The sequence below is a fragment of the Sturnira hondurensis genome, unplaced genomic scaffold, assembly GCF_014824575.4.
Source record: "Sturnira hondurensis isolate 20B ecotype Veracruz unplaced genomic scaffold, ASM1482457v3 Scaffold0021354, whole genome shotgun sequence".
In the NCBI taxonomy this organism is placed as follows: domain Eukaryota; kingdom Metazoa; phylum Chordata; class Mammalia; order Chiroptera; family Phyllostomidae; genus Sturnira; species Sturnira hondurensis.
The window spans coordinates 4,860,477-5,004,655 of record NW_028093985.1 but is presented as its reverse complement, the minus strand read 5'-3'; the positions used below and the strand labels follow the sequence as shown (position 1 = coordinate 5,004,655).

Sequence of the window (144,179 nt, the reverse complement as noted above, 5' to 3'; positions counted from 1 at the left end):
ACTTCCGTATAATTCAATTTTCTGTTCTTTGGCTGTGTCTTTGTTCTCCAAACCTTTGTTGTATTCAAACTTGGTTGTGGGAGAAGGCACAGTGTTTCCCCCTATGCCTCCATCTTGGTGGAAGTCCTCTGATTTGTTCTTATGATTGAGCCATTTTTGGTCAGGTCACACCTGTTATGTATGAGGGGCAGAGCCTTAGGTGTTCACCAGGGCGGGGCAACCCCAGTTGCTGGGTTGTGATGCTGTATGTGGGGGTGGGATCAGAGAAGGAACAATGGCACTTGTTCCCCCCTCTCAGATTTCAGTCCCTTCTGCTGCCTCCCACAAGCAAATTGGGCCCTTCTAGTGCTGGTTCCTGGGTGGGTGGACTTGTGTATGTCCTGGGACCCTGTGGGTCTCTCCACCGAACTCTCTTGTGAGTCTGGAAGCATCTCCTGGCACCTCGACCCCTGAAAGTTTTCCCAATCAGTGCTTTTAGGCTTGATTTCCTTTCACTGGTGCCCTGGGTGCGTGGTCTGTCACTGCCCATTTTTTGCCTGGTTTATCTGTGCATGAATGTATGTCCATGGTCAGCCAACTGCCTTGTGCGTCTCACTGGGTTTGCTTTATTGCTTCCCGCACCCGGTTCTGCTAACCATTGCCTCTTCCTGCCAGTACCCCCCTCCCCCGGCCGCCTACTCTGCCCCTCTTACCAGTTTGATTGAATGGTTCATTGTTGTCAGACTTCAGTACAGTTCAATTTTCTGTCTGTTCTTGTTGTGTCTTGTTTCTAAATCTTTGTTGTCCTTAAATTTGGTTATGTGAGGCGATAGTGTTTCCACTTACGCCTCCATCTTGGCTGGTTGCTTACATCTGTCAGTTTGTTCTTAATTTCAATGTCTCTGATTATATTTTTCTTGCTTGTTTGTTTTGTTGACTAGGTTTTACTTATTGGTAAGATCATATGGTATTTGTTTTTCACTGCCTGGCTTATTTCACTTAGCGTAATGCTGTGCAGTTCCATCCATGCTGTTGTGAAGGGTAGGAGTTCTTTCTTTCTGCTGCAGAGTATTCCGTTATGTAAATGTACCATAGTTTTTTTATCCATTTATTTACTGGTGGGCATGTAGATTGCTTTCAATACTTGGCTATTGTAAATTGTGCTGCTATGAACATTGGGGTGCATAAGTTCTCTTGAATTGGTGTTTCAGGACTCTTAAGGTATAATCCCAGCAGTGGTATTGCTGGGTCAAAAGGTAGTTCTATTTTTAGTTTTATGAGGAAATTCCAAACTGTTTTCTACAGTGGGTGTATGATGTGGACCCTGGCCTTCTGGGTCCATGTGTTGTGGATGCAAGGAACAAATTCACATGGACTGCAGAAGTCATGTGGATAAAAAGGGACAGCATGGCCACTCAGTGAAAGAGAGGGCCTTGTTCCCTGCCTGGATAGGCTTTTATCACTTTTCTGAGCACATTACAACAAGGATGGTCCTCATTTACTATGCACAGTTCCTTATTTACTATGCATAGGTTCACTTTAAGTGGTTACCTTTTACAGAAGACAAAAGAGAGGATGTTGCTAATTACATCAAAGAAGAAGGATATTTGCAACTGCAAAGGGAAAAGTGGTTGAACTGGTTACACTCATTCTTGGGAGGTTTAGCATAGATTTTAGGAAGTTACTTTAAAGATATTCAGTAAGACATTTTGTGCCTCAATTCAGGGTGAGGGAGTTTTAGCAAAAGCAAGTCTAGCAGCCTAGGTACAGTGCAGGCCTGATTCTCCACAGGAAAATTTATTCATGAGCGTGGGTCTTGTGTGCCAACCTAGCTCCCTCTCAGTTTTCCAAAATTGGGCTGGGCTATGTTTCCCATGCCATGTGGAATGGTCCTGTATAGCTGTACCAGTCTGCATTCCCACTAACAGTGCACTAGGGTTCCCTTTTCTCTACAACCTCTCTGGCGCTTATTGTTTGCTGATTTGTTTATGATGGCCATTCTCACTGATGTGAAGTATCTCAGTGTGGTTTTAATTTGCATCTCTCTGATGGCCCATTTTAATTGGATTTTTTGGTGTTAAGTTGCATGAGTTTCTTCTATATTTTGGGTATTAATCCCTTATTGGATGTATCATTGGTGAATATCTTCTCTCATTCAGTAGGTTGTCTTACGTTTTGTTGATGGTTTTCTTCACCATGCAAATGTTTTAGTTTCAGTCAAACCATGTGACAATTTGCAGTATTAATAAAAGCTTTAAAATCCTTTTAAAAACCTCTTAGTTTGATGTGGTCTGATTTGCTTATTTATTTTTGTTTCCCTTGCTTGAGGAGATATATCCAAAAATATTACTAAGAGCGTTGCAAGAGTTTAGTGCCTATGTTTTCTTTAGTGTCTTGTGGTTTCAGGTCTTACATTTAAGTATTTTATCCATTTTGAGTTTATTCTTGTATATGGTTTTAGAAAGTGTGATCCAGTTTTATTCTTTTTCATGCATCTGTCCAATTTTTTCAACACCATTTATCAAAGAGACTGTCTTTACCCGGTTGTATATTCTTGCCTCCTATGTCATATTTCTGGGCTCTTTACTCTGTTCCATTGATCTGTGTCTGTTTTTATACCAATACAATGCAGTTGTGATTACTATAGCCTTGTAGTATGATACTTCCCACTTTGTTTTTGTTTTTCAGGATCGCTTTAGCTGTTTGGGGTCTTTTATGGTCATGTACATTTTAGGGTCATTTGTTCTAGTTTCTAGAAAATGCCATTGCTGTTTTGAATGGGATTGCATTCAATTTGTAGATTGCTTTAGACAGTGTGAACATCTTAACTTTATTAATTGTTTTTATCCATGAGCATGAAATATGCTCCAGTTTATTTGTATCTTCAGTTTCTTTTTTCAGTATCTTATAATTTTTGGGTACAGGTCTTTTACCCTCTTGGTTAAATTTATTCCTGGATATTTTCTGATGCAATTGTAAGGAGGATTGTTTTCTTAATTTCTCTTTCTGTTTGTTACTGATGTATAAAAATAAAACCAATTTCTGAATATTAATGTTCTATTATACTTTAATGCATTTATTTATTAGTTCTAATAGTTTAAAAAACGTATTTTATTGCCCTGATGAGCATGGCTCAGATTGCTGGGTGTCATACCACAAACTGAAGAAAGGTTTCCAGTTTGATTTCCTGGTCAGGGCACATGCCTGGGGTGTGGGCCAGGTCCGAGTTAGGCACCTGTGAAAGGCAATAGATGTTTCTCTCACACATCGATGTTTCTCTTCCTATCTTTGTCACCCCCCTTCCTCACTCTCTATAAATAAATAAATGAAATCTATCTATCTATCTATATGTATATATCTATATCTATATCTTTATCTATCTATCTATATTATGCTCTTACAGTTGTCCCAAATTTACCCCTTTTGCCCCTATCCATCTGGTATCCCCTTTCCCTCCGGTTACCTCTCCCCCTTAGTTCATGTCCATGGGTCATGCATATAAGTACTTTGGCTACTTCATTTTCTATACTGTTCTTAACATCTCCCTTCCTATTTTGTACCTACCAATTTGTGCTTCTTACTCCCTGTACCTTTTTTTCCATTCTCCCTCTTTCCCCTCCCAACTGATAACACTGCAAATGATATCCATATCTATGCTTCTGTTTCCATTCTTATTGTTTGCTTAGTTTGTTTTTCAGATTCAATTTGATTATTGTAACTTTATTGCCATTTAATGTTCATCATTTTAAAAAGATTTTGTTGATTTATTTTTAGAGGGAAGGGAGAAAGAGAGAGAGAAACATTTATGCGCGAGATATACATCTATTGGTTGCCTCTTGCATGCCCCCACCTGGGGACCTGGCTGGCAAACCCAGGCATGTGTCCTGACCAGGTATTGAACTGGTGACTTTTTGGTTCGCAGGCCAGCACTCAGTCCAGTGAGCCACACTAGCCAGGGCCCTTTGTTTTTATTTTATTCTTTTACCTATGTAATTTCCTTTAGCATTTATATAATAATGGTTTGGTGATGATGAATTCCTTTAGTTTTACCTTGTCTGGGATTTGCCCTTCCATTCTAAATGATAGCTTTGCTGGATAGAGTAGTCTAGGTTGTAGGTCCTTGGTTTTCATCACTCTGAATACTTGGTGCCAGTCCTTTTTTGCCTGCAAAGTTTCTTTTAAGAAATCAGCCAACAGTTTTATGGGAACTCCTTCATAGGTAATTATCTGCTTTTTTCTTGCTGCTTTTAAGATTCTCTCTTTATCTTTAATCTTTGGCATTTTAATTATGGTGTGTCTTGGTGTGGTCCTCTTTAGGTCTGTCTTGTTGGGACTCTGTGCTTCCTAGGCTTTTATGTCTATTTCCTTCACCAATTAGGGAAGTTTTCTTTTTTTTTTCCAAATAAGTTTTCAATTTCTTGCTCTTTCTCTTCTCCTTCTGACACCACTATGATTTGTATAATTTAGTTGTTGGTATGTTTAGAGATGTCCCAGAGGCTCCTATTTTTATAGGGAGGAGAATGGAGGGAGGAAGAGAGGGAGAGAAACATCAATGTGTGATTGCCTCTTCCATGCCCCCAAATGGGGACCCGGTCAGCAACCCAGGTATGTACCCTGACTGGAAGTTGAACAGGCAACCCTTTGGTTCTCAGACCAGCACTCAATCCATTGAGCCACATCAGCCAGGACTCTTCTTGCTGTTCTGATTGAATGCTTTTTAATTCCTTGTATTCCAAATCATTGATTTGTTCTTGGCTACCTCCCCTTCACTGTTGGTTCCCCATAGGTATTTCTTTATTTCACTTAATGTAACCTTCATTTCTGCCTGGATCTTTTTTTTATGCTGCCGAAGTACACAGTGAGACCCTGGATCATCCTGATAACTAGTGTTTTGAACTCTGCATCTGATAGGTTGCTTATCTCCATTTCATTTAGTTCCTTTCTGGGGATTTGTGCTGTTCTTTCATTTGGGTTATATTTATTTATATTCTCAATATGGCAGCATCCCTGTGCTTTTGTTTCTGTGTATTAGGTAGAGCTGCTTTGAATCCCTGTTTTAGTAGTGTGGCCTATTGTAGAAAAGTGCTCCTGTAAGTTTTTGGGGGTAGAGCCATAGGGAATCAATAGGGTGAAGCAACCTGTGTCACTCTTCTGTTGCTCTATGTTGGGGAGGGTTTGGAGAGGAAACATAGCCACTTCCTGCTCTCTGGAGTTTTCCAGGAGGAAGCCATCTCCTGGCACTCATCCTGTTGCCAGTCACTTCACCTTCTCCCTGTATGCCACTGGTGCCCTTACAGCTTTTTGTCTGGTGCTGAGTCCCAGAGGGGGCCAGTTTTTTTGTGATTCCTAAGACCATTTGAGGTCCCTTTAAGAGGAGTATCTTGAGAATCCCACAGTTTCTTCCACTGCCCCAATCCCTACTGGTTTTTACAGCCAGAAGTTATGGGGATTTATCTTCTGGTGCTGGAAGTCTGGACTGAGTTGTCTGGTCTAGGGCTGGGATCTCTCACTCTGGAGATAATCCTCCTGATCTGTATCCATCACACATGGATTTGGGATGGCTCATTCTGCATCACCATGCCTCTCTGAGCTCTCTGTGCTACCCCACATCCCTGTGCTTTCCCACCTCTGTGTGCAACTCTCTTTCCCTCTTACCCCTCTTACCCATTTGGATGAATGTGGCGACTCTAAATCCTTGGTTGTCAGACTTCCATACAACTCAATTTTCTGACAATTCTGGGTGATACTTGTTTTGTAGTTGAGTTGTAATTTTTGCTATAGCTGTACAAGGAAGTGAGGTGTGTTTACCTGTTCCTCTGTCTTGACCAGAATTAGTTCTAATAGTTTTTTGGTGGACTCTTTAAGAGTTCTCCCTATATACAATATCATGTCATGTACAAATAATGAGTTTTCCTTTTTGCTTTCCAATTTGGATGTCTTTTATTTCTTCTTGTTGTCTGATTGCTGTGGGTAGGACTTCTTATATTGTGTTAAATAAAAGTCATGAAAGTGGACACTCTTGTCTTATTCCTGATATTAAAGAAAAAGCTGTCAGCTTTTCATTGTTGAGTACAGTGTTAGCTGTTGGATTGTCATATATGGCCTTTATTATGTTGAGGTATGTTGCCCATACTCCCACTTTGCTGAGAGTTTCCATCATAACTGGATGTTGGATTTTGTCAAGTGATTTTTCTGTAGCTATTAATATGATCATAAGATTTTTATCCTTCATTTTGTCTCTGTGGTATATCATCTTGATTTGTTGATAGTTCCTACCTTGCATCCCAGGAATACATCCCACTTTATCATGGTATATGATCTTTTTAATGTATTGCTGAATTTGGTTTGCTAATATTTTGTTGAAGATTTTTGCACTTATGTTCATCAGGAATATTGACCTCTAATTTCTTTTTTTATACTGTCTTTGTCAGGTTTTGAAATAAAAATAATAACTTATAAAATGAGTTTTAGAACCTTTTCTCTTCAGTGTTTTTGAATAGTTTGTGAAGGATAGGAATTAGGTTGGCCCAAAGTCCATATGGTTTTTTTCCATAAAATAAAATACACATTTTTCATTTTCACTCATAACTTTATTGATTTGGATATTTTGAGTATGTTGACTACCTTCGGCTATTGGCTTCTAGTGGGTAGAGGCCAGGGGTGCTACTAAACGTCTTCCAATGTATAAGGCGACCTCACAGCAAAGAATTATTTGGCCAAAATGTCAGTTGCACCAAAAAACTTTGCAAACCACTTTTGACATGTTTGATCAGTCATAGCACCTTTTCCATACACTGTGCAAATCTTTGTGTATGTGTGTGTTTCAGTTGTGTTTTTACCTTTCTTGAAATAATAAAGCGTAATACGCCAAAAATGTTGCATATATTCTTCCATTTTCAATATTAAAATGGCTGCACAAAATTCACCAATTTAGATAACTTTTTTCTCAAGCTGATATTACAGCTGTCACAATATAATCTAACAAAAAATTTTTGAATGGAGTGGGGACAACTAAGCACTGGTAGAGCCACGGTAAAGAAGAAAAACAAATGAACTTCTTGTTTATTTGAACTCCTACCAATGTCGTTATAGCTTCTTCTGTATGTCCTTAGTTATAGGACTTCTGTTCAGCTAGTCTTCAGGTAGTTCTAAATAATGATTGCTCTATAAATTATATTTTTGATGTGGTAATGGGGGGAGGTGAACACAATACAAAGTATTTAACTTTGCCATCTTGATGAGAAACCCTCTTTCCCTTGTTTTTGTGCTAAAATTTTTGAACATATTGTATCTGCACATGTTATAAACACAATAATACATTTTTTTTTGGTTAATACTCACTCAAGGATATGTTTGTTGATTTTTTTTTTTTTTAGAGAGAGAGGAATGGGTGGGGAGATAGAGGGAAAGAAACATCAATGTGAGAGAGAAACATTGGTCTGTTGCCTTCTGTGCACACCCTGACTGGGAATTGAACTTGCAACCCAGGTATGTGTCCTGACTGGGGATTGAACCCCCAGCCTTTTAGTGTATGGGATGATGCTCCAACCAATTTAGCAACTGATCAAGTTCATTTTGATCTACAACTGGCTGACTGCATGTTTGTGTAACCTGAGTAACTAGGTAAGCACATACTGGAGCTTTGTTACTTCATAGTCCTGAGGATCAAGGATTTTGTAGATTTGATGCATCTTTTACCCTCTTCTTTCTCACCTATATTAAAATATGGTTGTTGATACACAAAATAAGTCTTGCTAACCTTATACTTTTTCTGTATTTTTGTACACACATTGCATGAGGAAAGTCTCTCAGTTCTTCAGCGGGGTTACCCTATGAATCAAAGTTCTCTTGTAGTGCCCCCCAATATTTTTCTACTCCATGACATATACAAAGAAATTATAGTATTTATTCTATACACTGAGATAACCAGACTTCTCACAACAGGGCTCCTGCCTTACTGCCCTAAGGGCTTCAATATCTTGAGTGCACCGTAACACACCTGTAAGTGATTTGGTGTGCCATGACATTACAGTTGAGGTCTCTGCTCTAAGATGCATTCTTTCACATTTTAAGTTTTTAAAAAGATTTTATTTATTTATTTTTTAGAGGAAAAGGGGAGGGAGAAATAGAGGGAGAGAAACATCGGTCAGCTGCCTCCTGCATGCCTCCAACCAGGATCTGGCCTGCAACCCAGGCGTGTGCCCTGACCAGGAACCAAACTGGTGACATTTAGGTTTTCAGGCCAGTGCTTAATCCACTGAGGCATACCAGCTAGGGCTAATACTTTTTTTTTCAGTCTCTGCTATATGGTAAAGGACTTTTTCCTCCTATCATTAAAATCTTTACCAAAACTATTCAACATGTGAAATGGCAGGATGCTTAAATACTAAAAGTGGACGGTTTGCTCTTCTCTTAAACATCTCCTTCATAAATGTGTATGTTACCTTACAGAACCATCTATATTCAAATTTATTTTGTATGTCTCTAAATTACCTCATTGTGAAGTTTTTGATTTTCAGTATAGCAAATCTGGTATAGGTGTCATAGCATATTCTTTGACTTTTTCAGAAACTGCAGATATTTCTGTCACAAGTTAGAGTGGTATAATGCTGGAAGAAAATATGTTTGTTACACCAGATATTCTGTTGCAGTATATACTTAATATATTGATAAGTAAGGTTCAGTATGTAAAAAAAAATCTTTCATATAACCTGGTAGGAAATAAGTTATATTCATTTTTTTATTTTTTTACATTCATTTTAGGCCATTTTCCCATAGAGGCTTTTGTGAAATGTGATTTCTGTGATTTTTAAACAAAAGTCTTCATTTCCAGTTGTGCATAATTTTATATTCGATCTCTGGAGGTTAAGAAGTATCAGTAACTGTTTATGCCCTTTATATTTAGAGAAGTTATAGGAAGAACTTGGCCTTTCTCATTTAAATTGTAACAAGAAGAAAAATATAGGAATGTATTATGCAATAAGTGTTGAGTTGAATGGGAAATTGTGTTTTAAGACCTACCGTAGATCTATGCTGGTGTCTGTGAAAGAGAGGATAATTAGTGCCTGCACTCTCAGTCATATCAGACTAAAGGTAATGGGGTGTAAGAAATGGTTCATTAGGTTTTCTCAAGTACTTTTACTGTGTCCATACTATTTATACCAGCAGAAAAAATTCAGTCTGTAAAATCAAGCTGAAGCATTAGTCTTAGATCTTCAGTACAAGAAATAACATTGAATAATGATCCCTTAAAGTTAGGTAAAAAATGTACATAAAAACCTTACACAGTGTTTATTGGCTTATATGTCACACACTGAATATTTACAATGTCTGATCTCCCTTCTTGACTGTGGGCTTCACATCTGATATGCCTCCAAATATTTTGGGGTAGAGGAAGAGGTGAAACCAGAAACCATAGAAACCATTTTGCTAAATACAATCACTGTCCACATGCATTTTAATTGGAAAAGAACTTTGTTGCAAAATGTCTTTTTACCTGGGTGGAATAGGGAGTAGATGGAGGAAGCAAACAATAATGAGGCCTTCTCGCTCCTAGAATAATTACCTGTGGTGATAGGAAAATTGGGTCAATTAACAGAGGTCATAGTGTCTTCCCACAAATTTGCTCAAATATTGCTCAGAGAGGTGTTGAGGCAGAGGTATTGGAAAAGAGAGGGGTAGTGTGTTTGATGCTGCTGGACCACATCTAGTTCTGATAAAAATTTCTGAAGTCAGTCTCTTAGTCCTTTCCTCCCGCTGGTCCCTCCTGATTTCTATACGCTGCTCCAATGCAATTCTGAACTTTGGAGTCAATGCTGGGGAGGCGTTAGGAGCTATAGTTGGAAAGTCTGTGCCTGCATGCACAGTACTACCAATTTCTCAGCCAATAGAAAGAACAAGGAGGCATTACGAAGAATTGGTAGGGGAAAATCTACCACAGCAAGCAACTTGGGACAAGTTGCATATTTGATTTTTTTCGTGAGTTCCTTATGCAAGTTTAAAGAACAGGGTAAAAATGGAATAACCTGTAATTTCTATATTGAATGTGGTCTGTGAGTGTTCTGGTTATGTTCTGAAAAACTCATCAGATTTGGAGAATCTTGTAGTACTGATGTACTAAAGTCCTAGACAAGGATAGGTCTAGTACTTTATTTGTTTCTCATTTATTGAGATACCATTAGTTTGTTTATCTCCTTTCTAAGACTTTAAGCTACCTGGGCAACAGTAGTGGAAACCACTCTATCCCGCATAGGAAGGGAACTTTAACAGTAAGTCCTCTGAGGGCAGTGCAAGTGAATAGTGGCTCTGTCACACCATGTGCAAATGTGAGCAAGTGATTTTCTGATTTGGTTGGTATGAAAAGAGAAAAAAAACATAGGAAATGCTCATTCCTTTCTACACAAAAAAAGACCCTATTTTTACATCACTTTTGAGGCTTGACTGATTTAATGAAGGAGATACAAAATGCAAATCGAATACTTATGGTTACTAAAATACTCAACTTTGAGTAGATATTTTGGTCAAATAAATGCCAGGTAACTATCTTGAGGAACTTGTAAGTGAAAAATTGGTTACATTGAGAAACATTGCCTTATGTCAAATATTTCTGAGATGGTAAAATTTGAGAATAGTGGGAAAGATGTTTTTTAAACATTAATTTTTTGTTTTTCAATTACAGTTGATAAACAGTATTATATTAGTTTCAGGTATACATCCAGTGAGTAGACATTTATATAACTAATGCAGTGATCACCCCACTAAATCTGGTGCCCATCTGACACCATACATAGTACAATACTATTGACTATATTCCCCATGCAGTGTTTTACATCCCCATGACTATTCTGTAACTACCAATTTGTACTTTTTAAAAAATTTTTAAAAAATTGTTCTTGTTTATTCTACCAATTTGTACTTCTTAATCCCCTCACCCTTTCCATCCAGTTTCCCAGGCCCCTTACCCCCACCCAAATATGGCAACTGTCAAAATGTTCTCTGTTTATCTATGAGTCTGTTTCTGTTCTGCTTGTTCTTTTTGTTTTTTAGATTCCACACACAAATGAAATCATATGACATCTGTATGACTTATATCAGTCAGCATGGGCCTACTAGGTCCATCTGTGTTGTTGCTGATGGCAAGATTTCATTCTTTTTTAAGGATGAGTCACATTCCATAGTATGTATCCGTTAGTTCTTTATCTATTCATCTATTGATGGACACTTAGGTTGTTTCCATATCTTAACTATTGTAAATAATTCCACAGTGAACATTTGGATGTATATGTATTTTCCATTTAGTGTTTTGGGGTTTTTGGATAAATAACCAGAAGTGGCGTTGCTGGGCTCTTCATTGTCTCTTGTTATAGCCTTTGTTTTAAAGTCTGTTTTGTTTGGTGTAACTATTGCCACCTCAGCTTTTTTTCTTTTGTTTCAATTTTCCTGAAATATCTATTCCACTCCTTTGCTTTTAGTCACTGTGTGTCTTTCAATTTGAAGTGAGTCCTTTGTAGACAGCATATGTAAAGGTCTTGTTCTGTTACCCATTCAGCTACCACAGGTCTTTGCTTGGAGCAGTTGGTCTACTTGCATTTAAACTAATTGTTGATAGCTATGCATTTATTGTCATTTTATTATTCATATTTTTAATTATTTTTTTCTTTTTCAAGAAGACCCTTTAACATGTCTTATGGTACTGGGTTAGTGGTGATGAACTTTTTTAGCTTTTTCTTGTCTGGGAAGCTCTTTATCTGTCATTTGATTTTAAGTGAGTTTTGCTGGGTAGAGTAATCTTGGTTGTAGGTCCTTATCTTCATTACTTTGAATATTTCATGCCAGTTCCTACAGGCATGCAAAATTTCTGTTGAGAAATCAACTGACAATGTTTTTTAAAGATTTTATTTTTTTTTAGAAAAAGAAAAGGAGGGAGAAAAAGAGGAAGAGAAACATCAGTGTGCAAGAGAAACATCTGTCAGTTGCATGCCCTCAACTGGAGACCTGGCCCACAATGCAGGCATGTGCCCTGACTGGGAATTGAACTGGTGACCTTTCAGTTAGCAGGCCAGCACTCAACTCACTGAGCCACACCACCCAGGGCTCAGCTGACAATCTTATGGTAGCTCCATTGTGGGTAACTAACTGCATTTCTCTTGGTGATTATAAGATTTTCTCTTTGTCTTTAACCTTTTGCATTTTATATCATGCGTCTTTGTGTGGGCCTCTTTGGGTTCATCTTGTTTCAGGCTCTCTCTGCTTACTGGACTTGTATATCTACTTCCTTCACCAGGTTTTGGAAGTTTTCAGCAGCCCTTCATGTCCCTCAGCCACAATCCCTAGTGATTTTCACAGCCAGAAGTTATGGGTACTTTTCTTCCTGGCACTGGAACCCTGGGCTGGGGGGACAGGTGTGGGGCTGGGACGCCTCCCTCCTCAGGGGGAACCTCCACAGCTGTGCCATCCTTCCCGATTTTTAACTGCCACACATGGCTGTGGGACCAATCCATTCTGCATCTCTGCACCTCCGCACCTCCTAACATTCTCAGTGTAGCTTCTATTGTATTTCCTTAGTTATAGGACTTCGGTGCAGGGAGATTTCAGGCAGTTCTGTAGTTTAGTTATAATTTTGAAGTGGTCATGGGAGGAGGTAAGGATACTGTTTATCTATTCTGCATCTTAAGCAGAAAGCTGCGTTTCTTAATCAATTGTGTATAAAAGCTCTCTTTCTAATTTTGTTGCAATGCTTCTAAGCTGCAAGAATGGGCACAATTAATGCAATAGATAAACATATGGATATATTACATAAAAATTAATTTGAGAACATGAATACATTTTGGTTGTTTTGTAGTTTGGTTGTAATTTTGATGTGTGGTTGTGGTGGAATGTGAGTACTGCGTTTGCCTACTCTGTCATCTTGCTTGGCAAAAATGTCAGTGTGTATGTGCCTGTGTATATGTGTACATATATATGTATTTAATAGCCATTTATTACTTCACTTAAGGCTGACCTTGTCTTCATTTATTCTCAAACTATGTCAGGAAATTAGGACATAAATGGTTAGGTAAAAACATCATTGGGGAATGTCTGTAATTACTCAGTGCCTTTTATTAGTTATTAGGAGCTCCAAATTGTACTAAAAGTCCACAACATAAAACAGAAAAATAAACCCCCTTGAACTAAGATTTTTAATTGTAAAAGCTCAAGTATTACTACTCTTTTTTAAAAATATGTATTTTATTGATTATGCTATTACAGTTGTCCCATTTTTTCACCTCTGTTCCCCTTCTCCCTGCACACCCTCTCTCACCCCCATTCCCCGCCTTTAGTTCATGTCCATGGGTCATACATATAAGTTCTTTGGCTTCTACCTTTCCTATACTATTCTTAACCTCCCTCTATCTATTTTCTACCTACATTTATGCTACTTATTCTCTGTACCTTTTCCCCCTTTCTCCCCCTCCCACTCACCCACTGATAACCCTCCATGTGATCTCCATTTCTGTGATTCTGTTCCTGTTCTAGTTGTTTACTTAGTTTGTTTTTGTTTTTGTTTTAGGTTTGGTGGTTAATAGCTCTGAGTTTGTTGTCATTTTAGTGTTCATATTTTTGATCTTCTTTTTCTTAGATAAGTCCCTTTAACATTTCATATAATGAGGGTTTGGTGATGATGAACTCCTTTAACTTGACCTTATCTGAGAAGCACTTTATCTGCCCTTCCATTCTAAATGAAAGCTTTGCTGGATAGAACAATCTTGGATGTAGGTCCTTGCCTTTCATGACTTGGAATACTTCTTTTCAGCCCCTTCTTGCCTATAAGGTTTCTTTTGAGAAATCAGCTGACAGTCTGATGGGAACCCCTTTATAGGTAACTGTCTCCTTTTCTCGCTGCTTTTAAGATTCTCACCTTACCTTTAATCTTGGCTAATGTAATTATGATGTGCTTTGGTGTGTTCCTTCTTGGGTCTAACTTCTTGGGACTCTCTGAGCTTCCTGGACATCCTGAAAGTCTATTTTCTTTGCCGGATTGGGGAAGTTCTCCTTCATTATTTGTTCAAATAAGTTTTCAATTTCTTGGTCTTCCTCTTCCCCTTCTGGCACCCTTATGATTCGAATGTTGGAACATTTAACGTTGTCCTGCAGGTTCCTAAGCCTCTAGGATTTTTATGAACTCTTGTTTCTTCATTCTGTTCTGGTTGAATGTTTCTTTCTTCCTTCTGCTCCAAATCATTGGTTTAGTCCTGGTTTTCTTTTGTTTCTTCCCTGTGGGTGTTTCTTTATTTCACATAATGCAACCTTCATTGCTGCCTAGGCCTTTTTTTATGCTGTTGAAATACCCAGTGAGTTTCTGGAGCAACCTGATAACCAGTGTTTTGAACTGTGCATCTGATAGGTTGGCTATCTCTTCGTTGCTTAGTTGTATTTTTTCTGGAGCTTTGATCTGTTCTTTAATTTGGGCCATTTTTTTTGTCTTGGCACTCATGTTATGTAGTAGGGGAGGAGCCTTAGGTGTTCATCAGGGCAGGCAACCCACATTGCTGCATTGTGACGGCGTATGTGGCACAGGGGTCTGAAAGGGAACAATGGCATTTGCTCTGCTCTCTGTTGGTTTTCAGTCACTTCCCTTGCTACCCATAATCAAATTGGGCCCTTCTGGTGCTGATTCCTGGGTGGGTGGGTTTTGCATATGTTCTAGGACCCTGTGGGTCTCTCCAATGAACTCTCCTGTGAGGCTGGGAGTTTCTCCTGCTGTCTCCTCAACCCCCACAGGTGTGTTTTCAGTCAGAGGCTTTGAGGCTTTATTTCTCTGCTCTGAAACTCTGGGTTGTGCAGTCTCTCTCCCTCCCTAGTTGTTCTTTCCGGTTTATCTGCATGGGAATGTGTGGCTGCCCAGTCTGCAAGCCACCGCCTCCAGCTGCTGCCTTGCTGCGAGTCCTGTCCACCTGTCTGCCCATCTCTGCCCCTCTTACTGGTCTGGATGAATGTTTCTTCTTTAACTCTTTGGTTGTTGGACTTCCATACATTTCGATTTTCTGTCAGTTCTGGTAGTTTTTTGTTTTTAAATTTGTTGTTGTCCTTGTTTTGGTTGTGCGAGGAGGCATAGTATGTCTGCCTATGCCTCCATCTTGGCCAGAAGTCCAGCTTAAACACTGTCTTTTATATAATTTTCCCCAGTTTTATTGAGATATAATTGACATAAAAGTGTGTAAGTTTAAGGTGTACACTATGTTGATTTGATTGACATAGATGTTGAGAAATGATTACTGCAATAAGGTTAGGTAATACATTTATCTCCTCACATAATTAGCATTTTTGTTCTGTGCTAAGAAATTTTAAGATTTACTTTGTAAGCAGTTTTGAAGTATATAATGTGGTACTATTAACTGTAGTAACTATGTTGCACATTACATCCTCAGAACTTATGCATCTTATAACTGGAAGTTTGTATGTACCTTTTGCCCACCTTTATCCATTTTGCTCATTCACCTGACCCTTGCAACTATCAATCTACTCTCTGTATGAGTTTTACTCTTTCAAATTCCACAAACAATATAAGCAAGATCATAAAGTATTTGTCTTTCTCTGTCTGGCTTATTTTATTTTGCATAATGTCTTAAAGTAACATCTGTCATAGCAAATGGCAGGATTTCCTTTTTTATGGCTGAATAATATTCCATTGTATGTATATACCACATTTTCTTTATTCAGTCATTGGTTGACCAGTGACAACTGCTTAGGTTGTTTCCATAGCCTGGCTATTATGAATAATGCTGCAACGAACATAGAGGTGTAGATATCTTTTCAAGATAGTGACTTAATTTTCTTCGGATATATACCTAGAAGTGGAATTGCTGAAACATATGGTAATTTTATTTTTAATTTTCTGAAGGAATTTTCATACTGTTTTCCATAGTGGCTGAATCAGTTTATATTCCCAGCAACACTGTTCCCTTTTGTCCACATCCTTCTTAGCATTTATCTCATCTTTTTGATAACTGCCATTCTAACATGCATGAGGAGGTATCTTCTGTGGATTTGATTGCATTTCCCTGATGGCTAGTGATGTTGAGCATCTTTTCATTTGCCTGGTGATCATTTAACTGCTAAATACTCTTAAGAGCTTTTAAAATTACAATTAATTCATGGAGCTAGAATAGATATAAGAAAAAAAATTTAACACAAGGTTTGCAGTCAGAAGACTTGGAAATAATATGCCTCACAATGGAAGTTCAAATAGAAATAGAAATAGTGGTTGCTATTATTGTTATTATTATTAAGATAGTTTTTTAAAATAAATGTTCTCATCTTCTTTTCAGCCTGTCTCCCTTCACTGTTGTTTCTCATATTTTTGAAGTTTCAAGATTCATTACATCCCAAATATATTAACCCAATAAGCCTACAGAAACTTGGTAGTTCATCCTTCCACAGTTGCTTGCAGAATTGTGTGGCCCAGAAGCCTTGCATTTTTCTTGCTTATTCAAGCACTAAGAATGCAAATATTAACCTAGTTTTTTTCCATTGGAAAACACTTTCCCCCCTTTCACTGAGAATTGGGACTTAAACACATTAACAGCAATTAGTACTTGAGCCAAGAATTCAGGTTTTGATAAAAACTATGGTTGACATTTGCTCCTGGAAGAGAGAGTGAAAAATGGTCCATAAAGTTTCTATTAACTTCAAAAGCAGCAACATCTGCTCCAATCCACAAAGCTTCAGGGCCTACCATGGAGGAAATGAGTGCTCTCAGCAAGCTAAGAGTCCAGCCAACAGCTGAGTCCACAGTCTTTCTAGCTTGGCATTAAAATATTGAAGGAGGAGAGTATCATTTCCAGCAGAAACTTGGAGAAGTCTTTTAAAGCAAGATGTGAAACCAGTGTTAAGCTGAGGAAACTGGAAGTGCAGCCACCCGAAAACAGGTGCTGCCAAATGCATTTAGTTCACAGATATTGTTCCAATTTCACCTCTTCCTCCTCCTCTTTTGGGAATCTCTCATCAAGGATATTTGCATAATTCAATGTAGAAGTTTATATCCTATACCTTTTATAGGGCTATTTGCTGATAGAGTGAGTCACTGACTTAAAAAAAATAAACCTCCTTTTCAAACAGTGCCTCTCAGTTACATAAGTTTCCCCCACAAAAATTCAGGGGAATTCCAGACCATTTTGCAATTAGTTAAGGATTATATTTCCTTATTTTTATTAATTTTATGTGAAGTGGGGTTTATCAGTGAAGCATTCATTGACACTGACTTCAATTTATTCTGATGAAACTGACTGACATCTGTGTGTGCTGTTCATCAGTCATAATTTAAACCATTCTTAATTGCATTAAATGTAAATTAAGACATTCAATTTCAGCCATTATTTTTCATAAAACACTGTGAACTGAGTTTTAGTGGGTCATGAGATCTTACATTCAAGATAAATAGGGTAAATTCAAAACTTACCATTGATGTTCATATTTCACCCTTTGTCAGCTGTTTCTTTTGTTGCTTACTAGATTGGAACACTAAATTCGCTCTTTGAAGAGATGATGGCTAAGGAAGATCTAACTGAAGTTTTTAACAAAAGATTTTATCATTTTTGAGCTTGTTTATGGTTTTTCACATAAAAATATGTGATTTTTTTAAAATTCTTAATTTTCAAAGCCAAGTGATAGTTTGAATTGAAAGTGCCAAACTAAGTTCTCTGATCTGGGACTCATACCTTTTAATCCTTGGATTTTAAGAATTTAGCATTATATTTCCTTTTTAAAACTACTTTGTTATGCTTATATGAAATTTTAGCATTATAGATTAGACAAACTAATATAAAATTAGCAACATCTGTGATATATTACATTTTATACGGCATAAAACAGTAAAGTATAATTGCCCTCCTTCCCCATCCTAAGTGTTGCTTTTTTCAAATAATTTCTTCTGGTTTCATTTGTAAGCAGCTGTTCCCTATGCGTACAATTCTCCCCACTGAATGAGAACTAACATCTTTTAGTCATATAATGAAGAGATTGACAAAAATAATCATTAATAGTAAATCGTAATAGGCACTTGAATATCTTTCATGAGAAAATATGTAAATCTCTTGTTAAGATTCATTCCCAAAGAAACATTCAAATAGTACAGCCATGATGGAAAACCTGAGAGAAATCAGGCCCAAGTGAAAATTATGGAGTTAGCAAGTATTAATTTTCAACAGAATATAGTTATCAAATAGCCATGGCTCAGAGAGTAAGTTTGGCTAGTTTCTTTTTGTTTATTTTAATCTAGGGAGATATGGGAACACAGTTATGGGTAGAGTTTTTTTTGTTTTTGTCTCTACTTACATGACTATACACTGATTATTCTGAGACAGAAAACAAGTTTCCAAGATTTTCTGGATCTGCCCGTATGCTGAGTCTGTATTGCACTGTGCAGTGCCTCCCAGGTTAAGAGAACACTTCTAAGACGCTTACCCCAGTCAATGTGAAGGATTTCCTATGATAAAAAAACTAGCTAGAACTTTGCCATGTCATTAAACCCCTTTGCTTTCCAAATAAAAGTTGGTCAACGAGAAGGAAACTGTCACAGTTGCCTTAGTCATGTAGTAAAATTTTATATGACTATTATATACGACATTTATATTCCCATGTCAGTTCAACTGATGGAGGATGAAGTGTTGCAATAAGTTTTGAGATGGGTAGTGGTGCAATCATCCTACCATTTTTTTGCTATTAATATATGTCTCTTACTCATTTTTAGAGATAGCATAAATGAGAGTACTGAATATAAATGGCTTTTGCAAGTCATTCAGATCAGTGAAGCATGTCATTGTTTGCAACTCGAGTTTCATGAGAGCCCTGGCTGGTTGATAGGCATACCATATATTTTTCTCGTAAATGAAAAACACAAACAATATTCACAATGTTTAATGAATATTGTAAAATAATACAATATAAATTTCCATAGAAAAAATGAGTTTCATGTACTTAATAGTGACCTTAATATATCATTTTTAGACTGTATAAAACTCATATAGAAAGGCATTATATAATTTATTTCTCCAGATGTAACATTAACAAACATATTATTATGATTTATTTTGGGGGTCCTTGAAAGATGAAGTAAGTTCTTTAGTATTAGCATTGCTAATGATTTTAATGAGGCATTAAAATGTTGCAGTATTGTAGGAACATTTTTCTTTTTTTAACATTATTTCATTAACATTTCACAGGAATTTTAATGTTAAATTGATGAAGTAACCTGAGCGCATCATCCACAATGTGTCAAAGTGCTCAAACAGTGGGAAAGAACCTGAGAAGGGCAGGGCACAGTGAAGTGGGGAGGTCAGTCGATAAGCCCCTGTATGGAAACACTCTGACATTACTGTCTGTTATTGCTGAAATGAAGGCAAAACAATTTTATTTTCTTGTTGAGGCTTTTCCTGCCACAGTCCACAGAAATCTAGCACACTTAACGCATACTGTTTGTATTCCCAGATTAGGCCTTGGGAAGCCAAACCACATGTAGTTTTCTAGAGGAGGGCATCTTCTGTGTATTACAGAAGCCATTCTCATTGGATATGTACAGTTCAGATCCTTTCTGCTACACACTGTTTAATAATTTCTAGTGTTTTCATGGAGAATAAAGAATGCTTTCATGGGCATTATATTGTTTAATTCTCACAAAGACCCTTGTGAACTATGGGAACTTTAGAGGAAATTATTTTCTCTCCCAAATCACAGTACCTGTGCAAGGAATTGCTATTTGGATAACTTATAGTTGCTGGAGTGACCGCTTTTCAAAGTATAGGGACTAGAGGAAATAGGGACAAGAGGTTTCATCCCCAGCTAGCAGAGTTCTCCTATGAGTTCATAATTCCAGGAAGAATGACCAGCTTTATTTTAGATATTTGAGAAAGTTTAAATAACAAGTGAGCCAAGGACTAAGTAACCTTTGCAGTTGTACAGAGGAAGTCCTGGCACAAAGGGGAACTGTTGTGGAATAAATTCTCCAATGTCACAGGCAAAATAGCCTTTGTCATGGTTTGGTCTCAGCAGCTGCTTGTTCTGCTTGGGTTGGAGCATGGTAGAATCATTCTGGCTGGGACAGTATCACTACCTTGTCCATTTCATTATCTGTAAGCCTGATCCTGTCCATAAGCAGCCCAGTAAGTGGACACTTTCATCACCTCTTGCTTTAGAGGAAATTTGTATTGCATCTTAAACATGGTCTCTAAGTCAGCAAAGCTGATATAGCATCAGCTTACTGGAGGGTTGCGGGACCAGAAAAACAGAGAAAGATCTCTTGCTTATGGAATCAACTACAGGGATATCCAACTTCTTTTTCATGCTCTAGAAAGTGATTTTCAAAGTGTGGAGCATGGGTTCTTCATACCTGAATTACTGGGATGGGGTAGGGAGTAAATAAAGGGGGGAGGATTATTAAAATGCAGATTTTAGGTCCCAAACCTATTGACTGTCCAGAGGGAAATTTTGAGAATCTTTATTTTGAACAGGATTCTTAGATGATTCAGAATAGCAGTAGTTTCTACTCTTAATTTTTTATACGATTTAGGGTTTTTGTATCACATTTACTTTAACATAGTCTGTAAAGATGCCTCTTACAATACAAGTGATTAAAGATACTTCATTCATCAAATATCTGTACTGCTTTGAGTGAGGAGTTTGCACTGACTCTGTAATCTTGCCATGTATATGGGTCAAGTAGCTCTGCCGGAACAAGAAGTGGTGGTCCTGCTTTAACCACAGCATCAGTCAGCCATCTTGCAAATGCATAGATGGTAGTTGGTCATAGTGAACAAGTCCTCTAACCAACTGAGTTACTTGGTTAGGACCTGCAAACCTCTTTTTTTCCCCCTCATTGCTTAATAACACTTATTCCAGAATACTAGAGGATGTACAGAAAAAATCTGAAAGCTTAAATGTAAGCTAGTCAGTTATGCTGTATTTTTTTTAGCTAATATAAAAGCTTCATTGAGGAGGAGAGGGTTTAATACCTTGACTAAAATTAGATTTTGGCATTATCTGTGGATTTAAATTATTTATGCTATTTCAAAGCCCTAAAGCATGAAAAATATTGAGCTGCTTATTACCTGTTCTAGTAGAACTACTGATAAGTATGTGGAGTCCAATATGGGTGTAAATAGAGCAGTAGACTCTGTTTTTCTACCTCATTTGCTTTTAACATTTTAATAGGGATTAAATTTTCTAAGGGTCCAGCCCAAGATATGAAATCTAGTTCATGTACTACCATATTGAACTGTCCTTTGAATGTTGGAACTTATTTTTTCCTGTTGACATGAGCTAACAGAAGTGTCTTATTCCATCACATGGAGTGCCATTTAACTCTGTGACTTCTGGTGCCCTTAGATCATGCTGACTGTCAGGAAAACCGGACCCCCAGGCATAACTTTGTGCATGGACTTTGACTGCAGTCAATTTACTCACCCTGAGGTATAGTAAATCTGTGTGTCAGAAGTGTACAACATACAAATAGGGTAGAAAACAAGCTACTTTTACCCTGACATAAACAAATTTTGATGTCTACTCTACTTTCAGAAGCATATTCTTTTAGCCCCTATGTCTTCTCTTCCCACTGCCAACTAAACACATACATATGGCAACTCATTGTATTAACACATTTCTTTCTTTAAAAAATGGAAGCAAACACCCAGAAATGCTGAAAAGGAAACCCTCTAATGAAATATACATCCTGATCTGATTTAATGCCTTTCAAAATGGACAGTTTGGTTCAGGAGGTAATTTTAACTTACATCTTTTTTTGTCAGAGTACTTCTATTTAAGTACTTATGATCACTGTAACTTATATGCAGACATTTAGAGTTATTTAAAGAGTTATGTAGTATCAATATAAAGAGAACCAAAGAGACCTAAAAGACATATAGGAAAGTGAATAGAGAACAGTTGTCTTAAATAAACAAACTCATAATGATTAATAAATAGGAATGTGGATTCTTAGTACTAAGCAGATGAGCTAGATGGCCCCTAAAACTTGTTCTGGTGCTAACATTGTATGATTCTGTGGTACATTGGGTAAGAACGTAAGGTTTAGAAAGACAGCCATGGTTTGAATTTCAGCCTTGCACTTGTGAACTGTGTAAACCTGGTAAGTTATTTAACCCCTCTGTGTTTATTTCCTCATCTTAAATTGAGTTTTATTTCAAAACCTTTATAGCATTTTTGTGAGGATTAAATGAGTTAATACATATATGTTATATAGTAAACATTCAATTAACTGTTAATTATAGTAATCTGTTCAGCATCCATAATGTGCCTTGAGGTATTATGAAGAGAAACACAAAGAAAAGTCTGACATAGTTCTTTTATTCATGTCATTTACAATCTGTTTGTAGAAAGATTTCTAAGAGTATAATTTAAGAAAAATTATAAATACCATGGTACTGGCATAAATTATAATAAGAGAGAAGGGAGAAAGGGTAGAGCAATAGTATGACCAGAGGACACTTGATGAGAAGGTTGGATGGAGCTCATCTTGGAAGGATGTTAGCGTTCAGATTCATGGGAGGATGGAAAAGGAATGATTTGAAGCAATGAACCAAGGAACTGAGATGGGCTTAAGATTGAGGATACTGCAGTTGTCAGAGTTAAGTCTTCTTAAGAAGAATTCAGTCAAAAAGTAGGGTGGGCTAGATAATGGAACCTTGGAAATTGTCAGAGGCATTTCAGCTTAATGTGCCTGGAAGTAGAAAACCATTAGAAAGTTCTTAAACACTGATATGCCATGGTGATATTGTTGTTTAAACACACCTAGTCTGTTGAAATTGGAGAGACTGGAGATGTGGAACCAATTGTAACATTGGTTCCAAATCTAGTTGTTCCAAGAGAACCAACTGGAGAGCTTTAGCCTAGCCGCCAGGGTCTTTGATTCAGTAAGCTTAACGGGGCTTGAAAATCTGTATTCACAAAGTTCTTCCAAAGTATTTTAATCTGCATCCAGGATCTGCGAAGCACTGAGCTAGGAGGTTATTGAACCTCTCTAGGCATGAGGCCCTGGACTAGAGTCATGTCACTAGAAATGGAAAGCACTATTTAGATATGAATGATGTCTTAGAGAAATTGGTAATAGAGGGACTCTAGGGGATTAAAAAGGGAAAAAAGACTAAGATTATTTCTAAGTTTCTACTCTAGTAGAGAAAAGGTAATTGAAGGGAGGCGTGCTGAGAGAAGTGGTGAATGAGTTGAGTTAGTATAGATAATTGAACAGAGCAGTTAATTTAACAGGGTATATTCTACAGGCAAGTAGAACCTGAAGACTGGAGCACAAATTAAGGTCAGGACTAGAGACAAAGATTTTGGGGTTATTGGGGTATACTTGGGTATACTGGGGTATACTTGAAGCCATTAAGTGCATATACTCACCAATGCTAGTGAGTCTAGAGAAAGAGTTGAGTGCTAAGAGCAGAACCTTGGCATGATAGCTGTTCACTGGGAAAAGAGGCGGTAAAAAGATTTCATCCAGCAAAGACAAAGAAGTTAGGTCATTTAGAATGTGAGGTGATTGAACAAGAGACTTTGGAAAGTTTTAAGAGTAGTGAGAAAACTGTGTAGATATACAAATGGTATACATGAAGTCTTTTAAAAAAATATGTTTTATTGATTATGCTATTACAATTGTCCCATTTTTTTCCCTCCCATTTATTCTCTTCTGCCCTGCACCATCCCTCCCACCAGCATTGCCCCACCTTAGTTCATGTCCATGGGTCATACATATAAGTTCTTTGGCTTCTCCATTTCCTGTACTATTCTTAACCTACCCTGTCTGTTTTGTACCTACCATTTATGCTTCTTGTTGCCTGTACCTTTTCCACCATTCTCCCCCCTCCCCCTTTCTGCTGATAACCCTCCATGTGATCTCCAGTTCTGTGACTCTGTTCCTGTTTTAGTTGTTTGCTTAGTTTTTTTTTTAGGTTCAGTTGTTGATAGTTGTGAGTTTGTTGTCATTTTATTGTTCATAGTTTTTGATCTTCTATTGCTTAGATAAGTCCCTTTAACATTTCATATAATAAAGACTTAGTGATAATGAACTCTTTTAACTTGACCTTATTGGGAAGCACTTTATCTGCCCTTCAATTCTAAATGATAGCTTTGCTGGATAGAGTAATCTTGGGTGTAGGTCCTTGCCTTTCATGACCAAAAAAGTCCAGAATTATCATTGGGAGGGCAGGCCCCTTGTAGCCCAGGTATCTCCTCTAGGAGAGTGTTCCAGGAAACCATCTGTATCAGTATACCAGTGGGCATTTTGAGAGGCTGTGTTTGGCTTCAGTGAATTTTCTTTTGAAGACTTTCGGCAAGTTTGCCCATTTCGTAATGGATGATTTATGAGCACACCTGCCCGTACTGCACTTGAGTTTTCAGCACTTTTTGACCCAAAACAGCATAATCCCCATAACCCTACCCTCCTTATTCACCCAATCTCACCCTTGATGATTTTTTGTTTCCCTGGATTAAAAAAAAAAAAAGCCTCAAAGGGAAACGTTTTGCTGATACAGAAGAAGTGAAACAAAAAACAGCAAAAGCACTGAAAGGCATTAAAATTGACAAGTTCAAAAACTATTTTGAACAGTGGAAAAAAGTCTCGATAGATGTATTGCATCAAATGGAGGCTACTTTGAAGGTTACTGAAGTTTAAATATGTAAGAGTAAATACACATTTTTTTATAAATAAATTTCGTTGGGGGGGGTACCTCCTCAATTTATCACTCATTCAGCAAACATGTATTGAGCACTTATAAAGTGTCAGGCACAGGGCTGGATAAGATGGTGGTTACAAAGTTAAAAATAGATGTGATTCTTACTCTTAAGGAGGTTATAATCTATTGCAGAAAGTGAGAGAATATCTGCAAGGTAAAAAATAGTAACAGTAGGAAAATCATAAACCACATATCAGTAAGAAGCTTAAGGAAGGAGAGATTACTTCTTTTAGAGAATCAAATTACTCTTGAAGGTGATAACATTTGAACTGAGTCTTGAAGGATGAATATGATTTTGTTACTTTTAAATGTACTACTACTATGTTTTCTTGCTTCTTGGCATAAATTACTCTCACCTAAGCCAGAAGGGAAAGTCACTTTTTTAAAGAAAACTGAATGTCTGGGACATTCTTCAGTGGTCAAGATGCCTAGGCAAAATGATACATAGGCCAAGATTTTATATTTTGTCTCTAAATTTATCTCTTTCTATAACAATTATCATACCATTTTGTGTTTTCTTAGAAGGAAAAAAATTTGGACATATGCAATTTTCTGTTGAAGACATCATTACAGAATTTATTAAAAAGTATAGTTGAACCAAGGACACATCAACTGATTGTTAGTTTCCTGCCACCAAATGAAGATCTGATTGTTAGTTTCCTGCCACCAAATGAAGATATATTATCAGTATTTGTGTTAAATATTCCATTTTAACAGTGCAGATACATACTCATTAGCAGGCAGAATAACCTTAGAGTTTGCACTTTGCAAATGCTTGTTGTTTTCATGAAGTCTGACCAGGTTTTAAAAGTTTGCATTGCCTCCTGCATGTAATCTCAGAGTCTGTCATTCACATGTGGAAAACTCAGCTCTTTATTTAGCTCATGGTTGGTGAGAGATAGACATTTACAGGGCCCTCTGCCCTTGAGCTGTTCCATTAGTGCATGGAAAGCACCTTGCAGCCTGTGACAAGCGCAGCAGATCGGCCCTAAATCAAAAATCAGTGCCAGCCAGGGATCTAAGCCACCATGAAGGTCACAGCCATCAACTGCATGCCATCTCAATCCAAACAAAACACATTGGATACAGGGGGATTTTCACAACTCACAATAGGTGACAAACGCTTCATGTTAGAGTAATCCATAGCAGTGACGCTGGGAACTGACCTTTTAAGTACTTTTGATTATTTAATCAAACTTTAAAAAAGCTGGAGGCAATTTTTGTCAATATCTTACATGTAAAAGCAAAACAAAAGCTCCATAGCATGGTGTTACTGTAATCAGGATTTTGATGAAAAATATTTTTTCTGTTTTTGCTATTCATGTGTGCTTTTATGGAACAAAATCATCAGAAACTATATAAAAATATATCCTTTGCTTTCTTGAAATATGTAACATTGATCCATTTTGAAGTGAACAATTTGTTCTTAAATTGTCTAGTTTTGCTTATTCTGAGAGTTTATAATTAGCATTTGTATTAAATAGTTGACTTTAGTACAGCTTTACCTTCAACAACCCAATTCAACCCTAATTTGGTGAATTTGAGTCTAGAGAATAGGATTTCTGTAGTGTCTGTCCAATAAAGATTTTGAATAATACAAACCTTATTTAGATGTTATGGATCCAGTTCTGTTTTCACCTTTAACTAAAAAAAAAAGAAGAAGAAGAAAACAGGAGGAAAAACATGTCAAAATTAAGTTATAAATCCTCTACCTACTTGATGGGTTTTCTTCTATGGCATTCTGAGAATTAATTACCTAGGTTCATAAGAATTCGATAGCCATGCAAACTAGCCAGATTTTGCTAAATTAACTTGTAAAATGCCTATCCTTTACAAATGAATAGCTTATATGCAGAATTTTTTTCATAATGGAACTAGCATATTAACGTGATCTGACTGAATTATATCATACTGTTATGGAGGTCAGATGAGGGGAAAGCTTAGTTATCTGCCTTTGATGAAATAAGTGACAGTGTTAACATAGAGATATATACATTATTCTTACAAATTAGCTTTTGTAAATGATATTCAACAAAGCTATGGATACAAAGAGCAGAGAAGAAAATAAAATGATCTTTACAAACTAATCAGATTCAAAGTTACCAAGACCATTTTGAGAATGTACCATTCAGAAACAAATATGTGGACCCAACTATCTCTACCATTCAGTGAATTCTTGGTTAATACACACCCATAGGTGAAGTTTCATGAAACTGTAAAATCAAAGCAGTCTAACGGGAGTGTATGTAATGGAAGAATGCCATCTGCTGGTGAACCTTATCAAATTGATACCTAATTGGGAAAACAAGAGGACACATGCTCTGCAGACCAGGAAGATTCAGTTTGTGGAAGCATTTTTTCTTCTGAGAAATCTGCTTTCATTAAGTTGATGCATACCTTTGATATACATTTTTCATTTTAAATTAACCTGATTACTAATTTCATGGAGTCACTAGTCAGGAAAACCTTGAAAGGAAATGTGCACGGTGCAAAGACCTTCTTTTTTTCTTTTTGCCAATTTACAAAGTTTTTGTACTCATCATTCATCAGTAGTCAGCCAGTGAATCTGTTCTATTTAAAAGCTCTGGCTTTTCACTTAATGCATCCCATCTGTTTCTGAAATAAATTGCAATAATCCGTGTTTAATTTTAATCAATGTATTACTAAATATGCAAATTATATTAAAAGCCATGGTTTGAAAAAGCTTTCATTTGTAAATATGGTAGCTTAAAACAGGAAGCATATCTAAAAGCCATTTAGCTACAGTAGCCTAACTCTAACACTGTAGCTGATTTATAAAGCAGATCACAAGTTGATCTTTTTCCCACAAGGGGATATGTAAAACTGTTGCATATCAGATTTTGTTAACATCTGATGGGCTAGTGCTAACAGTGTAAGAGACTCATACTTCAGCAACCATGTCTTTTACATTTAAATTAAGGTAATCTTATTCCATTCTACATCTTTCTAATTTTTTTTACACAACCTAACATATGAATTTGCGTGATTGGTTTATGAATCACAGTTAAAGCAATTTGAGCAAGCCTTTCAATCAATCTTAAATTTTTAGTGTCTAATTTACTTGTGATTTGCATAATTAATTGTGGAAGGGATCCTTTGGGAGTCTCTCTCTTTCCCCCTTTCCCTTTCCTACCTTGTGTCTCATTCACTGACTAGACAGAATGGGAATGATACTAGAGTTCTTTCAGGCTTGATAGATGACTTTGTTAGGATTCCAGGAATTATGTGTTACATTGCTGTGTCTTATCTAGCTAGACTAACGGGTAAATTTTGAAAATTAAGTCCATTATTTGCAAAACAGCCCATTAACATGGCTGTCACTGAATTATGTATGTATTACCAAGCAATTATAAGACAGTTTTGGAATTCTTTCCTGTATATAGGTCATGAGTGTATGGGGATATATATATAATCATGTTCATGTACTGAATTCTGTCATTTACTAATTGTACTGTTTTGGAGACATTACCTAGGGTGTAATCTAATCAATAGCTAGTATATAACAAAGTTTCAGGAATTTTGCCAGCCTGTTGTTAAACAAGTCATTATTTAAAAAATTATATAAATTACATTAAAGTAAATTATTCTAAAAACAAAGGTAATAAATGCTCAAATATCACATCCTAATTATTATGCTATATTTTACTATTGTCTATGCTCTTAAGGTTATTTATTTCTATCCATTGTATCTGTGTGGTGAAAATACTGGATAATGATGTAATATTGTACATTTCTTCCCAACTCCACATTTAGTAACATCACACTGTTAAATTGAAATTAGCCACAATGGGCATATTTATACTGTAGAAATTGGCGAATGCTACAAATCAAGGCATACCACTCACTGTCTTTAATTATAGTACAAAACAAATATAGCAGCTCAATATGTGTTCTCTGTTATTTATTCCTGGGTTCTTTTAAGAGAGTAACAGCAGTTCTCACAGATCCTTTTACGAAAAGCAGTGTGTACATTTGACTCCTTAGGGAAACTTGACACCAATTTTCTGTGCCCCACCCCAAGCTTTCTGTACTTTAAAAATTAAGGGTTTTTAGAAAAAATACATAAACTATTTTTTAGTGACTCCATTATTTTGAAAGGAGGAACGCCATCACATATTCATAATTTACTAAGGAATTTGTGTCTTGCATTTTAGTACACCAAGCAATTTATTGACTGAGTTTAAGGGTCTGCCAAGCAATCCTGAAACCAAAACGTGTTCGAGAACTAGTTTGTTGAATAAACTGTGACAGTATAAATAGTAGAATCATGTCAAGGACCATCTTTGCTAAAAATAAGCTTACTTCTCTATGCAACAGATTTATTAATGATACCTCAGGATTCCTAATAATCATTGTAAAAAAATGTAAAGCCTCAGTTTGTGATCCAAGGTCATTTTAAAATTGGAAGCCAACTTCAGCCCATCCTAAGAATGCTAATGATGTAAAAATAAGTAAGGCCTAGTCTTCTGGGGAACATAGTGGAGGTCAGAGAGGCTCTTCTGGTGAGTGCGGCAATCTGTTCTGCTTTCATAGGCCCTCTGTGTAGCCAAGCTCCCTGGGAAAGGTGGGCTGTCTGCTGTTGCCTAGCAGTTGTGTAAGATTTTTTTTCTATTTTCAAGTTTCTTCTTCTTTTATTTATTTTTTATTTTACACTCACTGGTAAGTAACTCATAGTCCACTAAAAATGTAACCATGGTAAAATTTCCTCTCCTAAACTCTGATTTTTTGTGTATAAAAAGTTTTTTAAGGTTAAATATTAATTAAAGATATGTTGAGGTCTGAAGAATAAATTTTGATGATTACCTGTATACCTACTCCTGCGTTTTTTTTTTAAATAAAAGGACAATTGAAGTACCCTGTGTACCTATCCCTTTCCTCTTTACTTAGAGGTAACCATTATAATGAGTTTTCATTTGCTTGCTTTTACTCACCATTTTAACATACTTTTTTCTAAACAATATTTTAGTTATGTATGTTTTTGGTTTTTCTATAAAGAAAATTATAATGTGTATATTCTTTTGTGACTTTATTGCTTCTACTATGTCATTACTTTTCACTGTCATAAGTACTCCATTATATGAATGTGCCACAATTTGTTCATTTTACTGTTAGTAAACATTGGGCTATTTGCTCTTTTCCCCTATTAGGAATAGTACCACTATACTATGAATGTTCTTATACATGCATTTTGGAGCACGTGTGGAAGAGTTTCTTTAGCTTTATCCTTAGGACTGGAATTGCACATGCCTTCAACTCTATTTGGTAATGTCAAGTTGTTTTCCAGGTTGATTATACTAATTTATACCACTATAAGCAGTGTACCCTAGTGCCTGCTATTAACACTAAATATTGTCAGATGTAAAGTTTTTGCAGACTTGGCAGATGTGAAATGTTATTGTGAGCATCATTCATCTTTTTATGCTTTTGGCTACTTGTACTGCTTCTTCATGAAATGCTTGTTCAAGTTTTCTATTTTCTATTGGTTCATATGTCTTTTTCTTATTGATTTATAGTAGTTCTTTATTCTGGGTACAACATTTTCTTGGCCACTTAGAGGGTGTTACAAATGACTTCCCCCAGTGTGTGGTTTATCTACTTAACTCTTTTTATGGTATCATTGGATAAACAGTTCTTAACTTTTTCTTGTTGTGTGCAATGCAGCTTCTATAAAAAATCAAGTCTGTTTCTGGGCTAAATTATTATGCTGGTTATTTTGTCTATTTGTTTGCCAACACCACTGTCTTAATTATTCTAGCTTTATACTTTACCATCTGGTCTCTGAGAAAATAAATCTCATTATTGATTTTTCTTTCTTAAAAATGTCTAGGCTGTTCTTGGCCCTTTTGATATAAATTTCAGCATCAGCCTATTTTTACGAAGAAATCATGTTATGGTTTCAATTAGCATTGAATCTTTACATTTTTATGAATTTAAGTCTTCCAATTCATGCATGTAGATATAAATAAGTATGTATCAACATACCTATTTATGTAGTTCTTTAGTCTCAACAAAATTTTATAATTTCTTTGTAAGGATCTTAAACATTGTTATAGTTTTTTCTTAGGCACTATGTGTTTTTTATGGTATTGTAGTTAATGTCTTTTTTAAAAAAGATAATTGTACATTCACATGCAGTTTTAAGAAATAATAGAGGTCCCTTGAACACTTTCCCCTAATGGTAACCCTTTTGCAAAACTACAGTATACTATTACTATTAAAAAATCAATGTAAGCTGCTGTTCTTTTCATTTGCACCCAGCTTTAATTGTACCTGTGTATGTGTGTTAAGTTCTCCACATTTTTATCACTTATGTAAGTTCATGTATCCATTGCCATTTTTCAAGATCCTGAACATTTCCAACACCACACAAATCCCTCCTGTTGTCTTTTATAACTATATCACCTTCCTCCCTTTTCTCACTATATTTTCCCATCCAACCATTAGTCGTCTGTCCTCCATTTCTAAAATTTTGTCATTTAAAACATTTTATATAAATGTAACCCTATGATACGAATTTGGGTTCGGGGGACTGTTTTGTTTTTCCTCATCATAATTCCCTGGAGACTCATCCAAGCTGTGTGTATCAGTAGTCTATCCATTTTGATTGCCTAGTAGTATTCCATTTTGGTGACATATACATACTGAATTTCTTTAATCAGTCACCTGCTGGTTCCAGTTTTTTAGCAATTACACATAAAGTTACTATAAACATTCATGTTAGTCTTTTTGTGTGAAAATAGTGTTCATTTTCCTGGCATAAATGCCCAAGAAGGCAGTTAGTGGGTTATATGATATTTGCATGCTTAGCTTTTTAAAAAACTGTCAAACTGTTTTCTAGAGTGGTTTTACCATTTCACATTCCCACTAGTAATGCATAAGTGAGTCAGTTTCTCTGCATCCTTGCCAACATTTAATGTTATTTTTACTTCAGTCATTTTGATATGTTTGTAGTAACACCTCATTTTGCTTTTAGTTTAAATTTCCCTAATAGTTAATGATATTGAACATCTTCCCATGGGCTTATTTTTCATGTGTATATCCTTTTCAGTAAAATGTTTTTCTTTTGCTTATTTTCTAATTGAATTGTTTGTTTTTATAATTGAGATTTGAGAGTGCTTTATATATTCTGCATACTAGTCCTTTAAGAAGTGTGTTTTGCAAATATTTTTCATGGTCTGTAGTTTGTCTTATCATTCTTTTCCTGTGGACTTTCACAGAACAAAAATTTTAAATTTAAATGATGTCCAATTTATCAATTTTTTCTCTTATCATATATTTTATGTTTTAGTCTATAATTCATTTTGACCTAATTTTTGTATAAGATGTTAAGCTTAGGTTGAAGTTATTTCCTCTTTTCTTTTGCCTAGGGATGTGCAGTTGTTCTGGTATAATTTATTGAAAGGGCTATTCTTTCTTCATTGAATTGGCTTTGCACCTTTGTCAAAAATCAGGGTAGCACATTAGTGTGGATCTATTTCTGGGTCTTCTATTCTGTTTCATTGATTTATCTGTCTGCACCTCTGCCTGTACCACACTGTCTTGATTACTGTAGCTATATAGTAAGCTTTAACAGAGAAAGAGTAATTTCTCTCACTAATTCTTTCTCTTTCTCTCACTAATCACTTATCATGATTGATTTATCTACTCTAGGCCTTTTTATATAGAATTTAGACTAATCTTGTTTAAGAAAAATACCTTGCTCTGGCCAAGATGGAGGTGTAGGTAGAAATACTGTACCTCCTTGTACAACCAATTTTACGGACAACAAAGATTTAGAAACAAACACAAAACCAAACAGACAGAATATTGGACTGTACTGAAGTCCGACAACAACAAACGATTCATCTGGACCGGTAAGAGGGGTGGAGTTGGCAGCGGGCAGAGAGGGATTGGCAGGAAAAAAGCGGTGGCTGCTGGTCTGACCCAGGAGCGCAGGCCCTGGTTGGCAGATCCTAGGTGTGGGGTGGCAACGGGCAGACCCAGTGAAGATGCAAGTCAGCTGACCACGGACACATATTCATGCGCAGATAAAGCAGGCAGAGGAGCGAGCAGTGAGACAGACCGCAGAAACCAAGGCCCCAGCAATGGGAAATAAAGCCTAAAAGCACAAATTGGAAAAACTTTCCGGGGTTGAGGTGCTGGGAGAGGCTCTCAGCCTCACAGGAGAGTTCTCTGGAGAGACCCACAGGACCCTAGGACATACACAAGCCCACACACCTGGGAACCAGCACCAGAAAGACCCAACATGCTGTGGGAAGCGGCAGAGGTGACTGAAATCTGAGAGAGTAGAACAAACACCATTGCTCCCTCTCTGATCCAGCCCCCAGTCACAACCCAGTGACTGGGTTGACCCGCCCTGGTGAACACCTCACACATAACAGGCGCGAACAGACCAAAATATTATGGCTCAAGCAGAAAAACAGCTCCACAGCCAATACTTCTAAGTGACCAAGAGATAGCCAACCTATCAGAGGCACAGTTCAAAACACTGGTGATCAGGATGCTCACAGAACTGGTTGATTTTGGTCACAAATTAGATGAAAAAGTAAAGGTTACACTAAGTGAAATGAAGGGAAATGCACAGGGAACCAGTAGTGGTGGGAAGGAAACAAGGACTGAAATCAATGGAGTGGACCAGAAGGAAGAAAGAAACAACCAAACAGAAAAGAATGAAGAAACAAGAATTCAAAAAAATGAGGAGAGGCTTAGGAACCTCCAGGACATCTTTAAACATTCCAACATCTGAATTATAGGGGTACCAGAAGGGGAAGAGGAAGAGCAACAAGTGGAAAACTTATTTGAACAAATAATAAAGGAGAACTCCCCCAATCTGGCAAAGGAAATAGACTTCCAGGAAATCCAGGAAACTCAGAGAGTCTCAAAGAAGTTGGACCCAAGAAGGAACACACCAAGGCACATTATAATTACATTAGCCAAGATTAAAATGAAGGAGAGAATTCTAGAAGCAGCAAGAAATAAGGGGACAGTCACCTACAAAGGAGTACCCATCAGACTGTCAGCAGATTTCTCAAAAGAGACCTTATAGGCAAGAAGGGGCTGGAAAGAAGTATTCCAAGTCATGAAAGGCAAAGACCTACATCCAAGATTGCTCTATCTAGCAAAGCTCTCATTTAGAATGGAAGGACAGATAAAGTGCTTCTCAGATAAGGTCAAGTTCAAGGAGTTCATCATCACCAAGCCCTTATTAAATGAAATGTTAAAGGGACTTATCTAAGAAAAAGAAGATAAAAATATGGACAGTGAAAGGACAGCAAAGTTACAGTTATTAACAATCACACCTAAAACAAAAGCAAACTAAGCAGACAGCTAGATCAGGAGTGGAACCATAGAAATGGAGATCACATGGAGGGTTATCAGTGGGGGAGTGGGAGGGAGAGAAAGGGGGAAAAGGTACAGAGAATAATTAGCATAGAAGGTAGGTAGAAAATAGATTAGGGGGGACAAGAATAGTATGGGAAATGTAGAAGCTAAAGAACTTGTGACACATGGACATGAACTAAAGGGGGGGAAGGTGGGTGGGAGGGGGTATGCAGGGTGGAGGGGAATGAAGGGGGGAAATGGGACAACCATAATGGCATAATCAATAAAATATATTTTAAAAAAAGAAAAATACCTTGCTAGTGTTTTGATAAAATTACATTGAACTGTAGACCATTTGGGGAGAATTGACATTTTTACTATAATGAAACTTCTAATTCATGAACACTGTATAGCTCTTCATTTATTTAAGCTTCCTTGAGTTTTTAAAATTAGCATTTTTATAATTTTTAGCATGTAGATCCTATACACATTAAGTGTATACATAAATATTTCATTTTCCTTTGAGTGATTATAAGTTATATTGTATTTTAATTTTAGTTTTGCCATATTCATTGTAAATAGAATTGATTCTGATGTGTCCTTTTATATTTAGTTAAATTACTAATGTATTTAGATTTATTTTTACAGTTCTGTATAGTGATATCTATTTGTTTTACTTTTTTGATGTTTGTTTCTTTTTCTCCTCTGAATCAGTTGCATATATTTTTCTCATTTAGTTTCTCCTCCTGTAGGAAATTTTATCTTTTATTACTGTCATTTTGGTGATCACTCTAGAATTAGCTTTCGAATTCTAACTTATCAAAATCTAATGTTCATTAATATCTTATCTCCTCCTTATATAAAAAATAAAGTATTTAAAATATAAAAAATGATCTAGGGTCTTCATATGACTGAATACTGAATACTCTTCATATGACTTCATGTGAAGTCCCTAGATAATTTTATTTTAAATACTTTATTTTTTATATGTGCAATTTTTTTTTTAGATATTTTTCTTTTTTTTATTGTTCAGTTACAGTTGTCCCACCTTTTCACCCATTGCTCTCCTCTACCCCACACCCCCACAGTCAATTCCACCCCATTGTCTGTGCCCATCACTTCTCTATTCATGTTCCTTGACTTGCCCATTCCCCTTCTTCCTCCATTATCCCTCTTCCCCCTCCTCTCTGATCACTGTCAATTTGTTCTTTATTTCCATGCCTTTGCTTCTATTATGCTCATTTGTTTGTTTTGTTGATTAGGTTCCTGTTAAAGGTAAAATCATATGGTATTTGTCTTTCACCGCCTGGCTTATTTCAGTTAGCATAATACTCTCCAGTTCCATCCATGCTGTCATGAAGGGTAGGAGTTCCTTCTTTCTTTCTGCGGTGTAATATTCCATTGTGTAAATGAATTACAGTTTTTGATCCACTCATTTACTGATGGGCACTTAAGATGTTTCCAGTGCTTGGCTATTGTAAATTGTGCTGCTGTGAACATTGAGGTACATAGGTCCTTTGGAATTCGTGTGTTACAGCTCTTAGGGTATAAGCCCAGGTCTGGGATCACTGGATCAAAAGGCAGTTCCATCTTTAGTTTTTTGAGGAACTTCCTAATGTTTTCCACAGTGACTGCACCAGTCTGCATTTCCAAGATCTGGAAATGGTACTAGGGTCCCCAACAAAAGGGAACCCTAGTACCATTTCCAGTGTACTAGGGTTCCCTTTTCTTCACAGTCTTGCTAGCACTTGTTGTTTGTCAATTTCCTAATGATGGCCATTCCGTCCAGTTTGAAGTAGTATCTCACTGTGGTTTTAATTTGCATCTCTCTGATGGCTAGTGGTGCTGAGCATCCTTTCATATGTCTCTGGGCCCTCTGTAGTCCTCCTTGAAGTAGTGTTTTTTCAGGTCTTTTGCCCATTTTTTAATTGGTTTTAATCCTAATCCTAATTTATTGATTGCAAATATGTACCAGCCTTGCGTCCCAGGAATACATCCCATGTGATCATAATGTGTGGTCTTTTTAATGTATTGCTGGATCTGGTTTGCTAATATTTTGTTGAGGATTTTAAAGTCTATGTTCATTGGAGATATTGCCTATAATTGTCTTTCTTTGTAGTATCTTTATCCTAATTTGCAATTAGGATAATGCTGGCCTAGTAAAAAGAGCTTGGAAGTCTTCCTTCCTCTTGATTTTTTTGGAATACTTTGAGAAGGAGAGGAGTTACTTCCTCTTTGAGTGTTGGTAAAATTTGTCTAGGAAACCATCTGGTCCAAGATTTTTGTTTGTTGGGAGTTTTTTTTATTACTGCTTCAGCTTCATTTTTTGTTATCAGTCTGTTCAGGTTTTCTAATTCTTCATGATTCAGTTTTGGAAGATTGTATGTTTCTAGGAATTTATCCTTTTCACCCAGGTTATCCAATTTGTTGACACATACTTGTTCATAATATTTTCTTATAATCTTTTGTATTTCTTTGGTGTGAGTTGCTATATCTTCCATTTCTGATTTTATTTATTTGGGTCTTCTCTCTTCTTTTCCTTGATGAGTCTGGTTAATGACTTGTCAATCTTGCTTATCTTTTCACAGAATCAGCTTTTGGTTTCATTGATCTTCATTGTGTGTGTGTATGTGTGTGTTTTGTCTCTATCCCATTTATGTCCACTCTGATCTTTATTATTTCCTTTCTTCTACTTATTCTGGGCTTTGTTTGTTGTTATTTTTCTATTTCTTTAAGGTATAGGGTTAGATTATTTATTTGGATATTTCTTGTTTCTTGAGGTGGGCCTGTAACAATGTGATCTTCTTTCCCAGGACTTCTTTTGCCATACCCATAGATTTTGGATTGTTGTGTGTTCATTTTCATTTGTTTTCAGATAACTTGATTTCTTCCTTGGTGTCATTGTTAACCCATTCATTGGGCTAACCCTCCATGTATTTTAATGTTTTTGAGGGTTTTTTCTTAATTATAATTGGTTTTTAGTTTCAATGGTTAGAGAAGATGCTTGATAGGATTTCAATTTTCTTGAATTTGTTAAGGCTTGTTTTCTGTCCTAGCATGTGGTCTATCTTTGAGAATATTCCATGTGCATTTGAGAAGAATGTATATTTTGCTGCTTTGGGATGAAATGTTTTGTAAATATCAATTAAATTAAGCTGATCCAATGCGTCATTTAAGGTCACTGTTGTCCTGTTGATTTTCTATCTGTAAGATCAATTCACTGATGACAGTGGAGTGTTGACATCCCCTACTCTGACTCTTTTGCTATTGATCTCTCCGTTAATGTTCACTAAAGTTTTCTGTATATTTAGGTGCTCCTGTATTGGGCACATATTTGTTTAACAGAGGTTTTATTCTCTCACTGGACCAATCCTTTTAGTATTATATAGTGACCTTGTTTGTCTCTTGTTATGGCTTTTGTTTTGAAGTCTATTTTGTCAGATGCAACCTCAGCATTTCTTTCCATTGCTATTTGCATGGAATATTTTTTACATCCCTTCACTTGCAGTTTGTACCTTTCTTTTCTGAGGTTGGTCTCTTACAGAGAGCATATATATGGATTATATTTTCTTATTCAGCTACCTGTGTCTTTTGATTGGAGCATTTAATCTGTTTATATTTAAAGTTATTATTGATACATACTTATTTGTTGCCATTTTATTCTTTATACCTATGTTTTGCTCTAGATTTCTTTTTTTCTTTTTAAAGCAGGCCATTTAACACATCTTGCAATACTCAGTTGGTGGTAATGAACTCCTTTAGCTTCTCTTTCTTTCTCTCTTTTTTTTTTGGTCTGGAAGCTCTTTATGTCACCTTTAATTTTAAGTGATAGCCTTGCTGGACAGAGTAGTCTCAGCTCTAGATCCTTGCTTTTCATTACTTTGAATATTCCATGGCAATCCCTTACGCTCTGCAATGTTTGTTGAGAAATCAGTGGACAGCCTTATGGAAGCTCCCTTGTAGGTAACTTTCTCTTTAAGATTTAACTAACTGTCTTTCTCTTTCGCTTTTAAGACTCTTTCTTTATCTTTAGCCTTTTCCATTTTAATTATGAGGTGTCTTGGTGTGGGTTCTTTGGATTCATCTTGATTGGGACTGTTTATGCTTCTTGAACTGTGTGACTTTTTCTTTCACTAGGTTAGGGAAGTTTTCAGCCTTTATTTATTCAAACAGGTTCTCTATCCCTTGCTCCTGTTACTGCTATGATGTGGATATTGTTACACTTAATGTTGTCTTAGAGGTTCCTTAGACTTTCCTCATTTTTTAAAATTATTTTTTCTTTTTGATATTCTGCTTGTGTACTTAATGTTATGTTGTCCTCTGAATCAGCAATCCCCAACTTTTTTGGCACCAGGGACTGGTTTCATGGAAGACAATTTTTCCAAAGACCTGGGTCTGGTTGGTAGGGAGACAGAAGGCGGAGGTCAGGTGGTAATGCAAGCAGCATCCATGGACTGGGAGGACGGAGATTGGGGACACCTGCTCTAAATCACTAACTTGATCCTCTGTTTCATCTAGTCTGCTCTTTATTCCTTCTGGTATATTCTTTATTTATGACTGATTTTTTTGTTTCTTTTTAAAAAAATATATTTTATTGATTATGCTATTACAGTTGTCCCACTTTTCTTCTCCATTTATTCCCTTCCACCCTGTACCTCCCTCCCACCCTGTACCTCCCTCCCACCATCATTCCCCTACCTTAGTTTATGTCCATGGGTCATACATGTAAGTTCTTTGGCTTCTTCATTTCCCATGCTATACTTAACCTCCCCCTGTCTATTTTGTTTCTACCGTTCATGCTTCTTATTCCCTGTAACTTTTCCCCCATTTTCCTCCTCCCCCTCCCCATTAATAACCCTCCATGTGATCTCTATTTCTGTGAATCTGTTCCTGTTCTAGTTGTTTGCTTAGTTGGTTTTTGTTGTTGTTGTTTTAGGTTCAGTTGTTGATAGTTGTGAGTTTGTGTCATTTTACCATTCGTATTTTTTAATCTTTTTCTTAGATAAGTCCCTTTAACATTTCCTATAATAAGGGCTTGGTGATAATGAATTTTTTTAACTTGACCTTATCTGGGAAGCACTTTGTCTGTCCTTCCATTCTTAATAATAGCTTTGCTAGATAGAGTAATTTTGGTTGTAGGTCCTTGCCTTTCATAACTTGGGATACTTCTTTCCAGCCACTTCTTGCCTGCAAGGTTTCTTTTGAGAAGTCAGCTGATAGTTTTTTGAGAACTCCTTTGTAGGTAACTCTCTCCTTTCTTCTCTTTGCTTTTAAGATTCTCTCCTTATCATTCATGTTGGGTAATGTAATTATGATGTCCCTTGGTGTGTGCTTCCTTGCAGACCTTGTGTATTTTTAATCCTAATCCCATTACATACTTCCATCTGTTCTATACTCTAGTCACATTTAAACAGCCCTTCATTCATTTAGTCATTCATCTTTATAACAAAATATTTGTTGAGCCTCTACACTTACTAGGCATTGCAGAAGCAGTGTGTATTGAAATATATTTTCTTATTTTCTGTATTCTTGATGCTTTGGCATTTGTGACCTTGATCCTAAAGAGTCTCCTCCTCCCAGGGCTAGCTGATTCCTAGAGATAGCAAATAATGTCTCTTCAAGCATACTTTTGATGTGCAAACCAACCAATCCAGAGATCCTACTGAACATCATCTTTATCAAACTGTCACACATCAAATGTACATTCTCCCTTGCCCTAAATCACTCCAGGACCAGGTACTGGACAACTGAGGCTCATCTGTGTAACCTGGAGCTCACTGAATTATTCAAAGTCTCCAATAAATAACTTACTCACCCTGCTTACTTACCCTGCAGTATCTACCCTGCTTTGCCCTTTCCTTCCTAGGAAAACTGTAAAAAAGACTCTGGGCTGTATTCTCCCCACTTCCCCTTGGCCTCCTGACCTGCCTTGGTGCTTCTTTTCTGTGGGCCATGCTGTGCCTCCTGTTTCTAGAGATCTGTGAATATAAACTTTCTTCATGACAATCATTTCTGTGTCATCATGCGTTACCATACCTGATTAAAACAAATCTCTGGTACATTTTTAGAACACAGTGGTTAACAATGTTTGCTTTCATGGAACCTATATTGTAGAGGGGGAAGACAAAAAAGATGTAGGTTAAGCTAGTTGGTATTCACTTGGTATGCACCAAAAGGTCTGTATTGATTATTACAGTCAACATTTGTTTTGATTGGTCACAGATTATACCATACCAGGTGTTCAGAGATTTTGAGTAGCACTTCTTTTAGGTAAACCTCAATCCCAGTTTTTTAAATTGACAAAGTATCTATAGAGTTCAATAGATGGGGCAGGGACTAAAACCTTAGTCTTGGGACTTAAACTTCAATGTTCCTTTTAAAATATGGTCTGAATTACTTAACTTTTAAGCCCATTTGACTTTGCCCCCTTCTTTCTCTTTTTTGACTTAAAAAAATCTTATTTCTAGCTTAATGCTACATCTTCCATGGAGCTTCTCTGGTATCCCCAGGTAAATTTTGTTACTTTTTCTTTTGTGCTTTGCTTATGTATGTGCATCTGTTAGAGAGCCCTTATTTCATTTTGTTTCATTTATGTATCTGTCTCTTTTATTATAGTCTAAGCTCTTTGAGGTCAAGGACGATGTTCATATTGTTATACTTAGTATGTAGGACAGCACTGCACACACATAGTAGAATCTCAGTGAATGATGAAAATAAATGACTTATTACTAGGAGACTTGCAGAAGGGCCTACTCCTTGGAACAGAAGTCCTAAATATAATTTTTCTCATAGATTAACACACTTGTATGAATATATAGTAAATGAGGGTTTTTGTGTTGCACCAGCAAAGTAGAATGTATGATTATTTTGTATATTTCAGGGAATGGGAAATTGATCAGACCAGTCACTTTCAACTTTCTTTGGTTCAGACCTTGATGACTCAGGTTCAGTGTAATAGTGAAATCCTTGGACAAAAAATTTGACTGTGTTACCCTGGCTGATGTGGTTCAGTGGATTGAACATTAGCCTGCAAAACTGAATGGTAGTGGATTAAATTACCAGTCAGGGCACATACCTGGATTGTGGGCCACGTACCGAGCTTGAGATGCCCAAGAGGCAACCTATGTATCTTCCACCCATCGATGTTTCTCTCCTTCTCTTTCTTTCTTCCTTCCTTCCACTCTCTCTAATAAATAAAATCTTTAAAACATTTTATAATTTTTGATTGGAATTATTTATGCTTATAAAGGCAGATGACCTATTTATGAGTAGAACTAAACTGGTCTTGTATAAACTGGGCAGGCAATCTTAGTAAGTAGACTTTATTCTCCTTTTCATAATTTAAACTTCTGGTATTGAGCCTATAACATAATACTCTAATCCATGAACAAAGGCAATTTGGTCTTGTCATCTGGTGTCTATTCATTAATACTGGTGACTGGCAAAGAATAGATGAATAGATGAAAAACAGTTTTCTGAGTCCAGGATAGATGTTTGAAGCTAGGCCAACTGTTCCTTTTTCTTGCCATTATGCAGTTGAACACCCTGGTAATTTTGTGACTCAGGTAACTATTGTAGGAACTACTTAACTGGACAGAAAATAAAGTCTTTGTTATTATCCCTCTGGGCTAGTCATCTTTGCCTCTGAGCTGTGCCTACATGGAGGTGTTTGTCCATAATATAGACATAACTGACATCAAGCAAACATAATGCAATAGCTTTCCAAGACAGAAAGCATTGTTGTTACCTTAGGGTCTGACATTACTTTTGACATTCTGAATCTCAGTGTTTATGAGAAACATCAATAATAATAACCACCCTTTGCATAGGTACAGCACCTTTCTCCCCAGGCTCTGACTGTTTTGCAAGCATGAAGTGTTTTGTGCAGAAGAGAAAGATGGAGTGGGAGAATCTGGCTCCAGACAATTAAGAGCTGAAATTAAAAAAAATTTTTCTCAGGGAGCATGGGCACATAAGGGGGACAATTTATGATAGGAAATGAAAGATGCTGAGTTCAGCTGAGACTGTAAGAGGAAGTTAGAAGACAGTAAGACCTGACTCACAGTTTGTCCAAGTAAAATTAAAGATGATTTAAAAAAAGCAAACTCAGAAGTCACTGAATTTTTGAGTACCTTTGGTATTTGCCTGTAACAGTTAAAGTACTAGATGAAGTTTAATCATAATTACTAGCTTCCGCAACTCATCTAATATGTTAAAAATTATTTTGTAAATGTGTGCACACTTTATAAACATAGTCAAAACATTCTTTTTTGTCTGGAGAGTAAAGACATTAAAACCACCACCACTGCCACCAGCCATCATTTATTGCTTTTAGACGTTGGTTTCTGTGGGCAGGACCTGTGTCTTACTTCGTATTGGTGTTCCTAGACTATGCCTTTCCCATATTATGTGCTTAATAAATGTTTACTTAAGTTGAAATTTTGTAGGTACTTTTTAAAAAACTGTTCACAGTTTCTGCTTAGTTACCTTTGGTTTTCATTTTTTTAACTGTAAATTTTTTTCCATGTATAATGGTATCAATTAAAATTTCTTCTAGAATGTTATCTGAAATTTTATGTTTTAAACTATATCAGGCCTACATAAATGTAAAGATTCTGACCGACAAAGTATGTTCTACCAGTTTATGAGATTATTTTTAAAAAGCAAAGAATACTTTATTTAATTTTAAAACACATAATGAGTTTTTTTTTAATCCTCACCTAAGGATATGCTTATTGATTTTTTTTGATAGAGGGAGGGGATGGGGAGAAAGAGAGAGGGAGACATCAATTGGTTGCCCCCAACTGGGGATCAAACCCACAACCTAGGTATGTGCCCTGACTGGGAATCAAATGCACAACATTTTGGTGTATGGGATCACTTTCCAGCCAAGCCAGGGAGGGAGACATAATAAGTTTTTAAAAATCTTTATTTAAAATTGTTTTCCTGCAATAGGATAGATTCAGCTGGAATGATTGAAATTGTCTCCAGAAATATTACATTGTATTTTATAGGTTAATATTAATTTGATAGCTGTAACTGTAATATGCTTTTTGAAATCACATATACATATTTGTAGAGCTCATTTCTTTTTTTAGAGCTTATTTCTTTGATACAGTTTAACAACTTCACAAAATGATTCTGTAGGTTTTGCAAGGGATGATGCAGTGCTGGTGAGAACAGCTCTTTAATATTTTGGAAAGCGCAAGCATAATGTAGGGAGGTAGCCACTGCAAAAGGAACCATAAGAGATAAATGTGGTAGGAATTAAAGATGTGGAAGGAGCTCCCAACTGACCTGAGGGTTCTGTAGATGAGTAATAATAATAATACTTACATATTCTCTTACTGTTTTTTCTCCTTTTGACCTTAGAGATAGAGGGTTGAGTTATTATTTTTTTCTATCCATAGCACAGTACCATTATTATCCATTCAAGGCTTCTCTCTTACTTCATTTTATCCTTTTGTATCCCCCCATTCTATCATTCCATTCCAACTTCTTTCCCTTTCATAGATATCTCCTACATTAATGTGTTTGATATATGTACGCATGAGGGATTTGGGTATGTATTTGGATAAGTATGAATCTTTATTTTTCAGTTCATTTTAAAATAAGTTTTTTTTTTCAATTACAGTTGACATATATTATTATATTAGTTTCAGGTCTACACCTCAGTGGTTAGACATTATATAACTTAAGTGATCATCCTGATAAATCTCATACCCATCTGACACCATATGTAGTTATTAGAATGCTATTGACTGTATTCCTTATGCTGTACTTTTCATCCCCATGACTATTCTGTAGCAACCAATTTGTACTTCGTAATGCCCTCACCTTTTTCACCCATCCCTCCAACCATTCATGTCATCTGGCAACTATCAAAGTGTTCTCTGTATCTATGAGTCTGTTTCTGTTCTTCTTGTTCGTTTATTTTGTTTTTCAGATTCAATTGTTGATAGATATGTATTTATTGCCATTTTATTGTTCATATTTTTATCTTTTTTCCCCCTTCTTAACCCTGCAGAGGTTTTGGTCAAAACAGCTTAGGTCGTGTGTATCCAAGAGATACCTTCATTACAAGTATGTGCTGAAATGTGAAAACAAATTTTTTAAAAACTGCAAATTTGTATTTATTATACTTATGTAATAAAGTACATGATTTTTTATTTTGGTTACAATCTAGAAATTATTAAAGAAATATAAAAGCATAGAGGATAAATATTTCTCTTTTTAAAAACAAACATGAATAATGTTAAAAATGTAACAAAAAGTGTCTTTATCATTAATTAGGGAGAATCTTCAATAGTTGGCTTTGCAAATAATAAGTTTGCAAAGTTTATATTATTTATAAACTTATAAATAATAAGTTTATAACAGTCATTGCAAACAATATTGCTATGCTCAAGGCATAAATACTTTTCACACTTGCAAAAATATTTTGATAAGTGACTTGTTTTAGATGCATAGCACCTAACGCATCTTTTTCTGCTTGTTGAGGGAGCCATATCTATCTCATCATTAGAATTTCTTAGTTTGTGTTTGAAATTGATGAAGTTTCTGGTATAAAGTCTTATGCACACTCCTAGTGATTTTTTAGTGCCTTTTTATTTGTTCTGACATTAATGGCATTACAAGATTTTTGATAAATATTCTGTGCTTTATTTTCTCATTGCTGTTCAGTGTGTGAAGTCTGGGCGTTTATCCTTGCAGTATTAAAAATTGTGTGGAATGTAACCATAAGCCACCTTCTGGTGTTCCTGGCCACACTATGTGTACCTATTATTTGGTCCACAGTGTTAACTCCTGACTTCGCTTGGTTGTAATATTCTATTTTGTCAGGCTTTTGCAAATCTAAATTTATGGCATCATCGAAATGCATACTTGAAACTAAAATTATGTTTTTTTCCCTTTTGGGGTACATGAGATATAGAAGTGTGCAGTCTGCACCAAAAGCAAATAAGCTGGATTTTTGGGGCCTGTTTTTAGAAGACACAAATTCAGGGGTTAGCTGGGGTTTATTCTTATGAACAGTATCTATATATGAAAGTAACTTCTTTTTCAAGTTGGAGGTAAGACTTATATCAATGAACCAATTATCTACTGTAATATTACATTCTGATGAGTAAGTGGGTTCTGCAAGTCTCTGATTATGCCTGCTGGTTTATTAGTGATCAAGTAAGGACCCTCAGACCGCTTACTGGCATAAACAGGGTTCAGCAGAAGTAATGCCTGCTTGACTGTGGTTGGTACAGTAGCAATATGGGTATAAAAGTTTACAGTTGTAATTTGAATATTTTACCTAAAGTGTCATATGGTGTGCTGGAATATATTTCTGTGTTACAGAATTACAGGCTTGTGATTTTGTAACAAAAACTTTGTTAAAAAAAGGGAGGGTATGGGGGGCATTATTTGTGCCAGACCCCATATTTCAAAATTTCCTGTGTAAAAATACTTTTGAATTGACCATAGCAAAAATTTTTATACCATATTTACTGGACTTGGATAGAATATATTGCCTAAACCCACATTTGCCTTTAAATCCAGGTAACATTTTGTTTGCTGTTACATTCTCTCCTGTAGAGTAACATAATTTGTATTTTGTACAAATGCTGAGAAAATGTCTCTCACAGCCACTACTTTGTCTACTTTCAGGCATTTTAAGCAAGTAAGTTTGTCATCAAACCTGATATAATTATTAAATCTAAATCTCTATAAAGATACCACTAGTCTCAAAAGTTCAATCCTATTACCATCAATAGCCCATAAATCCTGCAAATTTAATCTATTGCTGTGATGTAAGAGGCTAGATATAAAATGCCTAATAATGCTTTTGATTAGGCTTTGTCTGTTTATTTAGCATCTTTCTGTTGAAAATTGGCTTGAGGTAAAATCAATGTATTTATTTGTGTATGATAAGTTAGATGTAAAATATTTGTGATAACGCGGTTCCAAGTTTTTAGGTCTGTCTTGGCATTTTTTGTATTTGGCCAAACTAACAGAAGTTGACACAAGGTATTCTGTGGCTATTTTCTAATTTGTCTTCTTATTGGATTTTTCTGTCATTTTGATTCTTCATCTTTCAAAAAAACATACTCTTCATTCATGTCTAATTCATCTCCACTTTCTTCACTAGAAATATCTTGCTTGGTATCCAAATCTCCTGAACGACCTTCCACATAATTTTCATCTTCTAAATCACTTTCATATTCACATTTGACTCTATCATTTTAATCATTGCATTCTAGTGGCATTTGCCGAAGTTCTTCAATATCTCTTATATTATCGAACTGACCTATTTTCCAGCCATTTTCAATGGCAAATGAAAAAAAAACACCCCACAACACTGACTTAGAAGTTCATACACACAAGAAAACAACTAACCAAAACTGACTTCAGAGTTCATGGTATCTCTCACATACATTTACTATTGAATATCACACACCCTTATGAAACATGTGTTAAAACCAAACTGATGACTTAAACATTATGGCTTAACATTACTAAGGTTTGAATGCACAGCTAGCCATGACCTTGAACCTGTGCATCTGATATATATAACAATATTTAAGAAAAGAATTTGTATCTCTCCGATCAGCTGTGACCTCTGCAGGGTTAAAGAAGGCCCTTTAACATTTCACATAGTACTAGTTTGGTGGTGATGAATTCCTTTAGCTTTTTCTTGTTTGGGAAGCTTTTAATCCAGGGGTGTCAAACTCATTTTCACTGAAGGCCACATCAGCCTCATAGTCACCTCCAAAGAGCTAAATGTAGAATTCCTTGCCCCTAGATAAGGAGTAGTTAGGTTTATATAGTCCTAAAATTATATTTGGCCATTGAAGGCAATGTAGCCCCTGGTGAAAATGAGTTTGACACCCCTGTCTTAATCTGTCCTTCAATTCTAAATGATAGTTTCACTGGGCAGAGTAATCTTGGTTGTAGGTCCTTGCTTTTTATCACTTTGAATATCTGGTCTGCAAAGTTCCTGTTGAGAAATCAGTGGACAGGGTTATGGGACCTCCCTTGCAGATAACTGCTTATCCCTTGCTGCTTTTAAGATTCTCTCTTTGCCTTTAACCTTTTGCATTTTAATTATGATGTGTCTTAGTGTGGGCCTGTTTGAGTTCATCTTGTTTGGGACTCTCTGCACTTCCTGGACTTGTATGTCTATTTCCTTTACCAAGTTCAAGAAATTTTCTGTCATTATTTTTCAATTTCTTTCTTTTCCTTCTGGTGCCATCCAAAAATGTTGTTACACTATAAGTTGTCCCAGAGATTCCTTAAACTATCTTCATTTTGGGGGGTTCTTTTTTCTTCTTGCTTCTGATTGGATGCTTTTTCCTTCCTTCTATTCCAAGTTGCTTATTTGATTCTTGGCTTTATCTACTCTACTGTCGATTCCCTGTAAATTATTTTTCACTTTAGTTAGTGTAGCCTTCATTTCTGACTGGATCTTTTTTAATCTGTTAAAGGTCCTCACTAAGTTCATTGAGCATCCTTATAACCAGTGTTTTGAACTCTGCATCTGATAGATTGTTCGCCTCCATTTTGTTTAGTTCTTTTTCTAGAGTTTTGTTCTGTTCTTTCCTTTGTTCTGTTCTTTCATCTGTTTTTTTTTTTTGTCTCCTCATTTTGGCAGTCTCCCTGTGTTTGTTTCTGGTTTAGGCAGAGTGCTATGTCTCCCAGGCATGGTAGAGTGGCCTAATGTAGTAGGTGTCCTGTAGGGTCCTATGGCACAGTCTCCCTGATCACTCGCTGATCACCCAGGCTAGGTGCTCAGGGTACACACCGATGTGGACTGTGTACACTCTTCTTTTATAGTTGAGCCTTGATTACCGTCAGGAGTGATTTATGTTCAGGCTGCTCAGCTTTCAAGGAGTGGCTGTTACCACTGATCTCTGACCACTGTGGAGGATCAGCTGTGCAGGGGCCCACCCCACAGGGGGTTGCTTACTTCATTGGAGCTCTGGTGCCTCCTGAGTGTGCCCCTTGAGTGTGTCACTTGTGGAGGTGGTTGGGTGGTGATGCTTCAAGATGGTCTGAAGTCCACTGGGTGCACTGGCTCTCTGTCCTCCCAAGAGGTACAGGCCAAGATCAGCCACTTCCTGTGTTCTTCCTGGGCCACTTTACATGAGCTACAAAGCAATCTGCAGTGGCTGCTGTTGTGGTGGGCTTGCAGGTCCCCAAGTGAGTTCAAGCTGCAAACCAAGACTGGCTGCTGCTAGTGCCAGGAACGGGCCATTTAGTGAAAAGGTACAGGGATCACTCATGCCAGATTCAGCTTGTTTTAGAGACTTCAGAAAATTCTGAAGCATGAGCCAAGACAGGCCATTTGTATGGAAAAGCCACTGGAAACAGCTTGGTTGAACCTACAAGTTGGGTGGGTGGGGTCTTTGAGAATGGAATCACCAGGGCATCTAAACAGTGTTAGTCAGGTTGATGAAGACTCAGATATGGTGCCTGCCTGCCAGCTTTGTTGGGGGAGTGCTCAGAAAAAGAACAATGGCTTCTGCCAGCATTTTTGTCTGACAGAAAAATGCATCCCCCCAGCTATCCCTGATGCCAAGCACTTTAGTTCCTCTGTCTGTGTCCCTGGTGCCTTTCAAGCTGCTGCCCCAGTACTGGAAATCAGAGAGAGTGAGTCACAACAATCAGTGTACAGGCCATTTAATAGGAACTGCTTGGGAATCCAGAAGTGCTCCATCTCACTCAGCCACAATCCCTGCTATTTTTTTTTTTTCAGCCAGAGTTATAAACACTCCTCTTCCTAGCACTGGAACCCTGGGATGGGGTGTCTGATGTGGGGCTGGAACCTTTGGCTCCTTAGGGGGGATCTCTGCAGCCAAGATAGCCCTCCCAATTTTTATCTGCCATACGTAGGTTTGGGACCAGTCTGTTCCATGTCTCTGCCCCTCCTACCAGCCTTGATGTACCTTCTTTAATTCCCTCGTCGTATGACTTTCATTCAGCCAGATTTCAGCAGTTCTGAATGATGGTTATTCTGTAGTTTAGTTATAATTTTGATGTGGTTGTGGGAGGAGGAAAGTACTGTGTTTACCTATACTGCCCTTTTGCCTGGAAGTTTCTGTATCTTTTTAATGGTTGGTACCTGTAGTTACTTCTTTTCCATTCCTGTATTGAAATTTATGCCTTTTCTCTCTTTCTCCCTCTCTTTTCCTTGATCAGTCTTGTTAGAGGATTATCAATTTTAATAGTGTTTTCAATGGATCAATTTTTGCTTTGTTTAGCCTCTTGTAAAATTTTTACTACCTCATACTTTATTAATTTTGATATAATCTTTAATATTTTTCTCCTTTAGACTTTAATTTTTTCTTCTTTCCCTAACTTCTTGTGACCATTGCTTACCTTATTTTCAGTCTTCTTTTTCTATTGTGCCGTGCTGTAAATTTCCCTTGAAGCACTTATTTAAACTGTACTTTATCAGTTATTGATATTTCATATTTTGGGTTCAAAATATTTTAATAATTTTTGTTTTTATAATTTCTGTTATTTAGAGATATATTTCCTTTAAATGTCAGATTTCCCCCTTCTTAGTTCATAAATGTAATGCAATTCAAATAAAATTCTTAATAGCATTTTACATGGAAGCAGACAAACTGAATCTGAAATCTGTATGAGGGGATCATGGTCTAAAACGATTCTAAAAAAGTAGAAGAAAGAGGGGAGTTCTTGTCCTAGCATATCTTATGACAATATAAAGCTCTAATAATTGAAACAATATGGTAAAGATCTAATGCTAAGTATCTTTGAGAACTTAGGATGTCACAGAGGAATCGATTCAGTTGGAAAAAGAAGGTATTAGAAATAAATGATATTAGGAAAATTGGTCTTTTATACAAAGTCTGTCCAAAGTTATCTAGCCATGTAATGTGAAAAATAGAGACATTTACTTAAGAAGATACAAGATACAAGAAACTGTGCACAGGAAAATGACACCTTAGTCTCCTTCAAAGCAGGCACCTCAGGACCTCACACAGCTCTCTCAATCATCATCAGCTACCCCCTCCTATTTTCCTGAATCTCATTGATGGTCTGAAATCTCTTCCCTTTCAAAGGTGATTTTAGTTTTGGGAAAAGCCAGAAGTCACAAAGCACTAAATCTAGGCTGTACAGAGCTGAGTCACCCGGATGATTTGATGTTTCACAAAAAAATTCTGCATATGACGTGATGCATGAGTGGGCACATTGGTGAAGCTGCCAATCACCAGTTGTCCATAGCTGCACTCTTCTGAGTCATCTGGACAGTTTACACAGGGGAATGTTAAAGCTTAATGCAATATTTGATTCAGATTGGTTGTTCTACCCTCTTATTTTGAATGCAATGGCAACTTAGTACACATGCTCTCTCAAGGGCATCTTCTGCTCCCACTGACTAGTACAGTGAAGTCATCATTGTTCACACATGTGCATTCCAGTCTACTCTCCTTGGTTGCCAGGTTACATTGATGTCACGTGAACCACTCTTGTTATATTAACAGTGGCTGGACTTTTTCCAGACAGACCTTGTATAGAAAAAATATGATTTTTACATTAATTCATTCTTTTTATTTTATTTAGTATATGCCGTAGGTAGTTCCTATTTTTCTTTTAATTGTTGTCTTTTCTAAAGAAGAAATCTGCCTAAACTGAGATATTCCAGTGTTGGTTAGCCAAAATGCTTTTTATCAAAATCGAGTAAGATCTAACTACTACCATGGTAACTGTCTGACCTAATGCGAGGCAGCAACTGAAGTTATGACAAAATTAGACTAAACAAATCATATTTAAATTTTCCATATCATTTTATCATCAGATTCCAATTTCAATGTTGACCTCTCTTTTGATGTTTTATATATTATTCTCAGGCCATAATGTATTTTAATAGTTGAAAACAGATGGGAAATATTTAAAAACATGATGTTTATATCAAAAGCCAATTCATAAGGAGATCTGTTTCTGGTTAATTAACTATTGGACATGGAAAATGCAAAGAGCAATTTTCTGTGATTCATAATGACTTAAACACAGACCCATTCATTAGGGCTTTATAAACAAATGATGTGATATCAAAAATGTTGGTAATCAGATAACTTTAACACTAGAACTTTTAACTAATTTGTAATGTGGTTCTTATAGGGAGTAGGCAATGGGCTTTACATGTTGATGTGCTGATTAGTCACTTGTGAAGACTTAAATATTTTTATACAGCACCTGAGATATACCAGGCATGGATTCTGGGTAAAAGCCTAGGCCTCTTCATTGGTAACAAAGTGCCCATGAGACTCTTACCAGGAGTCTTTAGACCACATTTTGGTAAAGGTGGGGAAAGACAAACGGGGATCTCTCTCTGGTTATTCTTTTCACAAGTAGTATTACCATCTTCCTCTTTCTTCTTTCCTACTCTAAAAGTTTAGAGAGGTATAGGTTAGTGAAATGAACATTGGCCAAGGTGAGTAGGGAGGGAAATACCAACTTCCTATTTACTTTAAATCTTAAGATCCTTTAGGGTATATTTGGCTATTATTTAAGGTTCTTTGTTATTTTGTACAGTGACTTGATCCAAAAACATGGGTGCTTGGTTTAACTTTTCATGAATTTTCTATACTCTGAAATATCAAAACTCTATGTCTTGAATTCCAAAACTCTAAGTTGGCCTAATTCACAGTGATGTTGAAATAATATATCATAAGTAAATTAATTTTGATGGAGTTGCAAAATCCATTCTTTGTTATTAGATTTTATTTATTAAATATAACTAAAATATTCTAGAGATACATATCTACATTTCTGAATATCAGTAGTTTTAAAAATATTGAAAAAGGGGACCATATGGCTATAAGCTCTCAATAAGAATTTCAGTTTATCTGAAAATATATAGGTACTTCTTGACTTATGGGGTTATGTCCTAATAAACCCATTGTAAACTGAAAATATAATCTAAGTGAAAAATATATTTAATACACACAACCTACTGAACATTATAGCTTAGCCTAGTCTACCTTAAACATGCAGAACACTTATGAGGGTGGACCAATAAAACAACAGAATTATCTTCTGGAGGGCAGGCCCCTTCTAGTATAGGCTTCCCCCACTGGGTGGGTGTTCTAGGAACCCATCTGTATTGGTGTACAGCTGGCATTATTGTGAGAGGCTGTGTTTGGCTTCAGTGAATTTTTCTGAAGACTCTTTCAGTGTGTTTTTCCATTTCATGGTGGCTGAAGTACAAATGCAACTGCCCACACTGCTCTGAGTGTTTGGCAGTTTTTGACCAAAATTGGCATGACCCCAATGTGTCCCACCTTCTCTATTCACTCAGTCTCACCCCCAGCAACTTTTTTTTTCATTTGCCTGGATGAAATAAGTCCCCAGAGGGAAATGTTTTTTGCTCACATGGAAGAGGTGAAACAAAAAACAGCAGAAGCACTTAAAGACATCAAAATTGATGAGTTCAAGAACTATTTTGAGCTGTGGAAAAAATGTCTTGATGTGTATATTGCATCAAATGGAGAGTGCTTTGAAGGTAACTGAAGTTCAAATATGTAAGAATAAACACACAGTTTTATAAATAAATTTGGGGGGATTTCTTTTGGACCCCCCTTCCTTGTACATTAGTTGACTGTTGGACAAAATCATGTTGGCACTGTCCAGCATCACTAGAAAGTATCATATTGCATATTGCTAGCCTTGGAAAAGATCAAAATTCAAAATTCAAAGTGCAGTTTCTACTATGTGTGTATTACTTTTGTACCATTGTAAAGTCAAAAAATCATAAGTTGAACCATCATAAGTTGGGGACTTTTGTATTCATAAATCTTTTAATTTCTTAATAAACAAAGACCCATTTTTCCTGCCAGAACTATGATTAGGATGATATCTTTTCTAATTGTTTTAGTTGATTACCAGACCCAGCCTGTATATCCACTAACCATAGAAGGCCAAAGTCCAGAATCTCCTCCTTAAAATGGCATTGGGCCCGTTGTCCGGTATTCCTGGGGCTTACTCAGGTCTGGAGTTGTTGGAGCTGCTTCATGAGAAGGATAGGAGTGGGATATGCTGATCGGTTCACTGTAGGTCCCTGATTCAGATTTGCCCTTGCTTCTGTTTTCTGTGGTGAAGGTTTTCCCAAATATTTGGGTATTTTCAAGTTATTTTTTATATAGGTGTTTAACTTAGTTGCATGTAGTCAGAGACCATCTCCATATGATTACAGTTCTTTGAAATTTGATGAGACTTAGTTTGCAGTATATGCTAAATTTTTGGAAGTGTTCTATGTGCATGTGAAAATGCATGAGTTGAGTAGGTGATTGCATTGATTATATCAAACAGGTCAAGTGTCTTTTTTTGTTTGAGTTGTACATATATAGTTGTGTATTCTATAAATTTCTATTCATGATTGTTTATTTCTACCTCTAGTTTGATATCTTTTGCTTGATATAATTGAGGCCACGTTATTTGGTACTGTTTAGAACGATTATATCTTCCATATGAATTGAGCCCTTTATTCTTTATCTCTTTCTTTCTCTAATATTGCTTTTTTGCCTAACATTACTACTGATATTACAAATACTACTTTGCCTGTTATTACTATATATGCACTAGCTTTTGTTTTTGTTTTGTTTTTTTGGTAAGAGTTAGCATGGTATATGGTAAATGGTTCTTCTTCTTTTTTACTTTTAAGGTTTATATCCTTAACATGGGTGTTTTTCCCATTTATTTTATTTTTTAAAACCTTTATTGTGTTTTTTTCATTCCCCTTATACCCGTCTCCCCCGACAGCAATCAGCACACTGTTGTCCATGTCCGTGAGTCTTTTTTCCTTTTTGCTCAATCCCTCCACCCCAACATATGTGTAATTTGAACAGCACAGCATTGGGTTTTTTCCCCGCAGTCTGACAATGTTTTTACTAGAGCGTTTAGTCTACTAATTATTTATCACAATTATGAGAATCTCTGCTTTGCTGAGATGACCAGGTAGACTTCTTTAAACTAAGGTTTATGGAATGACCTTTCTGAGATACTGTGGGCTCAGAGTTTCTAATTGTTTCATAGATATCTTGAGAAAATTTCCTTATTTATTTGGAAATACTGTGTGAAAAAATGAGACAGTGAATATGCTTTCAAGTTGAGATTTAAAGAGAATAGATTCTCTAAGGGATACTTATTAGAAGCACTGGTCAAGAAAGAAGCTGTATCAAATTTACCAACACAGCCAAACCCAATCTTCACTTTGGCATTGACAGAGGGAAAATATCTAGGCTTATTGAATTATAATTGCAGCTATATGAATCACATGCCATTTTATATAAAATGTGATTTTTATCTGTGATTTAAAGAGGGCTTTTAAAATAGGGTTTTACTGTAATTTTAATAGACTGGAGAAAGTAATGAGAAAGTCATAGTGGATATGTATTGAGGTTAAAAAGCAGGAAGGATATCTAAAGTAAGCATTGAAGTGTTAAACGTATATTGAGGCTGGGATGAAGATCGGGGAGGTATGCCTGAAGTTAATGACTTATGCACAAGACCCATGCAAGTAAAATACAAGTTCAGAACAGAAGTTTGTGAAGAGCAGGAAAAATAAGACTGTTGAATACAAATGTTGAATACTGTTTGTAGTAACATAGAAATAATTATTTTAAATGACCAGAATAAGTATAGAAAGACATTTTTGAGACAAAGAAATTTAATAGGATATTAGATTTTATTTATTTACTTTAAATTGAGATGTAATTAATGTATAACATTGTACTCATTTTAAGTGTATAACATAATGATTTGATTTATATACACATTGTCAGGTGATTAGCACAGTATGCTTATTTAACATTTCTCACTGTATGGAGTTATACATTTTTTCCTTTTGGTAAGAACTTTCAAGATCTGCTCTCTTAGCCACTTTCAAATATATAATACAGTATTATTAACTATTGTCACCATGTTGTATATTGCATCCCCCAGGACTTTTCTTTTTTAAATTTATTTTTCTTTTCTTCTTTTAAGCATTTAAAAAAACTTAATTATTATTCATGTACAGTTTTCTGTTTTCTTTCAATTACAGTTTACACTCAATATTATTTTGTACTAGTTTCAGGTGTACAGTATAGTGGTTAGACAATTATATATTTTATGAAGTGATCCCCCCAATATTTCAAAATACCCACCTGGCACTATGCATAGTTACTACAGTATTATTGACTGTATTTCTTATGCTGTACTTTACATCCCCATGATTATTTTATTAACTGCCAATTTCTATTTTTTAATCCCTTTACCTTTTCCATCCATTCTCCCCAGCCCCTTCCCCTCTGGCAACCATCAGTCTGTTCTCTGTGTCTATGATTCTGTTTCTGTTTGTTTATTTTGTTCTCCAGATTCTACCTAAAAGTGAAATCACATGGCTCTTACCTTTTTCTGCTTGATTTATTTCACTTAACATAAGTGGATATTCTCTTAATCCATCCATGTTGTCACAAATAGCAGCATTTCATCTTTTCTTATGCCTGAGTAGTATTTAATTGTATATATGTACTGTATCTTCTTTATTCAGTCATCTATTGAAGAATACTTTGGTGACCAGTTTTCGTGTCTTGGCCACTGTGAATAATGCTGCAATGAACACAGGAGTCCATATATCTTTGTGAATAAATGTTTTCAATTTTTTTGGTAGATAACCAGAAGAGAGTTGTTGGGTCATATAGTAACTATTTTTTTTCCAAAAGATTTTATTTATTTTTAAAGAGAGGGGAAGGAGGGAGAAAGAGAGGGAGAGAAACATCAATTTGTGGTTGTCTTTTACACATCCCCCACTGGGGACCTGGCCCGCAACCCAGGTCATGTGCCCTGATTGGGAATTGAACTGGCGACCCTTTGGTTCACAGGCCTGTGCTCAATCCATTGAGCCACACCAGTCAGGGCATATTCTTAATTTTTTGAGGAAACTCCTTACTGTTCTGTACAGTGGCTGTATCAATTTACATTCCCATCAACAGTGAATGAAGGTTCCTTTTTCTGTATAACCTCTCCAACACTTGTTTTTACTCATCTTGTTAATAATAGCCATTGTAACAGGTATGAGGTGGTATGTCATTATAGGGGGTTTTGGAGTATTTTTTATTGATTATGCTATTACAGTTTTCCCCTTTATCCCCCTCCTTTTGTTCCCCCAACCCTCTGGCATTCCCGCCCCCTTAGTTCATGTCCTTGGGTTGTACATATAAGTTCTTTGAGTCCTCTGTTTCCTATACATTTTCTATCTCTCCCTGTCTATTTTATGCCTACTAATTATGCTCCTTCTTCCATGTACCTTTTTCCTCCTGTTCCTCCCTTCCCCCTCCCCACTGAAATTCCTCTGTGTGATGTCCATTTCTCTGATTCTGTTCCTGTTCTGGTTGTTTACTTAGTTTTCGTTTTTGTTGTTTTTTTCTTTAAGGTTCATTTGTTGATAGATGGGAGCTTATTGTCATTTTACTGCTCATATTTTTCATCCTCTTTTGCTTAGATAAGTCCCTTTAACATTTCATATAATAATGACTTGGTGATGATCAGCTCCTTTAACTTGATTTTATCTGAGAAGCACTTTATCTGCCCTTCCATTCCAAATGAAAGCTTTGCTGGATAAAGCAATCTTGGATGTAGGTCTTTGGATTTCATGACTTGGAATACTTCTTTCCAGCTCCTTCTTGCCTATAAGGTCTCTTTTGAGAAATCAGCTGATAGTCTGATGGGAACCCCTTTGTAGGTGACTGTCCCCTTATCTCTTGCTTCTTTTAGGATTCTCTAACTTTAATCTTGGGTAACTTAGTGATGATGTGCCTTGGTGTGTTCCTCTCTGGGTCAAACTTCTTTGGGACTCTCTTGGCTTCCTGGACTCCTGGAAGTCTGTTTCCTTTGCCAGATTGGGGAAGTTTTCTTTCATTATTTCTTCAAATAAGTTTTCAATTTCTTGCTATTGTTCTCCTTCTGGCACCCCTATAGCTCGGATATTGGAACGTTTCAGATTGTCCTGGAGGTTTGTAAGAATCTCTTCACTTTTTTCAATTCTTGTTTCTTCATTTTGTTCCAGATGGATGTTTATTTCTTCCTTTTGTTCCAAATTGTAGCTTTGAGTTGTGGTTTATTTCCTGTCACTGTTGGTTCCCTGAATACTTTGCTTTATTTTACTTTGGGTATCTTTCATTTGTTTTTTCATTTTTTGACCAAGCTCAATGAGATCTGTGAGCATTTTGAACTCAGATGATACCCAGAATTTAAACCAGGGCTTTAAATTCTCCATCAGATAGGTTGGTGATCTTCTCCTCACTTATTTCTTATTCAGAGGTTTTGCTCTGTTCTTTCATTTGGGCCGTATTTCTTTGTCTTGGCGCAGCTGATAGGTTGTAAGGGGGCAGGGCCTTAGGTATTTACCTGGGCAGGGCAATCCTTCTTGCTGTGCTGCAGGTGCTGCCTGTAGGGGAAGGGCCAGAGAGGGAACAGTGCAGCCCACCTGCTGGTCTCTAGTGCACTTTCTAATGGACTCTCTAGTGTGAAAATGGGAGTATTTCCCACAGTAGCAACCACCCCAGCCCACAGCTACCTCTGAGTCTCAGTTTTGTCTTCAGTCATCCCTGCCCTTGCAGCCTGCCACCTCACAGCAGCCAGCCCCGCCAGTTCAGTGCACTGCATTTTTTCTGAGTCAGCCCATATGCTCTGCCACCTTACTGGTCTTGATGTTCTGGTTGATTTTTTCTTTAATTTCTTGGTTGTCAGAGTTCCATGCAGTTTGATTTTCTGATGCCTTTGGTTGTTTATTGATTTTAGGTTGGTTGCTATCCTCCTTTTGATGGTGTGAGGAAGCAAAGGGTTTCTACCCACGCTTCCTTCTTGGCTGGAGATCGTCATTGTAGTTTTGACTTGCATTTCTTGAACAGCTAATGAAGTTAAGAAGACACAGAGAAATGGAAAGATACCTGTTCATGAATTGGAAGAATCAGTGTAGTTAAAATAACCATATTACTCAAAGCAATATACAGGTTTAATGCAATCCCATCAAAACTCCAATGGAAATTTTGAAGTGCTAGAACAAAAAAATATCAGATTTGTATGGAACCCCAAAAGACCCTTAAGAGCCAAAGCAGTCCTCAGAAAAAAAGAACGCAGCCAGAGGTATCACACTCCCTGACTTCAACTTATACTACAAAGCAACAGTAATCAAAGAAGTATGGTATTGGCAGAAAAACAGACACACAGACCAATTGAATAGGTGGAGAGCCCAGAAACAAACTCACATATAAATGGCCAAATAATTTTTGACAAAGTAGCCAAAAGCGTACAATGGAGAAAACAAAGCCTCTTCAATAAATGGTGCTGAGGAACTTAGAAAACCACATGGAAAAGAATGAACCTAGACTGCTATTTGTCACCATATACAAAAATTAACTCAAAATGGATCAAAGACCTGAAACAATAAATTACATAGAAAAAAAGCATAGGTACTAAACTTACAGACTTTGGTCTTTGAGAGGATTTTATGAATTTGACCTCATAGGCAAGGCAGGTAACAGCAAAAATAAATGAGTGGGAGGACATCAAACTAAAAAGCTTCTGCACAGCAAAGGAAACCATCAACAAAACAAAACTGCAATTTTTTCTATACATCTTGTGTATCAGAATTATTACCTCAAATTTTAAAATTTTGGTAAGCTCTGGTTTCACAAGGCTGAGAATTTAGATATGTGGGAGCAATTAAGTAAGGGCATATAGCTACAGGGAGGGTTTGAGCTGGCTAGAAGGGTAGAGTTTATGCATTTTTCCTTAGTGGAGAATGATGATAACTAATAATTTTTCTCATATAAATAGATGGGCAGAAATAAGTTATAACAGTGTTAAGCATACTTAGTATATAGTAAGGTCTATGTTAACAATATAAAGTGGAAAACTAATTAATCATTTGACACAGTATAAGGTAGTCTAGAATCATGATGCAAGGATTTTAGTCTAAGTAATTCCATTTGTTCAATTCTCGTGAGAACTGTTGGCTTTTTAATTAAATTACAGCAATGTGTGAGGTACTTTATATAATTCCCATGCTATATATAATCTTATAGAACAAACTTGCAAATAAATAGAATTATTGCTGTATTATAGATGAGGAAGCTGGGGTTCAAACAGGTTAAATAATTTAGTTAAATTCAAAGTGAGTGGAAGACCTGGATTAATACCCAAGTTTGTTAGTCTCTAAACTTCATTTATTATTAAACTAAGTTCTCTGCTGTTTGAAAAAAAATTAAATGAAAACTGTTGTTAAGGCTTGCTATGTTAAATAGTACCAGACATAATCTGCATAAACGTAATCTTAACCCACTTGCCTACAAGTGGCCCTTTTGACCCACAGCTTTTATTTTCTATTTTTAAAATATATTTTAAAAATACAGTTGTCCCATTACAGTTGTCCCATTTCCCCTGCTTCATTCCCCTTCACCCTCCATATGCTCTCCCACCCACATTCCCCTCCTTTAGTTAATGTCCATGTGTCTTAAGTTCTTTAGCTTTTACATTTCCCATACTATTCTTGCCCTCCCTCTGTCTATTTTCTTCCTGCCATTTATGCTACTTCTGCTCTGTACCTTTCCCTCCCTCTCTTCCTCACACTCCCCTGTTGCTAACCCTCCATGTGATCTCCATTTTTGTGGTTCTGTTCCTGTTCTAGTTCTTTTCTTAGTTTTTATTTTAGGTGTGGTTGTTAGTAATTGTAAGTTTGCTGTCATTTTAGTGTACTTGTTTTTTATCTTCTTTTTCTTAGATAAGTCCCTTTAATATTTCATAAAGTAAGGGCTTGGTGATGATCAGCTCCTTTAACTTGATTTTATCCGAAAAACACTTTATCTGCCCTTCCATTCTAAATGAAAGCTTTGCTGGATAGAGCAATCTTGGATGTAGGTCTTTGGATTTCATGACTTGGAATACTTCTTTCCAGCCCCTTCTTGCCTGTAAGGTCTCTTTTGAGAAATCTGCTGACAGTCTGATGGGAACTCCTTTGTAGGTGACTGTCTTCTTATCTCTTGCTGCTTCTAGGATTCTCTCCTTAATTTTAATCTTGGCTAATGTAATTATGATGTGCCTTGGTGTGTTCCTCCTTGGGTCTACCTTCTTTAGGACTGTCTGAGCTTCCTGGGTTTCCTGGAAGTCTATTTCCTTTGCCAGACTGGGGGAGTTCTCCTTTATTATTTGTTCAAATAAGTTTTCCACTCGTGGCTGTTCCTTTCCCCTTCTGGTACCCCTATAATTCGGATGTTGGAACATTTAAAGATGTCCTGGAGGTTGCTCAGCCTCTCCTCATTTTTTGGAATTCTTCTTTCTTCATTGTTTTGTTTGGTCGTTTCTTTCTTCCTTCTGGTCCATTCCACTGATTTGAGTCCCAGTTTCTGTCCCATTACTGTTGGTTCACTGTGCATTTCCCTTCATTTCACTTAGTGTAGCCTTCATTTTTTCATCTAGTTTGTGACTAAAATCAACCAGTTCTGTGAGCATCCTGATCACCAGTATTTTTTGAACTGTGCATCTAATAGGTTGGCTGTCTCTTAGTCACTTAGAAGTATTGGCTCTGGGGTTTTGAGCTGTTTTTCTGCTTGAGCCATAATGTTTTGGTCTGTTTGTGCCTGTTCCATAAGAGGGGCAGAGCCTTAGGTGTTCACCAGGGCGGGTCAACCCAGTGGCTGGGTTTTGACACTGTATGTGGGGGTGGGGTTTGAGAGGGAACTATTCTACTTTACTCCACTCTCTCTTGCATCTCAGTCTCTTCTGCTGCTTCCCCCAAGCAAACTGGGCCTTTCTGGTGCTGGTTCCCTGGTGGGTGAGCTTGTGTATGTTCTAGGACCCTGTGGGTCTCTTCAACAAATTCTCCTGTGAGGTTGGGAGTCTCTCCCTGCGCCTCAACCCCCACAAGTGTTTTCAATTGGTGTTTTGTGGCTTTATTTCCTGGCGCTAGGACCCTGGGTTGCCTGATCTGTCTTGCTGCCCAGTTATCTGCATGCAAATGTGGGACTGCTGCTGGGTCAGCCAGCCACCCTGTGCACAGTGCCCCACTTCTCAAGAAGTGGGGCACTTCTGTGTCTGCTTGATGCCACCCCATGCCCGGGGTGGGGCAAGTGGGGCACTTGCTGGCTTTCTGTGTCTGCTTGATGCCACCCCATGCCCGGGGTCTGCCATTCACCGCCTGAGTGCCCAGGGTCTGCCCAGTGCCGTCTTGCATGCCTGGGGTGCCTTGAGCACCCAATGTCATTGCTCCCTGTGCCACGACCCCTCTTTGTTTGGCTTCCTGACTCTGCCCCACCTGCTGGTCTGGATGAATGTGTCTATTTTAACTCCTTGGTTGTCGGACTTCCATACAGTCCCATTTTTGTCAGTTCTGGTTGTTATTTTGTTTCTAAATTATTGTTGTCCTTATTTTGGTTGTTCGAGGAGGCACAGTGTGTCTACCTACGCCTCCATCTTGGCTGGAAGTGACCCGCAGCTTTTATGGGATTCAGTTGTGAAGGGAAGTTATTTCCAGGGTTGGTGAGCAGCAGAGGAGGAACAAGAGAGAAGAATGTGAGCAAAGGTTCAATTATATGGGAATGAGCGTAATAAATTTAGTGATAGAGATGGTTATTCTGCCTATACTAGTGTGTAAAGCTCTTCCTACTTATTCAGTTGAGTTTCTGGGCTTCGAGCTCTGTTTCGTCTGTTGGCATTGCATGTGTGACTTTCAACAAATTCATTTCTTGGTAATTTGGTTTTCCCATGTGGAAAATTAAACTAACCATACTTACATCTTACTGCTTCACAGAGACAGTGTGAGAAATAAATGGATTAATGCCGGGAAAGAGCTTAAAGATCTTTAGACAAAAGTGCTGTTATCAATCCTAACGTAGAATCATTTGGACTCTAAAATAATGCTTCTAAAGAGATCACTAAGATATTGTCAGTGCATGTTTATTAGAGTAGATATTTTTTCAAGTTGTGTCTGTGGTTTCTAGTTTAACACTCTAATTTTATTTAATCAATCCATTCTAAATGTCCTGGAACCCAGTCAGAGAATGACCTTACACCCAAGGGCAAGACATAATTATCCTGGCTTTCTCATCTAATTATAAGTTCTCTAACTATCAAGTTTTTCCCAATAGTCTTCTAAAAACAACACTCTTGGAGTGACTTAAAATAATTTAGAGGCCTAAATTTGTGAAGTTATTTTTAACTACTAAAAATACAAACTTAATGTACTGGAAAAGCATTTTGAAATAATATATTATATTGAAAGAATAATCCAGCGTCTTAATTAATCTTCTGCAATTTAGAATATAATTAATAAATAGCTTTCTTGTGTGTGTGATAGATAGCAAAAAAGATTTCATACTTCTTGTTAAGTGACAAGTAAAACTCATGAAAAAATATAAGTGCATGCCTAGAATTGAAACAGTTTTGGCACAGACTTCACATGTAACAAAAAATATTAACAAAAATAAAAAGAGAAGATACAGAGAAATCTGTTAAATTACCTAATCTAGATGCAAACCAGGTTATTTCTATTAATATTTTTCTTTTCTTAAGAAAAAATTTTATTTATTTTATTTTTAGAGAGAGGGGAAGGGAGGAAGAGAGAGAAACATGAATGTATGGTTGCCTGTCATGTGCCCCCCCTGTGCCCTGACTGGGAATCAAACCAGAGACCCTCTGGCACTCAATCAACTGAGCAACACCAGCCAGGGCTCTTCTTCTAAAAAAATAAAATCTGGTATGAGTTTTCATAAGAAGCTATCTTAAAGTTGAATCTTAAATAATTCTCAATAACTATAATTTTGTTTGAAACTTTTAATACATTTAGAGATAATTTGATATAGCAATGGATAGATTAAATTTGGAAAGAACAAAGATGAAGTACTTGGAATTAAATTGCAACCTGAACCTTCACTTTAATAATGATCATGTTGATTAGTAAATAAAGTGAATACAAAATTTAATATTCTTGGAAAGCCATATGGTAGAATTGATTATAGTAGCTACTATTCAAGAACAGTTTGATAAGTTTAGTATTGTATATTTTCAAAATAATTTATAGAAGGTTGAGGTATAAAAACGTGCAAGTACATAGAGCAGCAATTTAAGGAAGTTTATTTTGCTGAATATAAATAACCAGGTAGGGTATTGTAATAAAAATTATTTTTATTGCAGTAATTTGGCCCTGTGCCTGAAATTACATTAATAGAATATACAAATTTAATTATTTAATATTAGTTGAAAAGCATGATATCATACCTACTCCTAGCATTTAGCTAAAGATCTCAAAAGTGTCTTTCATTTTATTAAATGCAGTGTTCTTGCTTTGAATTCAGAGGATCTGAGTCTAAGAAAATTAACAAATTTTTAGAGGTCACAAAGATAATTAGTGACCACTGCAAATAAACCTCTCCTCACTGAGATGATTTATTTGGGGTGAAATTTATACTGTGCATATATGTTTATTTAAACATACTATTTGATTCTTAAAGTGGTATCCCTAAAACAATTCACATTTTGTCTTTCTGGAGGTGTTGGTTTATGAACTATTTGCAAAATATTTTTTCTTGTTTTAATCACAACACATTTCAAATTCATAACTGTTTCAGAATTAAGAGAATTTATTCAAAGTGAATATATAAACAAATTAAGCAAATAGTATTTTTCATATTTTTATTTATCATTTGAGTAAAGGGAATTTCTTGTTAAAGTAGTTCTGATCTGCGCTATAAGAAAACAAATGACTTAGGAAAAACAAGGCTATAATGCCATCTGGGGGCTTTTTGGGACATCACAGTTCATTAGAACTAAGAATCATACGGGGTATTTTGTAGTTACTTCCATTTCGTCCTTTAGAACAATAATGACCATTTATTTTTTTCCTACTCACTGATTTTTATAGTAATTACACAGAAGGAACAATGGCTTAAAATATCCTATGTTGTACAATCTATATTACCTAGATACTTCTTTACTGTAGCCTGGCAGGGTTTTTTCCCCCCCTCTTAAGAGGCAGGATGTATACAACATAAAATGTCTAAAAAACTTTACATTACATTATGAGATGTAATACAGTTACAGGGTGAAACCAAATAATAAGCTAAACAAAAAGGCATATACTAATATGCATCTATGGGAGTGAAAATATATCCTGCCCTCCTACCCGTTTCACCCCCCCTTTTTTTGCTAACCCTGAAAACCCATAGGGATGGTCAGTCATACCAGCAGGGCTACCTTAGGGAAGTGGCATTTGAGAAGTGGTTATAGTGCAACATCCATTTTTTAGGGAATTTGTTTGGATTCATCAATTAGTAGATTGATGGGGGGAAAAAAAGAAAGACCCTCTGATCTCAGGAGGTAGTATATATATAATACATGAGATAAAAACATTTAAGGCCAAATTTGTGAGTCAGTAAGAAAGAGATTTGGTCACTGTATGTTTAAGTGATAGTTTAAAAAGTACCTGAAAGAGCCTGTCCAAATTCACATTCCTTTTATGAGATTTTTAAAACAATTTAAATTTTATTTTTATTTAGAGAGAGAAGAAGGGAAGGAGAGAAACATCAATGTATAGTTGCCTCTTGTGTGTCCCCAAGTGGGACTTGGCCTGCAACCCAGGCATGTGCCCTGACTGGGAATCGAATCAGCAAAACCTTGGTTCGCGGCCCGCACTCAATCCACTGAGCTACGCCAGCCAGGGCTCTTTTATAAGATTTTGGTCAATGAGATTTTTATATCAGTATTTTAATCCCATGCTACCCCTTTTTAATCTACTCTTAATTTCTCTAAGTTTAACAGTGACCTTTTTTCTGCTACATCCTATATATAGAGTTCATATACTGGATCTCCAACTAGACTTCAAACTACTGGAGATGAGAATTGGATCTTGCTTCTTCTTTAGGAAGGCCCTGGAGTACTCACTCAAATGTTTTGCATAGTGTAGAGCCTTAACAATCATTTAATGTAATAATGAGTAATCAATGCTTAATGTTTGGACCTCTGTTCTTTTCTCTCTAAACCTTCTCCACAAAAGGAAAAAAAAACATTTAAGACCTGCAGTGTCCTAACTCAGTATTTTTGTTTGTTTTCTTTTACAGTGAAATGTGTACTTTTCACAATTTTGCAAATGATTTTGACTATCTGATGCTTTAACTATATCTTTCCCATTTGGGTGATTTTCAAATCTTACATTCAATTAGAAACTCACTGTTCTGTGTGTCAATTTATTCACATACTTCTTCCTTTGTGCTAACTACCTGTTAGCCTGATACATACATGTTCAATAAATGAGAAGAAATCAATATTTTGGAGTTTTGTCATTGTCCCCCAAATATATATATCATAAAGGAAAAGAAAAAAGTTGGAATAGGCAGGGCTGGATTTGTTGGATGGAGGATTTGTTTGTGGCCTGACTCTATGGCTAGTTCATGCATAGAGGGCTCAGAGAGGTCTAGTTGTTGTAGAGACATGAAAAGCAAGCAGAATAAATTTGCTATGGAACCTGATTCATTTTTTTAGTCAACCGATTACTATTATGTCTACTAAAAGCTCTGGTTAAAGTTGATGAGATTTGTAATATTTAAAAATGAATACCTATAAATTATTTGTAGATTATTTGAACTATATTACATTGCTGTGGAAGAGGCTAGTAGTAATTCTTCAATATCCATTTTTGCTGTCAGCAATAGAATTTTTATCTGGGCATTTGAATGCCCCAAATAGAGGCTACATTCCAAGCTTCACTTGTAGTTGCCTGTGTCCAAATGATTAAGTTCTAGCCATGGGGTTGTAAATGGAGTTATTTTGTGGCAATGCCTGGGAAATATTCTGAAGAGATAGGTCACACATGCTATTTGCTTTCTCTTCTTTATCCCTTCATCTATCCTGCTGCCTAGAACAAAGATGGTACTATCTTGGGCCATAATGTACAGGCCCAAGAGGAAAGCTGTATAGAAGGTGCCAAGATCCTTGGAGTTCTGTAACAGCCCTGGACTGCTCACCTGGGAGAGAAATCAACTTTTATTATGGTACACTTATTTTGGGTTTTCTGCAACTTGCAGATGAATCTGATAGCCATGGAAAATGCAGATTCATTTGTTGATTACAGTAACCAAAATGTATTTATGTTGTCAAATTAGTTTTTATAGAATATATCCATGTATTGATTGCAATAATTTTGTCCATCTTGTCAGCTAAGAAGCATTTTGATAGTATTAGAAAGGGTATTTTTTCCTTGTGTTCCTTTAAAAGAAATTGTTGGCACTATTACAGGTGTCCCCCATTTTCCTTCCATTTGTCCCCCTCTACGTAGCCTCCACTCCAGTCTTTACCACAGTGTTGTATGTGTCCATGGGCTATGCATATATGCATACATGTTCTTTGGCTAATCTCTTCCAGTTCCTCCACCTCCCCTCCCCTCCGGGATCTGTCAGTCTGTTCCATGTATCCATACCTCTGGTCCTATTTTACTCTTCAGTTTATTTTGTTCATTAGATTTCACTATAAGTGAGATCACACGGTATTTGCTTTTCTCTGACTGGCTTATTTTGCTTAATATAATAATCTCCAGTTCCATCCATGCTGTTGCTAAGAGTAAGAATCTCTTCATTTTATAGCCACATAGTATTCCATTGTGTAAATGTACCACATCATTTTTATCCACTTGTCTACTGATAAGCACTTGGGCTGTTTCCAGATCTTGGCTATCGTGAATAACACTGCTATTAACATAGGAATGCATATATTTATTCTGATTGGTGTTTTGGGATTCTTGGGATATATCCCCTGAAGTGGGATCACTGGGTAAAATGGCAGTTTCATTTTTAATTTTTTGAGGAAACTGTATGCTGTTTTCCACAGTGGCTGTACCTGTCTGCATTCCCACCAACGGTATACTAAGGTTTCCTTTTCTCTACATCATCCCAGCACTTGTTGTTTGTTGATTTACTGATGGTAGCCATCCTGGCAGGTATGAGGTGATACCTCATTGTAGTTTTAACTTGTATCTCTCTGATCATTAGTGACATCGAGTATTTTTTATATGTCTGTTGGCCATTGGTATGTCCTCCTTGCACAAGTGTCTATTCAGGTCCTTTGCCCATTAATTGGATTGTTTGTCTTCCTAGTATTGAGTTGTATAAGTTCTTTAGATGAGTATATTTTGGAAATTATTCCCCTATCAGATGTATCAGTGGTGAATATGTTCTCCCATACAGTGGGTTCCCGTTTCATTTTGTTGATGGTTTCTTTTGCTCTGCAGAAGCTTTTTAGTTTGCTGTAATTCTATTTATTTTTTTTCTTTGATTCGCTTGCCATAGGAGATATATTGGCAAAAATATTGCTATGTGAGATGTCTGAGATTTTACTGCCTATGTTTTCTTCTAGTTTTATGGTCACAACTTACATTTAAATCTTTTAATTATTCTTGTGTGTGGTGTAAGTTCGTGGCCTCGTTTCATTTTTTTCGTATGTACCTGTCCAATTTTCCCAACACCATTCATTAAATTATTTATTTATTTAAAGGTTTATTTTTTAAAGATTTTATTTATTTATTTTTAGAGAGAGGGGAAGGGAGGGAGAAAGAGAGGGAGAAAAATGTAAATGTGTTGCTGCCTCTCATGCATCCCCTACTGGGGACCTGGCTTGCAACCCAGGCATGTGCCCTGACTGGGAATTGAACCAGTGATCGTTTGGTTCACAGGCCAGCACTCAGTCCACTGAGTCATACCATCCAGGGCCCAACACCACTTATTGAAAAGACTGTTGTTACTCCATTGTATACTGTTTGCTCCTTTGTCAAATCTCAATTGACCATAAAGTTATTGGGTGATTTCTGGGCTGTCTATTCTGTTCCATTGTTCTATATGCCTGTTCTTATGCCAGTATGAGACTGTTTGATTACAGTGGCTTTGCAGTATAGTTTAATTTCTGGTACTGTGATCCCTCCAGCTTTTTTCTAAAGATTACTGAGGCTATTCAGGGTAATTTTTGGTTTCATATAGATTTTTGGAATATTATTCTAGATCTGTGAAATATACCACTGATATTGTATTAGGAATTGTGTTAAATCTATAGATTGCTTTGGGTAGTATGGACATTTTAATGATGCTTTCTTCCCATCTGCAAATCACTTTGTAGCTCATACCAGGTGGCCCTGGACAGGGTATGGACAGCAGTTGACCTAGGCCTGCACTTCCCAAAAGGTCCCAAACCAACACATCTGCTGGCCAGCTTCAGACCACATCAAAGTTACACCAAACCACCTCCACAAAAGATGCACCCAAAGGGCAGACTTGGCAGACATCAGAGCCCTGCTAAAGTAAAGCCTGCTCTGTAGGGTCAGCCTCTACCATAGTCCCTCTATGGTAGTCACAGCCAGTGGTCAACCCTCCTATTCATGTGCTAATAGCAATTAAGACAACTACAACAGGAGGGCACAAATAACTCACACAAGGGACAAACATGGAGCACCCAGCTCAGGTGTCAGGGAAACTGTGCCACTGGGCCCCACAGGACATGTACTACATAAAGCACTCTACCATGACCAAGGGTTGTTAATAGCTCTGCCTAATATATAGAAACGAAGACAGGGAGGTAGCCAAAATGAGGAGACAAAAGAAACATGTCCAAAATGAAAGAGGAGAACAAAACTCAAACCCCCTCCCCAAAACCACTAAACAGAATGCAGACAAGTAATCTACCAGATACAGACTTCAAAACACTGGTTGTAAGGATGCTGAATGATTTCAGTGAGAACTTCAACAAAGATACAGAAGATTTAAAAATGGAGATAGGAAACAAAAAAGAATCACTCATAAATGAAGAATACAGTAACTGAAATGAAGAATACATTAGAGGGAATCAATAGTACATTAGATGAAGCAGAGGATTGAATCAGTGATTTAGAAGATAAGATAGGAGAAAACACCCATTCAAAACAGCAAATAGAAAAAGGGACTTCTGGGACCGCATCAAGCATAACAATATTCACATCATAGGGGTATCATAAGGAGAGGAGAGCAAGAGATTGGGAAGCTATTTGAAGAAATAACAACTGAAGACTTTTCTAATCTGATAATGGAAAAGGTCATACAAGTCCAGGAAGCACAGAGAGTCCCAACAAGGTGAACCCAAAGAGGCCCACACCAAGACACATCATAATTTAAATAGCAAAGGTTAGAGACAGTGAGATTCTTAAAAGCAGGAAGAGAAAGAGTTACCTGTAAGGGGACTCCTATAAGACTGTCAGCTGGTTTCTCAGCAGAAACATTTCAGACCAGAAAGGATTGGCATAAAATATTCAAAGTGTTAAAAATCAAGTACCTACAACCAAGATTACTTTACCCAGGAAAGCTATCATTTAGAATCAAAGGATAGATAAAAAGCTCACCAGACAAGAAAAAGCTAAAGTTCATTACCACCATATGGTATGACAAGAAATGTTAAAGGGATTTCTTTAATTAAGACTTTAAATGTAACCCAGGCACACAGGCAGCCATGGGCCTCAGAAGTTGGACCCAAGAAGGAACACACCAAGGCACATCATAATTACATTAGCCAAGATTCAAATGAAGGAGAGAATTCTAGAAGCAGCAAGAGATAAGGGGGCAGTCACCTACAAAGGAGTTCCTATCAGACTGTCAGTGGATTTCTCAAAAGAGACCTTACAGGCAAGAAGGAGCTGGAAAGAAGTATTCCAAGTCATGAATTCCAAAGACCTACATCCAAGATTGCTCTATCCAGCAAAGCTTTCATTTAGAATGGAAGGACAGATAAAGTGCTTCTCAGATAAGGTCATGTTGAAGGAGTTCATCATCACCAAGCCCTTATTATATGGAATGTTAAAGGGATTTATCTAAGAAAAAGAAGATAAAAAATATGAACAGTGAAAGGAACCAAACTCACAGTTATTAACAACCACACCTAAAACAAAAGCAAACTAAGAGGACAGCTAGATCAGGAGCAGAACCATAGAAATGAAGATCACATGGAGGGTTAGCAACAGGGGAGTGGGAGGAGGAGAAGTGGGGAGAAGGTACAGAAAATAAGTAGCACAGACGGTAGGTAGAAAATAGATGGGGGGAGGGCAAGAATAGTATGGGAAATATAGAATCTAAAGATCTTGAGACACATGGACATAAACTAAAGGGGGGATGGTGGGAGAGAGGGTGTGCAGGGTGGAGGGGAATGAAGGGGGTGAAATAGGACAACTGTAATGGCATAATCGATAAAATATATTTAAAATTTTTTTAAAATACTTTAAATGTAAATGTATTAAATGCTCCTATCAGAAGACACAGTGGCTGAATAAATAACAAGACTCTTACATGTGCTGTCTACAAGAGACTCACTTGAGATAGAAAGACAAACACAGACTGACGAAAGATGGAGAAAGATATTTCATGAAAATGGTAATGAAAACAAGCTGGGTTAATAATACTTAAACATAAGTCAGAATAGTCTTTAAACCAAAGGCTATAACAAGAGACAGTGTAGGACCCAGAAGATTCACTTCTGGGTATTCATCTGAAGAAACCCAAAATATTAAATAAAAAATATGCATCCATATGTCCATTGCAGCATTATTTATAATAGCCAAGATATGTAAGCAACCTAAGTGTCCATCAATAGATACATGAAAGGATAAAGAAGAACTAATGAATACATACAATGGAATATGACTCATCCATATAAAAGAATGAAATATTGTCATCTGCAACAACACTGACTGACCTCGAGGTATTTTGCTGATTTAAAAAAGACAGAGAAAGACAAATGCCATGTGATTTCATGTGTATGTGGAAAGTAAAAACCAAGTAAGTAGCAGAACAGTAACATACTCAGACCAAGAACATATTGATGGTGTTTAGATGAGACCGAGGTTGGGAGGATGGGTAAAAAAGATAAGGGATTAAAAAGTACAAATTAGTAGTTATAAAATATTCATGTGGGTGTAAAGTATAACATAGGAATATAGTCAGTAATACTGTAATAACTGTGTTGTCAGATGGGTACTAGATTTATTGGGATGATTACTTCTAAATTATATAAATATAAAATCATTGTGTTATACACCTGAAACGAATACAGTATTAAATGTCAACTGTAATTGAAAAATCAAAAGTTATTTTAAAAAGATGAATAAGTTACAGTGTGGTGATTAGAGTTAACAGTGCCATGTTGTAGAACCTTCCAGTCAAGATGACAGCATAGGCAGACATGGCTTGCGTCTTTGTACAACCACATCAAAATTACAGCTAAAATATACAACAACTATCACTCAGAACCATCAGAAATTGAGTTAAATGGAAGTCTGACAGCAGCTATGGAATTAAAGAAAACACATCCATCCAGAACAGTAGGAGGGTCAGAGATGTGGAACAGGCTGGTCCCATACGTGTGTGGTGGATAAAAATTTGAGAGGGATATCTTGGGAGGGAGGAGTCCCAGCCCCACACCAGGCACCCTGGACCAGGATTCCAGTGCCAGGAAGATAAGTCCCCATAACTTCTGGCTGCAAAAACCAGCAGGAATTGAGTTGATGTCAGAAAGTTCTTGAGTCCCAGGCAGTTCCTCTTAAAGAACCCACACATGGACCAACTCAAATCACTCCCTCTGAGGTCCAGCACTGGGGTTTCAGCTTGAAAGGCACTAGTGGCATACAGGGAGAAAGCGAAGTGTCTGGCATCAGAGTGAGTGCTGGGGGATAGCTGTCACTTAAACGGAAAGATGGGCCATTGTCCTTTTTCCCAACCCTCCGAGCACAGAGACACAGAGCCTGTAGGCTAGTGCCATATCTGAAACGCCATTAACCTGGCTGACACTGTTTGCCTCAACCTGGAGATCCTCAGATCCATCCCACCCAACTTAGGGGCCCACCCAAGCTGCTTTTCTCTTTTTCATCTTTTTGTGTGTGTGTGTGTGTTGTAATAGAAATTTATATGAATGGCTGTTCTTGGCTCATGCTTCACAACTTTGTAAATCCTCTCAAACAAGGAAAATTCAGCCCCAGTGAGGCCTCAGTTCTCATACCTCTTGCTACGTGGCCTGAGGGCTAGGACTAGCAACAACCAGCCTAGAATGACAGCTTGGCTTCCCCTGGGAATCCCTAAGCCCTACACAAGTAGCAGCCATATCAGACTGCTTTAGAGCTCATGCAGGGTTGCCCCAGGCAGAACACAGTTGGGGGCTGACCTTGGCCTGCTCCACCTGGGAAACCCCAGAGCCTATGCACCCAGTGGACAACTACAGATCACATCAGACCACCTCCACTCCACCCTCACACAGCTGATCCTCTCCACAGAGGGTGGAGGTTGATGGTCAGTGGTCACAGCTAGTCCTTGCAGCTGATTGGCCTGGGTAAATCCCTCCCATTGAACTGCCCAACAGTATCAAGGCCCAACTACAAGAGGAAGGTGTACTTAGCCCATATGAAGGGTGTACTTTGAGTACCCAGTTTCGATGATAGGAGAGGCTGTGACACTGGACCCTACAGGACACCTACTATATTAGGCTATGCTGCCAAGACAGGGAGTGATAGCAGCTCTATCTAGTACATAGAAACAAACACAGGTAAGCTGCCAAAATGAGGAGACAAAGAAAAGTGGCCCAAATAAAGAACAGATCAAAACCCCAGAAAAAAGACCTAAACAAAATGGAGAGAAGCAATCTTTCAGATGCAGAGTTCAAAATACTGCTTAAAAGGATGCTCAAGGAACTTAATGAGGACCTCAACAGCATAAAATATATCCAGTCAGAAATAAAAGATGCACTAATTAAAATAACAATTTACAGGGAAACAACAGTAATATGTATGAAGCTGAGAAATCAATGATTTGGGACATAAGGAACAAAAAAACTGCCAATCAGAAAAACAAGAAGATTAAAGAATCCAAAAAATAGAGGCTAGTATAAGAAGCTTCTGAGACAACTTCATGTGAATCCAATATTTGCATCATATGGGTGCCAGAAGGAGTAGAGAGCAAAATATTGGAAATCTATCTGAAAAAATAATGATAAAAAACTTCCCTGATTTGGTGAAGGAGATAGACATGCAAGTCCAGGAAGCACAGACTTCCAAGTAAGATGGATGCAAAGAGGTCCTCTCCAACACACATCATAGTTAAAATGCCAAAGGTTAAAGATAAAGACAGAATCTTAATAGCAGCAAGAGAAAAGCAGTTACTATAGGGAAGTTCCCATTAGACTGTCAGCTGATTCCTCAAAAGAAACTTTGTAGGCTAGAAAGGATTGGCAAGAAATATCCAAAGTCCTGAAAAGAAGGGATTTACAGCAAAGATTGCTCTGTCCAGCAAAGCTATCATTTAGAATTGAAGGGCATTAAGAGGTTCCTAGACAAGAAAAAACTAAAGGAGTTCATCATCACCAAACCATTATTATATGAAATGTTAAAGCAGCTTATTTAAGAAAAGGAAAAAGATCAATACTATGAAAAATTAAATGGCGACAAATACATATCTATCAACAACTGAATCCGAAAACAAACTAAGCAAACATGGACAGAGACAGAATCATGTATAGGGAGAGTATCTTGATGGTTGCCAGGTGGGAGGGTGGTGTGGAGGAATGGGTTAAGAGTTGAGGGGATTAAGAAGTACAGATAGGCAGTTACAGAATAGCTAGGGGTGTAGTGTACCCTATAGAAAGTGGAGTAGCCAAAGAATCTACACATGACCCATGGACATGAACAGTGGTGTGGGGATTGCCTGAGAGAGGGGTGGTTGCTGGCTGGAGGAGGTAAAGGGGGAAAATTTGGGGCAACTGTAATAGTATAGTCAATAAAATATAATTTAAAAAACAGTACTGTATTGAATACTTGATGTTGTGATGACATTAGAGCATAGAGTACTCACCATGACAACAATTATGTGAGATGAAAAATGTGTTAACTGACCTTATGGTAAACATTTTGCAGTATATATGTGTATTGAAACATCACACTATACACCTTAGACTTACACAATGTATATATCAGTAAAGCTGAAGAAAATAAAACAAATTCAAGTAACAAAAATATTCAATAAGTTATCCTTTATTTATTAGTAGATAAGACCTTTTTAAAAAGGAAAGTGGCATAAAATTTTATGGTTTATAGCAACAAATTGGAAAACAGTTTGGAAATATGTATCACAACCCATAAGAATACCTGTGCCTTTTAATCCAGCAACTCAATTTCTGGGAAACAATTGTAAGGAAATAATTTTAGATGCTTGAAATGTTATGCACACAAAGATATTCATTGAAGTATTATTAAGAATGGTAACAAATTGGAAATAATCTAAATGTCCAACAGTAGGGACTCATTGAAGTATGATAATATACTAGGTCTCTTCAGAAAAAGTTCAGCCATTAATATAACAAGAATGGGTTGTGCTACATCACTGTAACGTGGCAGCCAAGAAGAGTGGACTGGAACGCACATGCATGAACAATGATGACTATACTGTACTAGTCAGTGGTGGCAGTAGATGTCTTTGAGTGAGCATGTGTTCTGTGTGGCCGTCACATTCAATATGACTGAGTGAATAGAGCAACAAATCTGCGTCACATATTATGTTAAGCTTGAACATTCCTCTGTGGAAACTATCCAGATGATTCAGAAGGCCGCAGCTGTGGGCACCTGGTGATTGGAGCTTCACACGACAACATGCCCACTCATGCATCACATCTTGATCAGAGTTTCCTGGTGGAACATCAACCCCTCTACAGCCCAGATCTGGTGCCCTGTGACTTCTGGCTTTTTCCAAAACTAAAATCACTTTTGAACAGGAAGAGTTTTCAGACCATTGGTAAGATTCAGGAAAACAGAATGAGGCAGCTGATGGTGATTGGGAGAACTGTGTGAGGTCCCAAGGTGCCTATTTTGAAGGGGACTGAGGTATCATTGTCTATGTACAGTGTTTCTTGTATCTTCTTCAATAAATGTCTCTTTTTCATATTATGTCACTGGTTACCATCTGGACAGATGTAGTATGTTAGACAAAGATTCTAATGACCATTAAAAATAAGGATTACTGCCCTGGCTGGCGTAGCTCAGTGGATTGAGCATGGGCCTGTGAAGCAAAGGGTTGCCGGTTCAATTCCCAGTCGGGGCACATGCCTGGGTTGCAGGCTAGGTCCCCAGTGGGGGACACATGAGAGGCAACTACACATTGATGTTTCTCTCCCTTTCTTTCTCCTTTCCTTCCCCTCTCTCTAAAAATAAATAAATAAAATATTTTTAAAAGTAAGGATAACTTATTCAGTAAATTTATATTTGTTTGCACATAGTACCATATCAATAAATATCTAGTGGTTATCATGTTGCAGGGTTTGTTCAGATTACATTATGATGAACAAAGTAGGCATATGTGGTCTTGGTTTCATGGAGCTATCTTATAGCCTTGCAAAAAAGACATGATAAAATAATTACAGTTATGATTACTGCTGTATAGGGAAGAAACATGATACTGTGAAGCAAATAACGAGTTAACATTAGACTGAGATGTTAAGATAGGCATCACTAATTAAAGATCTGACCTTGGAATTGAGATCTGAATAGTGGAAAAAATTAACCAGAATAATAGGTAGAAACATGTAGTAATCCAGAAAATGCTTAGATTTTAGTAACTAGAAAACACAGGATACAAAAATGAATCTACAATATGATTATGTACAGAAATAGATACACAGAGGAAAAAACTGGAAGGAATACATCAAAATGCCAAAATTGATTTAAATGATGGTGGAATTATAGGTGATTCCCTTCCTCATGTATTTTCCCAGTTTTCTATAATTCTATAAAAAGGTTATAATAAAATACTACTTCCCCATAAATTTACATACAAATCTACTAGTATAACATGTGGGGAAGCCTTAACTCTTACAGTACAAGACAAAAGAGTTGTCATTAAGGCAAATAAATGTTTGAGTATAAGCTGTCTAAAGAAAAGCATTTGGGCAAGTGCAGAGGGTGTAAACATTTGGCTGCTCTCCATTTAATGGTGGAGAGAAAGGTTTTTTACAATTCAGGGGGTCTTTTGTAATTGAAGGAGCTAGAAAAGTAAATTTGGCTCATGAAGATTTAAAAGCATACTTAAAGTCTGGCAAATACTCTGTGAAAATTATTTAACAGTTTTTTGAAATTACCTTGTAAAAGTATGTTTACAAGGAAAAAAGACCTAAGTAGACCTTTTAAAGTGCTGGGTTAAAAAAAACACTAGGCAACTTCTTTATGCCATCTCCAGGATTGTGTGCAGTACAACTTTGATACTATTACTGAATGCAAGGAGGAGGGAAGCAGGTGGATGAATGAGGAATAGTAATTTAGTTCCCAAGGAAACCCTTTGCTAATTGGAAATACAGTTTCAGGATCTGTAGCTATGGCAGTGTATTTAGACAGCTGTGAATTTTCTGCTATTATTTTCTAATCCTGAAAGAAGGAAGATGTTGTATTACAGATTTTATTTTAAGTTTAAGAGCTAATTTAGCTATAGTGAATGCTGACCACTAGCAACACGAGAAAGGCAATGTCAGTGAAGAATTCAGGTTATCACTGGCAGGTACTCAGATCTGCAGAGTGTCAAGCAGTAGTAAGACACTGTAATCTACCAATTAAGCTTAAAAATCTTTATAAAATTTCATTAAATGGGGCTTAACAGAACAAACTGTGTGGCAAAATACATATGCCATGTAGTTGCTCACCCCAAGAATATAGAGAGGAAACGCACACATACCTGCTCAAAATATGCCAGTCACTTAAGTATATTTTAGCCAGCATCTATGGAATGAAATAATAATTGTTTAAATTCAGCCTCTAGTCTTAAATCAAGTATGAAAACATCACAAGCCTTTTTATTGTCTTAATCAGAAAATGTCTATTGCTTCTTAACATTTTCTGAGGGCTTGAAGCATATTATATGTAAGTGTCCAATATGATAATGCATTTATATACTAATTACTAACTTACAATTTTAGAATTTAAAATACCATTCTACTAAGAAAGTTGAAATCTATAGCTGAAATTTTATATCCCAAAGAGTTCTCACTGTTTTTTTTGCCTCTTTGTAATTGCTCCTAACACACGTACACACACACACACACACACACACACACACTTCCTAATTTTGGAAAAGACACCTGGAGAACTTTAAAAGATAGGATGCCTAGGCCTCCTATACCAGTTACATCAGATTCCAGGTAGAATCCCAATTATCAGTAGCCTTTAAAGCGTCCATGTGATTCTAGTGTACAGCAAATTTGAGTATCACTTCTAGATAAACAAGTAAGCTTAGCAACATTATAAATTCATTTTAGCGTTTTCCTATTTAATCTAGCTAAAGGTATGATACTGTTTGTTCTGTATCTACAATTACTGGCTATGTATGCCCAATGGAATATTATACTCATTGATTGATTAGTTGCTTAAACCCCTAAGGATGGTATAGGTGGAGAAGATGGTAAAGTAATTATGATATACATTATCTATTGCCGATTTACGAAATGTCTTAAATGTGCTCATTGGTAGTATTAATAATTAGGATGGCTTCTGGGTAAAAATCAAAACTTAAGTAATGCTTCTCGGCAACCTTGGTGGAGATTTAATATCTCGGAAGTTTTATGTACCAGAATTCTAAACAGTCACAGTGATAGTAACGATAAAGCAATTACATTCCTCTAGTTTTCCAACTTTTCTAGCTGCTGAGCTAACCCTAAGATGACCTTTACTAATAAAACTGCAGATGTTATATAACTGTGGGTGGATGTTTGAACAGATTCCTGTTGTTAAAGATTGCTCCACAGGTTACGTGGAAAGAAAATAAAAATTCTTTCCTTGCATTGTTCAAAGATTTAACTGGAGACACTATTGACTGACTGGGGTTGATTAACAAATCATTAAATAAGAATCTGAAGCTAATTCAGACAGTGGAATATGTTCTGTTGGATTTCTGTCATCACCAGTGCACTCATTACAAATACTATAATTATGAATGAAAAGCCACTAGAGATAGGGACAGAGAACTCAATTTAAAATTCTGCAGCATTCTGCTCAATTCCACAAAATATGCGGCAAACTCTTTAGTAGGAATGCAAAATCCATAGCTGAACAATTCCTTGTTTGAATGAGAGCACAAGGTGTATTGGTGCACTGGAGTGTGTTGGAAACAGGTCAGCTGGAGAAAATGAACTGGTTGTATTTGTTATAGAGGAAAGTAAGAGAGAGCCTTAAAGAAGAATTATCTAGAGGATCTTTCAGTAGGATGTTGTAAAAATTTTAAGCAACACTTTATTTAGTACAAATTCTAATTAATAGGGTTATTGTTTTTAAAATTCTAATTTTAAAATCTTGAGTTAGAAAAACCTGGGCTTTGAACCTTAGCTCCATCATTTAACAGGCAGCCGACCTTCACATCTTTGAGACTCAGTTTCATTCTCTATAAAATGTGGCTATTTCTTCTGCCAACCTCAGAGATTGGTTATGAGGAAAAATTAGGGTAATGGAAAGGGGTTGAATTTGAAAACACTAAGTGTGTAGCAAACATTATTATTATTTTTAATCCTCACCCAGGGATATAATTGATTTTAGAAAGAGGTGAAGGGAGAGAAAGAGGAAGGGGAAGAGAGAGAGACACAGTGAGAAAGAGAGAAAGAGAAACATGGATTAGTTGCCTTCTATACATGCTCGAACTGGGATTGAACCCACAACCTCAGGTATGTGCCCTGGTGGGGGATCAAACCTGCAACCTTGAACGTGTGTGCATGTATGTTTATAGGAGGATCCTCCAACCAATTGAGCAACCTGGCCAGGACCTGGCAAAGTTTTATAGTATTCAATTGGGAAGAAAGGTATTATGTGTTTATTCCTTCTTACCTACAGATGAACCCCTATTATATTTTGAGGTTTATATTTTGGATGTAAGCCTTTTACCAGATAATTATTTACAGGTATTTCTCCCAATCTATGACTTGTCCCTTCAATTTCTTAATAATGTCTTTTAAAGACAAGAAATACTAATTTTCATGAAGTATCACTTACTTCTTTTACATGTTGTGCTTTTGAGGTCATATCTAAGAAATGTTGTCTAATGCAAGGTCATAAAGATTTTTTCTTTTTTTTTTTATCTGGAACTTTTTTAGTTTTAGATTTTACACTTATGTCTGTCATCCATCTGAAATTTTGTGTATGGAGTAAGGTATAGATTGAAGATCATTAATTCAAATGTGGATGTCAAACTGTTCCAGCATCATTCATTGAAAAGACTATCTTTTCTCCACTGATGGCCTTTACCTTTGTAAAAAAAAAAGTCAGTTGATTATATATATATATACATATATATATATATATATGAGATATGAGATTATATATATATATGAGATATGAGATTCTATTTTTGGACTCCATATTCTATTTCATTGATCTATTTGTCTTTTTCTGGTAAAATATATGTGACATGATATTTATCATCTTAGCCATCTGTAAGTGTACAATTCAGTGGCATTAAATATATTTACAGTATTGTAAAATCATCACCATTATCTGTTCCCAACACCTTTAAAAATCATTCTTAACATAAACTCTGTATCCATTAAGCAATAACTCTCAATTCTCCCCTCTCCTCAGCTCATGGTAGTCTGTATTCCTCTTTCTCTGTATATGAAGTTGTATATTCTAAGTACTTGATGTACTTGGAATCATAGAACATTTATTCTTTGTCTGGCTTGTTTTACTAAGTATGATGTTTTCAAAGTATATCTTGTAGAAATACACAAATTTCATTTTTCTTTTCATGGATGAATGCTGTTCCACTGTATGTACATTACTCAAAGGTCATTAACCTTCTTGGACTTTCAGAATCATGTCTTTCATGAAAGTTGGGAAGTTTGAAGACACTATTTTTTCAAATATTTTCCTGCCTTCTTGGGCTCCTGCAATTCATATGTTGATCTACTTGATGGTATTCCACAGGTCCTTTAGGCTCTGTTCACTGCTCTTTTTTCTTTTTGTTCCTCAGACTTGATAATTTTAATTGCCTTACCTTCGCTGTTTTTTTTCTTTTTGCTTAAATCTGCTTTTGAACCCCTCTAGTGTATTTTTCATTTCAGTTATTGTATTTTTTAAACCTCAGAATTTCATTTGGTTCCTTTTTATGTAAGGGTCTTGTCTTTATTGATATACTCATTTTGTTCATATGTTATTTTCGTGTCTTTATCCACATCTTCCTTTAGGTCTTTGAATCTTTTTAAGACAAATTTTATGAATTCTTTTTTAAAAGATTTTATTTATTTATCTTTAGAGGGGAAGGAAAGGAGAGAGGGAGAGAAATATCAATATATGGTTGCCTCTCATGTGTCCCCTGCTAGGAACTGGCCTGCAACCCAGGCATGTGCCCTGACTGGGAATCGAACCGTGATCCTTTCATTTGCAGGTTAAAAAGTCTTATTAAGTCCAATGTGTGGGCTTCTTCAGAATCAGTTTCTGTCAATTAATTTTGTTCCTTTGGTTTGGCCATACTTTACTGTTTCTTTGTATGCCTGCAATTTTTTTAAGCTGGACATTTGAATCTTTTAATATTTTAACTATGGAAATGAGATTCTTACCCTTCCCCAGAATTTTCTAGGAATTTTTGTTTTGATTTATTTTTTTTTATGATTGTTGGAAGTTGTCTCTGTGGCGGGGATCAGTCTGAGGTGAAAGCTTAAGGTCTCCTCAGGTCAATTTTTGGGGGGCACGTGTGGTGGCCTTTGTAATTCCTCTACGTATGTGGTTGCTTTGGAGTGTCCTAATCCTTAAATATCCAGCTCCCTAAAGGGAGAAAAGTGCAGTGGAGGAAAAAAAAAAAACAAACAAAAAACAAAAAACCCAAGCATGCTATTTCTCTAAATCCTCTGGAAGCAGCTTGGGTTTGAAAAGTTGGGGTTGAAGCAATGGTGGCCAGAATCTGTGCTAGCCAAGATTTTCCCTGGAAGCTGCAAGATTTTAAAGACTTAAGAGTTCCAAAATAGTTAGTCCACACAGTTTCTGACAGTACAATTGTTGTCATCCAGGTGGAGAGATGGATTTTTGATGCTTCTTACTCCTCCAGTTTCCCTGAGGTCATTCTAGTATATAATTTTTTATAAAGTTATTTTTTGGCTCTCCTAAAGGAACAAAGGGAGAAAGTGTTTACTTCTGGAACAGTGCTTTAAAGACCAGAAGAGTGTTCTTTGGACTAGAGTAATGAGGCAGTGTGCAAACCCCAAAGAACATGGAAAATTAGGGTAAAATTTAGGCTACCTGGGCAACTGTGTTGCCTCACTTGAAGATTGTCCTTCCAGGACTAAAATCTTAGTATTCTTGGTTTTTGTTTTGCTAAAGATGAGTCCCCCTTCTCTAGGGGCTAGTCTCTATTTTGGTCATTTGTTTCAACAGCATGCAGACTGCAGTTTGGGGCAAACGTCTCCTGACCCTTGGGAGTATTCCTTTGTCAAGTGTACTCAAAATAAATACAAAGATAAATTATAAAGAATCTAAGTTCTCTAGGGACTGTCAGATTGAGCAGCTGTCCATAACCAACCTATCTTAAAGTAGAGTATATGGCCCTATTATTGATATTCTGCCTTGATCCAAAAAGTAGCAATTTTATGTGATTACTTTTGAATCTCAAGTGCATTTGTGCCCAGTACATGTATGTTGAATTAATATATTGGTTGGGATACCTGTGTTAGGTTCTCTGTAAGAATTTACTCCTAGGATCCTCATTGGAACCCGGCAGTCACCTATGCAAATATACGTATGAACATTTACAATCATGTGTATAAGTAGTTCCTAAGCCAGTGATTCTGAAACCTTGTCACTCATCAGAATCACCTGAGGAATTTTCTCCAAACCCTGGTTCCTATATTCTAATATATTTTTTAAAATACGCATTGGGTACTTGTGATATGCAGTCAGAGTAGAGAACCATAGCTCTTTGACTAAGAAAGTTTAGTAGGCAAATACAGGAATGAATTGCTTTCTATTCTTTAGGGAGATTCTGGGTTAGACCATGCAGAGTAGTCAACAGCTTGGAGATTGAGTTCCAGTCTCAGTGTAGCCACTTTCTAGCTGTTGACTTTTGACAAACTGTCCAATCTTTAAGAGCTTCAGTTTCTTTATAAATAAGAACTGTAGGATTACTATGAGGATTTATGTAAAGCCTTAGCACAGTATCTGTACTACACCACACAAAAAGTGATAGCTAGGTTAATTCTGATATACACACATGCCATTGGATTAGTTTGGATACAGATGTCACCTTCTCCAGTCAGCTCTTGAAACCTGGTTTCCTGGTCCCTCAGCTAAGTGAAGGAAGCTAGGGGACTATTGATGAGTAGGCGCTTGCTTGCCAGGCTCAGGTGCTGCACCACACACTTCCAGCAGGGGCCGCTCAAGCTCCCTAAGTTCTGCAGCAAAGTGGGCAACGCCCTGCGCCTGCTCACTCGGAGCTGCGGGTGCCACTGAAGCCTCCCTGCTCCAGCTGCTGCTCCCCTGGTGGCTACCTCAAATTCTTTGTGGCTGGGTAGGGTAGTGCTTTGCAGACAAATATCTTAACGTTTTTGTGGGTTCTGCTTTGCACTGCTTCTTCCGTGGGCAAATCTGGAGCAGCAAGTATTTGCAGATCTACTGCTCTGCTTCCTGAGAGGTAGGAGGAGGCTGAGGTCGGCGTAGAGTTCGGCGTAGAGTTCGGGTTGACTCGGGCCGGGAAGACACCATCTTACCCGGATGTTGCGATGGCTGATCGGGGGAAGCAGAGAACCTCAGGGACTGGCAGAGGTAAACCCCTGGGTGGAGCCTGCCTGCCCCTGCTGAGGCTTCTGTTTGAGCCGGAACCCGAGGCTAGACAATGGAGACTGCTCCAGAGGCGGGGCCTATGTGTTGCTGCGGACGCGGGGGGGGGGGGGGGGGGGGGNGGGGGGGGGGGGGGGGAGGTGTGCTCTTTCTGCTGGTAATTTGTACTCAATCCTCCTAAGACCCTGTGAGTTAAACGCAGTAGCCCTGTTCCAAGAAATGAGGACAATGAAGCTGATGTGGTTCAACAGCACCCTCAAGGACGCACTCAGCTAGTCTTCTCCCTAATTAAACCATTCTCATTTCACTTTTTAAGAAGTATCTGACTTACTACAATAGAATCAAGTGGTGACTGCAACTTTACCCTTTTGGTTTATTTGAATTGGTATCACTTCCCCAAAGCATCTGATGCTTGCTCAGGACTTATAAAGTTGATTTGATTTTTTATCCAAGAACCAAAAATATATTAAATATATTTAATATAATAAAATTATATTATATTAAAAATTAATACATTCCTTCAAAGTCAAGAAAATGGTCTAATTGATATTTTTGTTCCTTAATCACATTTTCTTCATGGGCCTGAATGATTGAATAGACTGTAATGCGATTTCTATATGAAATGTTGCAAATAAAGTAGCTTTATAACCTTAATCATTTCATTCCTTCCTTACTCTTAAAAGTACTGAGGTCTGGAATTTAACTCATATACCACCCACAAATAGAATTTGTGTTGAGTTCCCTTTTATTTCTCATAAAAAATATTTGTTTTGCCTGTTAAAAATAGAAAACTTGGATTGTTGTAAGTCATCAACTTCTCAGTCTTCCTCGCATCTTTGCAGTTGAGGCTTATTCTCTATTTTTTAAAAAAGTATTTCTCATTTAAAGTTAGGTGTATTTTAGAACAGCTGAAATCCTGAGGATTATGGAAGGATTGTGGCAAGTTGAGTAGTCTATGTAGGATGTATATATATGACAATGTATATATATGACAATGAGGGTCTGTACAACCCTCATTATTGGATGAATCATGGACTTTTGTTGACTAATTATGCTGTTATCTGACACTTTTATTTGGGGGAAGTAGCATATAGTTTTCAGATTTCTCACTTTTGATTTTCATTGCTAGAAGGGACATGGGATAAATAAAAAATTACTGACTTAGAGGTGAATTTTTTTGAAAACATTTATATGAAGAAATGTACAACTTTTAACGTGCATAAAAGTACATTTCAGTTTCATAGCTGCTGTGAATTTGTTCATTATCAGAAGCAACGATTTGCCTTGATTTATGCAAGAACTTTGAATCTAGGCTTCTGTTTCCATCAGTGTTCTCTGCTGGGATAATTTTACCCCTTAGGGGACGTTTGGCAATGTTTGGAAACATTGTTGATTGTCACAACTTGGGGTGGGGATGAATTCCTTTTGGCACATACTATGTAGAAACCAGGGATGCTGCTGAACACCGTGGTGCATGGGACAGCCCTGAACGACAAAGAATTACCTGGTCTAAGTGCCAATAGTGTTTGAAAAACTGCTGTTTAGAGGTTAAGAGCAGTGGTTTTATGAACTAGTACTGGTTTTGACTATAGAAATGGGGCAATAAGACTTATCTTACATAGTTATTGAGTTATATGCCATGTTTGCTTTGCACAGTATTTGACACATGGGCTGCCACTTAATACTCTGTAAATGTTAGCAGTTATCTTTCTCAGTGTTATTTTTCACACTTGTATGCATTGACTCTTGATGATTTCATTCCTTCCTTACTCATTCAGCAAACATATAATGAGTGCCTATAATGGGTTCTGCACTATTTTAGTCTGTTTTCTGTTTTATCCCTTTGGCCTGCAGTTTTGTTTCTGCCAAGTTCCACTTGAGAAACACCAACTTGAAAATATTGAGTTGAATCGGCCCATTAATTTCCACAAAATAAAATTCACTCTTTTTGTAAGTTCAATGTGACTTGAAAATACTAAAATTTACATTGTGGATTTGTGATAACAAAAATGTTTTGTGTTAAATTGGCAGTCAGTTGATATTAGGGGAAACAATACAGGGTGGGGCAAAGGTAGGTTTACAGTTTTTTGTATAGAAAATAATATAATAATAAGTAATACTATAAGAATAAATTGTTTAATGTACTCACAACTGTAAATCTACTTTTGCCCCACTCTGTATGTAGTATTAGAACATAATACAGCTTTTTAAGCTTTGTATTCTTAGATGTATACCATGCAGTTTTATTCCATTATGCTTTTTATCATAAATAATTTTATTTCTTTCTCTTTTGTTTTGGCTTCTTCCCCTCCCAATACAAGAAATCTCCTTTGCAGACAATAGGTGAAGAACAAACCCAGAACCCCTACACTGAACTGCTTGTACTGAAAACTCATCATGATATTGTACGATTTCTGGTACAGTTAGATGACTACAGGTAAGAAACTCCAGTTGTCCAATTGACTTGTTTAGAAAGTTTTTAGGAATTTTATATTAAAAACAACTTCAAATGAATCCATCTCTTTTAAAAATTGAAAACTGATCATGAGCAACACTTTGTAGAAATTGACCTCTGAATCTTGATGAAATATGTATCTGAAGTCTTTTTTGCTCAGAAGTCAGGGTGTCGTGTCTGGTGATTTGATGCTTATTTTTGTTTCCGGGTTTTGTTTTTTTTTATGAATCAGAAATACCTTTTTTTATGTTTGGGGAAGTGTATGACTTTAAAATTTGGGTGGGGTTATAACTGTATGTTAAGGTGAACCTAAGTTTGACAGACAGATATGGGAAATGTTTCAATACCACTTACCTAAGTGGTATTTTTAGTGGAATATGAGGTAAGTATTTAATCTGAATTTTTTCTTACTGATGCAGTCTCTTTAAAATAGAGTCCTTTTATTGATTCTGTTCCCTTTGCTAAATAATACTCAGCAAAGAGAACAGAATCAGTAATATTACAATACTATTTATGATGACAGATGGCTATTACAGTTATTGTGGCACTTTGTAAGGTATATAAATGTCACTGTATTGTACACCTAAGACTAATATAAAATTGTATGTCAATAATAATTAAAAATAAAAAAAATTATATTATTGTGTACAACTTTGATAATGTGTAATATTGTGTTGAGTATATTTGCAAATAGAAGGTGTATATATCTTATGACTATAGATTTAGCTTGTTACTGATCTGTATGTCTGTTTATTAAACCCTTATTCAATTGTATGCTTATCCTTTGGAAGATGTATCACAATAACAATTAATTGGGTAACTATTTGATATTTATCTTCCCCTGTAAACTGTAAACTTCATGAAAGGGGGGCTATGTTTCTCTTGTTCACCACATATCCTTAATATGGGGCACAGTGCCTTATATGTAGCAGGTAATTAATAGGTAATTGTTAAATGAATTAACAAGTCCCCAAACTATTAAGTGTAGATGTTGCTAGCCATCTTAACTCCCTAACCCCACTTCAGTTTTCCCAATCAATTCTTCCACTTGTCTCTTTTGCCTTTAGTACTGTTTTTTTTTTCATTTTTGCGTCTGTGGGTGACTGCTCCTGTTATTATTCCTGTTCTGTCACTTCTGTTGTCTAGTAACCAGTCTTCTCTCTGTTCTTCTTATGCCTTTGTATTTAGTTGCTTTTCCCATGTGCAGTGCAATTCTGACACTACCTGGAGTTAGGTCAGATTTTACAGATAAAAGCACAATCCTGCACAACGCTCCCCTCACTTCAGTCCCCAGCTGCAATCTCTAGGGTTTCCAGGCCACCCACACTTATGACCAACTGGCTACACATTCTCACGTCCCCTTAGGTTTGACAATTTTCTAGAATGACTGACAGAACTCAGGGAAGCGCTATATTTAGGATTACAGTTTTATATAAAGGATTCAGTTAGGAACAGCAAAAAAGAGGTCCACAGGGCAGGTTTGGGAGACTCCCATGTGTAAACTCTGTGTCCTCAGGATCCATCACCCTTCAGGACATCAGTGTGTAACATCAGTGATATTTTTTAAAGTTTCTTTAAAATCCTTACTTTCTTATTTCTTTAAGTATATTTTATTGGTTATTCTATTACATTACAGTTGTCCCAATTTTTCTCTCTTTGCCCAAGTCCACTTGATACCCCTACTCCCTCCAGCAATCCCCACCACTTAGTTTATGTCCATGGGTCACGCATATAATTTCTTTCACTTTTCCATTTCCTGTACTATTCTGAACAACCCCCTGTCTATTTTGTACCTAGCAATTATGCTTCTTATTCCCTGTACCTTTTCTCCCATTCCCCCCTCCCCCTCCCAAATGTTAACCCTCCAATGATCTACATGTCTATGATTCTGATCCTGTTCTAATTGTTTACTTAGTTTGTTTTTATTTTTTAGATTCAGTTTTTGATAGTTGGGAGTTTGTTGTCATTTTAATGTTCATAGTTTTGATCTTCTTTTTCTTAGGTAAGTTCCTTTAACATTTCATATAAGGGCTTAGTTATGATGAACTCTTTTAACTTGACCTTGTCTGGGAAGCTCTTTATCTGTCCTTCCATTCTAAGTGATAGCTTTGCTGGATAGAGTAATCTAGGTTGCAGGTCCTTGTTTTTCATCACTTTGAATACTTCTTGCCAGTTCCTTCTAGCTTGCAGTTTCTTTTGAGAAATTGGCTGATACTCTTAATAGGAACTTCTTTGTCGGTAACTCTCTCCTTTTTCTCTTGCTACTTTTAAGATTCTCTCTTTATCTTTAACCTTTGGCATTTTAATTATGATGTGTCTTGGTGTGGTCCTCTTTGGGTCCAACTTGTTTGGGATTCCTGTGCTTCCTGGACTTGCATGCCTATTTCCTTCACCAAATTAGGGAAATTTTCTTTCATTATTTTTTCAAATAACTTTCCAATTTCTTGCTCTTTCTCTTCTCCTTCTGACACCCTAATGATTGGATGTTAGCACATTTGGAGATGTCCCAGAGCCTTCTGAGTGTTTGAATTCTTGTTTCTTCAGTCTATTCTGGTTGACTGTTTATTTCTTCTTTATGTTCCAAATTGTTGATATATTTGCAAATAGCTTCTGTCCCTTCACTGTTGGTTCCTTGTGGTTAAATATATATTTTATTGATTATGATATTACAGTTGTCCCATTTGCCCCTTCATTCTCCTCTACCCTTCACACTCTCTCCCACCCACATTCCTCCCCTTTAATTCATGTCTGTGTGTGTGTCTTAAGTTCTTTAGCTTCTACATACTATTCTTGCCCTTCCCCTGTCTATTTTCTGCCTACCATCTATGCTACTTATTCTCTGTACCTTTCCCCACCTCTCCTCCTCACACTCCCCTGTTTCTACACCTCCATGTGATCTCCATTTCTGTGGTTCTCTTCCTGTTCTAGTTGTTTCCTTAGTTTTCATTTTAGGTGTGATTGTTAGTAATTGTAAATTTGCTGTCATTTTAGTATACATATTTTTTATCTTCTTTTTCTTACATAAGTCCCTTTAACATTTCATATAATAAGAGCTTGGTGATGATGAACTCCTTCAACTTGACCTTATCTGAGAGGCACTTTATCTGCCCTTCCATTCTAAATGAAAGCTTTGCTGGATAGAGCAATCTTGGATGTAGGTCCTTGTCTTTCATGACTTGGAATACTTCTTTCCAGCTCCTTCTTGCCTGTAAAGTCTCTTTTGAGAAATCAGCTGACAGTCTGATGGGAACTCCTTTGTAGGTGACTGTCCCCTTATCTCTTGCTGCTTCTAGGATTCTCTCCTTCATTTGAATCTTGGGTAATGTAATTATGATGTGCCTTGGTGTGTTTCTTCCTTGGGTCCGACTTCTTTGGGACTCTCTGAGCTTCCTGGATTTCCTGGAAGTCTATTTCCTTTGCCAGACTGGGGAAGTTCTCCTTTATTATTTGTTCAAATAAATTTTCTACTCGTGGCTGTTCCTTTCCCCTTCTGGTACCCCTATAATTTGGATGTTGGAATGTTTAAAGATGTCCTGGAAGTTCCTAAGCCTCTCCTCGTTTTTTTGAATTCCTGTTTCTTCACATTTTTCTGTTTGGTCATTTTTTTCTTCCTTCTGGTCCACTCCCTTGATTTGAGTCCCAGTTTCCTTTCCATCACTATTGGTTCCCTGTGCATTTTGCTTCATTTCACTTAGTGTAGCCTTCATTTGTTCCTCTAATTTGTGACTAAAACCAACCAGTTCTGTGAGCATCCTGATCACCAGTGTTTTGAACCGTGCATCTGATAGGTTGACTATCTCTTTGTTACTTAGAAGTATTGGCTCTGGGGCTTTGAGCTGTTTTTCTGCTTGAGCCATAATGTTTTGGTCTGTTTGCACCTATTACTTAAGGCGGAGCCTTAGGTGTTCACCAGGGTGGGGCAACCCAAGTTGCTGGGTTGTGATGCTGTATATGGGGGTGGGGCCCGAGAGGGAAAAAATGGCACTTTGCTCCACTCTCTGTTGCACCTCAGTCCCTTCTGCTGCTTCCCCCAAGCAAACCGGGCCTTTCTGGTGCTGATTCCCATTTGGATGGGCTTATGTGCATTCTAGGACCCTGTGGGTTTCTCCAGTGAACTTTCCTGTGAGGCTGGGAGTCTCTCCCTGAGCCTCAACCCCCACAAGTGTTTTCCATTGGTGTTTTGAGGCTTTATTTCTCAGTGCTAGGACCCTGGGTTTCGAGATCAGTCTCGCTCCCCAGTTATCTGCGTGTGAATGTGGGTCCACTGCAGGGTCAGCCAGCTACCTTGTGCATGGTGCTCTGCTTCTCAATTGCCACCTTGCTGGGTCTGCCTGTTGCCACCCCACGCCCAGGGTCTGCCAGCCGCTGCCTGGGTGCCCAGGGTCTGCCTGGTACTGCCTTGAGTGCCTGAAGTGCCTTGCATGCCCGGTGTCACCACTTCCTGTGCCATGACCCCTCTCCGCTCATCTGCTGGACTTCGCCCCACCTACTGGTCTGCACCCCACTCACCGGTCTGGATGAATGTGTCTATTTTAACTCCTTGGTTGTCGGACTTCCATACAGTTCAATTTTCTTTCAGTTTTGGTTGTTACTTTGTTTCTGAATTACTGTTGTCCTTATTTTGGTTGTTCAAGGGAGCACAGTATGTCTATGTCTACCTATGCCTCCATCTTGGCTGGAAGTTTCTGGGTTTTTCTTTATTTCACTTAGTGTAGCCTTCATTTCTTCCCTTATGCTTTTGCCATGCTCATTTAGTTCCCTGAGCGTCCTTATCACCAGTATTTTGCACTTTGCATCTGATAGGTTAGCTCTCTTCTTTTTGTTTAGTTCTTTTTTCTGGGATTTTGTTCTGTTCTTTCATTTGAGCTATATTTCTTTGTCTCCTCAATATGGTAGCCTCCCTGTGTTTGTTTCTGTGTATTAAGTAGAGCTACTTTGACTCCCTGTAAAAAGTACCTATAAATTGTGTGGAGTGGAGCCTTAGGTAATTGCCAGAGTAAAGCAACCCTTTTCACCACTTTATGGCTCTGTGTGTTGGGGAGGGATCAGAGAGGGGACAATGCCACTGCCTGTCTGCTGGAGGCTTTCTCAGCACTTGCTTGGTTTTCAGTTACTTCATCTACTTCCTGTATGCTACCTACACCCTTCTAGCTGTTGCCCTGGTGGTGCTTCCCAGAGTAGGTGGGTTTGCATATGGGCCATGTAGGCCCTTTAAACAGACTCTCCTGAGAGACTGGTAGTTTCTTCCACCACCCTAGCCCCCACTAGATTTTACAGCCAGAAGTTGTATGGTTTTATTTCCCTGGCATGGAACCCTGGGCTTGTGGTCTTGCCTGGGGCTGGGATTGCTTGCTCTCCAGGTATCCCTCTGATTTTTATCCACCACATGTGAATGTGGGACAGCCTGTTCTGCCAGCCTCTGCTGCCACCCCCTGTCCTCTCTGCCCTGGCTTCCTGTTCTGCCACTCCTATCAGTCTAGATGAATATGGCTTCTTTAAATCCTTAGTTGTTGGACTTCTATACAGTTCAGTTTTATGGCAGTTCTGGGTGTTTTTTGTTTTGAGGTTAGTTGTGATCCTTCTTATGGTTGAACTAGTAGGCGAAGTGTGTCTGCCTATGCCTCCATCTTGACTGGATGGAGGCATTGACTCCATCTTAAATCAATCACCATGTGGTTAAACTCAATTTCTAGCTCCTCTCTTTTCCCCAGTGTGGAGATCAGGCTGATATCCATAGCTCAAAGCCCCAGTCCCCTGATTACATGGTTCGTATTTCCCAGATGGTCACCCTCCATCCTTAAACTGGAGATCCACCTTGAGTCATCCTGTTAGCATAAATTCAGGTGAGGTCTGAGAAGCCCCACTTCCTTCTAGAAACTAGGGACAAAATCCAGCCAAATTATTATACAACAAAATGCTCCTCATCTTTTGCTTGAAAAGAGTCACCTCGTATATATTACTAGCCTATCAACATTCTGTTGTGATATAAGCCAAACAAATCGTAGCTTGTTAACCAAAGTATAATGATCTTCAGCCTTTGGTAATGCTCATTGTTGGTAGGTCCTAAGAGATACTATATTCATTTAGTCAGATCTCTGAAACTAAACATTTCTGGGAAGATAGGATTTTGGATAAAGTTTTCTTGCACCATATTTTACCATAGTAAATTTCTAGGTTGGTAAAAAAAATCCCAAATAATTGATTAGACCATAATCACTAGTATTTGGACTTTAAGGAATCCTCAAATCATTTTGTTTAAAAGTTAAGTAAAATATATACGGTATACTTTCAGAGCGTGGTCTTTGAATTTTTATGTAGATCAACTGTTAAGATTTCATGTTTGTTGCTATCTGCCCACTCAAACGTCCTCTTGGCTAGTCTTACTACCTAGCTAGAAGAGCACTGTCCTGGAAAGGCCATCTTGTAGAACAAAAATCATTGCCTGAATGCTGGTATTTGATTACACTTTCCCCGCAGTGGTGCTTATGTGTATGTCACTTGTTCAGTAATACAGTACAAGTTCTGTAAACAGTAAAAAGCTGTAGATGGTTATCAGTTGCTCTACCAGTAGATTCTACCAGTTATCAGTTGCTCTGTCAAATATCACCCCAAACTTAGTTGTTTAAAACAACCACTATATATTTAGCTCACTATTTTTCAGGATGGCAATTTGGACTAGGCTCAGCTGGGTAGGTGTTTTTCCATCTATACCAGTGTCAGCTTGTTCTTGGTCAGGTTCACTTATGCATCTGTGATCAATAGGTAGATTGGTTGGAGGTGTCTGATTCATAATGATCTCCACTGGGATGACTGGGATCTCTCTCCATGTGGTTGCTCAAGTGCTTGTTCACATAATGATCATGGAGTTCTAGTACCAGCAACAGGGCAAACCCAGTGTAAAACTTGGCAAGTCTCTGCTTGTATCATGTTTGGTGCTATTTCATTGTCTAAAGCAAGTCAGGAGCTGGCACAAATTCAGTAAGTGGAAAAATAAACTGTACCTCTTGATGGGGAAAGCAACTAGGACTTTTTGCAAATAGTGACATAAGGAAGGAGAACAATTTGTAGCCATGTTTTCTATCTAATACAGTGAATCTAAATGTCTAGAATAAATGAAAAAAGCCTACTTTTTGGCTTTTTCAATAAAGTGAAGGTATTACTGCACAAATTACATTTAATTCTTTGTACTCAGGTCATTACTGTGTGAAAATTTCCATATAAGTAAGTTTTTCAATCACACACAGATCTTTAGAACTTTGTTTAAAAAACTTAATTCTGTAGTGAACTAAAAAATTAGTCATAATGTATAAGAAAGACATAAATCTGTAAACTATATAAATGTTTATTACAAATGGAATTAAAAGCTCAAAATTTTCATTCTTATTTTAACAGTTCAGAATTATCTGTAACATTACATGTGTATATTATTTATGCATTGCCAAATTACCAAAATACCTTAAATAAGTACTATATTGTTATAATTTATGTTTTTATTTAGTTTTTATAGACATTACATTCTGGTTTTTTGGTCAGCTGTTGTAATCCAGGTTTCACGCTTCAGGTCTTTAGATAATATCATTTTATTGAGAATTTTGCAGAAGGATTTTCTTGTTTTCTAGGTAGCTCAGCTAAAATCAGTGAGTGGAAAATTTTCTCATTGGTTTTTGAAGATACCAAATAAATCCTGTATAACCTAACAGACAGCTGGCTTTTCTTTTCTTTAGAATTTTTTTGAACATGAAGTGAGGGTCATATTGATTGGGAGATCACTAAAGAAGGCTAAGACTCAGCAAGAGTCTTCCAAAAAGTGAACTGTGCTAACATTGCATGTAATACTCTAGCATTTGACACATTAAACTAAACCTAGTTTATAACACATTTTAAGATGAGTTTTCTCTGTTGCTCATTTGACCATTTCTTGCTACTTCAGGAAACAGCAAGGTTATGTAGGATGGTGATCATGACTGGAAAAGAATTTAGGTGACCCATGAAATGCCAGACTGGAGAGTATAATATGCTCCTGGAATGGCTGGTGAAGATGTATATTGACAAGAAACTAAACGAACTCAGTATGGTTTGATAGTTGACTAAACAAATAATATGTTACATATCTAAAAAATATTCTTAAGCTAAGAATAACTTCCTCATGAACATTCAGAGAAAAATTGATAGGATGATTTAGATCCTCCTAATGCCTGGATTCAATAGGAAGCAGAAAATAAAGTGGAGTTATGCATGCAAAAAAGTTTATTACACAGAAAGCGCCAATGAAAGGAAAAGGAAGGAAGCAGGATTGGACCAAGGGCAGTTGTCTCAGACAGTGACGCAGATCTGACCAAGTCTCTGAAAATGTAATTGGGAGCTCTGGAGGAAAGAATGCCCTTTAGAGGAGGAATCCTGGATGGGATAGAAATAATTAATACTTTTTGTTCTGACTTGCTTAGTCATTGGCTAAGGATCATCTAAGAGAATGTGCTGTGGCTTCTACCATCTTACTTATTCCCAATACCTGGGGTGCCAACTGAGATAGTAATGATCTTGACTTAAAAGTGGAAATGTACCCTGAAGTCAACAGCTAGAGGCAAAAAACTTCATTCCTCACATCTGGGCAGCTTGTCCTGTCTCAGAGAGGTATCTGCAAATTAAGATCTATACTGCCTTTCCTATACAAACTATATCTTAGGATCTGTAATAATTGATGGGAGGAAATTTCTCTTTATAGAAGAATTCAAACTAGAAAGAATCATAGAATCGGAATACTGTAATTTTGCAACCTCTAGTAGAGTAACAAATTAGGCAGTGGCTATTAACATTACAGACACATACACACAAGCAAGATTGCCAGAAATTATATTTCCTGGTGGAGTATATATAAAGTGGCCTTACCAAAAAGTAAGTTTTAATCTGATTAAATCTCTTAATTTACCAGAAATACAAGGGACAAAAGTACATGTTAAATAGCAACACTGGAAGGTAGCGAGCAAGAGAATTCTATAAAACAAACTCTTGCTCTGATTGATGTAGCTCAGTGGATTGAGTGCTGGCCTGCAAACCAAAGGGTCACTGGTTTGATTCCTACTCAGGGCACATGCCTGGGTTGTGGGCCAGGTCCCCAGTGTCGGGTGCATGAGAGGTGATCACACATTGATGTTTCTCTCCCTTTCTCCTTCCCTTCCTCTCTCTCTAAAAATAAATAAATAAAATCTTTACAAAACCCCAGACTCTTAATTGCAAGGAAAAACTAGGAAAAAGAAATCAGTCAAAGAGACATTAAAGGTATGCCAACCAGTTACAATGTATGAACCTTATTTAGATCCTGCTTCTAATTAACTTAAAAAACTGTGAGACAGGGAAATTTGATCATTGACTGGCTATGTGATATCATTAAGGAATTAAATGTTGTTAACTTTAGTTGTGATGTAAAAGAGTCCTAAGAAATACATACTGAAATAGTTACTGATAAAGTGAGATTGGGATTTGCTTCAAAATGATGTGTGGAGGGGGGATTGGGTGTCATATGTACCAAACAATGCTGGCCATTAGTTGATCGATTTTGAAGACACAATGAGGACGTCCAGCCAAGATGAAGGCATAGGTGGAAACACTACCTCCTCACACAACCAAGTTTATGAACAACAAATATTTCAAACCAGAACACAACCAAAACAGAGAGAAAATTGAACTATACCGAAGTCCGACAACAACAAACCATTCATCCAGACCGGTAAGAGGGGTGGAGTCAGTGGCTGGTGGGGTTGGGTCTGGGCAGGAAAAAGTGGCCAGACTGACCTAGGCGCACAGGCGGTGGTTGGTAGATCACAGGCGCAGGGTAGCAACGGGCAGACCCAGTGAGTGTGCAAGGTGGGTGGCTGGCTGTGGTCACACATTCACACTCAGATAAACCAGGCGAAGGAGCAAGCAGTGAGATAGACCGCGCAACCCAGGCCCCAGCGCCGGGAAATAAAGCCACCAATTGGAAAAACTTTCGGGGGTCGAGGTGCTGGGAGAGGCTCCCAGGCTCTCAGAGAGTTTGTTGGAGAGACCCACAGAGTTCTGGAGGGTGCACAAGCCCACACATCTGGGAACTAGCACCAAAAGGGCCCAATTTGCTTGTGGGAAGGAGCAGAGGGGACTGAAATCCGAGAGAGAGCAGAAAAAAACACCATTGCCCCTCAGACCCTGCCCCCATGTACAACATCACGACCCAGCGACCTGAGTTGCCCTGCCCTGGTGAACACCTAAGGCTCCGCACCTCATACATAACAGGCACAAACAGACCAAAATATTATGGCTCAAGAAGAACAGCTCAAAGCCCCAGAGCCAATACTTCTAAGTGACCAAGAGATAGCCAACCTATCACATGCACAGTTCAAAACACTGGTGATCAGGATGCTCACAGAACTGGTTGGTTTTAATCACAAACTAGAGGAACAAATTAAGGCTAAACTAAGTGAATGAAGCAAAATGCACAGGGAACCAATAGTGAAGGAAATAGGAAGGAAACTGGGACTCAAATCAATGGAGTGGACTAGAAGGAAGAAAAAAATGACCAAACAGAAAAGAATGAAGAAACAAGAATTCAAAAAAAGGAGGAGAGTCTTAGGAACCTCCAGGACATCTTTAAATGTTCCAACATCCAAATTATAGGGGTACCAGAAGGGGAAGAGGAACAGCAACAAGGGGATAAGTTATTTGAACAAATAATAAAGGAGAACTTCCCCAATCTGGCAAAGGAAAGAGACTTGCAAGAAGTCTAGGAAGCTCAGAGAGTCCCAAAGAAGTTGGACCCAAGGAAGAACACACCAAGGCACATCATAATTACATTAGCCAAGATAAAAATGAAGGAGAGAATCCTAAAAGCAGCAAGAGATAAGGGGACAGTCACCTACAAAGGAGTTCCCGTCAGACTGTCACCTGATTTCTCAAGAGACCTTATAGGCAAGAAGGGACTGGAAAGAAGTATTCCAAATCATGAAAGACAAGGACCTACATCCAAGATTGCTCTATCCAGCAAAGCTTTCATTTAGAATGGAAGGGCAGATAAAGTGCTTCTCAGATAAGGTCTCCTTCTCAGACAAGTTGAAGGAGTTCATCATTACCAAGCTTTTATTATATGAAATGTTAAAAGGACTTATCTAAGAAAAAGAAGATAAAAAATATGAACAGTGAAAGGACAGCAAACTCACAGTTATTAACAACCACACCTAAAACAAAAGCAAACTAAGCAGACAGCTAGATCAGGAGCAGAACCATAGAAATGAACACATGGAGGGTTAGCAACAGGGGAATGGGAGGAGGAGATGGGGAGAAGGTACAGAGACTAAGTAGCATACATGGTAGGTAGGAAATAGGGGGAGGACAAGAATAGTATGGAAAATATAGGATCTAAAGAACTTGTGACACATGGACATGAAGTAAGGGGGGGGGGAATGGGGGGAGTGGGTGTGCAGGGCGGGGGGTAATGAAGGGGGAAATGGGACAACTGTAATGGCATAATCAATAAAACATGTTTAAAAAAAGACATGATGAGTACCTGAGGACTTTTGTTATACTGTTCCCACTTTTATAAATATTTAAATTATCCGTAATGTAAGAAAAAGATATATATATATATATATATATATATATATATATATATATATATATTATAGAGGAAATAAAAATACCTATTTAAAAGATATTTTTTGCTTCAGTATAAAATAAAACTTTTTCTTAGTTATTAGATGCAGAAATCACATAGATGGATATAAACATATCAACTTGATAAAGTAATAACTGACAAGAAACTGGATTAAAGGATGTGGCATTGGGTACAACCACAGTGGGTTTCTTAATACATCACCCTGAGTTAGGTAGACTTGTTTCCCGAATCACTGGTGCAACTGGACATATGCAAATCTCCCACTCAAATATAATCTTACCTCAAAAATAAGAGCGAAGCAGAATGTTCTCTCTCTGAACAGAAAAACCCCCAGAAGAGTATGGACTGAGCATGTCCAATTCACTCTCTCAAACTCATTTGCTAGATCAGTGGGGAGAGGGAGAGGCCAGGGGTGCTTCTTTAGTAGTAGCTCTTTCATGGAAACTTGAGTTTAGGATAATGGAGCGTCCCCCTGATAGAAGTCACAGGGATTTTTTGGTCTTCTAATACTTGTAAACTTGATGTGTAGTTTAGCTTTCTATTTGTGTTCTGGGGCATGGGAGGGTTTACCAAAGGTATTACCTTTGCAAGTGACCGTGGGAACTAGGAAATCTTCCCACCTCCATTCTTTTTTGTGAGCTGCAAAAGGACCTTAAGCATTCAGATTTTAGAGTTGTGTGTGTGTGTCTCCTTTTTTTAAGGGGAAAATTTTTAATGTTTAAGAAGATCTAATGAAAGAATCAGTGGCAATGTTTATGACTTCTGTAAATGCTTTGAAATTCCTTTTAACTTATATTAAAAGTCTCTATATACTTCTCTAATTTTCTTCAAGTATTTCTAACATACAAGATAAGTAAAAATCTATTTATGTGAAAACTTCCTTATTTTTCATTTTTATTTGGTTTCTGGTATTATAGAAACATTTTTCAACTTCATTATAAAAATATATACTATTATAGCTGCATCATGTATTAGAAAATACTTGTGGATTAGGTGGGAAGTTAGTTAACCACAGGGATTTTTTTTTTGTATTGTCAATAATAATGTTCTATTTTTATTTTTCTTGTGCTTTACGTTTATGTGGATATTGAGTACAGGGGGGTATGGTTGGGTTGATGGGTTATACTTTTTAATATGTCCTTGAAGATTATATTTGAATTTGTGACACCTTTGACTTAATTGAATTAAATTCATATGAATAAAAGCTGTTAAATACACACTTAGGTGTAATGAACAGGAATTACTTGTGAAGGTATTTTATTTTATACAAGTATTTGTGAAGCTTTGGCTGTTCTTTTAGTCCTCAGTTGATAAGAACGAGAGTACATTCTCAATGTTCAAAGGGAAGGTGTTTAAAGGGAATGATTTTTCTTTTTCAAAAAATTTTTTAAAATATATTTTATTAATTATGCCATTACAGTTGTTGATTTCCCCCCTTTATTCTCCTCCACCCTGCGCACCTCCTCCCACCTCATTCCCCCACTTTAGTTCATGTCTGCGGGTCATATATATAAGTTCGTTGCCGTCTACATTTTGTATACTATTCTTAACCTTGCCCTGTCTATTTTCTACCTATCATTTATGTTACTTATTTTCTGTACCTTTCCACCTCTCTCCCCACCCATTCCCCCATGGATAACCCTTCACGTGGTCTCTATTTATGTGATTCTGTTCCTGTTGTTTGCTTAGTTTGTTTTTGTTTTTGTTTTTGTTTAGGTTCAGTTGTTAATAACTGAGTTTGTTGTAATTTTAGTGTTCACATTTTTTGTCTTCTTTTTTCTTAGATAAGTCCCTTTAACATTTCATATAAGGGCTTGGTGATAATGAACTCCTTAAAATTTGACCTTATCTAAGAAACACTTTATCTGCTTTTCCATTGTAAATGAAAGCTTTGCTGGAAAGAGCAATCTTGGATGTAGGTCCTTGCCTTTCATGACTTCAAATACTTCTTTCCAGCCCCTTCTTGCCTGCAAGGTTTCTTTTGAGAAATAAGCTGACAGTCTTAAGGGTACTCCTTTGTAAGTAACTATCTCTTTTTCTCTTGCTGTTTTTAAGATTCTCTCCTTATCTTTAATCTTGGGTGACATAATGATGATGTGCCTTGGTGTGTTCCTCCTTGGGTCCAAATTCTTTGGGACTCTCTGAGCTTCCTGGACTTCCTGGAAGTCTATTTCCTTTGCTAGATTGGGGAAGTTCTCCATTTGTTCAAATAAGTTTTCATTTTCTTGGTCTTCCTCTTCTCCTTCTGGGACCCCTATGATACAAATGTTGGAGTGTTTAAAGATGTCCTGGAGGTTCCTAAGCCTCTCTTCATTTTTTTGATTTCTTGTTTCTTCATTCTGTTCTCATTGAATGTTTCTTTTTTCTGGTCCATACTGTCGATTTGTGTCCCGGCTCCCTTCCCATCACTGTTGGTTCCTTTTATGTTTTTCTTTATTTCACTTATTTCACTTAGCATGGCCTTCATTTTTTCATCTAACATGCATCTGTATTCAACCAGTTCTATGAGCATCCTGATTACTAGTGTTTTGAACTGTGCATCTGATAGGTTGGCTCTCTCTTTGTTGCTTAGTTGTATTTTTTCTGGAACTTTGCTCAGTGCTCCTGTGACTTAGTAAGGGGTGGAACCTTAGATGTTCACCAGGGCAGGGCAACCCAGTTGCTGGGTTGTGACGCTGTATGTGGGAGAAGGGTCCCAAAGGGGACAGTGCTGCTTTCTCCACTCTCTGCCAGATTTCAGTCACTTTCCCTGCTACCCACAATTAAATTAGGCCCTTCTGGTGCTGATTCCTGGGTGGGTGGGTGGGTGGGTTTTGTATACATTCTAGGACCCTGTGGGTTTGTCCAACGAACTCTCCTGTGAGGCTGGGCATTTCTCTTGCTGCTGCCTCAACCCCCACAGGTGTTTTCAATCAGAAGTTTGAGGCTTTATTTACCTGCTGGTACCCTGGGTTGTGTGATCTGTCTCACTCCCCAGTTGTTTTTCCTGGTTTAGCTGCATGTGAATGTGGGACTGCTAGCTCCGCAATCCATGGCCTTGCCAGGTCTGCCAGCCGCAGCCATGCCCTCCTGGTCTTCCAGCTGCTGCCTTGCCATGAGTCCTCGCTGCCTGGCTGCCTGTCTCCGCTTCTCCTGCCAGTCTGGATGAATGTTTCTTCTTTAATTCCTGGGTTGTCGACTTCCATAGAGTTGGATTTTCTGCAAATTTGTTGTTTTTCTTTTGGTTGTATGAGGAGTCACAGTGTGTCTACCTACATCTCCATCTTGGCTGGAAGTCCCTCGCACAGTATGTTTTTGATATAATAGTCAAAGAGTCTCTTGGGAGAAAGTATTGGAGAGAGTGAGGATCCAGATGAAGAGGCTCAGCATGCTGTCTGCCCACCTTGAGCCCACCTGTGATGGTGGGTGGGGGAGGGAATGAGGGAATGATTTCTGTGAGTTAAAATGAGTGTAAATAAGGATTCTCAATGAATACATGATCTGGACCCTGTAGTATCACTAGGTAATGTAGACTACGGGCTCTTCAAGGTCAAGGACTATCTCATTGATCTTTACTTTTAGGAGCAAGCATATTGATCTATATGTTATATGGTTACTGCTCAATAAATATTTCTTGAATGAATGAGTAAATCACTGACTCTCACAATAAATTAGATTTCATAATTAGGGGAGGAGAAAATGGAACATTCTAGATATTCTGTTATAGGTCTTTATTAAACTATGCTTTTCCTTGTTATGCTTGTTTTTATGCATATACCTTTTGTTTAGTCATTTAGTTATATAGTTACAATGAGTATTTTTAAAGACTTAGTTTCAAATTAAGAAAACTTGAAGGCTATGCATAATAACAGGACAGGCACATGAAAAATAAAAGTAATTATCTTCATGGTGAGATTCTGGGTTTTAAACTTTTCAAATTTCTATTTTTGCTATGACAATGTACTGATACATTAATAATGATAATTGGGTAAAGTGAGGTTACATTAATAGTATTAATTATTTTATAGAGCCTTTGTAACACTTAAATATTTGCTCATTCATTGAAGAAGCATTTTTAGTGCTATAAACCTGCCAGAAATAATTAGATTTGTTGGATTAGAAAGTTCCATATTATAAAGATGAATACATATGGCAATTATTATATTTCACTGATTCTGTGAAGCTTATTTTTTTATTTAAACATCTGTAAAATTTTAAAACACCATATAATTGGTGGTGTATTTTAGTTGTCATTGCAGCATTTTTTCCTTAATAGTACATAAAAGTAATAGAATGCCTTATATTTAATGATGCCTTATATTTGATGAGGTCAAAATACAGCAACTTTATAAAGAATCACTAAATTTTAAGACCTTGAGGTAAGAACCACATACAATTGATGTTGGCATTTTCCCAACACATAGTATGAAATCTCACTGGATGTATTTTGTGCTAATCAGTAAAGAAGCATTTTGCTTTAAACCTTGTCTTTAGAATTGAATCTTTAGATTCTATTAATTTAGAGTGCTTTAAAAATTATTAAATATAATTTTATGACAGTATAGCCACCATTATTTCTTCTATTGAATAGCTTAAATCTTAATTACTTTTTAAATAGTTCATTACTTGTTTTCAGCCATTACAGTATATCTTTATATGTTAGGAATTATTGGGTTGAATTTTCATTTATGATTTGGAGGTTGCTGGAGTATGAGCTATGTGGATTAGGATAAACTGATTTATTTAAGGTAAACAGTATAGTTTTCAGTTATCTATTCTAGTAGAATGGGTAATTGTACCTTGGGAATGATTTCCCAACCCTTTATTAGTTATATTACGAGAGGTAATAACATAGCAAAGTTACACTGATTTGTATTTTTAAACTGATTTGTGTTTCGCTCTTAGAGAAGGTGATAATAAATACTGAAATGGCAAAAAAAAAAAAAAGAAACCACACATGCAGCAATAGAATATATAAGAATTTAAAGGCCTGAATAACCTACCAACTGTAATTTACCTCTCAGCAACTAAAAATTGGCTCTGATTTCCTGCATTACTATTGAGCATTGTCTAGATTTAACTTTTGTTCACTACTGATTGAATTAAAGTTTGAGATGAAATGCTTTACATCTTATTTCTAAATTCATGAACTCATGAGATTCAGACACAATAAAACAATAAAGTAAGGTTAAAAGTCAAGGTTAGAAAGAATACGTATTTTATACCTACAATCTTATAAAGTGGAGAAAAGCTTATTTCCTTATTATAAGAGTTTTCTTATAAGAGTTTTTTTTAAAGATTTTATTTATCTTTAGAGAGGAAGGGAAGGAGAGAGGAAGAGAAACACCAATGTATGGTTGCCTCTCGTGTGTCCCCTCCTGGGAACTGGCCTGCAACCCAGGCACGTGCCCTGACTAAGAATCGAACTGCGATCCTTTGGTTCGCAGGCCCGTGGGCTCAATCCACTGAGCTACACCAGCCAGGGCAAGAGTTTTCTTACTGTAAGAGTTTCAAAAATCAATAGAATTTGATGTTCTATAGCAAAGAAAACTTTAAGACCTAGAGTCCTGCCCTCCCAGCATCACTATACAAATAAACAGAAATCAGTAGGTCTAGAAACATAAGCTGTTAAAGATACCTACTACTTTTTGATACTGAAGGCATTGTGTAGTATTATGAATCAGAAAATGTGTGTAATTAAGTAGATTATATTTTTAATTTAGAAATAATTTTCCTTTTAGTAGTCATCTTTTATATATTTCATTATGAAATAAGAGTAAGTATTAGGTATAGATTTTAAGATAACTCTTCATATGGTTTCTAGCTTGTTACCTAAGTAGTTTTAGGCCTTTCCATTAAAAAGATATGTAGTTCTATGTTAGAATAATATAAACAGACTTTGTCAGACTGTATTTGGCCAATTTCCCATCTCTTGGGTAATCTTTTAGCTCCTAATGTAGGATATGTAATCAGATGGTTTTGAAATGGACACTAAGTGTAGTAATTGTCAGAGCCAGTGAAGACAACAGTATTCTCTGGGACTTTGAGTATGACAAATTTGAACCTAAAGCTCAGTTTGGAGTGTTAAGGCAAATGTTACTTGACTGAGGTAGTGAGATTTTGGAGATCTTATATAGGGATAAAATTCATTAGAACAGATGCTTTCAGGGGCAAAGTAATTTTTGTGTCCCAGTATATCAGTTCTTTACTTTTCCCCAATGATACATGATGGCTAACAATATTTACTTTAATGAAGATTTTCAAAGCATACTCAGATTTTGTGAAACCCAATAAGTCTTATAAAGAAGTACAGGTTTTGCCCTGGCTGGCATGGCTCAGTGGATTGAGCATTGGCCTGTGAACTAAAAGGTTGCTGGTTTGATTCCCAGTCAGGACACATACCAGGGTTGTGGGTCAAGTCCTCAGTTGAGGGCATGTAGTAGGCAACCAGTCAGTGTTTCACACATCAGTGTTTCTCTCCATCTCTTTATCCCTCTCTTTCTTTTTTCTAAAAATAAATAAATAAAGTCTTTTTAAAAAAAGTACAGGTTTTCTAAATACAGTAGCTGCAAGTGGGGTATCATTTATCAATGTCTGTTAACTATAAGGGCCCAGATATATGCAGTTCATAGCTGGCTCTCTGTAATGCCACTTCTTTCTCTTCTATTTAAAAAAGCAAATCTCGAATTTGAATTCAAATGAGTGAAAGTGATATTATAGGAGCAACTGGGAATCGATTTTGTTCGTTAAAGAATCATTTGTAAACTTACGTATTACAATATTAATGACAAATTACTTGATATGCTTACAGTGTGATTGCTATACACTACTGCCTGAGAACAATGCTTTTTTGATTTTTTTGTAGTGCAGTTACTGTGATGAATAATCCTGTACAACAGATTACTTTTCTTTTTTTTTTAAGTAGTTTTTAAAAAAGATTTTTAGAGAGGAGAAGGGAGGGAGAAAGAGAGGGAGAGAAACTTCAATGTGTGGTTGGTTGACTTTTGCACCCACTTATTGGGGACCCAGCCTGCAACTCAGGCATGTGCTCTGACTGGAGAGGGACCCTTTGGTTCTCAGGCTAGCCTTCAATCCACTGAGCCACAGCAGCCAGGGCAGACACTTGGTAGTGTTTGTGTCATGGATATCTTTTCTACAAAATGTAGGTGATTGTTCCTTTGTGTACAGTGAGTGTGGGAGGTAGAGGAGAGATAAGCTGTGACTGAGTCCATCACAGCTCTTTTTCCTGCCATGAAAAAAACTTTACCTTTGAGTTTTATGCATTTTCAATAAAAAACAAACACCATAAAAAAATAAAACGAACCTTCCAAACCAGGAACACAGTATTTATATAAAAAGACCAAAGAGCTGAGAAGAGTAAAGGAGAGATCTTGGCCTTAAATAGCAGTTAGCATATTTTTACCAAGACAATAAAAGAAATAATTAACTTACCTAATGACATGGTATCTTTGTTCCACTTCTAGAATATCACTTCCAGTCAGTGAAGCTGTTTCTTGGTTTGGCTTCATGTCACTTAAGTCAGGCTTTAATTATATAACTTTAAAAGCAAGGGAGGACTTTAAAGATCCTTTATAGATCTGTCTCATTCTTGCAGTTTATTCACTGTAATACTGTAAATGATCTTATTTGTCTTTGTAACCTCAGTCCCCAGCATAAAACCTAGAAGATATTCCATCAGTATTTGTTAAATTAGCTTAAAGAAATTAATCTGCATTAATATTAGTAAATCACAATATGACTAATAAAGTTTGATAGGTCTTAGTAGTACTAGCACTTAAATGTCACCAATGATTTTGTTTTACCTTTCTTCTCTAATCAGATTTGCATCTGCTGGTGATGATGGACTTGTAGTTGTATGGAATGCCCAGGTGTGTATTGGTTTTGTGTGGATCCTGTAATAAATATATGATTTTATAGTTGAGTATGCATTTATAAACACCATTTGGGGATACATCTGCATATTAGTAGACAGACTAATACTTGAAATGGGATACTTAGGATGAATTTATTTAAAAAGAGTACCAGTATTTCATAATAGTTTTTAAATTAAGATTCTTTTCCTAAGAAACAAATGTCAAGTTGTAAAAATAAATTTAATTTTACTGAATAAAACTTATCAGTAACTATGTAATGATTCTGGAAATGAATCAGATATTGATTTTTGTGGCAGACAGTATTTTTTCAAAATTGTATAATTGTATGATATAACATACTTGTATTTGAATTTAATAGAAATGTAATAAAAGGTTTATTTTTAAAAACATTTTTAAGGCTTCACCAAATTCTCTGAGGCTTCCCTTTCTGATCCTTTAATACTCGCGTTATTCTATTTTGAAGTATTTATTTGACCTGTCAGATCCTCATTTTTCAGTGGCTTTGCCTATGGTTAAAGGAGTTAACATTATATTCCCTGCATTCCTGAAATCTTGCAACCTTGGAAAGATTTGCAGTTTGTTTTATTTGCATTCTATTTTAGCATGTTTACTACTTGGGAAGTCCATGAGTGACTAATGGATGAAGATACTGGAGGGTGCGAATAGCTGTTGCTATTAAATAGAGATGAAGTGGAGGGAGGCTCACTTTGTGAGTGGTTGATAGATATTGGATGTGGATACATTTGTTGCTATTGTTACACTTTCTTACCTTCCATAACTTTATGACTATGGAGACTTAAATAACAAATACTTGGATAATGAGGACTTTATTTTTTTCCTGCAGATTAAGTGACTGGTATTTTAATGCTTAGTTTATCCAATTATATTCTTAAAATCATATAAAAAGAATATTCCTTGAAATTTTTTATAAAATATGCTAAAATTTGTATTTCAATCAGAAAATAAATAAAATTGTTTATGGCTATTCCTTCAGTACCTGTTTAGAGTATGCTTTGATTGCTGAAAGTTAAATTATGAGATCTAAGTAATTTCAAGTAGAACGTGTATATTTTCTACATAGTGATTCTTCTTAGTGTTGTCATTTAAACTTACTTGAATTGTGAAATATGAACCTGTTAATATTTTCATTGGTATTTCAGACAGGAGAAAAACTTCTGGAACTCAATGGACACACTCAAAAGATAACAGCTATTACTACATTTCCTTCCTTGGAAGCATCTGAAGAAAAAAATCAGCTTATCTTGACAGCCTCTGCTGATAGAACAGTTATTATATCCTTAAATCTGGAAGAGAGAGAAATACCAGTAGTGACTCAGGGCACCAGTGTATATATGATTAGTTTTTAGCCTATTGAGGCCTGTTTTGGCAAAAATGATTTTATTCTAGCTTTCACAAAAACTTCTTAAAAGCATTAGGCATCTGAAAAGTATTCGACTGGAAATTAGACTTATCACTAATGGAAACCCCATGACCAAAACTGTTCTTCCCAGAATTACTATTATATTTAGTTATATAAAATGGAGGAAATGGAGAAAGTGAGCTTATAAATATTGTCTCAGTTTGCTTTTTAATTTGGGGAAATAAGATCAGTTGCATTGGAAAATAATTTACATTTTTCCCTAGTTATTGTGCAGGGAAAAAAATGTCAATAGCCCCAATCCATAAGAGCCTTTTGAGCACCCAGTCTGACAGAAAAGTGAATTACCATCAACTCAGTATTTAATATTATTATTTAGTATTTTTAAATAGTTTTTTAAACGTATGTTACCTTTCTTTCTTCCTTACTTTTAGGTAAAATTTTAGGATATAATGGCATTGGTAAGGTTTTATAAAGTGCTTACATGTGCTGGGCATTGTTCTGTTTTATATATATCAATCCATTTAATCTTTATGATAAGTGTTTTTACCCTCATTTGTAAATAACAGAGGCAAAGAGAGGTTAAGTAACTTGCCCAAGGTCACACAACCTGTGTAGGGCGGAAGGCGAGCAGTCCACTGTGGAGCAGAGTTCTCAACCACTGTATAATCGTAGTGCCTTTGTAAAACATTTTCCTTAAATTCGGTCCTTTAATATTTGTATGGGGAACTGGATTTGTGAAGGCTATAGCCAAATGCTATGGAGAATTCTAATCTTTTATTCCTTTTTAAAATTTAAAGCTATCATAGATTAGCTTTAAAAAACCTGTGTTCATCTGGAAATTCTGCTTAAATAGCTTCAAGCATTAGTGAAGTAAGTTTTGGAGTAAGCCCAAAGGAGCCAGTGTTTCTCAGGCTTCTGTAAAAGTGAGGTGTACTTTATGACACACTTTATACGGCTTTATTAGCTGAAATGATTTACAGGCAGATTGCTCAAAGATCACCACCTCAAATCTAAAATTGAAAATTGCTCAAAAAAGTTACAGTGCTTTCCAATCTGAAATATAGACTGTTCCCCAATTGACAATAAAATTGCTCAAATAAATAAATGGTGGTAAATTTTGCGGATTACAGTATTATGTAAATAGGGGCATAAAATTCACTCATATTTTTAGGTCAGGGTAGCTTTATTGCTACTGCTCTATTGAAGCAAATATTTTATGGACTAAAGCTCAATTTTTTGTTTTTTTAGTTTTCAGTATCAGTATAATCTCTGCAAAATAGAATTAGTATGCATTTTTTTAAAGTCAGACCATTCCTATGGTAGTACAATAATATTTAGAGGCAGTTATTAAAATTACTATTACAGTACAGAGATGAGTAGTTGAGACAGTATCAATATAAACTTTACCTATAAATGATAGTATAGACTCACTTCCTTTGCTGAATGACTGTTGAAAATAATTATAGGCTGCTTTGTTGGTAGTTCTTTAACTCAGGGAAATTCTCAAATAACTCAGCTTAGGCCTTTACCATTCACTAAATTCATTAATTAAATGCTCAGGGTAGATTTTTAAAAAATTTGTCAAGTGATAGTCTTAAATGTTTGTATATACATATACATTTGCTATGTATGTGTATTCTCAGACATGATGTAAAATTAATACCTTACCATAGGAAATAGTGTGAAAAATTTGAAAATCATGTTCCTTGTGTCAGACTAACCTTGGACATTTTATGAGAGGTCCTGTAATTATTTTAGACATGTATACAGGTAATAGGAATATACTGCTATTTGTCTTTGTTTTTTAATTAAAGATTTTATTTCTAGAGAGACAGAAAGGGAGGGAGAACTAGAGGGAGAGAAACATTGATGTGAGAGAGAAACATCAATTGGTTGCTTCTCACGTGTGCCCCAACCAGGGGCCAAACCTGAAACCTCGGCGTGTGCACTGACTGGGGATCAAACTGGTGTCCTTTTGCTTTTTAGGATGGTGCCCAACCAACTGCACCACACTGGTTAGGGCTGTTACTGTCTTTTTTTGAATCGGGATAACAGTAGTAAGTTCTACCATGCACATTGAGAGAGCTTTCAGTAAATATTAATTAATGGATATATTAGCTTTTAGTATAAATACTTTATGTTAAATGCTTATTAGATTATGATAGACCATTTTAGAGAATAAACCTTAAAATTTAAACCTCGAATATCTGATGCTTGTAAAGACTTAGTTTTCAGATCATCCTTTCTGTTGACACTTTCACATAATTTGAGAGAAATATTTACCTGAGATTTATTTTAGATTGTAAGCCTGCTGTGCTTAGTTGATAACTCACTATATGAATTAATTTTCGTAATACTATAAACTACAGATTTTATGCTTTGTTTTCTACCTGTGTGACATTTGTAATTTAATTACTAGGAAAGTTATAATAAGATTTGAAAATTCTGTTTAGAAATTAATTCTTAACATAAATATAGGTATGGAATTGTGATACTGGCAGACAAATTCAGAAAGTGTCCTGCTTCCAGTCTACTGTAAAGGTAAAATCTTAAGTATATATTTTATGATGATAATCTTTTTGTATGAGAAAGAGCTATTTAGTAAGTTTGATGAAATTACATTTGTAGGTTTTAAAAATTATTTCTTTCAGACATAATTAGAGTTATTTGATTCGCCCAAGATTAGCTTTTTAGGAGTACATATCTTAAATGGTAGGATATTTGACTTTGGAATTAGAGCAAGGGGTGAATCTCTCTAGCAAGATAAGGAGAAGGGAGTACCAAGTTTGTTTTTAGGAGGTAATTGTAGAAAGAGGCAAAAATTGCAGAATGACTCTGCAAGCTAGTAGCTAGTCTCTTTCTTTATATTGTACTTGGAACTAAAAACATGGAGTTATTTGTCCCTCTCACTCTGCTTTCTATAAGGTCATAAAGATAAGACATGTCTGTTACATAATTCCAAAACAGAATTTTATGGGGCTAAGGGTTGCTACGATTTTCAGTCATTTTACAGTTATTAATAAGGCCTTATTACATGAAAGGAACTCTTCTACATGTTGGAGAAACAAACTTGAATAACACTTGATTATTTTGATTCCTACAGAAGAAATTACCTTAAATGTTCTAAGAAAGTACCACTGTTTTTCAATAATGTCAGCAGGTTTGGGGAAAGATAGTAACGTGAAATAATGTTTCCTCATTTCCTTTAAAGATAACTAGTCTCTAAATTGGAGCCAATGCTTTAAAAATGTAAAAAGAATTGCTCTGTGCCAATAGTCAATGCATTTTATTTCCTAAAAGGCAGCATCTCTGGTAGCCATCTCATGCTATGATGCTCTTCTAATTATTAGTAAAGTTTATGGCCAAGGAAGTGCCATTTACTGTATGCTTGTGTCCAGTGTTAACAATGTACTGTCTTTGAAGAAGTCATCTAATACTGAATTGACCACATCTCTACACTTTATGTGACCTGAAAGATCCTTTATTTAAATTTCTTTAAAAATACTTTGATCAGACTGAGTACACTCAGCTTTCAGTCTGAGCTCATTAGGTTTCAGACAGAACGCATGAACTGAAGGTACAGAGGAGGAGAAAAAATTTAGTGTATTGGGGAAATTTTTTTGGTGAGTTGTTTCATGAACTGTTCAATAAAAAGTATTTAATTCCAGTCTGGTGAAACTATTTTATAAGGGGCTTTTACTCTAATATTAATTAGCCAGATAGTTGTATTTACTCCTGCTATGATCCTGTTTCACATTAAAAATTGTTAAGAATAGCACTTCACTTGCTTTAGTTCAGTGGTTAAAATGTTTTTCAACAGATTATTTATTAAAGAAATTCATATCTCTAATAAATATAAGGAATACTATTATTAACTTATTTTTTGAACCAGTAAAGTTTTTATAAGGGTTGGTATTAGTAAGGAGATGGTGAAATTGGCATTTTACTGCTATTGAGAATATAAATTGATATGATCTTCTAGAAGGTAGTTTGGTATTATGAATGAATCTAAAAAAATGATTACATGAACTGACACAGTGATTCAACTTTTAGAAAACTGTAAAGGAAATAATAAACTGGGGCAGAGATTTATGAACAGAAATGTGTATTACAAATATATTTTATAAATGGATGATTGGCATTATCCTAAATGACTTATAAGAAAATAGTTAAATATGGTAGATAATATATACTAAAAATGGCATTTTATATTATTTCACTTCATTGCCAGTTTACTTTGTTCATTAAATGATTCCACATATAAGGGAGATCATATGGCATTTGTCTTACTCTGGCTCCTTTCTTTTTAAATTGTTGACACTATTATAGTAGAAATGGTATTTTAGAAGAATACATAAAAAGTTTGGAAAATTCTAATGATAAGGTCTAAAGTAACAAAAGCAGTGTATTATTCTCCACAAAATGCTAGCAAACTAAATCTAGTAACATAAAAAGGATATACACCATGACCAAGTGAGGTTTATTTCAGAAATAGTGAGTTTAGTTTAACATTTTTTAATTTAATTATTCTTTCAAGTACAGTTTTCTGTCTTTTACTCTCATCCTAGCCCCCCCCCCGTAGTTTAACATTTTAAATAATCAATGTAATATACCATAGTAAGAAGAAAGTACAGAAAACATGATCATCTCAGTAGATGTGGAGAAAGCTTTTGACAGACTTGAATACCTCATGCTAAAAATACTAACTAGGAATAGATGAGAATGTCCTCAACCTTATAAAGGGCATCTGTGAAAGCCCACAGCTAACATTGTGTTAATGGGGAAAGACTAACTGGCTACTCTCCCCCTGAGATCAGGAACAAACAAGGTATTTCTATTTAATGTTGTACTGGAGGTTCTGACCCAGGGCAATTAGGCAATAAGAAAGAAGTCATCTGCATTGGAAATGAATAAATAACACTGTCTCTATTCACCAGCAATATGATCTTTTATATAGAAAAACCTATTAGAACTAATAGATGGATTTAGCAGAGTTTCAGGATACATTATTGGTATATAAATGAGTTGTATTTCTGTGTACTAGCAGTGAACATTCCAAAAATGAAGATAAGAAAATAATTCATTTACAATAGCATCCAAAAGAATAATATACTTAGAAGTAAATTTAAGAAGTAATAGGTGACTTATATATATCAAAACTACAAAACATTGTTGAAAGGAACTAGAGAAAATTTAAGTAAACAGAAAGACGTCCTATAATCATGACTCAGATTTAATATGGTTAAGATTTCAACACTACCCTGTCTATAGATTGGACACAGTCTTTACCCAAAGCCAGCAAGTTGTTTTTCTTTCTTTCTTCTTTCCCCTCCTTCCTTCCTTTTCCTTCCTTTCCTTCCTTGATCCTAAAATTCATATAGAAGTGCAGAGGACCCTAGAATAGCTGAAATAACTTTGTCTTGAAAAGAAAGAAAAAAGTTGCAAGAGGCAAACTTCCCAATTTGAAAATTTATTACCAAGCTGTAGTAATTAAGGCAGCATGACACTGGCATAAGGGTAGACATGCAGTTCAATGGAATGGAGTTGAGAGAGCAGAAATAAAACCTTGCATGTAAGGTCAGTTGATTTTTGACAAGAATACCAAGACCCTTTAATAAGAAAAGGACTAGTCCCTTCAACCAATAATGCTGGTCAACTGGATATCCACATATGAAATAATGAAGTTACACCCCTACTTTGTGCCATATCCAAAAATTAATTCTAAATGGATCAAAGACAATATGTTAGAGCAGAAACTATAAAACTTGTAGAAGTAGTAGAGGAAAAAATCTTTGTGACCTAGGGTTAGGTATCTTAGATATGACAGCAAAAGCACAACAGAAGAAAAAAATGGGAAACTGGACTTCACCAAAATGAAAAGCTTTTATGCTTCAAAAGACATGATCAAGAAAGTGGAAGACAACCCACAGAATGGGAGGAAATATTTGCGAATCATACATGCAATAAGGAACTTTGTATCCTGAATACATAAAAAATTCTTACAACTCAGCAATACAAGGACAACACAATTAAAAATAGTCAAAGTAGTTGAAAGACATTTTTCCAAGGAAGATATGCAAATGGCCAATAAGCACATGAAAAGAAGCTTAGCATCATTAGCTAGAGAAATGCAAGTGAAAACTGTAATGTGATACTATTTCATGTTCACTACTAGGTGGGTAATACCTAAAAGACAGATAATAAGTGTTGCTAAGGGTAGAGAGATATTGGAATCTTTATACATTTCTGTTGGGATTGTACAACAGTATGCCCACCTTGGATAATAGTTTGATATTAAAAATGTTAGTTATTAATTTGACCCAGCAATCTCTTATGTATTCACAGGAGAAATGAAAATGTGTGTCTGTCTAAAAACGTGTACATGAGTTAGAACATATTTTATAACCACCAAGGAATACATGAAACTTGTAAACTAACATTTCACATGAATTTTGCAGTGTTTAACTGTTCTTCAGAGACCAGATGTTTGGCTGTCTGGTGGGAATGACCTGTGTGTGTGGAATCGAAGATTAGATCTCCTGTGTAAGACCGGTCACCTTTCTGACACAGGTAAAAAGAGCCAAGGTAATCATGACTTATAGACTCTAAAAGACACAGTGAATCTTCAGAAACTTTCCATGGACAAAGGGGGTGCTTTGTAGTACTGAGTATAACGTGTAGCCATATTTCTCCAGTTTGGTGAGTGGTTGTGTAAAATATATGCATATTTCCATCCCAAATTGTAAGAGAAAGACTCCCTTTTGGCTTCCAGCAGAATTTCTCAAAAAGTGCCCTGACCGGTACAGCTCAGTTGGTTGGGCATCATCCCGTAAAGCAAAGATGTTGCCAGTTTGGTTCCCAGTCAGGGCACATGTGAGAGGCCACTGATCGATGTCTCTCTCGCATCAGTATTTCCCTCATTTTCTCCTTCCCTTCCCCTCTCTCTAAAAATAAATAAAATCTTTTTTTTAAAAAAAAAGAATTTCTCAAAAGTGGTCAAGAAAAACCTTTTCATAAATGCTCTTGGACCATGTTCTTAAACTATGTTTGATGAACATGTTGATACCTGGAAGCAGACCTTTATAACTGTGTAATAGTATTTTATTCTTATTTTTGAGATCATTGGACTTTGAATAGATTTCTAAGAGTAACCTTATTTTACAGTTGGTTTTACTAAAAAGTTTTTTCATGAGCAAACTTGCTACAATTCTGTTTTCTCAGAATTCTATTGACATACACTTTTGGTTTTAACAGAAAAAGTCAGTTTTGACTTTTGTTGATACCAAGGATCTTAAAAAATAAAATTAAAACCTATTCAGAGTAAAAAATACTTAAGTATAAATGAGTAAATTTAAATGACAGTAACCTTAAAGCCATGTGGTACACTATTAACTTTTTATTCTAAAAGAACTCAAATGAGCCATGGCCAGTACGGCTCAGTTGGTTGGAGTATTGTCTTATACACCAAAAGGTTTGGGGTTCAATTCCCAGTCAGGGTACATATCTAGGTTGAGGGTTCAATCTCTGGTCGGGGCATGTACAGGAGGCCACCAATTGATGTTTCTCACATCAATATTTCTTTCTTTTTCTCTCCCTTCCCCTCTTTCTAAAATCAATAAACATATAAAAATTTCAAAGAAGTAATCAAATGAACCCTGGGTATCCTAAAAAGAATATTAATAAGCATATTGTTGACATCTTAAAGGTAGTAGGAGTCCTGTATATTGAATGTACAGTTCAGAATTGGAACTAGGTTATCACTACACTGATAGAAAATATCATGAAAATAATGTGCTATCTTAGTAAATTTAAATCCATACCTTACCAGGATTTACAACTTAACCTTTCAGTTCAATATTTGACCACTAGTAATCTTTTTGAATCTAGCATGTACTTTCACATTTATTATTATCATGAGTTCTATTTCTTTATTTACATGTACATTTTCCTTCTATTTCTTACATTACTCTGTGGTCATTTGTGAATTTTATTCCATGGACTATTAGTACAGACATACCTGGGAGATATTGTGGGTTTGATTCCAAACCACCTGAATAAAGTGATTTGCATGATTTTCCTTTTGGTTTTCTAGTACATATTAAAGTTACATTTATACTACTTACAGTCTACTAAGTGTACATGAGCATTCTGCTTTTAAAATATATATATAGCTCAATTTAAAATACTTTATTGATACAAATGCTAACCATCATCTAAGTCTTCAGTGAATTGAGATCTTTTTTGTTGGTGGAGGGTCTTACCAATATTGGAGGCTGCTGACTGATCTGCCTGGTGGTTAGGGTGGCTGTGGCAATATTTTAAAATAAGACAACAGTGAAGTTTGCCTTACCAATTGACTCCTTTCATGAGCAGTTTCTCTGTAGCACACAATGCTTCTTGACAGCATTTTACCCATAGCAGCACTTCTTATAAAATGAGAGTCAGTCCTCTGAAGCCCTGCAATGCCTTACCAACTAAGTTTATGTAGTATTTTAAATCCTTAGTTGTCATTCAACAGTCTTCACAGCATCTTCACCAGGAGTAGATTCCATCTTAAGAAACTACTTTTTTTGCTCCCCCATTAGAAGCCATTCCTCATCTGTTAAAGTGTTTTGAGATTGCAACAATTCAGTCACACCTTCAGGCTCCACTTCTGATTCCAGATCTCTTGTTATTTCCACCACATCTGCAGTTGCTTCCTTCACTGAAGTCTTGAACCCCTCAGTCACTTACGAGGGCTGGAATCAGCTTCTTCCAAACTCCTGTTAATGTTGATATTTTGACCTCTTCCCACGAATCATGAATGTTAGTGGCATCTAGAATATTGAGTCCTTTCTAGAAGGTTTTCAATTTATTTTGCTCAGCTGTATCAGAGGAATCAGTATCTGTGGCAGCTCTAGCCTTCCAAGATATATTTCTTAAACAGTAAGATGTGAAAGTCAAAATTACTCCTTGGCCTGTGGGCTGCAGAATAGATATTGTGTTAGTAGGACTGAAAACAATATTAATCTCAGGTATCTCCCATCAGAGTTCTTGGTGACCAGGTGCGTTGACAATAAGGAATAATATTTTTGAAAGGAATCTTTTTTTTAAGCAGCAGTTCCCGACAATGGGCTTAAAATATTCAGTAGACTGTATTGTAAACAGATGTGCTACCAAGCTTTATTGTTCCATTTACAGAGCACTAGTAGAGTGGATTTAGTATAATTCTTAAGGGCCCTTGGATTTTCAGAATAGAAATGAGTATTGGCTTCAACTTAAGCTTATCAGGTGCTTTAGCTCCTAATAAGAGAGTCAGTGTGTCCTTTAAAGCCTTGAAGCCAAGTGCTGGCTGGTGTGGCTCAGTGGGTTGAATGTCTGCCTACGAACTGAAAGGTCTCTGGTTCAAGTCCCACTCAGGACAATGCCTGGGTTGTGGACCAGCTCCCCGGTTGGAGGCGTGCAAGAGACAACTGATTGATGTTTCTCTGGCACATCAGCATTTCTCTTCCTCTCTTTCTCCCTCTTTTCCCTTCTCTCTAAAAAATAAAAATTAAAATCTTTAAAAACAAAATGTTGAAGTCAGGCATTGACTTCTCTTGCTGTGAAAGTACGGGACAGCATCTTCCAATAGAAGGCTGTTTACTTGCTAATCTGCTGTTTAGTGTAGCCTCCTTCATTACTTAGCTAGATCTTCTGGATAACTTGCCGCAGCTTCTGCCTCAGCACTTCTTACTTGACCTTGTACTTTTATGTTATGAAAATGGCTGTCCCCCTTATACCTCATGAACTCACCTCTGCTAGCTTCCAGCCCTTGTTCTGCAGCTTCCTCCCCTCTCTCAGCCTTCGTAGAGTTGGAGCGAATTAAGGGCTTTTCTCTGGATTGGGCTTTGGTTTAAGGGAATGTTGTGGCTGGTTTGACCTTCTGCCCAGACCACTAAAACTCTCTGTATCAGCAATAGGCTGTTCTGCTTTCTTATTACTTGTATGTTCACTGGAATAGCACTTTTGATTTTTTTCAAGAACTTTTCCTTTGCATTTTATAACTTGGCTAACTGGTACAAGAGGCCTGGCTTTCAGTTTTTACATGTCTTCCTCACTAAGCTTAGTCATTTCTAGCTTTTGATTTAAAGTGAGAGACCCATGACTCTTCCTTTCACTTGGACACTTAGAATCAGTTGTAGGTATTTAACTGGCCTAATTTCAATATTGCCATGTCTTAGGGAATAGGGAGGCCAAGGGGGAGGAGAGAGACGGGGAGTGGCTGGTTGGTGGAGTAGCCAGAACACACACAACATTTGTAGATCAAGTTTGCTGTCTTATATGGGGCACCCCCAAACAATTACAATAGTAACATCAAATATCACTGATCACAGATCACCATAACAAATATAATAATGAAAGGATCCAAATATTGGGAGAATTGCTGAAATGTGACACAGAGACGTGAGGGCAACAAATGCTGTTGGAAAGATGGTGCTGACAGATGTGCTCGGTGCAGGGCTGCCACTGACCCTCCGTTTGTAAAAAGGGAAAAAGCCCACAGTACCTGGGAAATTCAGTGAAGCGAGTGCAAAAAAAACAAGGGATGCCTGTAACTATGATGTGAAATATTAAAATTAGGGCTAAAAATAATCTTTTGTGTATTAATGAAAATAATTACTTATTATTGCAATCTCCCATTCTTTTGCAAGGTACCGTTGAGTACTGTTCATTAAGTAGTCAGAGTAATGCTCTGTTTACCAGTGACTTGAGATGGCAGAATTCTTTGAGAGAATCTGTTGGAAAGCTTTGAAAAGGCCACATATGTTACCATTGATGAGCTTTTTGTTATTTGTGTTTTCCAACTTACAGGGTTCCATGTAGTTAGCAGTGCTTGCTGTTAGAACATTATCTCACGAAACTCCTTTCATACGCCTTGCTTCTTTTGTGGGCTAGCAGGGCTTTTGCTCCATATTTGGAAATAAGCAAAGCTACTCTTAGTACGATGCAGTGGAAAGAGCCTTGGACTAAAAGACAAGGCATCCATGCCCTTTCCAGTAATAAGTTCTATTATTCTGTATATTAAGTTGCTAATTCTGAATTATTGACTTTCCATTATTTTCACTTCACAGGTAATTTGAAAAACATTTTTTAATGAACACCTCTGCATCTAGAATTCTCTTCCTGCTCTTCCTGTGTTCTTTCCTCTCTCTTTCACTTTGTTATCTTGTACCACTAACTAACTCTTCCTTTTTGCCCTCCTCTACCATCACCTCCTCCTTCTTGAATTTGGGGACTGCAAAACATACTGGTAAAACAACCCTATGCAGAAAAGATTTCAGAGAGAATCACTCCCCAAACTGCAAGAGCACTAGTCTTTTAATGGGTGAGAAGGTAAAGCAGATGAGTAGAATATTTTCCAAGTTTGTACATGTTTTATAGTTAGACATATATAAAAATTACATATATTTTATAATGGAAAAACTAACCTTAATAAAGTTTTTTTTGTGTGTGTGCACGTGATAGTTCTAAATCTTCAGTTCTTACTGACAAAAGTAATAATTGTAACATATGTAAGTTATGGTTACCCTAAAATCATTTCGTGATTCAGTTATAAAAAGGTACTTGGAACTCTGTATTTAAATAGGTAAGTGAAATATGGTGGAATGTTGAATCAGATTATTCCAGTAATACAAGGAATTTTGTAAATGTGTTAATTGATTATAAACATACTATTTAAAAGCCACTTTCTTAGCTGTTGACTTGTTGGCTAACTCATTTACTGCCAGGGATCCTATTCTGGATGCTTAGGTTTACATTAAGGAAAATGTCAGTTTCACATCTCATTTGAGTAATGGTGATGATCTTAAGGGATCCCTGGTAGGTAAGTTCACCATAATAGTAAAAATGTTCAAAGAGTATATCCTACCTTTAATAGATCAATAATGTCTTCCAAAGGTCTTACCTACTTTTTTTTAAATTCTCACCCGAGGATATGTTTATTGATTTGAGAGAGAGAGAAACATTGATTTGAGAGAGAGAGAAACATCGATATGAGAGAGGAACATCAGTTGGTTGCTGTTTGCTGTCTGATTGGGGATCGAACCTATAACCTAGTTATGTGCCCTGACTGAGGAGCAAACCCACAGTCTTTTGCTGTATGGGGTGACGCTACAGCCAGTTGGGCCACTTGGCCAGGGCTCACCTATTTTTCACAAAATCATTTTCTGTGTATATGCAAGTGTGGGATAGTAAATTGTGTGTGCTTTATTGTGACTACTCTTTTTATAGTAAATGGCTGACATAAAACTGAGAATGTTTTTGTTTTTGTTGTAATCCATGAAGAAAATAACATTTTTATATTTTTAAACTTTTTTGAAGGGATCAGTGCTTTGATTGAAATACCTAAGAATTGTGTTGTGGCAGCAGTTGGCAAAGAACTGAGTGAGTATGACTCTTTTTTTTCTATTTTTTAAAAAACTTTAAACTAGAACTTGTATATGCATTTTGGTAAGACTAAGTGATATTTCATTTGAGGGACATCTACTCCTACCCCAGTGTTGGCCTCCTGGGATTGTTGAAGTGGTAGGGAGACCTAGACAATTTCAAGATGTTAGGTCAGTTTTTGTACTGCCCTTGTTCTAACATAGGCAAGTGAGGCAAGGTCACCCACTCCTATGCCAGAGGAGGCTGTTTGCATTCCATAGCTCTCTTCGTTGCTGAGCCATACTTACACACTTTCTTAGCAAAAAAAATTAACCACATAAAGCAGCTGTTGGCATTGGGGGAACTTAAACCTTTAGTTGGGAGGATTGGAGGAGAATTGTTTGGGGAATTCACTAAGGTAGGAACTGTGGAGTTTTTGCCTCAGGAAGCCAGAATGGGGCCCATTTTCTTTGGGGGAGTTTATGCCATTTCTGTAAGAGCAGTGTGATAGCAGAAGAAAAGGGTTAGCAGGTGGAATTCTATAGATGTATTGATTATGAACATTTCAGGGCCACTTTCTTAGCTTTTGACTATTGGCTAAAGTTCATTTACTTCCAGGGAGCCCACTGTGAAGGAAACCTTTTGTTTTTAATTGCCTTGGGGATGGAATTTGGGTGCCAGAATTCTTAGAGTAAATATGCTTCTTAAAAGCTACTCCTTTCTTGAAGAATTTTTCTAATGTAGCCCAGAGGGCATTTGATACTGCTTGTGTTACTTCTTCCAGAGACCAGCTCTGAGATTTGCTTTCACCAACTGGCATATTTGCAAATGCCAGTGAGATGTGAGCTAATTGTTCACCATTTATTAACTACCTGCATGTTCTGCTGCTTTGCTACAGTTTCTCTTTCTTCGACTGACCTTTCCTGTGTATTCACATTTGAGAAGTAACTTTCTAGACCCTGTGCCTATCCTCTCTTTTCATAAAGTAGTTTCTGAAGGTATTATATACTTTTTGGTTTAGTTTTTTTTTTCCTTTGCCTTTGCACAAATGTTTTCCCATATTCATTGAGCTGCAATGATGCTTGACTTTTCTCCTACCTTTCTTCTCTTGTAGCTGATCAATCCCTTTGTGTTCTTTTGGGTTTACTTTACTTGGTGGTTCTCAAAGTTTAGTATGCATTAGGATGACCTGAAAGTCTGGCTAAAAACACAAATTACTGGGGCTTACCCCCAGAGTTTCTAATACAGTAAGTCGAGACTGGGGCCTGAGCTCTGCATTTCTAACAGATTCCCAGGTAGTGCTGAGGTTGCTTGTCTGCAGACCATACTTTGAGGACTGCTGCTCTGAATATTTTGATCTATTTCTTTCCATCTCACTAGTGTTGCTTTGTTTAGGCTCTCATCTCCTTTTTTGCCTGAAATCTTGGATTAAGTCTCCTACTTAAGATCTTTCCTCCTCTGCTTTAGTGCTTGCCAAATGCCTGATGTTCCTAGTGTTTAGTGCTTCTCAGATATAGTCTTCAGTAGATGGTAGAGAGTTCTACCTAAAATGAAGGCCACTCCCCTGCTTAAAAGCTTCAGTGGCTTCCTGTTGTCTAAAGCAGTCATTTCTAGAGTCGTATTTCTGACTAGTACAGAAGTTCAGATTTTTGGAGATCAACATAGAGTTGCTAGAAAAAAAAGAAAGGAACTTTAAATTGAATATGTTTACTTTTATGTGGCCTCCTTTTCCCCTCGTTTTTGCCCCTGATGAATGAAATCTTTGCCCTAGAGGACCAATGTAAGTTCACCACTACCCTACACCACAAAGTCCAAACTTTTCAACATACCAAGCCAGGCACTCTTATTATTTCCCTCCTGCCTCTTTTGCATCCTGTATCACCTGCTTGTCAATACTGGATTGCCTGGGAGTCCCCACCTGAGGTTTCTCACCTTCATGCCTGTATTTCTGCTGTAATCCTGTATTGGGCTTGTCCCCCTATTGATTGTCCTCTTTGATCTGGCTAATTCCTATTTATTCTTTAACAGCTCAGTGCCAGTATCATTTTTTTTCTTTTAGGAAGAAGACTTGCTTACCTAACACTTTCCCTCCCAGAACTTTTTCCACTGTGTTGTCATAATCTCATATCTGTCATTTCACTTACTGCTTTTAAAAAAGACTTCTGTTTGCTTTTTGTTCTTTCCTTGCCCCTTGCTTGAGCTCCTTGGCAGTTGGAACTTTCTTATTCATCTTTCTGCTAACAGATTAGGGATTTTTATTGAATGCTTGAATGAATTAGCGAATTCATCAAAATACTAACAAAAGCAACACTAAGGCCTCAGCTGAAGTTAGAGTGTCATCTAAAAAAAGAAGTAAATGTTGGTTTTAGTCAGAAAGTAGTTTATACAAATACACAATATTCTAAAAAATAAGGTTCTGCAGTTTACTTAGTTTTATCACAAAATAAATATATAGTGCCATTTTTCTTTATGGAAAAATAAATGTCATTCCTGTTAATGGAGTATCTTTTCTATTTCCAAGACCAAGCTTGTGCCCATATCTTCAGTTTTAAATGTTCCATTCCAGTTTCTATTTTTCTATGTGAGGGTTCCTTTTGAAAGGAAATACAATTTTTTTAGCCTCTCCAATACTGTTTTTTTGAAAGATTTTATTTATTTACTTTTTAAAGTATATTTTATTATGTTATTACAGTTATCCTGATTTCCCCCCTTTTTCCCCTCTTCCCAGTGCTCCCCTTCTTTCTGGCAATCCCGCCCTTTAGTTGATGTCCATGGGTAATGCATATAAGTTCTTTGACTTCTCAATTTCTCCAATAGTATAGGACCTATACTATTCTTAACATCCCCCTGTTTATTTTTTTAAAGATTTTAATTTATGTATTTTTAGAGAGAGGGAAAGGGAAGGAGAAAGAGTTAGAGAGATATCAATGTGTGGTTGCCTCTCACATGGCCCCCACTGGGGACCTGGCCTGCAATCTAGGCATGTGCCCTGACTGGGAATCGAACTGGCGACCCTTTGGTTCACAGCCCGTGCTCAATCCACTGAGCTACACCAGCCGGGGCCCCCCTTGTCTATTTTGTACCTACCAGTTGTGCTTTTTAATCCCTACACCTTTTCCCCATTCTCCCCCTTCCCTCTCCAGCTAGATAACCCTCCAAATATTCTCCATACCTATGATTCTATTCCTGTTCTGGTTGTTTGCTTAGATTTGTTTTGTTTGGGCTTTTAGATTCAGTTGTTGATAGTTGTGAATTTGTTACCTTTTCAGTGTTTATAGTTATGATATTCTTTTCCTTAAATAAGTACCTTTAACATTTCATGTAATAATGGCTTGGTGATGATGAACTCCTTTAGCTTTACCTTGTCTGGGAAACACTATCTGCCCTTCCATTCTAAATGAAAGCTTTGCTGGAAAGAGTAATCTAGCTTATATGTCCTTGCTTTTTATCAGTTTGAATACTTCTTGCCAGTCCCTTCTAGTCTGCAAAGTTGCTTTTGAGAAATCAGCTGAGAGTCTTATGGGAACTCCTTTGTAGGTAACACTCTGCTTTTCTCTTGCTGCTTTTAAGATTCTCTGTTTATCTTTAACCTTTGGCATTTTATTATGTGTCTTGGTCTTCTTTGGATCCAACTTGTTTAGGACTCTCTGTGCTTCCTGGACTTGTATGTCTATTTCCTTTGCCAAATGAGGGAAGTTTTCTTTCATATTTTTTCAAATAAGTTTTTAATTTCTTGCTCTTGCTATTCTCATTCTGGTACCCCTATGATTTAGGTGTTGGCATATTTGGAAATATCCCAGAGTCTTCTTATACTATCCTTGTTTTTTTTTTTTTTTTTTGAATTCTTGTTTCTGTTTTATGTTCTTGTTGAATGTTTATTTCTTTGTCATGTTCCAAATCATTAATTTGAATTCTGGTTCCTTCCCTTCCTTCCCTGGAGATTTTTCTTTCACTTACTGTATGTAACCTTCATTTCTTCCTTTATGTTTTTGCTGTACCTGGTGAGTTCTTTGAGCATCTTGATCACCAGTGTTTTGAACTCTGCATCTAATAGGATGGATATTTCTGTTTGGTTTAGTTCTTTTTCTAGGGTTTTGTTCTGTTCTTTAATTTGAGCCATATTTCTTTGTCTCCTCAATTTGGCAGCCTCCTTGTGTTTGTTGCCATGTATTAGGTAGAGCTACTTTGACTACCTATAAATAGCAGCTGTAAAATGTGTGGGACAGAATCTAAATAACAAGGTAAAACTAACTCCAGAATCGCCAGGGTGGGGCAACCCACTTTATCTCTTTGTGGCTCTGTGTGGGGAGAGGGCTCAGAGAGGGGACTGTGCCACTGCCTGGCTTCTGGAGGTTTGTCTAGCACTCACCCCATTTGCAGTCACTTCACTTACTCCCAATATGTGACTGGCTCTTTTTCAGCTGTTGCCCTGGTGTTGAATCCCACAGTGAGTGGGTTTGCAGACATTTTAAGACTACATGGGCCCTTTAAGTGAAGTTTCTTAAAAATCTAGCAGTTTATTCTGCTGCCCTAACCCCAACTGGTTTTTACAGATAGAAGTTATAGGGATGTATCTTCCCAGAGCTGGACCCCTGGGCTGTGCTGTCTGGTGTGGGGCTGGGATTGCTTGCTCCCCAGGTATCCTTCCTGATTTTTATCCAGCACATGTAGTTGTGGGACTGCCCGTGCCCAGATCACCACCACTGCTGCTGCTACCTCTCTATGCCACCTCATGTCTCCTTGCCTCTTTGCCGCATCTCTGCCCCTCCTACCTGTCTAGGTGATTGTGGCTTCTTTAAATCCTCGGTTGTTGCACTTCGATACAGTTTGATATTCTGACAGTTCTGGGTGTTATTTGTCTTGAGATATAGTTGTAATTCTTTTTGAGGTTGCATGAGGAGGCAAAGTGTGTCTACCTATGCCTCCCATCTTGACTGGAAGTCCAGGAAGTATAATTTCTGTGTGCACCAGCTTTAGTGACTTTGAAGCTTTACTAGCTAAGTAAGACTATCAGTGCTGAGATCTCATCCTGGTTCAGAAGGCTGGGGTTTTCTCCCTGGCCCCTTTTTTAGAATTGGGTATTGCTTCTCTTTTATTCTCTGATTTAATTTATATTTATTTTATTTTCTTTAAGTTATTACTTGTGTACTGAGGCCATATTTGTGGGTTCACTAAATAGTTTCATGCTGTCTTTAGTACTTTGTTGCTCTTTGTAGAAACCTATTTTGTAGGTTTCTTTTTCTTGTCCCTGTTTCTTTGATTAAACAATAAGTTGCTTGCCCTGGCTGGCATGGCTCAGTGGATTGAGCGCGGGCCTGCGAACCACACGATCGCGGTTCGATTCCCAGTCAGGGCACATAGCTGGGTTGCAAGCCGGTTCCTTGCAGGCTAACTACCAGCAGGGGACGCACAAAAGGCAACCATACATTGATGTTTCTCTCCCTCTTTCCTTCCCCTCTAAAGATAAATAAATAAATAAATAAAATCTTTAAAAAAAAAAAAACAATAAGTTGCTTTTTATTCCACAATTCCAACTCCAAGATTATTTGATAGTATTTCTTTTTTTAAATATATTTTATTGATTATACCATCACAGTTGTTCCATTCCCCCCTTCATTCCCCTCCACCCTGCACACCCCTCCCCCACCACTCCCCCCCTTTAGTTTATGACCACGTGTCTCAAGTTCTTTAGAATCTGTATTTCCCCTACTGTTCTTGCCCTCCCCCCTATCTATTTTCTACCTACTGTCTATGCTATTTTCTGTANTCTGAACTTCCTGGATTTCCTGGAAGTCTATTTCCTTTGCCAGACTGAGGAAGTTCTCCTTTATTATTTGTTCAAATAAGTTTTCCACTCGTGGCTGTTCCTTTTCCCCTTCTGGTACCCGTATAATTCGGATGTTGGAACGTTTAAAGATGTCCTGGAGGTTCCTAAGCCTCTCCTCATTTTTTTGAATTCTTGTTTCTTCATTCTTTTCTGGTTGGATGTTTCGTTCTTCCTTCTGGTCCACTCCCTTGATTTGAGTCCCAGTTTCCTTTCCATCACTATTGGTTTCCTGTGCATTTCCCTTCATTTCAATCAGTTTAGCCTTCATATGTTCCTCTAATTTGAGACTATAATCAACCAGTTCTGTGAGCATCCTGATTACCAGTGTCTTGAATTGTGCATCTGAGTCTCGCTATTTCTTTTTCGCTTAGAGTTATCAGCTCTGGGGCTTTGACCTCTTCTTGAGTCATATTTTGGACTGTTTGTGCCTGTTATGTATGAGGAGCGAGCCCTAGGTGTTCACCAGGGCGGGGCAACTCAGTCACTGGGTTGTGATGCTGTATGTGGGGGCAGGGTCAAGGGAAAGCAATGGCAGTCCCCTCTGCCGCCTCCCGCTACCAGGGCCGTGCAGTTGTCCCACTGCTCACAAAAGTGCAACCATGGTCCGCCGCCTTGCTCCCTCACTGGGTTCACCACTGGGGCCTGCGTGGTCCGTCTCACTGCTCACTCCTGTGCTGGTTTATCTGCGCGTGAATGTGTGACTGCGGTCAGCCTGTCCCGCATCCTCACTGGGTCCGCGCTGCTACCCCGGATGCCTGGGTCAGGGGATCCTTCCTGCCCAACCCAGCTCCACTGCTGGCTCTGCCCCTCTTACCAGTCCCTGTTGAACGGTTCGTTGTGTTGGATTTCTGTATAGTTCAATTTTCTGTTCTTTGGCTGTGTCTTTGTTTACTAAACCTTTGTTGTATTCAAACTTGGTTGTGGGAGAAGGCACAGTGTTTCCACCTACACCTCCATCTTGGCCATTTGATAGTATTTCAACTGAAGTAGAATTTTCACACAATTTTGAGAGGTATGAGGAAGAGTCCCTTTGTGTTGACCGAAATACCCTTTTCTTTTGACAGCCACAGTTTGAACATAAATGGCTGTCAGGATTAAACAACCTTGCTAGAGATTTGTCAATTGATAAAAATTGTCCAGAGACACAATGAAATGTGGTACTGACTTACTTCCCGGGGAGGAATGTGAGACAGAAGAGAGACTTTAAGAATTAGCCAACCACTTGGAAAAGATAATGTATGACCTCTGAGACCTTTCTGCTTCTAAGATATTGGTTAGCCTAATCATGAGCATCCACAGCACTGGGTAGAGTGGCTTATTATAGCACTTAATGTATCTGTCGTAAGCTTGTTTGTAGTCTCACTACCCGTCTAGGGTGTGAGTGGGGGCAGTAACTGGGCCTTATTCACATTAGAGTTTTAATTACCTGGAGCATAGTAAATGTTTAGTAAATGTTTGTTGATTGAATCAACTAGAGTTGATACAATTTTGGGTTCTCTGTATTGATTAAAGTTAGGATTTATATTAGTTTAAATAAAACTATGTGTTTAAACTCAGGTAATGAGTAAAGAAACACATTGAAAATCTGTAGTCAAAAGAACTGTATGACACACAAAAATTATAAGGCATATTTACCTCAGAGGAAAGGAAATTATATTACCATTATAATTATAAAAGGAAATTATATTACCTCAGAGGAAAGGAAATTATATTACCATTATAATTTAATAGTTGGTATATACCTAGGTATCAAGAAAAGTTAAAAAAAATAAAAGCAGCTGCTGAAGTCTTCTCTGAGTTGAAGTTAAACATAAATTTGTAGCTTGTTTTGTAGCAGTGCTTGCTGGCCTGAGACCATGAGTAGAGAAAGCTGATGGTGGAGATGCTTCAGGGATGTGGGCCAATCACTGGCCAGGGAGAGAGTGAGGTGGGATAGCCGAGCTGCGTGGGAACCCTAGAAAGGATTGGGGCTTCATGGTTGGTAGTGGAATTAGAGGAGTTTTAATAAAGGAACAGAGTTCTGAGGACATACTCACTTGGGATTTTAGTAGGTCATTTCAAACATCTCAAGCATTTGAAAGAACTGTTTTAAAGTAGTATGAATAAGGCTTTCTTTGGAGATGGGTTTTCAACATGTTAGACACTCTTAACTTAATGAAATGCTGGTGTTTTGAGCAAAAATAGAATTTTATCTTTTTTGACCATTTTAATAAAATTATATCTGTCTTCATTTAGTAATTTTCAGGTTGGTAGCGCCCACAGAAGGATCACTAGAATGGGACATTGTTGAAATTAAGCGCCTTCTTGATCACCAGGATAATATTCTCTCATTGGCTAATGTCAATGGTAAGTTCATTGTGTACATGTTTATATTACGTAAAATTTTGTGCTTATTAATATAACCTGTTATGAGCTTCAGTCTAATTCTAGGATTTTTAGAATTATCATTAAAATGATGCTTTTGACTAGTAGAGAATAGCAGTCTTGTACATGTGAAATTCAAGCCAGTAGAACTGATCAAGTTTCACAGATTGCTAGGGTAAGATTTAAGCACAAGAAGAATAGAGTGAGGCAGAAAGAAAAGATGAAGGAGAGCTTCATTATCTCAGGCTCTGTGGATGATTGTTATAGGCTGTAAATACTAATGCTTGGCAGCACTTTGGCAAATGGTTCTGGCTAGTTTCTCTGTTGCAGACCACAGTGTATTATACAGCAAGTTATAGACTACAGTTGGGTGAGCGGGACTGCAGGGAGCCGTTTTCACGATTGAGGGCTGTCAGAAAATAACACCAACTAAGGTAAAGGCCTATGGAAAATGATTCATATCTGCCTTTCCTCGTGTTTGCGAGTCTTGACTTGCCAAACATCCTATTTAGCGTCATAATAATTTTAACGAGTGTGTGCTGTGAGCTGAATCTAACATCAGAGGGCAGGATAGAGTCCCAATCCATAAATCCTGGTATTTACGTAGTTCACTTTCAAATAAATTGGCTTCTTATATCATCAGAGTTCTGGGTGACGTGTGTTCCAATGTCAGATGAGAGGCCTCCTGGGTGGCTTTACTTTGAGAATGTGAAGGAGACTACGAGAGGGTCCTGTAAGGACGACATGAATATGGTGTAGTGGAGGACTGGATGGCCCTTGTGACCTGAGGCCTGGGTTGGCTCTTTTTGAGCAATACTTTGTATAAACATGAGGCAGGGGGAAAGGGGCCCAGACAGCACTAAGTGTAGTTTCCATTTGTATGCCATTCAGTCACATTTTCAGGTAGGTCAGTGAGAGTGTTTCTCTCACTTCCAAAATCCTCCTCCCTAATAGCCATCTTCTTGTACAACTCAGCTGCAAGTCTAAGGACTGGATTTATCTATGGTGACAGAAGTTACAGTGTTGGGAACACTCCTTTCTTTCTGGGAGCTCTTTTTCCTTTAGCCGTATGGGGCAGCACAAAAGGCAAGCTTTTATTTGGAAGACCTCTGGCACTGGGCCATAAGCTCCAACACCACAGAGCTGCAAAGAAAAGCACAGCTGAGTTCTGGCCCATTACACCTGTCTTGCCTGGTTGTCTCATTTTAGTGGTGAAACATTGGTACTATTGACCCAACATAATTCCTTAATAAAAATAAAGGGATATCACTGAGGTAGCCTTAACTTTATGGCAGTTCTTTTGCTGTGTGGTATTTAGAGAAGTTTATAACAGTTTAGCCAAGAAAGCTTTCTTCAAGTATTTCTTTGCCAGTTTCTTAAGGGGAGGAAAATAGAAAACTAAAGCAAAAAATTAATGAAAACTACAGAAAAGCCCTGGTACTTTCTACTTTATAAGCTCCATGACTGCAGAATTACATTACAGATAATAGGGATATTTAGGAATCATATGTGGACAAGGAGTCTGGTGAAATTTGAACATAATATTGTGACAGTCTGATCTTGTACATTGGCATGCTGCCTTGCTGCAGATTTTCGCAGCTCTGAAATGAGTATGTCGTATAGTTCGCAGCTCCACTCCGAGTCTTACTTCTTTGTCCCACCAATTCCAGTGAAACATGTAGTTTCAGGGTTTGTAACTCACAGGGAAATACATTTTCAGTGAAGTGGCCTCAGGGAAACCTTAGAATGGTGGACAGAACTCCCACAAATGTGAATAATGAATACCAGGTTTGCCATAGAGATTCGAGTGCCTGGGCAGAAGGTTTTCTAAGATGGACATACAATACAACCTTGCTTGTCTTTTTTGGCAAAAGGCTATGGGTGCTTCATCCTTTATTTTACTCCTTTTCTTGTTTTGTGCTGACAACATGGTATGGTAATCACAGAGTGTTGGTCCTTGTGAGAGATGAGTAGACAGATGCCAGGTGAGATTTTCATACTAAGTAACTTTTGCAAGTCCACCTACATATACATCATTGAAGTTGTTTGGTTTGAAACATTTTGAATGATTTGTTTGGGGATATTGATAATTTACATAGTGATAAGCTGCATTGACTTAGGTGAATGCCAGTAATTTTGTTTTTATTGAAAAATCCCAGCTGGGCACAAATACTTTTTTCTGTTGCATAGGTGAATCACAAACACTTGGAAGATTAAGTCAGAGCAGGCAACTTTGTGGTGTCAGTAGGTTACATTAACTGTGTTAGGAAACATGCAGTGTTAGAGCGAAGAAGAAAGAAAGAAAGAGCTGTTACCCTTTGTGACAGCATAGATGGAACTGGAGAGCATTATGCTGAGTGAAATTAGCCAGGCAATGAGGGACAAATATGATCACATTTATAAGTGGAACCTAATCAACAAAACAAGCAAGTGAGCAAAACAGAACCAGAGACATGGAAATAAAGACCAAACTGATAGTAACCAGAGGGGAGGTGGAAGGGGACAGTGGGGGTAATAGGGAGAAGGGTTTTCAGGAACCACTGTAAAGGACACATGGACAAAACCAAGGTAGGTTGGGATTGGGGAGGGAGGTTTGGGATGGCTGGGGGGGGGGCAGGGGGAGTGGTGTGGGGACAATGCAGACAACTGTACTTGAACAACAGTAAAAATTAAAAAAAAAGAATCTTCACTGCTTAATTTCTCTAGTTCTTTTGTAGTTTGACTGAAATTGGGAAGAAGAGGGAAAGGGCTGAAAAGAGAAAATTAGAGAAAATTTAGAGAAAATTATATAGAGTCCTTCAATAAACTATAGAACTTGGAACCAAGACAGAATAATGTTTACATATATGATTGCTGATAATTTTTTATTTCTAAGAGGTTATTCATCTAGATATTAGAGACTTATGTCCTGCTGGTTTGTTTGATAAATGAAACAATTAAATCATAATTACTCAAAGTATTCCTAAATTACAAGTAATTAGATGTTTTAATACCATTAATATGGAATAATACCAGGTCTCAAAATAATACCAGTACTCAAAGATAACATTTGATGTCTTTTCAAAATGTCTAAACATTGGTTATTTACTTGATTTTAACAATTATTCTCTTTTAATGCATGACAAGTCCAAACCAGAAAAAGGTTAAATGAATTTCTAGAGACCACAAAGCTACTCATAGGCAGAGCCAAAATTAGAACTTGGCTTTCTAGACTCATGCTGCATTGTTCTATTCTACCTTACCCTAAATATGTAAAAACTAAAATAAATTATATTTCTCCATGACAATTTTTGGTCTCAGCAATTGAACAGTTTCTATTTAAATATATAATTTGTGAAGTGTCTTTGTTGGTCCACTCATTTCATTTTCTTTAAAGGGTTTAAAAACTTGTTATTGTGTAAGTAGTACATAGTCATAGTAGAAAAATAAGAAAATAATGAGAAACATAAAAGAATGTAAAAGTTAAAATTAAAATTCTCCCATCATACAGTGTTAAGCACTGGTCCATATATTGGGTTGGCCAAAAAGTTCATTGTGTTTTTCTGTAAGGTGGCTGTACTAGTGCTTACTTGTCTCTAACTGCATTCGAAACAGTTTTATTACATTGTATTGTGACAGCTTTCATATCACCGTGCATTTAAAAAAAAACTTAACCAAAATTGGTGAATTTTTGTGTGGCCGTTTTAATATTGAAGATGGAAGAAAATATGCAACACTTTGTTATTTCAAGAAAGGTAAAAATGCATCTGAAATGCGAAAAAAGATTTGTGCAGTGTGTAAGGTATGTGCTGTGACTGATTGAATGTGTCAGAAATGGTTTGTGAAGTTTCATGCTGGAGATTTCTCGCTGGATGATGCTCCACGGACAGGTAGACCAGATGAAGTTGATAGCAATCAAATTGAGACACTAATTGGGAACAATCAATGTTATACCATGTGGGAGAGAGCTGACATACTCAAAATATCCAAATTAATAAAGTTATTGGTGAAAATGAAAAAATATGTCTTTTATTTTACTGAAAAAAAACCCACCAATTTTTTGGCCAACCCAATACTTCTAGGTGTTTTTCTGGGCATATGTATGTGTGTATATATGTATTCATATGGTTTGCTGCTTTGTAATAGTATGTCCTGAGTGTATTTCCATATCATTGTAAGCATACTTTATAACTTAATTTTCAGTTACAGTACTACTATTTCATTTTGTGGATGTCTTATTTATTGGACCCCAGTTGTATGTTTAGGTTATTTTCAGGTTTTTAATATTACGTGTAACAACCTTGTTAAAAGACATCTTTTCCTTATACTTCCCTCTGGATAAATTCCTAGAAGTGGACTTGTTGAATCAGTGGCTTTACACTGTTTAAGGTTTTGATGCAAAACCCCAAATATGAAGTGATTATACCCCTTTACGTTAGGACATTAGACCAACATTTGGGTATTTTTCCTGTTTTATAATCTTTCCCAACTTGAAATCAATAAACAGTATCTCATTGCTTTTAGGTTTTAAAAATTATTATTTAGGGAGTTGAACATCTTTTCACATGTTTACTGACCATTTGTATTTATTGTTTTGCCTATTCATGTCTTTTGCCTATATTTTCTGCTGCAGTGATTATTTTGTTCTAAATGATTTTCAAGAACTTCTTATATATCAAAAATATAATAAACCTATTTTGACATCTAAGATGCAAATTTTTCCCATCTTTTTCTCATTTAAATACATGACTTTTTAAAAATTTTTATTATTTATTTATCTTTAGAGAGGAAAGGAAGGAGAGGAGAGAAACATCAATGTATGGTTGCCTCTCATGCGCCCCCTGCTGGGAACTGGCCTGTAACCCAGGCATGTGCCCTGACTGGGGATTGAACCGTGATCGTGTGGTTCACAGGCCTGTGCTCAATCCATTGAGCTACACCAGCCAGGGCTACATGACTTTTTTTTTTTATAAGCAGGTGCTTACTCAGATACCTGAACCCAGTACCAACCCTGCCTCCTTTAGGGCCCTTTGGTACCCCATATTCATGATAAAGCATTCATCTTTATGTACTTCAATCTTTTAAGTGACTTTAATGTTTTATGGCTTTGCCCCAAATTCTTGGCACAAAGCTCCTAAAAACCCTTGTAATTTTCTTTTTTAAAAATATATTTTATTGATTATGCCATTACAGTTGTCCCATTTCCCCCCCTCACTCCCCTCCACCCTGCACACTCCTCCCCCACCATTCCCCCCTTTTGTTCATGTACATGTGTCACAAGTTCTTTAGATTCTGTATTTCCCATAGTATTCTTGCCCTCCCCCCTGTCTATTTTCTACCCACCACCTAATGCTTCTTATTCTCTGTACCTTCTCCCCACTTCTCCTCCCACTCCCCTGTTGCTAACCCTCCATGTGATCTCCATTTCTATGTTTCGACTCCCGATCTAGCTGTCCTCTTAGTTTGCTTTTGTTTTAGGTGTGGTTGTTAATAACTGTGAGTTTGCTGTCCTTTCACTGTTCATATTTTTTATCTTCTTTTTTTTTAGATAAGTCCCTTTAACATTTCATATAATAAGGATTTGATGATGATGAACTCCTTGAATTTGATCTTATCTGAGAAGTACTTTATCTGCCCTTCCATTCTAAATGAAAGCTTTGCTGGATAGAGTAATCTTGGATGTAGGTCTTCGGATTTCATGGCTTGGAATACTTCTTTCCAGCCCTTTCTTGCCTGTAAAGTTTCCAAAAGAAGTTGGACCCAAGAAGGAACACACCAAGGCACATCATAATTACATTAGCCAAGATAAAAATGAAGGAGAGAATTCTAGAAGCAGCAAGAGATAAGGGGACAGTCATTTACAAAGGAGTGCCCATCAGACTGTCAGTGGATTTCTTAAAAGAAACCCTTGTAATTTTCTAAGTGATAAAAGCCCAAGGAGCATCTTTTGTTCTAATATTTGTTCTAATGTTTCCTGACGTAGGGTACTAAATCTCTTGGAATTTCCTAGAACAATAGCGGTGTCTGTTGTTCTAATGAGGCCATTCTTTCTGGGTTCCTGGTTGGGCCTGGTTACCAGAAAGACCAAACCATGATTAGAAGCTTGGAATTTTCAGCCCTATCCCCCATTTTCCAGAGAGAGAAGAGAGGCCGGAAATAGAGTTAATAATTGATCATGCCTACATGGTGAAGCCTCCATAGAAATCCCAACAGGATGGGATTTGGAGAGGTTCCAAGTTGCCGAACATGTGGAGGAGCTTGGAGAGGGCATGGAAGCTCCACAGCCCTTCCCATATACCTTATTCTGTGCATCTTCTCCATCTGGATGCTCAGCTGTATCCTTCATCATAGTGGTCCCCAACCTTTTTGGCACCAGGGAACAGTTTTGTGGAAGACAATTTTTATATAGACCCCGGGCACCAGGGAGGGTTTTGGGAGGAGCCATCCGAGTGCATTACATTCAAGCTCACCTCCTGCTGTGCAGCCTGGTTCCTAACAGGCCAGGACCTGTACCAGTCTGCGGCCCAGAGGTTGAGGACCCCTGCTTTATCATATTTTTTATAATACACTGGTAAACATTAAGTAAGGTATTTTCCTGATTTCTGTGAGCTGTTTTAGCAAATTAATTGAACCCAAGGAGGGGCCGTGAGAACCTTTAATTTGTAGCTGATCAGTCAGAAACATAGGTAACAACTTGGACTTGCTGTTGGCACCTGACGTTGGAAGGGGGCAGTCTTGTAGGACTGGACCCTTAACCTGTGATATCCAATGCGGTCCCTAGGTAGATAGTGTTAGAACTGAATTAAATTGCTGGTCACCTAGCTGTTGTCACAATACTGCTTGGAGTGGGAAAAACCCACTCATCTGGTGTCAAAAGTGTTGTGAGTGTGGTACTAACATGAGAGTAAGGAGACACACAGGGGAAGTGTAGGACTTCTAAATAGTATGAGTCAAGGTAAGGGTCTTTTATTTTTATTCCCCAAATGCTTAATATTCTAGTATGAGCTATTTTTCTTTGTTTACTAATTGAAATGCAATCATTATCTAAAGTAAACTTGAATCTGTTTCTGGTCTTCCTGTTCTGTTATATTAATCTTTCTGTTTGGCTCATGGGTGTACCTCACTGTTCTTATTATTATGGTTTTATAGAGCATTATTACTTAGGTAGCCCACTCATTTTGACCTGTAGGTAAAATGATCAATAATAAACTTCTACGAACTCTGCCTAGATTTGAGTTTTGTGACTGGCTCCCATGTTGGAGAGCTGATCATCTGGGACGTCCTGGACTGGACCCTGCAGGCCTGCGAACGCAACTTCTGGAACCCAGCTCCACAGCTGGACAGCCAGCAAGAAATAAAACTCAGTCAAAAACCAAACGACGTTTCTATTAATCATTTCACGTGGGATGAAGAGGTAAAAGAAAAAAAGTCGAGGAAATATCTATAAATTTGCCTTTTTAAGTAAACCTGGTTTCTAGTTTTTTTAAAATTTAATCTCATGATGGATATAGAAAGGTATCATTCTTCATGTTCAAGTTGTGCTTTCAAATGTTTTGATTTTTTTCAAACATTGTACAACTGGCACTTAAAAAAAAAATTTTAGTCTTAGCTTTTGTTCTTAAGACAAGGAAGTGATTAAATGACCACAGATTTAAAAGCTCATTGAAATTCTGGATTGGATTAAATAACCCACAGAATTTGGGGGTAATGCTTTAAATTGTTTTTAGAAGCACTTTGGGAAAGAATCCTTTTGAAGAGTCTGGTGCAGCTCCTAAAGAGGTAAAGGAAATAAAGAAATGAAGAGTTGCTTTTTTTTTCTTTTTGTCTGTTAGCTCCAGGGGCAAGATGACTGTGTGAGAATTACTGATTTCAGTCTTTTAGGCCTCGGCAGTGGTGCTCTTGAAGTACTGTATATTTCTTTCTGTAGTAAGAGATTAATACCAATGGATTAATGAATCCTGCTCAGAAAATATATTTAAAGGGGAGTTACTTTTCTAAACATAATCATAAGAAATGTTTAAGAGTTGTAACCTTTGAGGAGAGGAGTTGGGGAACACTTTTATGTCACTTTATTTCATGCCTTCTACTGTTTAAATGTTCTAATCATACACATGTTGTTATTTTCATTAACATTCATAAATAATGGTCTGGATGGGAAGAGTACTGTATGTTTTTTAATTCTCTTTGTCCCTCTCTTACTTTAAAAACCATACTAGGATACAGAACACTAATATACCTAAAGATGAAGTTTATTTATATCCCACCTTTGTTTTGAAAAAAATTAAATATGTATGATAAAAACAATAGGGTTTCAGAAAAGATGCAAACCAGATTTCAATAAGTTGTAGTCCTAAAAATTATATATTCTTAATTTTCTATTTAAAATTTATTTTCTCACTTTTTAAAAAATTGGTGTTTAAAAAGTTTTTTCATTTTGCCTTTTTTAATTTTTAAATTTTTTATTGATGCTTATTAACTACTATAAATGCTTGATAAAGCACTCAGTTTTTCTTCTCATGGGGGTTCATTCTTTCTATGGGGGGCATTAATTATTGATTACAGGTGATTGATAGAGTGATTCTGTTGATCCATTGCACCCTAAAAGATCATTAGTTCTCTAGGTGTGTATATAATTGTTTTTGCAACCTGGGATAAATCACTTAAACTGTGCCCAGATTTCCTGGTCTGCAAAGCTAGTTTCTGTGGTTTGTTTGCATTGAATGCTATCACTAGGGCTCTAGAGTTTAGCAAGTTGGCTAGCTGTTCATTAATGCCCTGGCACTGATTGCCAGCTGGCATTGCTAAGTGCAGAGTGCCAGTTATGAGATTCAAGGGAGATCATCCCAGATTTAGACTCTGGTAGCCTCAGGGTCGTGCTTTGGTTCAGTTCCTGCAGGTCTGAGTTGGGTTTGTAGCCTTTGAGGCTGCATGAGAAGGTTCAAACAACAGAGAGGCAATCTGTGGGGATTTTTGAAAGGTCTGGGAAGGCAGCCAGTAGGTGTTTTCTTCCTACATTGATGTTTCCCTCCCTCTCTTCCACCTTTCCCCTCTAAAAAATAAAAAAATAAAAATAAAATAAAATAGATCTGCCTCACTGGGGTCCTAATGAGCCAGAATGAATGGTTGTAAGACAAGTGCTACCAAAAGTCCAGTGACTTGCAAAGTGAGAACCTAGGTGGCATGGTATGAGGGAAGAGCAAGGGACTGGACTAACGTGACCTTGAGTGCTCCCTGTCTTAGCATTCTATGTGACCTTATCTTTCAGCTGTAACTCGCTCACCTGGAAAATGCTAATAATACTTGCTTTTCCTATCTTAATGAGATGTGGTGCTGAAGTTAAGATATATATGAGGGAAGACCCAACGAAATTTGGAATTTATTTATAAAAAATTGTATTCTTACATGTTTAAACTTCATTCATCTTCAAAGTACTCTCCATTTGATGCAGTACATCTGTTGAGACTTTTTCCCCCTGCCCAGAACAGTTTTTGAAGTCGTTGATTTTCATGCCTTTTAGTGCTGCTTCTGTTTTTTGTTTCAACTCTTCCACAGGGGCAAAACATTTCCCTTTGAGGACTTTTTCATCAGGGAAACAAACAAAAAAATGTCGCTCAGGGCAAGATCGGGTGAATGGGTAGGGTAGGGCATGGGGGTCATGCCATTTTTGTTCAAAAACTGCTGAACACTCAGCACAATGTGAGCAGGAGTTCTTATAAATCACCCATCATGAAATGGGCAAATGCATTGAGTCTTCAAAAAAATATTCACTGAAGCCCAACACAATCTCTCACAACAGCACCAGCTGGCACACTGATACAGATGGGTTCTTAGAACACTCACCTAATGGGGGAAGCCTGTACTACAAGGGCCCCTGCCCTCCAGAAAATAATTCTGGTGTTTTTCAGTTCCCCCTTCTATTGGTGAAAGAAAATACTTTCAAATGCTAAAAGTTGTTTTAGTAAAAAGTTATTTCTAATCCTACATTTGGAAAAATGTTTTTGTGACACCTTCAGCAGATCTTAAGATGACAGTGCCACTATAGCATAGGTTTTTCTTTTGTGTCCTTTTTAAGTCACTTGGTTATTTAGGATACAGAGTACAAGTAATTTTGCTTATACCTTGCAGGCAAACAAAGCTAAGTAATCTTCCCAAGGATATAGTATTATGTGAATAAAAACTTAGCTTGTACCTCAGCAGCCTCTGCTGCAGGGCCAGTCCACCCACCATAGCTCTTTCTCTAGCTGCCATAGTTCAGTAAGGAAGAAAGTTAAGTTGAGGGATGTAATACACAGAGCTTTCTCTTTATTAGCGGTTGTATCCTTCTACATTCTAAATGCTGAGCTTTCCTTTGTGATTTGAAATTTGTGGGCAGCACAGTAATTTGGGCTGAAGGCTAGGAATAGGGGAAGGTACCAATGGCTTTCTGATGTCACACCAGGGCTGGAAATTTATTACACTAGAGAGTGGAAAGCAGTGGTTTTATGCCCATTTCTGAATTTCTCCCCACAGAATGTATTTGTTGCAGTTGGAAGGGGTTTATATGTGTATAACCTTCAAATGAAGCGTGTGATTGCCTGCCAGAAAACTGCACATGACTCCAGTGTCCTGCACGTTGCCAAACTTCCAAACAGGTACAGTTCCCATCTGTTCTGCAGCAGATGAAAGAAAGTCATAGTTCCAGGGCCACCGGTGTCATTTCTCAAGTGGCAAAGTTACCTGGCTTTGTGGCTTGACCCGCTGTATGCTTTTGGAAGTGGAGAACACCACGTGGCTGTCTCTAACAGAAGAGCCGTGGCAATATCACACAACATCTACCAGAAGCATGGCTCAATGGAATTTCGCTATAAGAAGGGATGCTTTAAAATAGGGTGTTTATTTTAAAAAGATAAAAGACTTTTGGGCACTTACTATGTGCTAATTTTTCTTTTTATATTTTCCATAAACACATCTTACTGTCATTGTTTGTTTATAGCCAGAGAATCAAATGGAAATCTCCTGTTGTTAAAGGTTACTAAGTGAGGACTTTTCTCTCAGGGTAAATTTGGCTGCTGAATTTTTAGGGAGGAAATTATATGAAAGAATAGTATTATTTTCTCTGCAGGGTATTTTCAGAGCGAGAGGCCCCCTGAGAAGAGATACAGTGAGAGGGGGACGGGACCACTCAGGATATTATGAAATGTAATGCATACACTGTTCTCCTGAATGCATTTTTAAAAATGGAAATGAGATATTTATAACATTTGAGCCAATGTAACAATATAATATGTGTCTTTCCTGAAAAGTGCTTTTACTTTGCATTGGAAAGCCATGTTAAATTGTGATTTTTATCAGCTCCTGCCAAGAGTTGAATTAAAGGAATTGAGGGCTCCACTGATTTCTTTCAGTACAGATTTATTAACATTGGTGCTCCATGGTTCTTCTTTTCATCAGTGATTTTCTGTCCTAACAGGCAGTTAATCTCATGCTCAGAAGATGGCAGTGTACGCATTTGGGAGTTATGTGAAAAACAGCAGCTTGCAGCTGAACCTGTACCAACAGGTGTGTGTGCCTTTTCTTAAAAAGTCAGTCTTTTTTTCCTCATGTGAAAGCCAGAAGAAAGGCAGTTACGTATAACCACAAGAATAATATACAGTGTGCTCCAAATAGGCATATAAGATATTTACATGAAGCATATGGTAATTGGGATATAGGGTTCACATCTTAATATTGCTTTAATATAGAATTGTCTGCTTATTTCTATTCAAGTCAATTAGGGTTTTATTGTTAGAGGGGAAACTTATTTTCTGGTAATCTGACCAGTTGGCCAGTGAAGTAATTTTTCATTTGTATTGTTCATAATTGTGCCTGGTACACAGACAGTTTGTTTGGTCAGATGTCATAGTAAAGGGCTCGTTCAGCCTTCAAGCATTATCATGAACACTGAACTCGATTTATGGAAAAACACACTTTTGTACTCACAATCTCATAAACTCTTGACTTTCAGGCGTTTGGTTTGTAAAACAAAGTCCCGGTTAGCAACCTTTGTGTGAGAAAATCAGGTGCTGGTTCCTCTAGAGTTTCTCGATTACCTGAAGTCATAGGATGTTGGTTTTGGACACGTATGTTTCTTTCCATCCACTTTGGTGATAGATCTGCATCGTGACCTTTTTGGGGGGGGTCGGGGGGACACAGCCTTTCAGGCCTTTTACTTCTCCTCTTTCGTTCCCAGTGTCTAGCTTCTTGTCATGTTGATACACCTTCACCAGTGGGTGATGAAGGGCAATAAAGAGGGACCAGTAACTAACCAGGTAGGCTGAGAAAGATGATACGAAGGAACATTAAAAAAGAACTAGCACAGTGCCTGGCACCATCCCTCTACCCCGTGACTAAAATAGGTGCAGAAGATCCTCTCATTTAAAGGTTTTTTCTCATCTCATATTTCTGTCATAAGTAAAGAGCACAGAAATTTTGAAAATGACTAAAGTGATTGTGTTTTTCTAGGTTTTTTTAACATGTGGGGATTTGGAAGAGTGAACAAACAAGCCAGCCAACCTGTTAAAAAGCAACAAGAAAATGTCACTTCATGTTTACTACTTATTGGAGATTTGATTGGACACTCATCATCTGTAGAGGTATTGATTTTAATGGGCATGTAAATGTCTTGAGAGTTCCTCCTTTATCTTGCTGTCTTCATTCAGTTGGTCTCATAAAGACCTATACTTTCTCCTACCTGTAGGTTTTTGCTGAGTCAAAACATGGAACAGGACAGGGTGTAGAATGTGCAATTAGGGTCTCTCTCTTCACACATAGAATGTGAGGAATCAAGGGATGTGTCTCTTCTAAATCTGTGATTTTCAACCTTTTTCATCTGATGGCACACATAAACTAATGACTAAAATTCTGCAGCACACCAAAAATTACATTTTTTGCTAATCTGATAGAAAAGTAGGTACAATTTTGATAGTCATGTATTGCATGACTGAACAGTCATGTACTGAATTTTTTAAAAATTTGTGTGGCACATCAGTCGAAAGTCGCTGTTCTAAATAATGGGCTTAATCACCAGTATTTACAAGATCTAGATAGCTGACAGAAAGGACAGTGAATATGTTAAAATATGTAACAGTAGTAAATCAAGGATGAATGGAGGCCTGTGGTTATGCATATATATGTAGAGTTAGCCTTCCAGAATCTCATTCTGGGGGCCTCTATCAGGTTCTATACGAATAGAGCACTGTTTTACCTCCCTTTGAAGGGTAATAACTTGTCAGCTTTAGTAAAACTGAGTGTCTTGATTATCATTGTGCGTATATGAAAATTTTAGTTGAGAATTATGAAATGCATATAATTCTAATTTGTGGATATCCAAATATGTTAATATTTCTTATAGGCACCATTGCCTGTAATGAAGGAATAAAATTGGTAGAAATAAAGAGATGATTGGAACTAGTAATAGTACGATAGCAGTATATGCAAAGCCCTAAGTACTGACTTTCTTACATTGTTCTCCCCTGTTCCATAGCCAGGGAGGAGCAAATTGGTTCCCATTGGAAGTGTCGTTATGCTTAGGAGCAGAAGTGCCACGCTTGCTATGTAGCACTGCCCATATTTCGGGCACTGTACTAGACAGTGGGGTTTACAAAGAGCTATAAAATGCAGTGCTTGCCCTTGTGGATCTTAGCCTTTAGTAGGTGAAGTATCTAAGGATGCAGACCTAATATGCTGTTAGTCTAGGCTTCTTATGTGGACCCAAATGTCCAGCAGACTGAAATTCAGGACTTACAAGAAAATGATCAGTGGAAGATATAGGGCTTGAGATTTGAGCTGAACCTTGAAAGTTGGGTACAATTGATGCTCCCAGATGCCGGGTACTCATCTGTACTTTCCTCTAACAAGTAGCCAAGTTGTTTTTGTTTCTTTAACTTTGACTTCATTTGCTTGGTTGTAGTGTAGTTTGGGAGCGGTAAGGGTGGAGTGTGGTAGAGGGCAAAAATAGGATCTCCTTGACAGCAAGGAGCATATTCGCTCGGCTGGAGCACTGGGTTTCTGTGAACAAACTCTAATCTAGGAGATGAAAGCCTGGGAAAGTAGTTTTGGTTAGATATGACTGCTGTTGAATGTAAGGCTAAGGAGTTTGGATTTTATTTAAGAACCTATTAAAGATTTCTCACTGGTGGGGAAACCTTCAAAGTGGCACATTTGTCCTAATATAGAAATGTTACATTCTTTTTTTTTTAAGATTTTATTTATTTATCTTAGAGGGGAAGGGAAGAAGAGAGAGAGAGAGAGAGAGAAATATCAATGTATGGTTGCCTCTCGTGTGTCCCCTGCCAGGAACTGGGAACTGGCCTGCAACCCAGGCATGTGCCCTGACTGGGAATCAAACCACGATCGTGTGGTTCGCAGGCCCGAGCTCAATCCACTGAGCTACACCAGCCAGGGCAGAAATGTTACATTCTTAAGAATTTTCCTGAATGAAAGTATTTGATACTTAAGCTTTTTTTTTCTTTTTAACTATCTCTGGCTTCATTGAGAAAATCTAGGCCAGGGGTGTCAAGCTCATTTTCACCAGGGGCCACATTAGCTTTGTGGTTGCTTTCAAAAGGCCAAAATAATTTTAGGACTGTATAAATGTAACCACTTCTTAACTGTTAAGGAGTTGAAATTGCATTTGGCCCTTTGAAGGCAATTGTGAGGCTGACGTGGCCCCCAGTGAAAATGAGTTTGCCACCCCTGCTCTAAGCTGTCTCGTAGGTACTATCTCCTGGATTTCCTCGTTCCTTTTATTAGATTTTCATCTGTACTCTAACCCAACCCCTCCATGTTCTGAGGAATTTTGTGCTAATAACCTCCTTCACTCCTACATAATCAGCCGAGGCAACATCCGGCTATGTTTGGAAATGTTTAAATTATTTCAGAGAAAACTCTTATCCTGTTGTTTTATTTTTCTCCTTTATTTCATTCTTTCCGTGGATGAGTGCTCATCCTTTTAACGGCTTCATTTGTCTCCTCTCTGATGCCTGCTCTCCACTCCAGTGTTCATGCTGCCTCCTCATCGACCCTCTCTTTTTTTTGGTCTTCGTTTCTAGCCTATTCCTTCCCTTGGTATGAACTCCCTGCCCTGCTCCCTTTTTTTTGGAGAGGTTTATGTTTTTGAAGCTTTCTCTGACAATTTCAGTTATTATTGCTCTGCCCCCTTTTTCTGAATTTCTGTGGCAAATCATAGTCTGAACTGCATTACTATGTAGTACCTGATCACAGTGCCCTGACTGCTTCAGCTCTGATTTGGTATTATAGCCTTATTAGAACTTTCTTGAGAGTAGGGACCATAAGCATGTAGATGACACTCAGTAAATGCTTATGGATAGACTGACTATATCTCCTTTTATTTACAGACCTGAAGCCAGTATTTATCTTGGAAAATTTTGAATTCAGACTTTTTTGTAGCCATTTAAATATAAATAATGAGGCAAGTATAAATGATTAAGTAAAATAGGTCTGGCAGGCAGAACTTCTGACAAAATCTTAAAAACAGTACTTGAAGAATAATAGGGTACCTGGCTGGCATAGCTCAGTGGATTGAGCGCGGGCCTGCGAACCACACGATCGCGGTTCGATTCCCAGTCAAGGCACATGCCTGGGTTGCAAACCGGTTCCTTGCAGGCCAACTCCCAGCAGGGGACGCACAAAAGGCAACCATACATTGATGTTTCTCTCCCTCTCTCCTTCCCCTCTAAAAATAAATAAATAAATAAATAGAATCTTTTAAAAAAAAGAATAATAGGGTAAAATTTAGAAGCTACTTTGGGAATTTATGTACATTACAAAAATAGCTGTAATAGGTCTATAGTTAAGCAGTATTAAAGTGCTGACTACTAAAACACTAGATATTGGTCTAGTGTTTATGTTTTTGGTATATGTATGTATTTATGTGACTATTATCCACACTTAAAAATAGAATTTCTCATGGAAAATGATAAGGAATTGTACATTCACACCCCAGTACATCTCCAAGATACACGTCTTATGAGCAAACATGTTGACCTAACTTTGCCACTTATCCTCTCCTTAAAGTTCCTATACTCAGTAGTTTTAAATTTTTTTTCACCCTTTTCCATTACAAAACCTTATAATTTTAGAATAGACTTAGCTTTATGATGAAACTTTTAACCATTTTTTAATTGTTGTTCAAATACAGTTTTCTGCCCTTTACCCCCATGCCAGCCCACCCCCAGCCCTCCCCACCTCCCTCCCGTCTCCACCCCCCCTTGTTATTGTCCATGTGTCCTTTATATTTGTTCCTGAAAACCCTTTCCCCCTGACATTCCCTCCCCTCTCTGGTCATTGTCAGCTTGTTCTCAGTTTCAGTGTCTTTGGTTGTATTTTACTTGTTTACTTTGTTGATTAGATTCCTGTTAAAGGTGACATCATATGGGATTTGTTTTAAATTTCTTTACAGATGTTTCTGTACTTTGAAGATCATGGACTAGTGACATGCTCTGCTGATCATCTCATTATTTTGTGGAAAAATGGAGAACGAGAATCTGGATTGCGCAGTTTAAAACTATTTCAAAAATTAGAGGAGAATGGTGACTTGTATCTTTCTGTCTAGTTTAGGGGATATGGAATACATGTGCGTGAACTTTGAACATCAAATATAGGGTAATACTCTGAAAACCATTAATATGTTGATCACTTAAATGTGTAATATATATTTTTGTCACTTTATAAACTTCTGATTCTGTGAATTCTTTTTCGTAGGCATGTAAAGTAGCAACAAGTTGCTTCTTAGGTGTGAGTACATCCACCAAAGAATATACCACAAGTATTTTAGCAGGGAATTCTCAAAAAGTGAACTTTGCAGATCATACTACAAATAAATATCTATTGACACAGAATTAAATTATACTATAGAATTGTTACAGACAATTTAAAAATATTGCTATCCTTTAATTTTACACCAGAAATTATAATCTTATGATTAATGAGCATGGTACTCAGAACCTCTTACTTTGTTTAGTATAATTTTATTACCTCTAGTTAAATCTGATTCTTAAGATTTCTTTTTAAATAGTTTCTTTAATTTAGTCTTTAGATTTTGACATACCTTTGGTCTCCAAAATGAATATTTTAACTATACCTGTTCGTTCCTTTAAACATTTATTTATTTAAAAGCCTGCTTTTAAGGAAAGTAATACACACAGTAATTATAGAAGATATTTTGGGAGAGAAACCCCCTGAAGAAGAGGTAGATGCAGCAGAACTTGAACTTAAACTTGAGATCTCCAGAAAACTCTTCCTGCCCTGCAGGAAATGGATATTGCATGGCGGCCGCCCTGTGGGCTTCTGTTGGAGTGGGGAGTGCTGTTCTGTGCGCATCTTCGCTTGACCTTGGATCTTGTGAGGAGGTGCACATGGAGCAGTAAAGTTGTGGTATT

General features: G+C 37.1%; 1 protein-coding gene and 2 long non-coding RNA genes across 5 annotated transcripts; 2 read left to right on the top strand and 1 right to left on the bottom strand.

Moving 5' to 3' along the window:
• Positions 1 to 47,664: 47,664 nt before the first annotated feature.
• LOC118977502 (uncharacterized) lies at positions 47,665 to 51,258 on the bottom strand. The gene is made up of 3 exons (XR_005064535.1): positions 51,247 to 51,258; positions 48,930 to 48,933; positions 47,665 to 47,768 (listed from the first exon to the last, which is right to left on the bottom strand). It is a non-coding gene; the product is annotated as an uncharacterized LOC118977502 (long non-coding RNA).
• A 3,169-nt stretch (positions 51,259 to 54,427) lies between these two features.
• LOC118977493 (uncharacterized) lies at positions 54,428 to 68,695 on the top strand. The gene is made up of 3 exons (XR_005064533.1): positions 54,428 to 54,438; positions 58,569 to 58,572; positions 68,610 to 68,695. It is a non-coding gene; the product is annotated as an uncharacterized LOC118977493 (long non-coding RNA).
• Positions 68,696 to 82,503: 13,808 nt separating this feature from the next.
• Positions 82,504 to 143,473, top strand: WDR41 (WD repeat domain 41). 3 transcript variants are annotated; one of them, XM_037032147.1, is made up of 13 exons: positions 82,504 to 82,839; positions 85,176 to 85,291; positions 104,770 to 104,818; positions 105,985 to 106,116; positions 108,684 to 108,746; positions 112,664 to 112,775; positions 118,548 to 118,610; positions 126,655 to 126,765; positions 133,992 to 134,176; positions 137,272 to 137,393; positions 138,212 to 138,300; positions 139,243 to 139,373; positions 143,201 to 143,473. In XM_037032147.1, exons 1-13 carry the CDS (start codon positions 82,789 to 82,791, stop codon positions 143,351 to 143,353), a joined length of 1,377 nt encoding a protein of 458 aa, XP_036888042.1. In that variant the 5' UTR covers positions 82,504 to 82,788; the 3' UTR covers positions 143,354 to 143,473. The 3 variants fall into 3 exon arrangements, with proteins under 3 accessions (XP_036888042.1, XP_036888041.1, XP_036888043.1); XM_037032146.1 differs by having other exon boundaries at positions 112,664 to 112,790; XM_037032148.1 differs by lacking the exon at positions 143,201 to 143,473 and having other exon boundaries at positions 112,664 to 112,790; positions 138,212 to 138,302; positions 139,244 to 139,333.
• Positions 143,474 to 144,179: the final 706 nt, after the last annotated feature.

Excerpts from the sequence above, each read along its gene's own strand:
- WDR41 (XM_037032146.1), top strand. The coding sequence starts at position 82,789 with ATGTTGCGATGGCTGATCGGGGGAAGCAGAGAACCTCAGGGACTGGCA. Across the intron at positions 118,611-126,654 it reads AGCAGTTGGCAAAGAACTGA|TAATTTTCAGGTTGGTAGCG; the intron begins GTGAGTATGACT and ends GTCTTCATTTAG. Across the intron at positions 139,374-143,200 it reads GACACTCATCATCTGTAGAG|ATGTTTCTGTACTTTGAAGA; the intron begins GTATTGATTTTA and ends ATTTCTTTACAG.